The 144,179-nt window shown below is 38.1% G+C and overlaps 2 protein-coding genes and 1 long non-coding RNA gene across 6 annotated transcripts; all 3 read left to right on the top strand.

Moving 5' to 3' along the window:
* Positions 1–2,160: 2,160 nt before the first annotated feature.
* Positions 2,161–118,506, top strand: LOC107832358 (patatin-like protein 2). 3 transcript variants are annotated; one of them, XM_075234342.1, is made up of 8 exons: positions 2,161–2,919; positions 3,714–6,192; positions 15,817–16,010; positions 116,740–117,004; positions 117,097–117,255; positions 117,343–117,642; positions 117,814–118,013; positions 118,260–118,506. In XM_075234342.1, the coding sequence occupies exons 2-8, from the start codon at positions 6,082–6,084 to the stop codon at positions 118,312–118,314; spliced, it is 1,284 nt and encodes a 427-aa protein (XP_075090443.1). In that variant the 5' UTR covers positions 2,161–2,919; positions 3,714–6,081; the 3' UTR covers positions 118,315–118,506. The 3 variants fall into 3 exon arrangements, with proteins under 3 accessions (XP_075090443.1, XP_075090445.1, XP_075090444.1); XM_075234343.1 differs by lacking the exons at positions 2,161–2,919; positions 3,714–6,192; positions 15,817–16,010 and adding exons at positions 104,850–104,970; positions 116,482–116,542; XM_075234344.1 differs by lacking the exons at positions 2,161–2,919; positions 3,714–6,192; positions 15,817–16,010 and adding an exon at positions 93,377–93,526 and having other exon boundaries at positions 116,690–117,004.
* On the top strand, positions 16,017–16,973 carry LOC107832359 (uncharacterized). Of its 2 annotated transcripts, XR_012701218.1 has the most exons (3): positions 16,017–16,190; positions 16,283–16,430; positions 16,686–16,973. It is a non-coding gene; the product is annotated as an uncharacterized LOC107832359 (long non-coding RNA). The 2 variants fall into 2 exon arrangements; XR_012701217.1 differs by lacking the exon at positions 16,017–16,190 and having other exon boundaries at positions 16,197–16,430.
* On the top strand, positions 79,348–80,328 carry LOC142171554 (calmodulin-like protein 30). The gene has a single exon (XM_075234347.1). The coding sequence runs from the start codon at positions 79,627–79,629 to the stop codon at positions 80,197–80,199; it is 573 nt and encodes a 190-aa protein (XP_075090448.1). The 5' UTR covers positions 79,348–79,626; the 3' UTR covers positions 80,200–80,328.
* Positions 118,507–144,179: the final 25,673 nt, after the last annotated feature.

Here is a 144,179-nt window from a genome sequence, read left to right on the forward strand (position 1 = left end):
TGAAGTTATACTCTGATAATCGAGGTGCTTCTATAGGCTCGGCATGTTTGTCGAAGCCGCTCTTACTCATAAGCCCCCGAGAATTTTGTCCCCGATCAATTCTTTGACTGTTTCAAACTGCGTTGCGTGTTGAACCATTGTTTACCCGATCGGTGATGTATGGTCGATATCGGTCTCTGTTTGACCTTTGTTCTCTGTCGATCTGCTTTTGATTAATAACTGTCCTATTCTGACGAACAGGTCCGTACGGGGTCCCCGACTGATCGTCCTCGACCCTAATTTTCGATTGATATCGGTTATGTACATCTTCCCAAGTTACCGCCGGGTACTCAATCAAATTTTGCTTCAGCCGATGTGATGCTGTCGAACTTAGCTCGTTCAATCCTTGGGTGAAAGCTTGTACGGCCCAGTCGTCGGTCACTGGGGGTAAGTCCATGCGTTCCATTTGAAATCGGGATACGAATTCCCTCAGCATTTCTCCCTGCCTTTGCTTTACTTTGAAGAGGTCTGATTTTCTCGTTGCGACCTTTATGGCACCAGCATGTGCTTTTACGAACGAATCTGCCAACATGGCAAAAGAATCGATGGAATTTGGTGGTAGATTGTGGTACCAAATCATAGCTCCTTTCGAGAGGGTCTCCCCGAACTTTTTCAATAGCACGGATTCAATCTCGTCATCTTCCAAATCTTTGCCTTTTATGGCACACGTGTAAGATGTGACATGTTCGTTAGGATCGGTCGTACCGTTGTATTTGGGAATTTCGGGCATACGGAACTTTTTGGGGATTGGCTTCGATGCCGCACTCGATGGAAAAGGCTTTTGTATGAATTTTTTTGAATCAAGCCCTTTATCATTGGCGGAGCTCCCGGCATTTGTTCGACCCTGGCATTATACGTCTCCACCCTCTTGTCGTTGGCTTCTACTCGTTTCGTGAGTTCTTCGAGCAGTTTAGTAATTCCGGGATTAGTCCCCGATTCCTGCTCGTTAGATATTACTATGGCAGGCTCTGTTCTAGGGGTGACCTCTCGAAGTGGGTTGGAAACCGGCCTGCTTCGTGCGCGAGTTTGGCTCTGTAGCTGAGCTATTGCTAATTGTTGGGCTTGTACCATCTCGAAGATCATGCGTAAGATGGCCCCGATCTCTTCCGGATTTTGGGTGTCTTGGGCTACGGATCGAGCACCGCCCTGAATGCTTCTTTTCGGTTCGGAACGCTGGTTTACTTCCAAAGAAATTTGTGAATTGACATCTAGTGGTATTCCGGCTCGAATCTCGGGTAGTGCCAGTTGTTGGTTTCATCTTGAAGGCCGGCTTCGTAATCAGTCGGCGAAGCCATTTGGTCGGTGGCTATTCGTAGCCGAACCTGAATTGAAGGTTGTTTTCATAAATAAGTGACCACTATTAGCCTCGACCCCACGGTGGGCGCCAAACTGTTTACCCGAAAAAAGGGATAGAGTTGAATTTATGCGCGGTTCGGAAGATACGTGATACAACTTAATACAGAATTCTAGGATAAATAAAAGTATGAATTTAGATTGGAGAAAAACGTAATCTAGGCCAATCAATTATGAACAGTGAAATTTAGGATTTAACAAAAATAGAATCAATCTAAGAAACTAGAAAGATTACTCTTGCTTGTAGAGGGGATAATACAATTTATGATAGTGTAAGTCCTGCCATAGGTCCCTTACAAAAATGATAAACAAGTCCTTTTATAGTGAAAGGGTTTAGCTCCAAGCATAATAAAATAAACATTCAGTGGGAAACCCATGATAAATCAGCTTTTCCATAATTTCTGCCAAGATTCCCTCTAGTGGGATTACAACGGCTTTTGTCTTTGAGCCCGATCTTGCTTAGAACCCTCGATTTTGGTTCGAGCTTGATTTCGGCTCGAACTTGTGATCTTGACTCGAGCTTGATCGCGGTTCGAGCCCTCGAACGGATTCTTGGTCGATGTAGGTTGGTTTTTGGATTATCTGCACGATAGATCTACCCGTGCCATGGTTCGATTCTTGTTCGAGTTTGATTATGATATCGATCTCAATACGGACCGGCCTTCCCAAGCTCTAGATTAGTCCCCCCCCCTCCTTCGGAATCTTACTTCGATATATCACCCTTCGAACCATACCGGACATGCCAAATCCATTTCGACCGTATACACATTAGTTTGTTAATGTTTATTGGCCTTAGCAACCGAAAACACAGTGTGAAATCAGGAGCCATAACAATCTTAATTTCCTTTTCATGCAAATAAAGCTGGTCAACTAGGAAACTAAAACAAATGAAGAAATTGGGCGGAAAGACAGAGGAAGGAGAACTTGATTCTAAGATCAAGTTGCACCTATTTGGTGGAGTGAGATTCTGTTCATGAATCATTGTTCATACTTAAAAAGGCAATCTATGGAATAAAGTTGCAAGAATCAACATCATTTCAAACCCACAATATGAGAAGAAATTCATATTATTAGGATGATGTTTCCATCATGGATACCCTCATCTTAAATAAAAGTCCAAAAGGAAAAGATACCTATCAAATTTTATAGTTGATTGATTCCCTAGCACTTCTAAAGTTAGTGCAAATTTAACAGCGAGTAAAGGATAGAACAAATAAGGCATCATATATATATTGTAGAGCTAACAAATTAAAGGAGAACAGATGGCAATAATGAGTTGTTTCGAGCTTCCAGTGCAGCAGCCAAATAGAGATATGTCAGTGCAAGAATTCAAGGTGTGAATTAAGCAATTCGACATGGATCGTGACAAACGTATTAGCCGCGAAGAACTAACATAGGCACTTCAGAGTCTACACATGGTTCAGCTCATGGAAGGCTCGTCAAGTTATGAAAACTGCTGATACTGACCAAGTTGCACCATTTTGGTGAAGTGAGATTCTGTTTGCGTCATTGTTCATGCTTAAAAAGGTATTCTAGAAAGATTCTATTGTTAATTTACTCCCTATAATTGTAGTCGGAATAAATTTAAGATCATTTGGAGAAGATTTGAGATGGTTTGATCGAATTGCATTGTAATTTCGAAGAACAATTTGTTGCACTTATCAATTATGTCAATTGGATAGATTTCGACAATTTAATAGATAGGTCGAATACAAATAACACAAAGTCATATAATAGAGTTTGGTAAACAATCACAAAGCCATGCCAACACTGACTTGTTCAGCAATTGCATTTGCTGAATTATCATCCTTTTATGATCGTTCTTCTTCTTGTATGGCTCTCTACACGGACTACTGTAGTGACCCTTTTTATCGCAATTCCAAGAAGTAATGTCTTTGCGATTCTTGGATTGCCCTCTTCTCCTTGACTTTGATCTGCCACGACCATGACTTTGTCCTCTTTGGCTGCTTCTCCCCCTACTTGATTCTCTTCGGCAAATATCTTTGCTTAGAACCAAGTCTCTAATATCATCCAATTTGAGTTTGGTACTTTCCGATGAACTCCTAACTGCAGTTACTGTTGCGGACCAATTCTCTGCTAGAGATGATAGTAGAATCAACGCCCTGACTTTGTGACTTCGTCATCAAATGTTATATTAACATAACTCAACTGAATTAATATTACATTAAACTCATTGATATGTTCCGTAACAGATCCACCTTCTGTCATCTTTAAGTTGAACAACTGACGTATCAAATAGACTTTATTTGAAGCATATGGCTTCTCGTACATATTTGATAACACCTTCATCATACCTGCAGGTCTTCTCATTAATGATGTTGAACGCTACATTTTGTGTCATCACACCAAGAGCTTGGCGATCTAATAGATCTCAATGCGCTTTGGACATATTCTTTAGTTTTATCCCGGTCAGAGGTAAGTGTAACTTTTTTATGGTACAAATAATCGTCTATCTGCATTTTTCATAATCCAAAATCTTTGCCAATGAACTTGTCAATTTTAACATTCTCTTATTCCGATGTTATTTCTTCACAAAAAATATTTCTTTTTATGTGAATAGTGCCTTTGAATAGTAATTGATGGTAGGCTAGAAATACGAGTTTTTGGCTACTCTGCACCGATTATTTGCTACACTTTAATTGTATTGGAGCTAAAACATGGACAACTTCTACTCAGTACGTATTTTTTATTGTGTAAGTTGAGATTCCGGGCTAAGACGAGTTTTTGGAGATAAATTGAATCAAAAGAAAATTTTAAAGTATGAATAAAAATTTAAAAATTAAGTCGGAATCAAATTTGGAGACCGAAGACCAGGACCGAGTACGTATTTGCATAGTGAAAGAAATAAAAAGAGAAAGCAATTGAGTATTCTCCAAAGTCATGACTATGACGTCATGTCCAAGAAGGGAGCTATATACTTTGTTAGGCAGAAACGAATAGCTCTCTGTTTTTGTCCATTGGCACTTCGTGCGGCGCGACGTGCCCGACGGCGTGTCAATGCAATATTTAGGTCTGTGCAATCCTATTTCGACCCATTAAAGCTTCGGTTTAAGACTATTCCTATAATGTATAAATACATGGTTAACATATTTTTGAGGGTGGATTCAACCTAGGATAATTTAGAGAGCTACCACGATCGGAAGACACAACAAAATTTCATTAATTCTTTTGCTAACAATCGGTGTAATACGGGAGTTTGTATCGTAAAGTTATTTTTGATGTTTTCTATGTTCTTAAACTTATTTGTGATAACTTTCTCCATATCCATGGAGTAGTTCTTCCCTAGGATTTTGATATGGTGTTTTGAGTGTTATTTGTAGATTTAACTCTAGTTTAATTATTTGAATATGTTTATGAAGCTTTGAATTAATTGCGAAATCATTCACCGTTTTATTTAATCGGAGAAAAAAAAGAATATTTTGGTGATTATCTTTGTATTATTTGGTTTGGTTTAATTTAGTGATTCTTCTAAGTAATCGAGAGAGCTTTTTGAATTATTGATTAAACCAAGTTCGGAGAATATTCGAGAGACGTTTTTCTAAAGACTAGTCCATTAACGTGCTCTTGCATATCTTTACAGTGATTCATATTAGTTTATTTTGTAGAGTTCAGATTTAATCGAGAGAGGAATCTTCACCTTATGTTTAAGCTAATTATCAAGTGAATTTGGGAGAATCATTAAAACATTAGAAGTGAATTTAAACAGAGTTAAATCGTGAATAACTATCTTATACCTATCATGGCATGACCCTTATTTCTCATATTGTTTACAAACCATTTTAGTTCAGCTCTCGTTCTCTATATATGATCAGGTCTAATTATTAGTAGTCTTAATTTAGTAGTTAATTGTAGTAGTAATCACTCCAACTCAAGTGTTGATCATCCTAAATAGCAACTAATCCAGAAATTACTCGAACATTATTTAAATCCAATCCTTGTGGAGACGATAATTAAACTATACTATTTTTGACTAGCGAGTATTAATTTCGTGTTGTGTTTTGCGCTCATCAGTAACCGCAAATAGTACTCTGTGTAAAAAAAATATCTCAATCGTATAAGGTAGACAACACTCACTATTGATGAATAATACTATCACTATTAATGAATAGTATTTCACTATTGTGAATAGTATCTACACTAATATCGTACTTTTCTACCAGAATTACACTGTCTGTGCTCTGATACCAACTGTTGGGAAGCATGTCAGGCTAATAGAAGGGTAAAATATTTAAAGGAGAAAAGTAATAAATTATACAAAATAAGATTTATGTGGTTCGACAATTTTTGCCTACTCCACGACCACACAAAGAATAACTCTTTATTAATTCAGAGAGAGAAGAATGTGAACTGAGAAGGGGATGCCTATTCATAGGTAGAGGAATCAGCTGAAATCTTCGTCAAAATGTGAACATGCCACCGCGATTGTAAACCAATTTAATTCTTTTACATTTTGTAGTCTTTTCATTCAGACTTCCATTCTTTCTTTGTTTTTTTCACACATTTTTTTCTTCTCTTTTCATTTATTTCTTTCTTTGACTTTTCCATTTTTTTTTGTCATCTTTTCTTTCTTGTTCCCATCATAAATACTCCTAATGTAAAGGCACTGGACACTCAGACTGCTAAGCTTAATTTGTAGACATAGATTTAGCTAAATAACTGAGATCAAGCATGACTAGATCATCACAAGGAAATGTGATAACTATTCTTAGCATTGATGGTGGAGGTGTAAGAGGGATAATTCCCGGTACAGTTCTTGCTTTTCTTGAATCCCAATTCCAGGTTAGTTAACATATATATATATATATATACCGTATGTATTCATTACTATATATATATATATACACCGTAGTTTCTTGTAATGAATATACGTCACATACACTGAGCAAAAAGATTTTTAAACAGTATCATTTATTCTTTTTTTTCCGGGTTACCATATCATGCTTGATAATGGGAAGCTGACTATTTTGTAGGTTAATTTAGTCCGATAGTATAAAATTTCTTTACATTATGAACTTATCTCTCATACATAATCCAAAATTGTTTACATTAGACTAAACCCATGCCAGAATGAGACTCATCTACCTATTCCTCGGGCTGTTCTTGTGGCTTCCATCATAGCCGGATACCCAATTAATGTGGGTGCCGTGATGTCGGCCAATATTTTATTGATAGCATAGCAGGATAGCTCGGCCTACCCTTATCCCAACACTATAACAGAATACCTCACTGATGCAAAGGTAGAGCCGAGACCATTTTACACTAAGGTGAAGTTGAAGAAGCCATTTGACTAGTATTCACTGATGGATGAGACCAACCCAAAGAAGATAGCCCAACCTTTAACCACCATAGGCCACTATAGCTCCATTATCTGCTCGGCAAGTCTCCCAGACATTGGCGAGTCTCAACAACTGGATGCAAATAACTACTTCAATGCTGTCTGACTTATCTAGTATTATGCAGCGTAGTCATCTACATAAGCACCATAGGTCTTATATGATCTTGATGAGAAATTGAAGAAGATTATGGACTACTAGAAGATAATCATGGACACTCTGGTACAATACGGGTCGGTTATTGAGGAGTTGGGCAAAGAAGTGAAGAAGATAAGGAAGTACCAGGCAAGTAAGAAATCAGTGGACAAGCTCCGGAGGGAAGTGACCAGACTTGCGACATCGGGGGATCTACCTTTTGACATGTTACCTGACCCACACCAGTACGCCCCAGATCCATCAGCAATGGTTGCACCAGCTGGCTAGTCTGAGGAGCCAGACCTTGCTTCCGACACTGCTAAGGCAGTACGTGTGATGTTCACCGCTCCCACCATACATAGATTTAATGATGATAAGATACAGTTGGCTGACTCTACGGGAGATGATATTGTTGGGGACACAGAGATGTCCAAGGATCCTTAGAGAGTTTTCTTCACCCTCTCTTCTTTCACTCTTATTTTGTTAAGCATTGGGAAAAAACTTACTTTTATTCAGGGGAGGAGTTTATTTCATACATTGACACATTTTGGATATATTTGGACTGTAATAATTTTATGATTCTCTTCCTTTTCTTATTTGTAGTTATCTATCTTTAGTAGTATTGATCGTTAGCTTCTTTATTTTTTCACTTTAGTTGTTGATTAGTTAGTAGATTCTTTTTATGCTTTCGTAGATAATAAGCCTTTGGTTTTCTTTACGCCATGGTTCTTTCCAAAGGTAGTTTTTGTGTGAATCACGTGAATCGTCCCAACGATGGATGGCGTGATAACCTTCCTAAGGGAATGAGTCTGTTTTTGTGTTTAGGTAATAATTATAGTAGTAGTAATGAATAAAAGACCTAATCAAGTTATTCTCGAAAAAGAGTTATTCATGCTTCATTTGGTTTGAAACAAGGTTTTTAAAAGAAAATAGCTCTAGTTAGTGACTCTAAGACTCTTGAGTTGACTTTGGCAATCATCGAGTGGTTTATTGGACCATAGTGATCTTTAAACTTGAGCCTAGTTGTTGTAGGCTCTCAAGTCTATCCTCTTTTACGGTCTAGTTGCGTGAGGGTTGAGATGATTTGTTGCTAGTCCAAGTATCCATGCGAATGGTCTAGAACTTGCCCCGAATGTGCTTCAAAGCGAAATCCTAAGTTTTGCTTGGCTTAAGAAATGATTGTAGGCTCTCCTTGGCCCGTTTGATTTTTCTATTTCCAGCCAAAGTCGTTATCCCTTGTCAACCCCCTTCGAGCCTCTAGCCTTTCGTATTTGATAACCAGGTTATAAGCCTTTACCCATTTTGTCATGATCCTCTCTTGGCACCCGAACCTTCCTTAACACTCTTGTGAAATAAGTGGCTTAAGACATAAGTTTGGGGGGAGAGTTGAGGAATTTGAAATAGGTATCAAGGCACAATAAAAGAGAAACGAAATGATCTCTATGAAAAGAGAAGGCAAGAAAAGAGAAAGAACAAAAAAAAAATACAAAAAAGAGAGAATAAGTGTAAGGGTTGATGGATTCAAAAAGAGGTAATGATCCCTAACATGAGTATCAAGGGAGAAATTGAATGAAATGACCAAGAAAGAGTGATGTCAAGTCCCTCTAGCCCCCAATAAAAAGAGAATGCCTCTAAAAATTGGTAATTGTAAGCCGGGAAATGAAAATGTGGAGTGTTTAAGGAAATGTGTAACCACATTCCCATATAGTATCCTACCCTAATAAAAAGCCTTCATTATAACCCGAAAGAAGTCCCACTTGATTTCGAATAGAGTAAGCTTACATTAGTGGTGATCTACATTAGGGGCAAGCCTATGGTACTTGAAGCAGTACTTGTGACATTTTCTTGTGAGAGAAGAGTGATCCTTCATGAATCTTAAGAATGAGTTCTAACTTTTGAAGTGAGCTTGGAAAATGGAAGGTAGAGGAGGAAGAGTTTTTAGTCCACCATGACTTATATGATAGAACAAGAGTTCTTGATGAGTAAAGTCAATTCTTGAAGCCCAAATGTCACATTAGAACTATATGTGCATAAATATTTGACTTATCACCTTATTGATAATGCATGAGTAGAGTGGGTAATTGTTGGTCCCAACTGAGTATGAATGACTCGTTGAAATGACCTTTCACTTTTAGGAGGTGGGAACTAATCTATTTGCTTGAGGACAAGAAAAAACTTATGTTTGAGGACAAGCAAAGACTTATGTTTGAGGGAGCTGATAAGTGTGGATTTTGACCACTTATTAGTACCTTTTTACTTTTGTTTTAGTCTAAATGTATTGATTTATATTCCCAAAACTAATGAAAATATGCAAATTGCAGGAATATTGGAAATTTGGGCTCTTATGAAAAATCTGACTCAAAAAGGAGTGTTCCGACTCACAAAGCAAGAAGGGGCACAACACACAAGAAGTGCGGTCCGCAGAAGTATTTCTGCGGTCGCAGAAGCAAGTGTGCACCGGAGAATTCTCCTTGTGGCCACAGAACTGAAGAAGAAGCCCTGATTTACTTGAGGCAGAAGTGCGGACCGCACACAATTTGTGCAAATGACCAAGACTAATGCCTTGCCTGAAGTATGGACCGCACAAGAATTGTGCGGCCGTAGAAGCTGAATTGCAGTCACAGACCAAATTGTGCGCCTGTAGAATCCAGTTCCCTGTAGATTTAAGTAATGTGCGGACCGCACATGGAATTGTGCGGCCGCAATACCTCTCGAGGGGCATTTTTGTCACCGAATTTTGAGCCATTATGAATAGACGGGAATCACAGTTTTAGGTTAAGTTTTGAAGTTCTAGATGTTGTAGCCGTTGTAGTTTTCTATTTTAGGAAATTTGTGATCATTTTAGGATTAAAACATCATAGTTTATTAATTTAATTATATATTATGGGTTTTATTAGTATTTTTTCTTGTTTTCTTCATTTTCTACAATGAGTAGCTAGACGTTTACTAGGGTTGTGACCCAACCCTAGTGTGTACATACCTTTTTGACTTGGTCTTTACTTGAGTAAGAGGGACCTAGTCTAGGAACGCTTGGCTAACAAGAAATTGGGCTCAATGAGGATTTTACTAGCCTAATTAAAGGGTTTGAACTGGAGATAGAGAAAACCCGACTTGAGCTCATATTAACTACTTAGCTCGATACCCGTTTGGGCATGAGAAAGCAAATTAAGCAAAGTCACTCTATGAACGAGAGGTATTGAGTGGGTAACTTAGAGTTGAGAGCTATAATATACCCCAATCAATAAAGCAAGTGTTAACGTACTTAACCCATTAGGCAAACACCTAGGTGAAGGTCGCATCCTTGGGCCTTTTAACCATTTGGTAGAAACAAAAAAATAATTATTTGCTTTCTAGTTTCTTCTCATTAGTTTACAATTGTTAGTGTTAATTTAGAAGTAGAAAATAAAATTCTTTGTTTGGAAGAGCAATTGAGTTATTTCATTTACTGTCATCAAGTGTACACCCTAACATCCATATTAAACTCCATGCGGAAATCGCCCCCGACTCTTGTTGAGTATTATTCTTCCGACGACCGTTTTTACTCACTATTGAGTGCATATTGGACGTGGACCAATGATGTACATCAAACATCCCAACACTCGAGCATATTCCATTTGAGGCTTGCTTTGACTTTTATTCTTTACAAAAGTATTGTTTAAATCAATTGGCATTCTTGCAACTTTAAAGTCCATATATTTTAACTTTTTAAGCATAATTTTAATATAATGAGATTGAGACAAGACTAGACCTTAAGAAGTCTTAAGGATATTAATTCACAAAATTAAATCGGTAGTTTCTAAGTCTATCATATCAAACATACTAGTAAGCATGTGCTTAGTAGCATTTATGTTAGCAATGTCGTTACTCATTATCAACATATCATCCACATATAAGTAAACAATGACTATTTGATTCAGAGTATTCTTAATATAAACACATTTGCCACACTCATTGATCTTGAAACCATTTGACAACATTGTTTGATCAAATTTCGCATGCCATTATTTTGGTGCTTGTTTTAGTCCGTAAAGTGACTTAAAAAAGTAGGCATACCTTCTTTTCTTTTTCGGGAACCACGAACCCTTCAGGTTGTTCCATATAAATTTTTTCCTCCAAATCTTCACTTAAGAAGGTCGTCTTAACAACCATTTGATAGATTTCAAGACCATATATCGTAACTAATGCTACTAACGTCCGTATGGATATAATTCTTGTAACTGAAGAATATGTATCAAAATAGTCAAGACCTTCTCGTTGTCTATACCCTTTGACCACAAGTCTTTCCTTTTATTTGTCAATAGTGCCGTCATATTTCATTTTCCTCTTAAAACTCCATTTAGAGCACAACAGTTTATTGCCTGGAGGAATATCGACCAATTCTCAAGTATGATTACTTAATATGGATTCTATCTCACTATTGATTGCCTCTTTCCAATATTGTACTTCCGAGGAAGACATTGCTCCTTTGAACATTTGAGGTTCATTTTCCAACAAGAATGCCAGAAAATCTGGTCCAAAGGATGTTGTTGTCCTGTGACATCACCTTGGATTTTCGTCATTAAAGGTACTTTCCTTTGCTTCTTCCCGAAGTCGCTTAGATTTTTCACTAGACGACTCACATTCGATTTTATATGGATAAATATTCTCAAAGAATTCAGCTTTAACTGATTCGATTACCATATTAATATGAATGTCAGTATTTTCTGATTTATGAATCAGAAAATGATATGTGTTACTATTTGTTGCATATCCTATGAAAACGCTATCAACGGTTTTCGGTCTAATCGTTACCCTTTTGGTTTAGGGACCTGCACTTTAGCCAAACAACCCCATAATTTAAAATATTTTAAGTTAGGTTTCCTTCCTTTCCATTTTTATGTGGAATGGATTTCGTTTTTCTATGGGGAACTCGATTGAGTATTCGGTTAGCTGTAAGAATAGCTTCCCCCCACAAGTTATGGAGTAAACCAAAACTTATGAATAATGCATTTATCATCTCCTTTAACATTCTACTCTTTCTTTCCACAATCTCATTTGATTGCAGCGAGCAAGGGGCAGTTGTTTGGTGTGTAATGCCATTTTCCAAACATCAGAAGGAGATTCATATTCGCCGCCCCTATTACTTTGTAGAGCCAACCATATTAATAGTTGTTTGTATCATGACACAGTCAAAATTAATAACCGATGAAGTATTTAATATTCAAACCGAGTAATATCTGACACAACCGGATTTAATAAACGGTAAAGTTTTTAATCTCCAAATCGAGTAATATCTGATACAACCAGATTTAATAAATGGTGAACGTTTTAATCTTCAAACCGAGTAACATCTGCCGCAGCCAGAATTAATAAAACGATGAAATTTTACTCTTCAAATCGAGTAAAAAGTTGGAGTAAAAAATCACTTAGATTTTAATCTTCTAACTTAGTAGAAAGGCACTTTAACTTTATTCTCCGAAAACGAATAGAATTTTACGATGATTTTAATCTCAAAGATTAAGTAGAAAATCACGCGGATTTTAATCTCGAAGAAGGAGTAGAAAATTAGAAGATTTTAGTCTCCATAACGGGAGTATAAATTCATGAGAATTTTAATTCCCTTTCCAAATGATTTTTTCAACTAAACCATTATAACAGTTTGAACAGTTTGATCTCTTACTCTAATCCAACAAATATATGTTTATCTTTACATATATCTTATTCATGATTTCAAAATTATTTTCAAGTATCTAGTGTAAGCCTAACTCATACTTACAACCATAAATAGCTCAATTGTATGGTTTCATGCATGTTAGCAAATTTATAAACCAGCAAACCGATTTTGGTAAACGGAATAATAAAATTATTCTTTAACCATATGCAGAGATCCAACACGATCCTCATTGATCCAAATCTGACATACAAAAGTGAATCCTTTGGTCCAAAGTTGTCTCGTTGACAGAATCTCATAGCAACGTCTTCGCTTGAAAACTTTGGATTTTCCTTTTGCGAAACGAAACGGCATTTGCGTGGACCTGCAAATTAATAAGAAATGACCAAATAAGAGATTATAAGAAAGGAATGTGATTTTTCTTCCCTGGAATGACCACCGTTAGTGTCTTGAAAACAATGACTGGAGGATTTAATTCCTCACTCCCATTTGATTTTGTATAATGCCTTTCTATGTTCCATGCTCCAGTAACTTCGGTTATACATGATCTGCAGTTTATTATGGGAACTTCAAACAATCCCCGTAACTTTGCAGATTCATTGCCAAATAAATTTAAATTTCAATAAGGACGAGCCATCTGAGCGGGCCTCTAAGGACACCCCTGCTGTGGTAGGGCTGTCCCCCAGAAGGAACACCGCTGGAATTACCCGGACCACGAGACCTCCTGGCCTCCCTCTCCTCACGCTCCTGAATACGGACCATCTCTAGCCGCCGAGCACTATCAACCACCTCATCGAATTTAGCACCTGCTACATTTCCCAGAGTCATAACCAAACGGAATTGTTGTTTGAGGCCACTAATGAACCTCCCGATCTTCTCCCTCTGAGTGGGAACTAACCAAACTGTATGACGAGCCAATTCTGAAAACCGCATCTCATACTGGGTCACAAACAGGTCCTCCTGACGTAAATGCTCGAATTGCATGCGCAGTTCCTCTCTACGGGTCTGTGGCACAAACGTTTCCATGAATAATACGGAGAACTCACGCCATGAAAGTGGTGCTACACCAACTGGTCTACTCCTCTCATAAGTCTCCTACCATCTGAAGGCTGCTCCGGTCAGCTGAAAAGTAGTAAATGAGACCCCACTGGTATCCATAATACATGTTATACGAAGAATCTGCTGGCATCTGTCCAATAAATTCTGAGCATCCTCTAACTCAGTCCCATTGAGTTATGGAGGACGAAGTCTCTCAAACCTCTCTAGTCTCTTATGCTCCTCATCATTCATAATAGGACGTACCTGGGCATGAGCAGTTGCAACCGGCCGGACTGATAGTGCCCCCGGTATCTGAAGTCCCTGCACTACCTGCTGTGGAGTACGGGCGACAGGGGTATGAGTACCTCCCTCGGCCTGAGAAGTGGCTGGTACGGCCTGAGCCGAAAATACCTGAGCAAGGACAGTGCAAACAGTCAATATCTGGGCAAAAGCCTCCTGAAGGCCTGGAATCACAATAGGCACAGTTGGTGCTTGAGCTGGTCCCCCCAGCTCAACTATATCTGGAGCCTACTCCTGAGCTGAAGCAACTGGTGGTTCTACAGGTGCTGCTCCAACTAATGTACAAGCTACACCTCGACCTTTACCATGGCCCCGACCTCTCGTGGCCCTAACTGGTGGCTGACCATCTAATCTGGTAGTACGTGTCATCACCATCTATGAGAGATTAGAATAACAGAAATTCAGTTTTCGGAATTAACAAATTCGCACGACAGAATACAAGAAAGTAAAATTTTTCCTAAGGGTTTGGCACCCTCTCGAAGATAAGTACAAACGTCTCCGTACCGATCCGCAAGACTCCACTAAACCTGCTCATGACCCGTGAGACCTATGTAACCTTGGCTCTAATACCAACTTGTCACGACCCAAAATCTCACATATCGTGATGGCGCCTATCTTAATACTAGGCAGGTGGACAACCTCAATAAACCACAATTTCTTTTAAGTTTGAAAACACAATAAATAAATATAAGAGTAAAATCCCATAAACTTTTGATACAAAATACTGTCTTTATACAATACACTCCCAAAACTTGGTATCACTGAGTACATAAGCATCTAAATGATAACACAATTTGACTGATAAAAATACTGTCTAAAAATATAGAACATCACAAATAACTGAAAAGGAAGAGAGTCAAGGTCTGCGGATGCCGAGCATCTACCTCGATAGTCTCCAACAGATAAATCCACAAATCTAGTGATTGTCATATCCGGAAGTACCTGGATCTGCATACGAAGTGTAGAGTGTAGTCTGAGTACAACCAACCCAATGTACTCAATAAGTAACAAGACTAACTTTGGGATGAAAGTAGTGACGAGCTCAACAATTACAGTCCAATCATAGAAAATAATAGTACAAAAATGTAGGCATGCTTTCAAGTTCAGCAGTTAAACTCAATACAAGAAAAATAGATTAAATCTGAATTATATGAGGAATATGACATCTTTATGTCTACATGCCAATGTACATGCCATATGTGATACAACATAATAAAAATCTCACGTACTCACACTCTCAGAGTACTCAATTACTCAGTACTGTACGAGGCAAATCCATCCCTCAATATAATATCAATTGCGTTCACTGTGGGGGGTGCAGACTCCGGAGGGGCTCCTTCAGCCCAAGCGCTATAATAAGCCATTTAGGCTTGCTGCGACGTGCATCCCGATCCCCATATATATATATAAAGCCAATATTTCTGCTGCGACGTGCAGCTCGATCCCATATAATATCCTCACAACTGGGAACACATGACTAAGTTTGAAATTATAATTTAAACAAATAATTCAACAACAATACGATCTCTGTGAGTCCTAAAATATCGGCACGTAGCCTAAACATGATCTTTAATACAAGTATCAGTTCAATTTCTCTAACACCTAGAGGATATGTGGATAGTGACATCATTATTTGATTATCCAACCCCCCGGAAACAATTAAGTCATAATTTCTATGGGGCACGCCCACACGCCCGTCACCTAGCATGTATGTCACCTCCAACAATTCATATAATACGTAATTCATGGATTCATACCCTCATAACCTAGTTTAGAAGTGTTACTTACCTCAAACCGTGCAAGTTCTTTATTTCAATATGCCCTTGCCTAGCGAATCGGCCTCCGGATGCCTCAAATATGGTCACAATTAATTCGATATAGTCAACACAAATTATAGGAATAAATTGACTATGGTATGAGTTATACATTTTTCTATTTTTTCCACAGAAACAGGACGGAAGTGATGCTAGGATCGCAGACTACTTTGACTACATAGCAGGGACAAGCACTGGAGGTTTAGTTACTGCAATGCTAACTACCCCAAATGAAAAGAATCGACCTTTATTTCTTGCAAATGAGATTACTGAATTCTATCTGAAGGAGAGCCCAAATATATTCCCGCAAGATAAAGCAAAGCCCCTGTAGGCATCAAAATTATCTTAATTACTCCTATATCCTTTCAACTTGAGAGTTTAGAAACGTGTCACATGAACATACTTATTTTACAAGGTGAATATTTGATTTATCGAGCCAAAAGAAATATATTCAGTTGAATTTATTGAACCCAGCTCTATATCAGCCAAAAGAACTCATCTTTACAGGTCATTTTAATTTTTTGCTTTTTGTTTTCTGTTTATCTCTTCTTTTTTTTCCTACTTAATTTTCTTCACTAATGATGGATGATTTAGCACAGGCGAAAGTGGACGACTCAAAGGATTGTCTACTAGCAGATGTTTGCATCTCTACATCTGCAGCACCATATTACCTTCCTCCTTATCATTTTGAAGTTAAGTCAAACCTGTTGGAAAAGCCGATTGGACCAACGAAATGGCTCTTGTTGAGTAAGTTCACCTTTTACAGCAATTATATACACATTAACCTGTTTTTTATATTATGAGTTCAACTTCTATATACATTAACCTTTAATTGCTCATAATAAATGGAACTAGTTATTACTTGGAAAATAAAACAGTCATCTTCTACAACATGTTTAATTACACAATCACGTAAAACTTCTTTGCACTAGTGTTTATATATATATATATCACACAATCATGGATAATTTGATTGTTCCTGTTTTTCTTGGGTTTGTACAGGTTGGCAAAAAGATTGTCAGATCAAAGAAAGCTCCGCCAAAAACAAAAGGCTTGAGCCTTGAGCAGAAGAAATGCCTATCTTCTCTAGTGTAGAAGCTCTTAGGTTGTTGGAGACTTTCAAAGAAATAATAAGCCGTCTGCTGGCTTTAATCCTTTAGGTGTGTAACATGGTTTAGACTATAATCGTCGGGTGTTGTTAAACTTACTTGAACGCTGAAATAAGATTATCTCTTTGTTTAAAGGCAAATGAACATATCTGCATCTTTAGAGGCTTTTTGTTTTTCTTTACACCTTTTGTTTATACTCTCCAGTTAAAGGTTAATTACTCAACTGGATGATTGAACTACAAATCTTACTGTGAAATGGGAAATAACATTTTGCCGAGTCATAACAAATTTTTGGAATTTGGCGAATAGAAAGCAATGCCATATCTTCTCTCCCTTTTCACATGATTGAAGAATTAAACAAAGATAATTGAATATCATGGTAATATTTGAAACATCACAGATTTCTTCTGCACCTAAATGGGAGGAATAAACATGATAAATCCCATGTCTCTAAATGCCAAAGAATATATGAGAAAAATGTCATAAAACCCTAGGCATTGGCTAAAGTTGAAGCTATTGACTGAATTATTTTTGGACTTAAGTTTTGCACGCAAACCGTATAAAGAACGTTTATACTATCAGAAAATATAATTGGTTATAGTGAGTTATCAATGTGTTTTTTATATGAAAAGCTAGCTACCTATTATTGTATCAAGTTTACTTGATGGTGCAAAATATAGAGCCGTCAATATGAGTTTGGCCTGTCCGGTTGGCGCAGCCCAACCCGTGAATTAATAGGTTTGGGTTAAGATTTTTGGAACCTATTTAAAAATAAGGCTTTTAAGCCCGGCCCAAAGTAAGCTCATGGCCCATGAGACTTGACCGAGGTTGGGTTGGGCCGACCCATGAGCTTAATAAACATATTTGATTAAAAATATGTTTATTAGGTTAAAATTTAAATTTTAAAAAATATAAAAAGTAATTTAAAAAATGGTGGGCCGGCTCGTGGGGCCCGGGACCCATGTAGAACTGGACTGACTATTTTAAGGTCCACCAAAATAATGGGTCGGCCCTACCCATCCCGTCAAATGCCAAAGCCCGCATGACCTGGCCAGGTTGTGCTCGGCTGGGCCAGCCCATATTGACATCTCTACAATAACATTTATCAACTTACTCTCTTATTTCCTAAGCATCTTTTGCCGATTTCCAATTAGACAGACGAGGCACTTTATGGCTGGCTGATAAAGGATATTTTAGAAGTTTAGCGGATAATGGCAACAAGGAAAGAAAAGAATAGGAGTGGTGTTATTCTTGATTCTTGGATGCCTTTAGGTTCGATATAGAATTTATGCCCAAGCGTTGCGCTAAGTTGCAACCAATACCGTTAACTAGCTCAGTACTACTTTCGTTTCAAGTTAGGGGTGTCAATGAATATTTTAAAACCGACCGAATCGAACCATACCGAACTGATTATGAAGTTTATTTTAATAAAATCGTAGATTTTTATATACACTTTTAACCGTACCGAATAATAGGATAGGTTTTTAATTTTATAAAAATAAATCAAAAAAATACCGAACCCTACCTAATAAATTTATATATGAAAAAGATATTTTATATACTAAGTTTTAAACTAACAAAAAGGTTTTTTTTTCTTGGGTCTTGGGATTATGGGAACAGTTACAAGTGACCAATAATCAATATCCAAGGTCCCAACTTCCAAACTTATTCTACTACTCATATTGAAATTAAATTAGTTCTAACATCTTCAGTAGCAAGCCACTAGGTATTCCAACGATCTTTCGTAGTAAGCCATAGTGCATTTGAGATCTTTCTGCTTGTATAATTTAGGTTTCTTTTGTTGGATACTAATCTTTTATTAAGTTCTATTCTTGAGTCTCGACTCAATTTATATATCCACTCGTATGATTTATAATTCTCATGTCTTTGCTTAATTTGTTTTAATTATACTACCATAGAATAGTGAGATGAATCTCTATTCTGGTTATCTTTCATGTTCATTTGATCATCACTTTTAAAATAATAAAAATATCTAGCTAGAGAGTTTTACCAAATTCCTATGCAAGTACACATTATCACATTCTAACTTTATCTAGCGACTATTGCATGATACTTTTAAAAAATACCGAAACATTAACTAAACCGTACCGATACCGAAGAGAAACCGAGATGATTGGGACAGTTTTGAAAAGTCTAATTTTGGTTATATAAAATGAAATAACCGAAAATTTGGTATGGTACAAATTTTATAAAATAACCAGCCGAACCGAACCATTGACACTTGAACTTCAAGTTTAACTTTTGTACATTGACATGTGTAAATTAATTTTTACACTATTAAGTCACTTACAAATAATTATTTATAATAAGTGGAGTAAATTACCTGGAAAAAGATTTAACTTATATGGTGTGTTTGGTATGAAGGAAAATATTTCCATGGAAAATGTTTCCCGAAAAACGGGTAGTTTTATCACTCATTTTCCCTTGTCTGGTTGGTGAGTGAAAAACTTTTTTCGGAAAAAATATTTTATAGTGTTTGGTTATAGTTTATAAAATATTTTTAGGAAAATAATTTTTTATGTTACCCCTTTCCCCAAGTCCATTCTTTTGCTCCCCCCCCCCCCCCAAAAAAAAAAAATAATACTCAATGTTTTCAGGACTCTATTTTATTCAAGAATTTATTTATTCTTCTTAAACTTCATACAAACCCAAAAGAACTAATGTGCTGTTTTTTTTACGCAAAAATAATGTTGAAATTTGTGCTCCATCACTAAAAGAAAATACTTTTCTTTGGTTGACAAAAAAGTACTCTTTTCAATATGAAAATAAGTACTCTTTTTGTTGAAATGAAAGAAAATACTTTTTCTACATCATGAAAAGAAAGTATTTTTTTGTTGAAATAAAGAAAATATTTTTTTTACCATCATGAAAAGAAAATACTTTTTTGTTGAAATGAAAGAAAATACTTTTTACTACATCATTTTGTTGAAATAAAATAAAATACGGTGTCTACAACATGAAAAGAAAGTACTTTTTTTTCTTAAAATATTTGTTTTTATATATATCATGAAAAGAAAATACTCATTCTTTGAAATGAAAAAAGTACTATATCTACAACATGAAAAGAAAGTATTATTAATAATATTTCTATTTAGGGTGGGGGTGAAGGCGGGGTGGGGGTGGGTTGGTAGGGATGGAAAATTATCACGACCCAGAATTCCCACCTTCAGGACCATGATGGCGCCTAACATTTCATTTGTTAGGCAAGCCAACATTAGATATATTTATTAACTATTTTTAAAAACTTCAAATACGATGACAATTAAGAAATTGAATAGTATGAAACAAGATAAATAAGCTAATAAGTGACGAAATTTAAATACAACCCTGAATCTGGTGTCACGAATACATGAGCGTCTATGATACTACAAATAATGGTCTGAAATAAATTTAACTGTCTGAATCAAAAGAACAACTAAAGAAGTAGAAGGGGACTTCAGAGCTGCGGACGTCACGCAACTTTACCTCAAGTCTCCTCTGGGTAGCTGTATCCGAGCATGTCTACGGTATGTCGCTGAGACCAACTCCGGTATTTGCACAAGAAGTGTAGAGTGTAGTATGAGTACAACCGACCACATGTACTCTGTAAGTGTCAAGCCTAACCTCGACGAAGTAGTGACGAGGCTAAGGCGCGTCACTTACATTAACCTATACGCAATAACAACAACAACAACAACAACAACAACAACAACAATAATAATAATAATAATAATAATAATAATAATAATAATAATAATAATAATAATAATAATAATAATAATAATAATAATAATAATAATAATAATAATAATAATAATAATAATAATAATAATAATAATAATAATAAGAAGAAGAAGAAGAAGAAGAAGAAGAAGAATAAGAAGAAGAAGACGACGACATGAATAGAAGTAAAGAAGATAACTCATATGAACGAAACTCAAATCAACCAGCAGAGAGTTCCGAATAACCAGTCATACAACTCATCTCAACAACCGAGCCCAATTCAACAATTACAACAAATATAACTTCCATCAACATGTTGCGGCGTGCAACCCGATCCAACAACATAAACTTACAAATCTGTTGCGACGCGCAACCCGACCCCTCCTTATAATCATTTGTCAATATCATAGTCCATCCTTATTCCATATTTTCAATTCATCACTTTTCAATCTCCGTTGCGGCGTGCAACCTGCTACCCAAACAATATCAATTAACAATAGTAACCCAATAACTTAGATTTATAAGAAATCATACATCAAGAGAAAAACTGTACGAGCAATGGAGAATAACATGATAATCAATAGGCTCGAACTACTCGGATGTCTCAACTTTACCAACTCAACGGTACTTTTAACAATACGTACAAGTAAAACTACTTCAATGAAGGCAACAATTAATATGAAACTATAAGGCAATAAGGCATAAGACAATTTAGATATATGAGGGAAACAAATCGAGACAAGTAGTAAATAAGTATGGAATTAAGGAAGGGATGGATATTTTAATACAAGAAATACTAAATGGCAAGTAGCAATTATGGCATGGAAGACAAATAAGCATGTAGAAATTAAGGCATGGATACAAGACATAATATTAAGCAATGAAGTTAGGGAAGACAAGTAATGTACCGGTTAAGTCATGGAACAAGGTAATTAACGAAATACGAAAAAGCATTGAGACAAGTAATTTGACGGCATATATACACTCGTCACCTCGCATATACGCCACTACACATGTAATTCACATAGCACATAACTTAAGGGTTCCTAATTTCCTCAAATCAAGGTTATACCCAACACTTACTTCACTCCACAATCAACGCAAAGTTCAACCACGACCTTGCCTTTCTAACAAGCCTCCAAACCAACCAAATATAGCAAATTATTAACCAAACGATTCAAAATAAGCCTTAGAAACTACCCATGAATAAAAGAGGTTCAATTTTGATCATTATTGAAAAAGTAAACAAAAGTCAACCCCGGGCTCGCTTGGTCAAAATTAAAATTCGGACCAAAACCCGAACACTCGTTCACCCCCGAGCCTGGTTATGTAATTAGTTTCGAAATCCGACCTCAATTCGAGGTCTAAATCCCAAATTTACAAAAATCCCTAATTCTACCCAAATCCCTAATTTTTACCTTGAAAATCTAAGATTTGATGTTGAAAACCTATGAAATGTAATGGGTAATTGAATAGAAATGGATTAAAGTCACTTACCAATGAATTTAAGAAGAAGATCTCTTGGCAAAATCACCTCTAGGGTGTTTAGGATTGAGAGTTTGAAAGAAATGAGCTAATTCTCGTTTTCCTCCTCTTTTACCCAGTTGCAGTATCGGAATTACGACACATAGTTCGTAATTGCGATAATCACAAAAGCGATCAACCCTTCGTAAATGCGAAGAAGCCACTGAGCCTATTGTTCACTACTAGAAATCTGGTAAAAACCGACCAAAAAAATCGACCAACGTTGGTCGGTAATGGCCAAAACCCGACCAAAACGCGACCATTTACGTGTGGATGGTATTTTTGTGATCGGAAAGGAATACCGACCAAAGTTGGTCGGAAATTACCGACCAACTTTGGTCGGTCAATTAAATTCAAAAAAAAACATATTGCAAAAAAAAACGACCAAAGTTGGTCGGTTTTTTCCGACCAAAGTTGGTTGGTATTTTAATTATGTAAAAAAAAAAAGATTCACCATCTGGGAATCGAACCGGGGTCTGTACTGTGGCAGGATACTATTCTACCACTAGATCATTGGTACATTTTGTTTTAAGACTGTCTTTTATTTGATTTATACTCTTTAATTATATTTTCGCACGAAAATAACCGACCAAAGTTGGTCGGTTTTTTTAAATGACCCGCCGAATTAACCGACCAATTTTGGTCGGTTTTTTTAATATTAATTTTTATTTATATTAATTGAAAAACCGACAAAAGTTGGTCGGTTTCTTGAAACATAAAATTTGCGGGACTCAAAAATAGTTTCCCGAATTTTTGCGTCAAAGAAAACCGACCAAAGTTAGTCGGTTTCGTAAAATAAAAAAAAAATTTGAAAAATCGACCAACTTTGGTCGGTTTTTTGGTCGGTTTTATTACCGACCAAAGTTGTTCGGTCGACCTTGGTCGATTTTTGCCGAATTTCTAGTAGTGGTTGTCGCAAATGCGAATAAAGGCAGTCCGCAAATTCGAAGAATAATTCGTAAATGCGAAGAAGCACCAAGTAGACAATGGTCGCAATTGCGACCAAAATCTTCGCAATTGCGAAGATACAGAATCCGCAAATGCGAACTCTTCCCAACCCATACCATGCTTGCAAATGCGATACAATGTTCGCAAAAGCGAGGATCGTATTTGCGAGCCAAGCCTCGCAATTGCGAGATCTGCAGTCCACACCAGAAACAGATTGCACAAATTATTTTCCTAAGTCTGAAACCACTCCGTAGCCTATCTGTAATTCACCTGAGCCCTCGGAGCTCCAAACCAAAGATGCACACAAGTCCAAAAATACCATACGAACTCGCTCACGTGATCAAAATACCAAAATAATATCCAGAACTACAAATCAGAACCCAAAACAAATAAAAGTTTTCAATGAAACTTAAGAACATGTAATGTTTCAACCGGACGTCTGAATCACGTCAAATCAACTCCAGTTTGTACCAAATTTTGCAGATAAGTCATAAATACTGTAATGGACTTATAACAAGTGTCGAAACCGAAATTCAAACCCGATAGTAACAAAGTCAACTTATGGACAAATTTAGGAATTCTTTAAAACTTTAGATTTTTAGTTTTCAACAAATTGAGTTAATTCAAGTTAGGGACTTCTGAATTCGATTCTGGGCATACGCCCGAGTCCCAAATCGCGATACAGACCCACTAAGATCATCAAAATAGTGACCGTTTTCTCAAAATGTTGACCGAAGTCAACTCAAATAAATTTTAAGATACGATTTCATATTTTTCTCAATTCTTCATATAAAAACCTTTCGGAAGAAGACATGGATTGCGCACGCAAATCGAATAAGGCTAAACAGAGCTAATCGAGGTTTCAAAATACAAAAATGAGGGCTAAAACTGAAAATGACCTATCGGGTCATCACATTCTCCATCTCTAAAACAAACATTTGTCCTCAAACGGACATAGAAAGGCACTTGGACGTAGGGGTGTACATATGTCGGATTGGTTCAGATTTTTTGATTATCAAACCAAAGCAATGGTGTCGTGTTTTTATATTTATAAACCAAACCAAACCAACAAAGTCAGATTTTTCAATCTCGGTTTTTCTCGATTTTTTTTGGGTTTTCGGGTTTTTTTTCCGATAAATTCTTCATAGCATAAAATATGTAACTTGTTCTCCAAATATTTCTTAAGTTCTAGTAAAATAAAACTATATAATGTGTTTTTCAAGAAACTAAAATAATAATATGAGATAAGTCATAGGATTATACTAAAATATTCAATAACAAAGATAAAATAATAGAATTATATAAAACAAATATTGCTAACTAATATAGGTCATGCTAAAATAAGTATAGCTAATAAGTACTAATATTAAATACATAACCAAGCACTAAAGAAAAAGATAAACTAAGTTATGCATTTTCATTATAAACTAATGTAAAACTAAAATAATTATCCAACACTATCGTCATTCCTAGTATTGAATTGAATTACTATATTTATGGGCTATAATATGTTTGAGTTACTACATTTATGGGCTATAAAATTTATTTACCATTCAGGAATGTTAAGTCTAAACTTGAAATAATACGTTAATAGATAAAACTGTGAAAACGTTTAAGAAATATTTATAAATTACATTACAATAAATATTTTTATGTATAAATTATTTTTAAAAATTATATAAATGTACTATCGAGTTGGTTTGGTTTTGGTTTGACTTTGTTTTAGTTAAAACCAAACAAAACCAATTATGGTCGGGTTTTATTTTTCAATACCAAACCAAATCAAATCAAACCATATCGGGTTTTTTTTCGATTTGACTCGGATTATCGGTTTAGTGGGGTTTATCGATTTTCTTTGTACACCCCTACATGGACAGGTAAAGATATGTTGATATCTACTCCGCATGTCCGACTCGGACTGTCACGACCTGAAATTTCCACCGTCGCAATCGTGATGGCGCCTAACATTTCACTTGCTAGGCAAGCCAACATTAGAGAATTATTAAACCCAATCCTTATTTCCATTCAGTAAATGACATTAATTAGCTAAGATAAAACATAATAAGTGCGAAATAATATAAAAATTATATTAATTACTACCACCCGGATCTGGAGTCACAATTCACGAGAATTCTAGAATTCGTTATAAGTAATAGTCTGAAAGAAATACAACTGTTTGGATGAAAGAAACAGTAAAACTGAAAAGATAGACGGGAACTTCAAAGTCTGTGAACGCTGACAGATGTACCTTGAGTCTCCGGATAGCGGCTAGCGGGTCCCAACAGCTAAAATCTCGATCAACCCGAGCCGGTACCAAAATCTGCACAGAAGGTGCAGGGTATAGTATCAGAACAACCGACCCTATGTACTGGTAAGTGTCGAGCCTAACCTCGACAAAGTAGTAACGAGGCTAAGGCAAGGCACCTGCAGATCAACCTATACAATTTAACAGTGTATATACAAATAATAGTAATGAAGAGCTAGACAAGAATTATCGGGAGGGCAAAACATGTTAGGGGAAAATACGAAATAAAGGGCTACAATAGAATGAGAACAGAACAACCAATATAATATGAATCAACAGGAGCACAAATACAGTAAAGGATAAATGCACGGCATCACCCTTCGTTCTTTTACTCTCAATCTCACCATAAAATCAATAGAAATGGCACGTCATCACCCTTCGTGCATTAACTCTTATATCATGGCACGGCATCACCCTTCGTGCTTTTACACTCACAATATGGTACGACATCACCCTTCGTGCATTAACACTCACAATATGACACGACATCACCCTTCATGCATTAACACTCACAATATGGAACGACATCACCCTTCGTGCATTAACACTCCCCCTTACCATAATGCAATGAATAATTAACAACAAGGGAAATAGAACAACATATGCAAGCCTTACTTTAACATTTGGTCCCACAATATAAATCTCAACTTTGAAATAAACACTCAATTATCACTAGAAATCCGTAAACATGATAAGAATGATCAATTTAACAAAACTAGTCTAAACACATAACAATTAGGCATAGAAAAGAGACAATATAAGAAAAACGGGAGAAAACAGGGAAAACGGGTAAATTGGCAGCGCATAAGTACTCGTCACCTCACATATACGCCGCTCACATAAACGTCACATAGAAAATTCTAATTCTCTCAAGTCAGAGTTAGACACAACACTTACCTCGCTCCGAAGGCCACTTAATTCTACAATAACATTTATCAACTTACTCTCTTATTTCCTAAGCATCTTTTACCTATTTCCAATTAGATAGACGAGGCACTTTATGGCTGGCTGATAAGAAGGATATTTTAGAAGTTTAGTGGATAATGGCATCAAGGAAAGAAAAGAATAGCAGTGGTGTTATTCTTGATTCTTGGATGCCTTTAGGTTCGATATAGAATTTATGCCCAAGCGTTGCGCTAAGTTGCAACCAATACCGTTAACTTGTTGTTACTTTTAGTTGTCTAGTTGCTAGCTCAGTACTACTTTCGGTTCAAGTTAGGGGTGTCAATGAATATTTTAAAACTGACCGAATCGAACCGTACCGAACCGATTATGAAGTTTATTTTAATAAAATCGTAGGTTTTTATATAAACTTTTAACCGTACCAAATAATAGGGTAGGTTTTTAATTTTATAAAAAAAAATCAAAAAAATACCGAACCGTACCTAATAAATTTATATATGAAAAAGATATTTTATATACTAAGTTTTAAACTAACAAAAAGGTTTTTTTTTCTTGGGTCTTGGGATTATGGGAATAGTTACAAGTGACCAATAATCAATATCCAAGGTCCCAACTTCCAAACTTATTCTACTACTCATATTGAAACTAAATTAGTTCTAACATCTTCAGTAGCAAGCCACTAGGTATTCCAACGATCTTTGGATATCTTTCCGCTTGTATAATTTAGGTTTCTTTTGTTGGATACTAATCTTTTATTAAGTTCTATTCTTGAGTCTCAACTCAATTTATATATCCACTCGTATGATTTATAATTCTCATGTCTTTGCTTAATTTGTTTTAATTATACTACCATAGAATAGTGAGATGAATCTCTATTCTGGTTATCTTTCATGTTCATTTGATCATCACTTTTAAAATAATAAAAATATCTAGCTAGAGAGTTTTACCAAATTCCTATGCAAGTACACATTATCACATTCTAACTTTATCTAGCGACTATTGCATGATATTTTTAAAAAATACCGAAACATTAACTAAACCGTACCGATACCGAAGAGAAACCGAGATGATTGGGACGGTTTCGAAAAGTCTAATTTTGGTTATATAAATTGAAACAACCGAAAATTTGGTATGGTACAAATTTTATAAAATAACCGGCCGAACCGAACCATTGACACTTGAACTTCAAGTTTAACTTTTGTACATTGACATGTGTAAATTAATTTTTACACTATTAAGTCACTTACAAATAATTATTTATAATAAGTGGAGTAAATTACCTGGAAAAAGATTTAACTTATAGGGTATGTTTGGTATGAAGGAAAATATTTTCATGAAAAATGTTTCCCGAAAAATGGGTTATTTTATCACTCATTTTTCCTTGTTTGGTTGGTGAATGAAAAACTTTTTCTGGAAAATATTTTATAGTGTTTGGTTATAGAGTATAAAATATTTTTAGAAAAATAATTTATTTTGTTACTCTCCTCAGTCCCTTTCCCCAAGTCCATTCTTTTGCTCCCCCCTCCCCCCCCCCTCCCCCGCCCAAAAAAACAATAATACTCTATTTTCTTCAAAAATTTTAATTATTCTTCTAAAAATTCACACAAACCCAAAGGAACTAATGTGCTACTTTTTTTTACGCAAAAATAACGTTGAAATTTGTGCTCCATCACTAAAAGAAAATATTTTTTTTTGGTTGACAAAAAAGTACTCTTTTCTATATAAAAATAACTACTCATTTTTTTGAAATGAAAGAAAATACTTTTTCTACATCATGAAAAGAAAGTACTTTTTTGTTGAAATAAAGAAAATATTTTTTTTACCATCATGAAAAGAAAATACTTTTTTGTTGAAATGAAAGAAAATACTTTTTACTACATCATTTTGTTGAAATAAAATAAAATACGTTGTCTACATCATGAAAAGAAAGTACCTTTTTTTCTTAAAATATTTGTTTTTATATATATCATGAAAAGAAAATACTCATTCTTTGAAATGAAAAAAGGTACTATATCTATAACATGAAAAGAAAGTATTATTAATAATATTTCTATTTAGGGTGGGGGTGAAGGCGGGGTGGGGGTGGGTTGGTACGGATGGAAAATTATCACGACCCAGAATTCCCACCTTCGGGACCATGATGGCGCCTAACATTTCATTTGTTAGGCAAGCCAACGTTAGATATATTTATTAACTATTTTTAACAAACTTCAAATACGATGACAATAAAGAAATTAAATAGTATGAAACAAGATAAATAAGCTAATAAGTGACGAAATTTAAATACAACCCCGAATCTGGTGTCACGAATACATGAGTGTTTATGATACTACAAATAATGGTCTAAAATAAATATAACTGTCTGAATCAAAAGAACAACTAAAAGAAGTAGAAGGGGACTTCACAGCTGCGGACGCCGCGCAACTTTACCTCAAGTCTCCTCTGGGTAGCTGGATCCGAGGATGTCTACGGTATGCCGTTGGGACCAACTCCGGTATTTGCACAAGAAGTGAAGAGTATAGTATGAGTACAATCGACCCCATGTACTCTGTAAGTGTCGAGCCTAACCTCGACGAAGTAGTGACGAGGCTAAGGCGTCACTTACATTAACCTGTACGCAATAACAACAACAACAACAACGAATAAGTATTGAATTTTTCACTTTATTTCATGTAAAACAAATAAACTACTACTACTACTAACAATAATAATAATAATAATAATAATAATAATAATAATAATAATAATAATAATAATAATAGTAATAATAAGAAGAAGAAGACGACATGAATAGAAGTAAAAAGATAACTCATATCAACGAAACTCAAATCAACCAGTAGAGAGTTCCGAATAACCAGTCATACAACTCATCTCAACAACCGAGGCCAATTCAACAATTACAACAAATATAACTTCCATCAACATGTTGCGGCGTGCAATCCGATCCAACAACATAAACTTTAAAAAAATCTGTTGCGACGCGCAACTCGACCCCTCCTTATAATCATTTGTCAATATCATAGTCCATCCTTATTCCGTATTTTCAATTCATCACTTTTCAATCTCCGTTGCGGCGTGCAACATGCTCCCCAAATAATATCAATTAACAATAGTAACACAATAACTAAGATTTACAAGAAATCATACATCAAGAGAAAAATTGTACGAGCAATGGAGAATAACATGATAATCAATAGGCTCGAACTACTCGGATGTCTCAACTTTACCAACTCAACGGTACTTTTAACAATACGTACAAGTAAAACTACTTCAATAAAGTCAACAATTAATATGAAACTATAAGGCAACAAGGCATAAGACAATTTAGATATATGAGGGAAACAAATCGAGACAAGTAGTAAATAAGTATGGAATTAAGGAAGGGATGGATATTTTAATACAAGAAATACTAAATGGCAAGTAGCAATTATGGCATGGAAGACAAATAAGCATGTAGAAATTAAGGCATGGATACAAGACATAATATTAAGCAATGAAGTTAGGGAAGACAAGTAATGTACCGGTTAAGTCATGGAACAAGGTAATTAACGAAATACGAAAAAGCATTGAGACAAGTAATTTGACGGCATATATACACTCGTCACCTCGCATATACGCCACTACACATGTAATTCACATAGCACATAACTTAAGGGTTCCTAATTCCCTCAAATTAAGGTTAAACCCAATACTTACCTCACTCCACAATCAACGCAAAGTTCAACCACGACCTTGCCTTTTGAACAAGCCTCCAAACTAACCAAATATACCAAATTATTAACCAAACGATTCAAAATAAGCCTTAGAAACTACCCATGAATAAAAGAGGTTCAATTTTGATCATTATTAAAAAATAAACAAAAGTCAACCTCGGGCTCGCTTGGTCAGAATTGAAATTCGGACCAAAACCCGAACACTCGTTCACCCCCGAGCCTGGTTATATAATTACTTTCGAAATCCGACCTCAATTCGAGGTCTAAATCCCAAATTTACAAAAATTCCTAATTCTACCCAAATCCCTAATTTTTACCTTGAAATCTAAGATTTGATGTTGAAAACCTATGAAATGTAATGGGTAATTGAATAGAAATGGATTAAAGTCACTTACCAATGAATTTAGGAAGAAGATCTCTTGGGAAAATCGCCTCTAGGGCGTTTAGGATTGAGAGTTTGAAAGAAATGAGCTAATTCTCATTTCCCCCCTCTTTTACCCAGCTGAAGCGACTGAGCCTGTTGTCATCGCAAATGCGAATAAAAGCAGTCCGCAAATGCGAAGAATAATTCGTAAATGCGAAGAAGCACCAAGTAGACAATGGTCGCAATTGCGACCAAAATCTTCGCAATTGCAACCAAAATCTTCGCAATTGCAAAGATACAGAGTCCGCAAATGCGAACTATTCCCAACCCATACCATGCTTGCAAATGCGATACAATGTTCGCAAAAGTGAGGCTCGTATTTGCGAGCCAGGCCTCGCAATTGCGAGATCTGCAGTCCAGCACCAGAAACACATTGCACCAACTATTTTCCTAAGTCTGAAACCACTCCGTAGCCTATCCGAAATTCACCCGAGCCCTCGAAGCTCCAAACCAAAGATGCACACAAGTCCAAAAATACCATACGAACTCGCTCACGTGATCAAAATACCAAAATAATACCCAGAACTACAAATCAGAACCTAAAACAAATAAAAGTTTTCAATGAAACTTAAGAACATGTAATGTTTCAACCGAACGTCTGAATCACGTCAAATCAACTCCAGTTTGTACCAAATTTTGCAGATAAGTCATAAATACTGTAATGGACTTATAACAAGTGTCGATATGAAATTCAAACCCGATAGTAACAAAGTCAACTTATGGATAAATTTAGAAATTCTTTAAAACTTTAGATTTCTAGTTTTCAACAAATTGAGTTAATTCAAGTTAGAGACTTCTGAATTCGATTCCGGGCATACGCCCGAGTCCCAAATCGCGATACGCACCCACTGAGATCGTCAAAATAGTGACCGTTTTCTCAAAACATTGATCGAAGTCAACTCAAATAAATTTTAAGACACGATTTCATATTTTTCTCGATTCTTCACATAAAAACCTTTCGGAAGAAGACATGGATTGCGCACGCAAATCGAAGAATGCTAAACAGAGCTAATCGAGGTTTCAAAATTCAAAATTGAGGGCTAAAACTGAAAATGACCTATCGGGTCATCACTCCATCTCTAAAACAAACATTTGTCCTCAAACGGACATAGAAAGGTACCTGGACGTAGGGGTGTACATAGGTCGGATTGATTCAAATTTTTTGATTATCAAACCAAACCAATGGTGTCGTGTTTTTATATTTATAAACCAAACCAAACCAACAAAGTCAGATTTTTCAATCTCGGTTTTGTTCGATTTTGTTTGGGTTTTCGGGTTTTTTTTCCGGTTAATTCTTCATAGCATAAAATATGTAACTTGTTCTCCAAATATTTCTTAAGTTCTAGTAAAATACAACTATATAATGTGTTTTTCAAGAAACTAAAATAATAATATGAGATAAGTCACAGGATTATACTAAAATATTCAATAACAAAGATAAAATAATAAAATTATATAAAACAAATATTACTAAGTAATATAGGTCATGCTAAAATAAGTATAGCTAATAAGTACTAATATTAAATACATAACTAAGCACTAAAGAAAAAGATAAACTAAGTTATGTATTTTCATTATAAACCAATGTAAAACTAAATAATTATCCAGCACTATCGTCATTCCTAGTATTGAATTGAATTACTACATTTATGGGCTATAATATGTTTGAGTTACTACATTTATCGGCTATAAAATTTATTTACCATTCAAGAATGTTAAGTCTAAACTTGAAATAATACGTTAATAGATAAAACTGTGAAAACGTTTAAGAAATATTTATAAATTACATTACAATAAATATTTATATGTATAAATTATTTTTAAAAATTATATAAATGTACTATCGAGTTGGTTTGGTTTCGGTTTGACTTTTTTTTAGTTAAAACCAAACAAAACCAATTATGGTCGGGTTTTATTTTTCAATACCAAACCAAATCAAATCAAACCACATCGGGTTTTTTTTCGGTTTGACTCGGATTATCGGTTTAGTGGGGTTTATCGATTTTCTTTGTACACCCCTACATGGACAGGTAAAGATATGTGGATATCTACTCCGCATGTCCGACTCGGACTGTCACGACTTGAAAGTTCCACCGTCGGGATCGTGATGGCGCCTAACATTTCACTTGTTAGGCAAGCCAACCTTAGAGAATTATTAAACCCAATCCTTATTTTCATTCAGTAAATGACAATAATTAACTAAGATAAAATATAATAAGTGCGAAATAATATAAAAACTGTATTAATTACTTCCACCCTGATCTGGAGTATCAATTCACGAGCATTCTAGAATTTATTACAAGTAATAGTCTGAAAGAAATACAACTGTTTGGATGAAAGAAACAGTAAAACTGAAAAGATAGACAGGGAGTTCAAGGTTTGTGAACGCTGACAGATCTACCTTGAGTCTCCGGATAGCGGCTAGCCGGTCCCAACAGCTAAAATCTCGATCAACCCGAGCCGGTACCAAAATCTGCACAGAAGGTGCAGGGTGTAGTATCAGTACAACCGACCCCATGTACTGATAAGTGTCGAGCCTAACCTCGACGAAGTAGTAATGAGGCTAAGGCAAGTCACCTACAAATCAACCTATACAATTTAACAGTGTATATACAAATAACAGTAATGAAGAGCTAGACAACAATTATCAGGAGGGCAAAACATGTTAGGGGAAAAGACGAAATAAAGGGCTACAACAGAATGAGAACAGAACAACCACTATAATATGAATCAACAGGAGCACAATTACAGTAAAGGATAAATGCACGGCACCATCCTTCGTGCTTTTACTCTCAATTTCACCATAAAATTAATAGAAATGGCACGGCATCACCCTTCGTGCATTAACTCTCATATCATGGCACGACATCACCCTTCGTGCTTTTACACTCACAATATGGCACGGCATCACCCTTCGTGCATTAACACTCACAATATGACACGACATCACCCTTCGTGCATTAACACTCACAATATGGAACGACATCACCCTTCGTGCATTAACACTCCCCCTTACCATAATGCAATGAATAATTAACAACAGGGAAATAGAACAACATATACAAGCCTTACTTTAACATTTGGTCCCACAATATAAATCTCATCTTTGAAATAAATACTCAATTATCACCAGAAATCCGTAAACATGATAAGAACAATCAATTTAACAACACTAGTCTAAACACATAACAATTAGGCATATGAAAGAGACAATATAAGAAAAATGGGAGAAAACAGGGAAAACGGGTAAATTGGCGGCGCATAAGTACTCGTCACCTCACATATACGCCGCTCACATAAACGTCACATAGAAAATCCTAATTCTCCCAAGTCAGGGTTAGACACAACACTTACCTCGCTCTGAAGGCCACTTAATTCTCAATCACAGTTTTTTCTCTAGAATTCACCTCCAAACCACTCGTATCTATTAAAAAATGACTCAATAATATCAAATATTGCTAAATGAATCAATCATATTGCATAAATTAAATTTCCCAAATTTTCTATAAAAAGTCGAAAACTCGATCCCGGGCCCTCTTAGTCAAAACCCGAGGTTCAGACCAAAATTCATTTATCCATTCACCCCGAGCCCGGATATATAATTGGTTTTGGAATCCGACCTCAAATTGAGGTCTAAATCCCCAAATTTTCGAAATCCCTAGTTACTACCCAAACCCCTATTCTACCATGAAAACTCTAGATTTTAGGTTAATAATTCATAAAATGTAATGGGTAATTGAAAGAAAATGGTTTAAAATCACTTACCAACACTTTGGGGGGAAGAAAACAACTTTTGAAAATCGCCTCTAGTCCGTTTCGTTTTTTAGAAAATGAAATAAATGGCCAATTCCCGTTTTTGGATTCTATTAAGTGTTGGGCGACAGTGTGCCCCTCGCGTTCGCGAGGCCACTGTTACGTTCGCGAAGAGTGTTGGCTGCCAAGACTTTGCGTTCGCGAGACCAAGCTCGCGTTCGTGATGGTTTCCCCCTGGCCTTCGTGTTCGCGAGACCGTGCTCGCGTTCGCGATGAAGGATCACTGACTCTCCCACAGGTATGCCTAACATTACGCGTTCGCGAGCAGCTGGTCGCGTTCGCGAAGGGTAACGCCCCCATCGCTTCTCGTTCGTGACCAAGCCTTCGTATTCGCAAAGAAGAAAATTCCAGCTGACCAGTTTACTCTTCGTGTTCGCGAGAGGACCTTCTCGAACGGGAAGAAGGACATGCCAGAACACCAAAATCTGCAGAAAACCAAATTTTCCAAAGTCCAAAACATCCTGTGGCCTATCCGAAACTCACCCGAGCCCTTGGGGCTCCAAACCAAACATGCACACAAGTCTAATAATATCATACAAACTTGCTCGCACGATCAAATCGCCAAAATAACACCTAGAACTATGAATTTAGCACCAAATCAAATGAAATTCTCAAGAACACTTTAAAATTCCTATCTTCTCAACTGGACGTCCGAATCACGTCAACTCAACTCTGTTTCTCACCAAATTTCAGAGACAAGTCTTAAATATCATAATGAACCTGTACCGGGCTCCGAAACCAAAATACGGATCCAGTACTAACAATGCCTAACATCAATCAATTCTTAAAAATAATTATTTTTCAGACTTTTAATTTTCATCAAAAATTCATAACTCGAGTTGGGGACCTCCGAATTCGATTCTGGGCATACGCCTAGGTCCCATAATTCGATACGTACCCACCGGAACTGTCAAAATATAGATCAGAGCCCGTTTACCAAAAATATTGACAGAAGTCAACTAAAATCAACTTTTAAGGTATAAATTTTTATTTTCATCAAATTTCAACATAAAAGTTTTTCGGAAACATGTCTGGATTGCGCACGCAAATTGATGAGGGTAAAATGTGATTTTTAAGGCTTAAGAGCGCATATTCGAGTTCTAAAATATAAGGTGACCTTTTGGGTCATCACACGGACTCCCACGTGGCTGCCTCGATCAACTGACCTTCCACTGCACATGAACTGAGGGATAACTCTTAGACCTCAACTACCGGACCTGCCGGGCTCGAATAGCCACCGACTCCTCCTCATAAGTCAAATCCTTGTCCAATTGGATTGAGTTGAAATCTAACACATGGGATGGATTACCGTGATACTTCCAGAGCATAGATACATGGAACAGCGGAAGGACTACTAAAAAGCTAGATGGCAATGCGAGCTTGTAGGACACCTCACCCACTCTCTCAAGAATGTCAAAGGGTCTGATATACCTAGGGCTCAACTTTCCCTTATTTCCAAACCTCATCACACCCTTCGTGGGTGAAACCCGGAGCAATACCCTCTCTCCAACCATGAATGCAGCATCACGAACTCTACGATCGGCATAACTCTTCTGCCTGGACTGAGCGGTGCGAAGTCGATCCTGAATAATCTTGACCTTATCCAAGGCATCCTGTACCAAATCTGTACCCAATAACCCAGCCTCCCCTGACTCGAACCATCCAACTGGCGAACGATGCCGTCTCTCGTATAATGCCTCATATGGAGCCATCTGAATGCTAGACTGGTAGCTGTTATTGTAGGCAAGCTCCGCAAGCGGTAAGAACTGAACCTAAGAACCCCCGAAATCCATAACGCAAGAGTGAAGCATATCCTCTAATATCTGAATAGTGCGCTCAGAATATCCGTCCGTCCGTCTGAGGATGTGATGTTTTATACTTCAATGCCACACAAGAGGGGGGTGATTTGTGTGGTGTCCAATTTTTATATATTAGGACCTTGTTTTTCTATATGTTCCTTATACTACTATTGCGGAAATAATAAATGCGGAAAGTAAAGAACACAAGTATTTTTAGGTGGAAAACATTCAGCTCAAAAGGTGAAATAAAACCATGACCTACTACTCAACAAGATTTTCCCCAACACTCAACTAAATCACTGAGCCAAAAAAATATTTGCAAAACTCTTTTTAAACCTAAGGATTACCTCTAATCCCGTTGTGGCAACCAAAGTCTAACTGTTGTGAAAACTTCAACTTAACTCTAACTTGAATACTCGGAGTACCTAATACAATTTCCTCTAGATAAAGATGAAAGGTTTAATTTGAAAAGCCCCACTACAATTGAACTAGAATAAAAGATAGACACTCAGAACTAGTTCTTCTATCTGGTTCATGTAGCTTCGGATTCGCACACTTGAATCACACAAGAATTGTTTGCAAAATGCCTTGCTATTTTTCTCTTAACTCACGTTTAACTTCAGCGTTTGTGCTTACTTGTAGAATGAGAATATCTTGCAATATATAGAATTAGTAGAATAAGAAATAACTAGAGTTCTAATACTACTCTTCCTTGGTGGAAGAGTTCTAGTTATCTTCAACTTCTAACTCTACCCTTATCTTGGATAAAGTTTTTTTCTAGTATTGAGTCTTTCTCCTTATAATTTATGCAACCTTTCGATCAAGAGATATCATATATAACAACTTAAACTTATCTCCTGCACGTGCATCCCTTGTCCTTGAATTTTCCGGTCTTTGTGTACACTATGTACAGACTTGGTTCATGCTTGAGTTCCTTTGTCAATCATCAAAACAAACTTCACTTGGGCTAACAAATTCCCCCTTTTTGATGATGACAAACTCGGTGCTTTTCAGAAGCATAGGCCCTGTGTCAACTCACCTCAACATCAACACAATGTTAGAACACTTTCCATTTTAAAGTCACAAATCATCAAGGATCAGGTTCATTAGGTTATATATATGTCACAGTCCAAAGTAAAAAGAAAAACCTATCTTCCTCCTTTTGGCATGATCGAAAAGTTGCATAATTATGTTAGATAACCAGATTTTAATAGAAATTACTCATGGCCATTGGGGCTACTTCAAATGCAATCATGGAGTCAAGCATCATTTATCAATCTAATGATATTAGTAAACTAAGAATCATCAACAAACAGTTAGACCACAAAAATAGTTGATTATCATTAATACTAGTCATCCACAAAGCATAAAGCGAAATTAAAATACTGGATCATGAGCAAAAAGATCAAAAAGAAATCCCATCCGACTCATTAGTTTGTCTAACTAGGCTAGGAAGGTTTTAAGGCTGGGAAGGACTATGTTCTTGGTTCTTGGCTAGCAGTTTCAGCATATTATGAAGAATGCCATCATTCTTCTCCTTTTCTTTTTCAAGCTCAACTTTGAGAGCATCTCTCTCAGTTTCTACCTCTGCCAACCTCTTCTTCAACCTTTCTATTTCATCATCCTTAGCCCCACTTTCTTGCACCAAGGCTCACACTTTGTTATTCACAGGTACCTTTTAGGATGAACCAGGTTCTTTGGGAGTGGTGTGGACTTCATATTCACAAGCAGTCAAAGTGTTTACCCAAAAATGATCCTTGCTTGTATCAACTTCCCATTTCTTGATGGGTACCTTGAAGTGTGCGAGTACAACTATGAGAATGAACCCATAGGGTATGGCATGAGTTTTGGTGCAAGTTAGAACCCTATCGAGAATCTAGATGATAAATCCAGGCCAATTGATTTGCCTCCCATTGTCCAGACATTCCATAAGGACCAGGTCCATGAATGTGGCAATGTTCCTCCTTTCCTGCCTAGGCAGCACACTTTTATTAACAAATTCGAACAACACTTTATGAGGTGGCTTCACCTCAATTTTGTATACAACCTTGGGCTCAAGTTCTTCTTCATTGTCACCAAACTTCCTTGTAATGGCAAGGGTAGTAGGGAGATTCTCTAGGCTTGGCCATTTGAGTTTCTTGAAATCATTGTACCCTGCAGTAGGTACGCCTAAGATCTCTCCTAGTTCCTTGTCATCAAAACTCACTGTCACCCCTTCACTACACTGGTGACTCTACCATTCTTGATCTCACAATTTGCCATGAACTTCACAATCTCAGTTCTAGCAAGCTTTCCTTCCATCTGAAGGATCATGTCCTTCCAACCTTGCAATTGTAATTTTTCCAGCAACATCACCATGCCTTCTTCCTCCAAGTTCTTGAGGAGTCGACCTTTCAAGATGGTTCTTTTCCCAAACTTAACCATCATGTCCTTCTCTGCATCAGATTCTTCTTCTTCTTCTTCTTCTTCTTCTTCTTCTTCTTCTTCTTATTCTTCTTCTTCTTCTTCTTCTTCTCCACTCCATTCTTCTTCTCCCACTATTTTTACTTTTCTGGACTTCAAGGCACACCTGGTTTTTTTGGCCAAGGTAGATGGCCCTGCAGACTTTGTCTTTGAAACAGAATTCTTTATTGAAATCTTGATCTTCTTTTCCTTTGGAGTCACAAACTCCATTTATTCTAACTCCTCTTCATCAAGAAGAACCAGGTCCATCTCCTCAATTTCAACTGCCTCAACAAGCTCAACCACCTTCTTTTTCACTTAGCAATAACTTTTCTCTTACTTTCTTATAGGGCCTTTTCCAGTTCAGCCTCTCTACTTCTTCTGATCCTTGTAGCTCTTCCTCTTGTAGGAGGACTCTCTACAGGGATAGAAGAGGCAGCCTTTCACTTCTTCTTTGCCCTAGCAGTACCAAGAACTTTAACTCCTGATCCCCTTTTCTTTTTAGTATTGTAACTATTAGAGACTTTTCTCAGTAGGTCCTCGGGGGGTTCCTACACAGATGGAACAGGTTCTTGAACCTTCTTCCCCAATCTAACCACCCCCAGCAGCTTCTCCAGACCCACTTTCCCCTTTTTTCTCACACTTTGTTCTTTTCCAGCCAATTCCTCACACCATACTTCCATAGCTCATATTTCTTCAGTCAAACCAACATGAGTGGTTGAATATTCAGCCACTCCTTGTCCCATTCCCCTCACATCACCTTGAGCGCCCTCACTCTCCTTTTCTTTTCTCTTTTTATTTTTACCACCAATCTTCTTAGACTCAGCAATCTCTACCCAGCCACAGTTCTTACCAGAACAAATCTAGTTTCCAGATTTGTAACAACCTCAAAGATTACTTCATATGTAACTTTAGGACCAGATGCTACCTGCTCTGTTTCATAAGAAACAGCTTCTTCCCCCTTAGTAGTAGACTTGAATGATTCATCAGATTTTTGGGGTTCATCTTCTTCCCCTGCCTTCAATTTCTCATTGATTTTCTTAATTTGTTCTCCTCCAGCGACTACTTTGCGAGCAAGCATCTTGAATATTCCTTTCTTGGAGATAGGTGTGGTTGAGGGTGTGTTGGAAGGAGTGGGTATGGATTCTTTGGGTAGTGATGAGGGATTCTCAGAAGTGTATTCCATTGTAGTGTTTGGGTATAAGAAAAGATGAGTATGTTTGTGTTTGGAAGATGAGAGAACTACGTTTTCAGAAGTTCGGAGGTCTAATCAAACTGGGAGTCAGTTTGAAGAGACATTTATGACTCTCTCTAGAATCTAGGCACTTATTGCATTTTTGGGATTCTTTTGAATAAAACTAGTTCATTTCATAACAGATAAGCTCAATGAGGTTATGATTAAATGGGACTCTCCATTTGATCATAATCTAAATATAATTATTTCAAAATATGCAGAGTGGAGAGTATGTACCATGTAATCTTGATGAACCAGGTTCTTCACTGAGAAATCTCTTGTGTAAGTCTGAATTTTCCAAGAAAATAAAGACCATATCATTGGAGATTAATGAGACATTTTAGCACATGGTACAAGAGTATACTGATGAAAGTATGAGATTGAGAAAAATCTAATCTAATTATGTACAAAAATTCATAGTTTTTCTAACCAATGTTTGAGTTAGAACTGGTTCCTTTTAGGTGATCTTAATCATCCTTAATTCTAACCCGTTCCTTTCAAAGTTATCTTTACTTAGAGATTTTGTGAAGATGTCAGCTATTTGCTTGTCAGTAGCACAAAATTCCACAGTGATCAACCCCTTATCATAGTTGTCCCTCAAAAAATGATGCCTAACATCTATGTGCTTGCTTCTCTTGTGATGAACCGGGTTCTTGGTCATACTAATTGCACTAGTTTTATCACAAAAGATGGGGATGCGACCTACATCAATTCCAAATTCCATTAACTGCTATTTGATCCACAATAATTGAGCACAACATGAGGCAACAACAACATTCTCAGGTTCAGCAGTAGATAAGGCCACAAAATTTTGTTTTTTTGGTAGCCCAAGACACAAGACATGAGCCAAGAAAGTGTGACATACCTGAGGTGCACTTTCTATCCACATCAGCATCAACATATCCCACTAAGTTGAAATTACTACCTTTTGGATACCATAGACAGAGGCCAGTGGTGCCTTTTAGGTATCTCAAGATCCTCTTAATAGCAGTCAAGTGAGACTCCTTTGGATTTGCCTGAAATCTAGCACAAAGGCCTACACTGAAAATAATGTCAGGTTTGCTAGCACTGAGTTATAACAAAGAGCTAATCATTCCCTTATACAACTTCTGATCAACAGATAAACCAGGTTCATATACATCCAATTTTGTGGCTGTTGCTATATGAGTGTCAATTTCTTTTGAATCTTCCATTTTAAACCTTTTAAGCAACTCTTTCACATACTTCTGCTCATGGATCATAGTTCCATTTGAATTTTTTTTAATTTGTAAGCCTAAAAAAGAAATTAAGCTCACCCATCATACTCATTTCAAATTCACGCCCCATTAGTTTAGCAAATTCTTTACTTAACTTATCAATAGTTGCTCTAAAAATTTTATCATCAACATATATCTGAACAACCAAGAGATATTTACATTTTTCTTTCAAAAATAAAGTATTGTCAATTTTACCTCTCTTGTAGTCATGCTGAAGAAAGCATTTTGATAATCTTTCATACCATGCTCTTGGAGTCTGCTTGAGCCCATAAAGTGCCTTGTCAAGCTTGTACACATGATTAGGGCATTCCTTGCTTTCAAAGCCTGGAGGTTGTTTGACAAACACTTCTTCCTTTAGATAGCTATTGAGGAAGGCACTCTTGACATCCTTCTGATGGAGAGTGAATTCCATATAAGCAGCAAAGGCTATAAGTAGTCTAATTGCCTCCAATCCTGCAACTGGAGCAAAATTCTCATCATAGTCTATGCCCTCCTCTTGACTATATCATTGAACCACGAATCTTGCCTTGTTCCTCGTAACTACTCCATCTTCGTCAAGTTTGTTTCTGAAAACCCATTTTGTGCTAATTACTGATATGTCCTTAGGTCTTGGTACCATATGCCAAACTTGACTTCTCTCAAATTGGTTGAGTTCATCTTGTATTACATTCACCTAGTCTGCATCCTGCAAAGCCTCGGCAACATTTTTAGGTTCAATAAGAGATAAAAAAGTATCAAAAGCACAATGATTCTTCAAAGAAGATATAGTTTTGATTCTAGAGGTTGGATCAGTAATTATGTTCTCAATGGGATGAGAACTTTGATACTTGTAAGGTTTCACAATCAGCTGATTTCCCTTAGATGTTCCTTCAATGTTTTGTTACTGAGGAACAGGTTCATGGACATGTTCCCTCGAGGTTTGAGGATTAGTTCCTCTTTGTTCAGTTCCCCATGTCAAGTTGCCGTGAATGGAAGGACCTGTTCCATCTCATTTTCCTTCATCTTGTGCAACTTCAATCTAGGCTATTGTTTCATTTGAGTTTCTTACCAACCCAATTGCTTCATCATCATGTTCCCGTATCTCATAAAGAGTGTTAGTTTCATCAAAAACCACATGTACACTTTCTTCTACACACATAGTTCTTTTGTTATAAATCTTATAAGGTTTACTACCTCATCACTTCTGGGATCAAACTAACCTAGGGAGTCTTTACCATTATTATGCAAAAAGCACTTGCATCTAAATGTCCTAATATGGGATATGTTTGGCTTTCTCCCTTTAAGTAACTCATAGGGAGTCTTCTGAATAAGAGGTCTAGTCATGCACCTATTTATGATGTAACATGCAGTGTTCACCTAGCCATTTCTTTCAATGTACTATTCTTTTTTTCAACTACTCCATTTGTTATGGAGTCCTAGGAGCCGAAAAATTATGATTTATGCCATGCTCATCACAAAATTCAGCAAATTTAGCATTCTCAAATTTAGTACCATGATCAGACCTAAATGATGCAAGTTGATTACCTAGTTGTTTCTGAGTTTTTCTAACAAAAGAAGTGAACATGTCAAATGCTTCATCTTTAGATGTTAAAAATAATGTCCAAGTAAACCTATAGTAATCATCAACAAGCACCATCACAAATCTCTTACCGCCTCTGCTCAATGTTCTCATTAGTCCACAAAGATCCATATGGACCAGTTCTATTGTTCTGGTGGTGCTTACCACTTTCTTGCTTTCGAAAGAGGATTTTACCTGCTTCCCCTTTGCACAAGCCTCACAAACTTTATCTTTCTTGAACTTAATATTAGGCAGTCCTATCACCAAGTCCTTGGAGACTAGTTTGTTGAGTTGACTTAGACTGGCATGTCCAAATCTCTTGTGCTAAAGGAGGGGATCATTATCCATCACACTCAAGAAAATGAGTTCATTATCTAAAAGTGTGGACAGATTTACAATATATATGTTGTTCACTCGTTTCCCTGCAAAACCATCTTGTCAGTGGTAAGATTAATCAAAAAGCATTTTGTAGAAGTGAATGCTACCATGTTACCTCTATCACATAATTATGATACACTTATTAGACTGTACTTCGGTCCATCTATCAAGTAGACACTCTCAATAGAGTGAGAATCAGTCTTACATACCTTTCTAACCCCAATGATCTCACCTTTCTTCCTATTTCCAAAGGAGACATTACCTCCTTTATGGTCCTCAAGTGAAAGGAACTGGTTCTTGTTTCCTGTTATGTGCTTTGAGCAACCACTATCCATGTAGCATATTTGGATGCTCCCCTTCACTTGGACCTGCAAAAGGAAATCAGAGGTTAGTATTAGGAACCCAAACTAGTTTGGGTCCCTTTCTATAGGCAAAAGGATGAATCAAATTATTTTTAGACCAACTCAATAGCCTATTCTTCCCTTGAACAAATTCTTTTTTCTTTTGACTTGTCTTTTCTTTTGCAATGCATTCACTTTCATAGTGACCTCTTTTACCACAGTATGTGCAAATCTTGTTCTCAGGAAGTGTGAGGCACTTGCTTTTGGGATCCCACTTAGGTTCCAGGTTCCCAAAGCCAAGTCCTCTTCTGCCGCTACTATATTGCTCGTGTAGACATAAAAGTGCATTGGAGGACCTGTTCCATTTACAAGTTCTGTCTAGCTCATGCTTGACCTTTCTTAGATGAGTTGACTAGAGTGAGTTGTGTGTGATCAACTGTCTTTTTACTTGTTCCTAATTTCAATTTTAGATTTTCAGATCTAAGCACTAGGACAGTTGACTCAAGTGCATGAACCTGGTTCTTCAATATAATATTTTCACTTACGGTTTCACTAACCCTAAGTTCCAGGTTTTTGTACTTAGCCTTCAAATTCACACATTCTTTAGACAACTATTCCTTTCCATTGTTTACATCCTCAGATTCATCAATTAGTTCTAGAAGTAACTCAGATAACCTTTCTTTAGACAATAATTTAATTTTGTCTTTGAGATGAATTACACTTACATCAGTTTTTTCACAGATTCTCCGATGGCCATACGTGCTTGTTCGTCCTAATCATCATTATCTGAGCTTTCTCCCCAAGTAGCAACCATAGCCTTGGTTGATCCTTTCTTGTTGATTTTCTTGGGTTGAACATGTTCCTTCTTTCTATTCAATTTCCCATAAAGGATAATTCTTGATGTGGTGATCAGTCTTTCCACACTTGTAGCAACCATCATTGGTTTGCTTCTCAAGAGTTTTGACTTGCTGTAGTTTCCACTTCTTGAAGAGCATTTTCCTCTCCTTAGGTACTTCTTGAAGTCCATGGTGATCATAGAAATTTCATCATCTTTTAGATCAGAACCTTTAGTGATTTTGAGTGCCAAGCTCCTTTCCTTCTCAGGTACATCCATTTTCATGGTTTGTCTCCTAAGTTCATAGGTAGTGAGATTTCCAGTTAATTCATCCAGCGGGAGAGTGGGAATTTTCTTTGATTCTTGAATGGCAATGATTTTTTTCTCCCAAGTGATAGGCAAAACCCTAGTCAGTATCTTCACGACTCTATCTTCTTCAGGAATAATCCTTCCAAGAGACTTTAGTTCAGTTGTCAGCGTAGTGAATCTTGTGTACATCTCTTGAATGGTTTGTCCTTCCTTCATAGCAAAGTTCTCATATTGAGAATATAGTAGAGTTCCTCTGGATCTCTGATCGCGTCCAAATGCATACCTCTAAACAAGGTATGAAACGGTCAATTGCAATTATAGTAACTCAACAAAGAGTCGGAGTCGAATTCACAGGGAGCTAGATGGGAGTTAAGGGTATATATTCTAATGCGTGAAATTGAATTATCTTAATTTTCACTTCCACAAAAAAAGGTTTTGTTTCTAATTCTAATCTTTACACTAAAGTTTGGAGAATAAAGAACTAAGACTAGGATGATTGTTTTTGATGTTTTTCAAATTGGTAAAAAGCTGTCTGATGTGACCATTACCTAGGTGTTTGTCTAATGGGATAAAAACCTTAATTCTTATTTTATTGATCGGGGTGTATTATAGTTGTCAACTTTCAATTACCCACTTAATACTTCTCAATCAGAGAATGGTTTTTCCCAATTTGGCTTTCTCAAAGACCAAATGGGTATCACATAATATAGTTGATAAAAGCTCAAGTCGGGTTATTACTATCTCTAGGATGAACCCTTTAATTGGGTTAATCAATCTCTTAATTGACCCAATTCCTTGTTAGCCAAGTTTTCCTTGAATAAGTCTCACTTTCTCATGTAGAGACTAAGTCAAATAGGCATGAACTAATATTTACAACCATTAATTCCATAAATTAAAGCATGAACTAGCCTAAATAATAAATACCAAATTATAAACAAGCACTAATTTAATTACCCATAAGGTGAACACACTAGGGTAGGCTAAAGGCTAAAGGCTCAAAGAGGTTGACTATGTATGACATCATTGGTAGGCAATAAAGAACTCAAACCAAGCAAAACTTATGATTTCGCCTTGAAACACATTCGGGGCAAGTTTTAGACCTTTCACACGGATACTTGGACGAACAATAAAGTATCTCACCCCTCACGCAACTGGATTGTTAAAGAGAAAAGAGTCGAGGGCCCATAACGACCACATTCAAGATTGAAAATCACTATGGTTCGATTAAACCACTCGATGGTTGCCTAAGTCAACACAAGAGTCACAAAGTCACTAACTAGAGCTATTTCTTTCAAAACCCTTAGTTCTAACTATAAGCACATAGTTAAGTGCGTTGGTACCAAGTGAAGGATGTTTGACTCTTAGAGCATGACTTAATTAGGTTTTGTTATTCATTACTACTACTATTATTACCTAAACACAAAAATAAACTCAGTCCCTTAAGAAGGTTGTCATGCCATCCATCGTTGGGAAGAGTCACCCAGTTCATACAAAAAATTCCTTTGGAAAGAACCGTGGCATTAAGAAAACCAAAGGCTTATTATCTACTAAAACATAAAAAGAAGTTACTAAATCAATAAGAAGCTATTAATTCAAATATAAGCTACTCACTTAAACACTAACTAATAAGAAAACAAACACAAAGAAGCTACAAAGCAAAAACTATTGAAATCCTAACGAATATACATAATGGGGGAGAAGGAGATTATATATACATAATGAGAGAAAAAAGAGAGAATATATACAGAATAAGGAAAGAGAATAAAAATAATGTCAATTTATTACAAACCAGTTATCTCAGAATCATCAAATAAGATCAAATAAACTCCACCCCAACCCCCCAAACCCCCGAATAAAAATAAGCATTGTCTCCAAAGCTTAACAAAATAAGAGTAAAGGAAGGGAAAGAGTGAAGAAGACTCCCTATGGCTCCTTGGACATCTCTGTGTCCCCAGCAATATCAACACCCTCAGTCTCTTCCAACTGGATCTCATCATCCTCAATGTTGGGAGTGACTGGGTTGGTGAACATCTGATGCATTTCCTCGGCAGTGTCGGCAGCAGAGTCTGGCTCCTCAGACTGGCCAGTTGGTTCCACTGGTGCTGTAGGATCTGGGCCTGGGTGGTCTGGGTCAATCATCATGTGGAATGGAATATCTCCGGCAGCAACAAGCTTGGTAACCTATCTCCGGAGCTTGTCCACTGACTTCTTGGAGGCTTGGGACTTTCTCATCTTCTTTACATCATTGCCCAGCTCTTCGATCACTAAACCATGCTGTACCAATGTAGCCATGATTGTGTTTTGGTTCTCGAGGAGCTTCTTTAGAGTTTCTTCCACTGATGAGGGGATCTGAGGTTCCCAAATAGAAGACTACGCTGCAACAGTAGTGGATAAGTCATACAACTTTGCAGTGGTTGTCTGCATCTAGTTGTTGAGGCTCGCCAATGTCTGGGAGAATTGCATCGCAGAAAGTGGAGTGGTAGGCATAAGCACTGGCTTCAAAGCCGAGGTGGAAACTTTGGCAAGAACTGCTGTGGGAACTGAGTATGGTGGTGGATGTATGGCTACAACACTGATGAACGCTTGGCCGAAGTGGATGGAATATCAACTGCCTCTGCAACTACCACCGACAACTCATCAGACTGGCTTGTGGTGGTAGACGACCGACCCTTTTTATTAGGGTTGTGTGCGTCCATTAGTGAGTACCATGAGAAGGGCTTCTTCGGCCGCACCTTTGTGTCAAAATCCCTCCACTCTACCCTCGCATCCATGAGATACTCTGTAATGGTGTTGGGATATGAGTAGGATGTGTCGGCTTGCCGAGCAACCACAAAGATATTGGCCGACATCACGCCACCCACATTGATATGGTACCCGACCATGATGGAATAAACTAGAACAACTCTAGGGATAAAAAGATATGTCTGGTTCTGGCACGGGTCTAGTCTGCTGCATAAAAAGGTTTGCCACCCCTTTGCTTCAAAGCTCAGCGTACTCTTATGAATGGAAACCCCTATTTTGATCCATGGTGGTTGTGGCCCAGGAGCTGCTAGAATCTCTGCTAGCCAAGGACGAGTTGCATCCCCAAGTGCACATTTCTATAAGTACTTTATGGGCTCGACATCATCAAACCCTAGGTAAGTGTTTAATGTGTGCTGATCAAATCGCACCTTGAGGTGCCTCACTTTAGTTACCTTTGTCCCTTTCTTGATATGCGCCACATTATCATAGAATTCCCGGACAAGGTACTCTTTCGCATCCACCACGTTCTGGGTAAACCACATCCACCCTTTGCGTTCCCGAAATTGCCTCAAACTACAGGGTTATACTTTTCTAAATCTTTTAACTGAAATTGTTGATCAAGAGTGAGCGACCTCACTGGACACCAATCATGGATACTGGAGAACGCAACCAAATTGACAAAACGGTCCTCCCACACCTCTTTATTCTTCGACCGTTCAAGGTCGGCAACTGTAGCATCTCCCCCTATGCCATCATCGGGGATGTCCTGAACTGATGTCTCTGGCCTGGAAGACAGGTGTAGTAGAAGGCTCAGAAGCCTGACTGACACTCTCTGAACCCTCAAAAGTGCTGTGTGATGTGGATGACTCGTCCCTGAGCTGATACCTCTATGGAAGCCTTAACTGGACAGCCATCTGCTCATGTACAGAGGGTGAGTTGCCCTCTGATGCTTCCCTATATAGGGCATAAGAACTGTTCTCAGAAAGGTCTACACCTCTCCCTATGCCAGCTACTATTTTCTTTTTGATTTCACGCTGTTGGGCACTAGGTAAGGGTCTTTTCCCTCGTCCACGAGAAGGGCCACCCCTTACTTTTGAAGTGTTGCCTCTACCTCTAGATTGAACAATTTTTTGTACCAAGCAAAGGCCATTGTTAGATACAATTCAAATTCAGGCATGCAATGAATGTAAGGATACACCAGAAGATACAGTGAGGAACACAATTGAAACATGTTTGCAGGGTAGGGATTTGCGGTCCGCAAATTTTTCATTGCGATTCTAGACTGGGACTTGCGGACCGCAAAATTCTTATTTGTGGCTTGTGGTCTGCACATTTCTCATTATGTCTGTAACTCAGATACCAAAAATATGCCAACTCTCTGATAACAGAAAATTGGTTCTTTTGCGTCCGCAACCAATTTTTTGCGGTCCGCACAAATTGTTTTGCGGCCGCACATGTGAGTCAACAATTCGACAACTGTCTTATCACAGGAAATAGGTTGTTCTACAGTCGCAATGGGATTTCTGCGGTCCGCACAAATATCTTGCGGACGCAGACCCATTCCTTACTAAAGTACCCTAGACTCAACTTCTGCGGACCATACAATTTTTTGTGCGGCCGCAGATTGCAAACAATGACAAACACGCAGTGCGTTTGTCTAGGGCTTGCATTGTTTTGCACAATTTTGACATGGAAACAACATATAAACATGAAAATCTATTGACCCATTCACCCTAGAGCATTTTCCAGGATACCCACTATAGATTTACCCCACATGGTTGTTCAATTAGACTCAATAAACAAATGGTCTAAGTTTTTGCTAATAAGTTAATAATTAAAAGAAATTCACAAGCTTATAAAGCATACGAGATTTGAATGAGTGCAAGAGATGAGTGATCAACTATTACTAGGCGTGTAGGAAGACAATTTAAGATGAAATTTCAAATTTATGCAAGGTGTGAGCTTAGAGAGGAAAAATGGGAACAATGTCCCAACCTCTTTATTTATACTATTCGATGTTTGCCAAGGGAAGGGGAAGTGAGTGAGGCAACAAAATTCCAATTTAGGTCTGCACTCTATTACCTGGGGGCTCAACTGCCCTTTCATTTTGCTGTCTGCATAATTATGCATGCGTCCACAGATTTTATTGCGGAACGCAGAATGTTTGGTGCGGCCGCAGAATGGCCATTTTTCTGACGGACCAACTTCACAGAGTTTTTATTTTCCACCTTTAATTTGTGCGGTCCGCAATGTAATTGTGAGGACGCAGAGCACTTTTAGCTGCAACAACCATAATTGTGTGGTCCGCAATCCTTTCCACTGTTAACCAAATTTATGGGCACAATTCCTGTAAAGCACACTCATCCATGCAACACATTTCAAATCCAGTTGGCACAACAATAACACCTAACTACAAAAGAAGAAAAGAAAAGAAAAAGAAACATGGGTTGCTTCCCAAGAAGCGCCTGATTTAACGTCGCAGCACGACACATATTACCATCATTTGAAATGAATCACCGCCACGACGTGGCCATCACCAACTTTTCCCAAGTAGTGCTTCACACGGTGACCATTGACTCTGAATATCTCATTATTTTGTTCTTCAAGTCAAATGCACCAAAAGGTGTCACACCGATAATTTCAAAGGGACCACTCCATTTAGACTTTAGCTTTCCAGAAAACATCCTCAATCGTCAGTTGAACAACAATACAAGATCACTCACCTTGAACTCTTTATTCCCAATGTATTTGTCATGAAAATAATTCATCTTTTCTTTGTACAAGGATGAACATGCATAAGCATGGTACCAAAACTCATCTAATTCATTCAAATGTGCAACCCTCAAGTTAGCAGTTACATCCCAATCAAGATTCAATTTCTTTAGAGCCAAAATGACTTTCAGCTCAAGTTCCACCGGAAGATGACAAGCTTTACCGAACACCAACTGGTATGGAGACATTCTGATAGGAGTTTTGAAAGTAGTTTGATAAGCCCATAATGCATCATCAAGCTTCTTGGACCAATCCACCAGGTTAGTATTCGATGCTTTGGATAAGATATTCTTTATCTCCCGGTTGAAGACTTCCACTTGACTGCTAGCTTGTGGATGTTAGGGAGTAGTAACTTTATGAGTAAAACCATACTTGCTAAGTAAAGTGTCAAAAGCCTTGTTGCAACAATTCTATCCCCCATTGCTTATGATAGCCCGCGGAGTACCAAACCTTGTAAAAATATTCTTCTTCAAGAACGCCAAAACACTCCTCGCTTCGTTGTTGGGTAAATAAATGGCTTCAACCCATTTAGACACATAATAAACCGCGACCAAGATGTAGGTGTTTCCACAAGAACTCACAAAAGGACCCATGAAGTCAATACCCCACACATCAAAGATATCAATCTCCAAAATATTAGTGAGAGGCATTTCATTCTTCATTGAGATTCCACCGGACCTTTGACATTCATCACATCTTGTCACTAAATTACTTGCATCCTTGTAAAGAGTGGGCCACTAGAAACAACAACTTAGCACTTTGGCCGATGTTCTTGCTCTACCATGGTGAGCACCATATGGAGAAGAATTACAAGACCCAAGAATATCACTTTGCTTTTCTTTCGGTACACATATTCTAATTACCCCATCTGTATAAATTCGGAAAAGGTATGGCTCATCCCAATAATAATCTTAACAATCCCGTTTGAGCTTCTTCCTTTGGTTTGAAGAGAACTCATCCAGGATAATTTCACACACAAGGAAGTTTGCTAGATCCGTTAACCATGGAACCTTTATCATTGAAATAGCTAAGAGTTGCTCATCGGGAAAGGATTCATTGATTTCAAGGCGATCATACGGCCTCCCCTCCTCCTCTAAATGAAACAAGTGGTCCGCCACTTAATTTTCACTCCCTTTTCTATCTTGGATGTCAATATTAAATTCTTACAACAAGAGCAATCATCTCATCAACCGAGCTTTGGAATCTTTCTTGCTTATAAGATAACTAAGTGTCGCATGATCCGTGTGGACAATAACTTTCGCACTCACCAACTACAGGCGGAACTTCTCAATTGCAAACACAATGGCAAGGAGTTCTTTCTCCATAACGGTGTAGTTCACTTGGGCACCATTCATGGTCTTACTAGCATAGTAGAACGGATGAAAAGTCTTGTTGGTGAGTTGTCCTAAAATAACTCCAACCCTTACGTCACTAGCATTGCACATGAGCTCAAAAGGGATACTCCAATTAGGAGCGGTGATAATGGGAGTGGTTGTCAACTTGAACTTTTGCATATCAAATGCTCTAATGCAATCATCATTGAATTGAAACTTAGCATCTTTCTCTAAATGCTTTCACAACGAGTTCACCACTTTAGATAAATCCTTGATGAAGCGCCAGTAAAACCTCGCGTGGCCTAAGAAACTTTGCACGCCTTTCACCGAAGTTGGAGGTGGAAGTTTAGAAATCACCTCAATATTTTCCTTGTCGACTTCAATGCCATTCTTTGAGATCTTATGGCCAAGGATGATCATCAACAGAATCCCCAACCACCGAGAAGTCATCCATGAAAACTTCAAGGTAGTCCTCCACCATGTCCGTGAAGATAGACATTATACACCTTTGAAAAGTCGCCGATGCATTACATAAACCAAATGGCATCCGCTAGAATGCAAAAATACCATAGGGACATGTAAAAGTTATTTTCAATTGATATTCTAGAGCAATAAGGATTTGGTTGTAGCCGAATATCCATCTAGAAAGCAATAGAAAGCACGATCGGCCAACCGATCAAGCATTTGGTCAAGGAAGGGAAGTGGAAAATAATTCTTCATTGTGACTTTGTTTAGCTTGTGATAATCCATACACACTCTCTACACGGTCACCGTTCATGTGGGAATCAACTCATTCTTGTCATTGGTTACCACTATCATGCCCCCTTATTTGGGACACATTGCACCGGAAAAGTCCATGAACTATCGAAATAGGGTAGACAACCCCGACATCCAACCACTTGATAATATCCTTTTTGACCACTTCTTACATAGCCTCATTGAGTCTCATTTGATGTTCAATATATGGTTTGGCATCTTCCTCCAAGTTGATCTTGTGCATGCAAAATGCGGGGCTTATTCCCCGAATATCCTCCAATGTCCATCCTATAGCCTTCTTCCTTTTATGTAGCACTGGCAATGTAGAGTCAACCTGCACGTTAGTCAAACAAGAGGAAAGAATAACCAGTAAATTAGAACAAGGGATAAGAAATTCATACCGAAGATGTGGAGGCAATGGCTTCAACTCCAAGGTTGGAGGCTCTTTAATTGAAGGCTTTGTAGGAGGAGTTTTCCTATATTCAAGATCCAAGGAGAGTTTTCGAGGTACATAGTTGTACGACCCCATTCCTTGCAAAGAGTTCACACATTTCATGAAGCCATCTATCTCGTCATCATCAAAGTTGAGCTAGACGACCTCCAACATATCACCCACAATGATCGTGGCACTTGTATAATCAACAACCACATCGGTCACTAAGTCCACAAAAGAACACACTTCGTTGCTATTTGGTTGCCGTATAGATTTTCACACGTAGAATACCACCCATAGTAAGGAAAGGTCTTCCAAGAATAATCAGCACCTCATAGTCCACTTCACAATCAAGAATGACAAAATCTATCGGAAGAATGAATTTATCAACACAAACCAATACATCTTCAATCACTCCTAACGGTCTCTTCATGGTACGATCAGCCATTTGTAATCTCATAGATGTGGGTCTTAGTTGCCAAATTCCCAAGGTCTTGTAAACCAAATAGGGCATCAAATTGATACTTTCCCCAATATCACAAAGAGTTTTAGCAAACTCGGCACTTTCAATGGTACATAGGATTGTGAAAGCACCGGGATCTTCCAATTTAGAAGCCATTAAATGCATAATTGCACTCACTTGACGAGTGACTTTGATAGTTTCAAAATTTATCCAGCGCTTCTTTGTCACCAAATACTTCATAAACTTTGGATAACTATGCATTTGTTCCAAAGCTTCATCTAATTGCACATTGATCGAGAGACTCTTCATCATGTAAATGAATGTTTTGAATTGATTCTTGCCATTTTGCTTGGCAAGCCTTTGAGGAAATGGAAGAGGAAGCTTAGGTAATGGTGCCTTAGCCTTTTGCACTACCGGTTCTGGTATGTCAATAACATGATCTCTAGACGGGTTCACTTCCTCTTGAGTCTCTTCCACATTGTCATCAATATCAATCCAAACTTCATCATTTGATTACATCACATTGCTCGGGACATTTTCTTCTTGTACCACTTGCTCATCATCCACAAGTTGCCTTTGACTTGAGATGGGTGCATTCCCACCTCTTCCACTTCTTGTAGTAATGGTCATGGCATGCCCCGTATTGTTCCCACCCTTTGGGTTCACCATCGTATCACTTGGTAGTGACCCCTTAGGATGAGAATTTAGAGCTTGAGATATTTTTCCCCCATTTGAACTTCTAAGTTGCGGATCGATGTGTTGTGTGAGGCAAGTTGGGTAGAGAAATCAGCATTCTTTTCCATCATTTGCTTGAACATGTTCTCAATACGCCCCATATGATTGGTTGAAGAACTAGAATCATCGGAAGGATAAGGAGGCATATTGCTCGGTTGTTGATATATTGGGGGACTTTAAAAACCCGACCCGCGGTTGCCTTGATTATTGTTCAATCCACCATGATTGTTACTTCCACAATTACCTTGATTATTTCCATTCCAATTTCCTTGATTGTTGTTGTTATGCCAATTCCCTTGATTGTTTCCACCATTACAATTACCTTGGTTCTTAGAAGTCCAATTGCCTTGATTATTTTCAGGTAGCCATTGTTGCTGATTTGGGCCTTGGAAATTGTTTCGTTGCTCTTGAAAGTTGTTCACATATTGCACCTCCTCTTCTTCTTCATTCTAAGAATCATCTTGATCAAATTCACTATCTTCTTGAACAAATTTTTCGACTCGTTGTTGCACTTGTGGACCCTTAGTTTTTCGTTTGTTCACCATCATGTTTACTCCCTCCATGGAATTGACTTGCCTAGGTTTTTACACTTGTTGAATTTGAGCCTTTACTAGTTGATTCATGGTGATTGTCAATTCAGCTATGACTTGTCCATGGTCAAGCAACTCTTTGTGGAGATGAATCACATTAGAATCACCTTGTGGAACATTAGCCCGAGATTGCCATGCTGATGATGTGTCCACCATTTAATCTAAGATCTCACACGCCTCCGTATAAGGCATAGTCATGAAGTTCCCACAGGCAAGTTGATTCATTACACATTGGTTAGTTGTGTTCATCCCACGATTGAAAGTTTGTTGAATCATGTTCTACGTCATATCATTGTTGGGACATTCTTTAACCATTGTTCTATATCGCTCCCATATCTGGTGTAGTAGTTCATTGGGCTCTAGCTTGAATGCTAGAATCTCATCTCTAAGTGTAGCCATGTGCCCCAGAGAGAAGTACTTAGAAATAAACTTTTCCGCCAATTCATTCCAAGTGTGAATGGAATGGTTCGGCAAATGTCCAACCAATCTAAAGTTTTCCCCCGTAAAGTGAAGGGAAAAACCCACAGCCTCAAAGAATCCCCGAAGACATTTTTTTGTTTACTCCCCCAACACGTGTCCACAAACCCATTCAAATGTTTGTATGCATTTTGACCTGGAGAATTGGTGAGGAAGCCTCATTGCTCTAGCAAAGTGGGTATCACATTGGTTATTTGAAAGTTGCCCTCCTTAATATGGGGAGGGACTATTGCACTTCCATATCCTTCATTATGCAACACCCGGTGTGGAGCCGCTTGTGGTGGAGGTGGGGGTGGAACAGGCACATTGTCATGCGGCACTGGCCCTCTTCTATTGGCTTAAGGTTCAAGAGGAACCTCATCCACTTGATCATTCTTAATGTCCATATCCCCCAAAGTAATATTTTCGAGCTCAATGTTTGCCATGATTGCACCTACAATTTCTCAAACACGATAGTAACACGGAAGGAAAAGAAGATATTCCAAAAATACACTCAAATATATAGCTAACGCTATTTTAAACTCCCCAGCAATGGCGCCAAATATTGACTGCGTCCAAATGCACACCTCTAAACAAGGTATGAAATGGTCGATTGCAATTATAGTAACCCAACAAAGAGTCGGGGTCGAATCCACAAGGAGCTAGATGGGAATTAGGGCTATATATTCAAATGCGTGAAATTGAATTATCTTAATTTTCACTTCCACAAAAATGGTTTTGTTTCTAATTCTAATCTTTACACTAAATTTTGGAGAATACAGAAATAAGACTAGGATGATTGTTTTTGATGTTTTTTAAATTGGTAAAAAGCCTAGGGATATGACCATTACCTAGGTGTTTGCAAAATGTGATAAAACCCTAATGCTTGTTTTGTTGATCAGGGTGTATTATAGCTGTCAACTATCAATTACTCACTCAATAACTCTCGGTTAGAGAATGGTTTTGCCCAATTTGGCTTTCTCAAGACCAAATGGGTATCACAAAATACAGCTGATAAAATCTCAAGTTAGGTTATTACTATCTCTAGGTTGAACCCTATAATTGGGTTAATCAATCTCTCGATTGACCCAATTCCTTGTTAGCCAAGTTTTCCTAAAGTAAGTCTCTCTTTCTCAAGTAGAGACTAAGTCAAATAGGCATGAACTAATGTTTGCAATCATTAATTCCACAAATTAAATCATGAATTAGGCTAAATAATAAACATTCAATCATAAACAAGCACTAATTTAATTACCCATAAGGTGAACACACTAGGGTTGGGTCACAACCCTAGTACAAATCTATCTACTCATAATTGAAATTGAAGAAATAGAAGAAGGACTACAAATTAAACTCATAATGTAAAGTTAAAATGATACAATCTATAGTACAATACAGCCAAGTATAGAAAACTTCCAAAAGAGGCAAAGAAAAATGGCTATAGTACTTGCTGATGTCAAAACTTGATCTAATTTTTAAAACTCGTCTATTTATACAAGGCTAGAAATTTCAAACAAAAATGCCCTTTGGGAGGTTCTGCGGCCGCACAATTCCATATGCGGTCTGCAGAATTCTTCATCTAGCAGGAGTTGGTATTCCACAGTCGCTCAATTTTGAACTGTGGCCGTGAGGCAATATTTCTGCGGTCCGTAGATTTAGCATTGCAGCCGCAAGACCCTCTTTCGTGGACCGCAATTGTATGATAGCGACCGCAAGGCAATCTTCTACGGTCACAAAAATCATATGCGAACCGCAATTCAATAAAGCTCTGGACTTGGCTGTTTTGTCATCTCTCTAATCTTAGTCTTGAGCCCTTCTTTTGCGGCCGCACAATTCATGTACGGTTCGCAATTTGCACAAAAGTCTGCTGGGTTTTCCTTCTTTGGTTGCGGGCACAGATGGAATTTTGCGAACTGTAATTTCTTCTACAGCCACAGGATTTCTTCTGCGGACCGCACATTGTATGCTTTTGTGCCCTTTTGTTGCCTTGTGGTAGGACTACTCCTCTTTGAGACGAATTTCATCTCGGGAGTCCAACTCCCAATATTCTTGCAATGCTGCACATTTCATTAATTTTGGGAACATAATTTGATGCTTTTAGACTAAAACAAAAGCTAAAAGGAGCTAATAAGTAGTTAAAATCCTCACTTATCAACTTTCCCAAACTTAAGTCTTTATTTGTCTTCAAGCAAACAAAATAGTTCCCACCCTACAAGTTAAGGGTCATTTAAGCAAGTCAAAGGTGAGCCTTTCACACATCAGTTGGGACCAACAATCACCCACACCACTTATGTATTATCAATAAGGTGACAAGTTATATATTTATGTACCTATAGTTCTACTGTGACACTTGAGCATCAAGAGTTGACTTTACTCATCAAGGAGGCTCGCTCTCTCTTGTAGGTCATTGTGGACCCCAAACTCCTTCTCCTCTATTCTTTGTTTTCCTAGCTCACTTAATAATTTTATCACTCAATCAAAAGATTTATGAAAGGCTCATTCATCTCTCTCAAGAGAATGTCGCAAGTATGGCTTCAAGTATCATAGGCTTGCCCCTCATATAGATCACTACTAATGTAAGCATACTCGGCTTGTAATCAGGTAGGACTTCGTTTGGGATGTAATGAAGGCTTTTGTGTTAGGGTTGGATACAATATGGTTCAGTGGTTAGCCCTTTCCTTAAGCCCTCCATCTTTTTATTCTCGGCTCACACCTTGCCAATTCCTTGAGGCATTTTATTTTTCTTGGGAGACTAGAGAGACTTAACATCACTCTTTCTTGACCATTACACTCATATTTCTTTATGTTTGGGCTCATTGCCATTCTTTGAACCCCTTCAACTATTCTACCAATTCATTTTTTTTGCAATTTGCTTTTTGTTCTTTTCTTTTCTTTGCCTTTTCTTCTCATCATTTTTTTGTGTGTCTTGATACCCTTTTTCAATTTCCTCTTCTCTCCCCCGAACTTATATTTTTAGCCATTTGTTTCCCATGAGAGTGAAGGAAAGCTCAGGTTCCAAGAGAGGGTCACCATAGAACGGGTAAAGGCTTGTAACATGATTTTCAAATGAGAAAGGCTAAAGGCTTAAAGAGGTTGACTATGGATGATATCATTGGTAGGTAACAAAGAACTCAAACGGGCTAAGGAAAGCCTACAATCACTTCTCAAGTCAAGCAAAACTTAAGATTTCGTCTTGAAACACATTCGGGGCAAGTTCTAGACCTTCACACGGATACTTGGACTAACAATAAAGTATCTCACCCCTCACACAACTGGATTGTTAAAGAGGAAAGAGTCGAGGGCCCATAACGACCACATTTAAGATTAAAAATCACTATGATTCGATTAAACCACTCGATGGTTACCTAAGTCAACACAAGAGTCACAAAGTTACTAACTAGAGCTATTTCTTTCAAAAACCTTATTTCTAACCATAGGCACATAGGTAAGTGTGCTGGTACCAAGTGAAGCATGATTGACTCTTCCAGCATGACTTAATTAGGTTTTTTTTATTCGTCACTACTACTATTATTACCTAAATATAAAAGGAGACTCGGTCCCTTAAGAAGGTTTTCACGCCATCCATCGTTGGGAAGAGTCACCCAGTTCACACAAAACAATACCTTTGAAAAGAACCATGGCATTAAGAAAACCAAAGGCTTATTATCTACTAAAACATAAAAAGAAGCTACTAAATCAGGAAGAAGCTATTAATTCAAAAAGAACCTACTCACTTAAACACTAACTAATAAGAAAACAAATATAAAGAAGCTACAAAGAAAAAACTATTAAAAGCCTAACGAATATACATAATGGGGGAGAAGGAGATGATATATACATAATGAGAGAAGAAAAGAGAATATATACAGAATAAGGAAAGAGAAGAAAAATATTGTCCTTGGACATCTCTGTGTCCCCAACAATATCAACCCCCTCAGTCTCTTCCAACTGGATCTCACCTTCCTCAACTCTGTGAGTGACTGGGTTGGTGAACATTTGACGCACTTCCTCGGCAGTGTCGACAGTAGAGTCTGGCTCCTCAGACTGGCCAGCTGGTTCCACCGGTGCCGTTGGTGTTGTAGGATCTAGGCCTGGGTGGTCTGGGTCAATCATCATGTCGAATGGAATATCTCCGACTGCAACAAGCATGGTCATCTATCTCCGGAGCTTGTCCACTGATTTCTTGGAGCTTGGGACTTTCTCATCTTCTTTACTTCGTTGCCCAGCTCTTCGATCACTGACTTATGCTACACTAATGTAGCCATGATTGTGTTCTGGTTCTCTAGGAGCTTCTTTAGAGTTTCTTCCACTGATTAGGGCATTTAACTGCCAAAATAGAAGACTACGCTACAACAGTACTGGATAAGTCATACAACTTTGCAGTGGTTGTCTGCATCCAGTTGTTGAGTCTCACCAATGTCTGGGAGACTCGCATCGTAGAAAGTGGACCGGTAGGCATGGGCACCGGCTTCAAAGCCGGGGTGGAAACTATGGCAGGAACTGCTGTGGGAACTGAGGATGGTGGTGGAGGCATGGATACAATACTAGATGAAGGCTCGGTCAAAGTGGATGGAATATCAACTACCTCTGTAACTACCACCGATAACTCATCAGACTGGCTTGTGGTGGTAGACGGCTAACCCTTTTTCTTAGAGTTGTGTACATCCATCAGTGAGTACCATGAGAAGGGCTTCTTCGGCCGCACCTTTGTGTCAAAATCCCTCGATTGTACCCTCACATCCCCTAACTTCTTGGAGGCCTGGGACTTTCTCATCTTCCTTACTTCGTTGCCCAGCTCTTCGATCACTGACCCATACTGCACCAATGTAGCCATGATTGTGTTCTGGTTCTCTAGAAGCTTCTTTAGAGTTTCTTCCACTAATTGGGGCATCTGAGGTGCCAGAATAAAAGACTGTGCAGCAAAAGTACTGGATAAGTCAGACAACTTTGTAGTGGCTGTTTGCATCTAGTTGTTGAGGCTCACCAATGTCTGGGAGACTCGCAGTACAGAAAGTGGAGAGGTAGACATGGGCACCGGCTTCAAAGCCGAGGTGGAAACTATGGCAAAAAGTGATGTGGGAACTGAGGATGGTAGTGGAGGCATGGCTACATCACTAATGAAGGCTTGGCTGAAGTGGGTGGAATATCAACTGCCTCTGCAACTACCACCGACATCTCATCAGACTCGCATGTGGTGGTAGACGGCTGACCCTTTTTCTTCGGGTTGTGTGCATCCATTAGTGAGTAGCATGAGAAGGGATTCTTTGGCCACACCTTTGTGTCAAAATCCATCGGCTCTACCCTCTCATCCATGAGATACTCTATAATGGTGTTGGGATACTGGTAGGATGTGTCAGCTTGCCGAGCAACCACAGAGATATTGGCTGACATCACGCCACCCACATTGATAGGGTACCAGACCATGGTGGAAGCAACTAGAACAGCTCAAGGGGACCGAAGATATGTCTGGTTCTGGCACGGGTCTAGTCTGCTGCATAAAAAGGTTCGCCACCCCTTTGCCTCAAAACCCAGCGTACTCCTGTTAATGGAAACCCATGATTTGATCCATGGTGATGGTGGCCCAGGAGCTGCTAGAATCTCTGCTAGCCAAGGACGAGCTACATCCCCAAGTGCACATTTCTCTAAGTACTCTGTGGGCTCGACATCATCAAACCCCAAGTAAGTGTTTAATGTGTGCTGATCAAATCGCACCTTGAGGTTCCTCACTTTAGTTACCTTTGTCCCTTTCTTGATATGCGCCACATTGGTGTAGAATTCCAGGACAATGTACTCTGCATCCACCACGCTCTGGGTAAACCACATCCACCATTTGCGTTCCCAAAATTGCCTCAAAACTGCAGGGTTATACTTTTCTAAATCTTTTAACTGAATTTGCTGCTCAAGAGTGAGTGAACTCACTGGCCACCAATCATGGAAATTGGAGAAAGAAGCAAAACTGACAAACCGGTCCTCCTACACCTATTTCTTATTTGACTGCGATTGACCGACAACTGTAGAATCTCCCCCTTTGCCATCATCGGGGATGTCCTGAACTGATGTCTCTAGCCTGGAGGACAGGTGTAGTAGAAGGCTCGGAAGCCTGACTGGTACTCTTTGAACCCTCGAAAGTGTTGTGTGATGTGGATGACTCGTCCCTGAGTGGATACCTCTCTGGAAGCCTTGACTGGACAGTCGGCTACTCATGTACAGAGGATGAGTTGCCCTCTGATGCTTCCCTTGATGGGGCATAAGAACTGGTCTCGGAAAGGTCTACACCTCTCCCTATGCCAGCTACTATTTTCTTTTTGATTTCATGTTGTTGGGCACTAGGTAAGGGTCTCTTTCCTCGTCCCCGAGAAGAGTCACCCTTTACTTTCGAAGTGTCGCCTCTGCCTCGAGATTGAACCATTTTCTGTACCAAGCAAAGGCGATTGTTAGATGTAATTCAAGTTCATACATGCAATGAATGTAAGGATACACCAGAAGATACAGTGAGGAACACAGTTGAAACATGTTTGCAGGGTAGGGAATTGCGGTCCGCACATTTTTCATTGCGATTGTAGAATGGGACTTGCGGACCGCACAATTCTCATTTATGGCCACATAATTGGATTGTGGTCTGCACATTTCTCATTGCGTCCGTAACTCAGATACCACAAATATGCCAACTCTCCGATAACAACAAATTGGCTCTTTTGTGGCTGCAACCTATTTTTTGCGGTCTGCACAAATTGTTTTACGGCCGCACATGTGAGTCAATAATCTTACAACTCTCTGATCACATGAAATAGGTTGTTCTACAGTTGCAATGGGATTTCTACGATCCGCACAAATATTTTGCGGACGTAGACCCATTCCTTACTAAAGTACCCTAGACTTAACTTCTGCGGACCATACAATTTCTTGTGCGGCCACAGATTCCAAACAATGACGAACACACAGTGCGTTTTTCTAGGGCTTGCAAGTTTTGCACAATTTGGACTTGAAAACAACATATAAGCACGAAAATCTATTAACCCATTCACCCTAGAGCATTTTCCAGGTTACCCACTACAGATTTACCCCACATGGTTGTTCAATTAGACTCAACAGAAAAATGGTCTAAGTTTTTACTAAAAATCTAAAAATTAAAAGAAATTCACAAGATTATAAAGCATACCAGATATGAATGAGTGCAAGAGATGAGTGATCATCAGTTTCTAGGCGTGTATGTAGGCAATTTAAGATGAAATTTCAAATTTGTGCAAGGTGTGCGCTAAGAGAGTAAAAAGGGGAACAATGCCCCAACCTTTATATTTATACTGTTCGATATTTGCCAAGGGTAGGGGAAGTGAGTGAGGCAACAAAATTTCAATTGCGGTCCACATCCTGTTACCTGGGGGCTCAGTTTCCCTTTCATTTTGCTGTGTACATAATTGTGCATGCGGCCGCAGATTTTGTTGCGGAACGCAAAATGTTTGGTGCGGCCGCAGAATGGCCATTTTTCTGACGGACCAACCTCACAGAGTTTTTATTTTCCACCTTCAATTTGTACGGTCCGTAATGTAATTGTGCGGCCGTAAAGAACCTTTTGCTGCAACAACCATAATTGTGCGGTTCGCAATCCTTTCCATTGTTAACCAAATTTCTGGGCACAATTCCTGTAAAGCACACTCATCCTTGCAATACATTTCAAATCCAGTTAGCACAAAAATAACACCCAACTACAAAAGAAGAAAAGAAAAAAAAAAAGAAACATGGGTTGCTTCCCAAGAAGTGTCTGATTTAACGTCGCGGCACGACATATATTACCATCATTTGAAATGAATCATCTCAATGACATGGCCATCTCCAACTTTTCCCAAGTAGTGCTTCACCTGGTGACCATTGACTCTGAATACCTCATTGTTTTTGTTCTTCAAGTCAAATGCTCCAAATGGTGTCACAACCACACCCAGGAAACATCCTCAATCGTGAGTTGAACAACAATACAAGATAACTCACCTTGAACTCTTTGTTCCCAATGTATTTGTCATGAAGATAATTCATCTTTTCTTTGTACAAGGATGAATATGCATAAGCATGGTACCAGAACTCATCCAATTCATTTAAATGTGCAACCCTCAAGTTAGCGGTTACATCCAATCAAGATTCAACTTCTTTAGAGCCAACATGGCTTTGTGCTCAAATTCAAACGGAAGATAACAAGCTTTGCCAAACACCAACTGGTATGGAGACATTCCGATAGGAGTTTTGAAAGCAGTATGATAAGCCCATAATGCATCATCAAGATTCTTGGACCAATCCGTTCGGTTATTGTTCACTGCTTTGGACAAGATATTCTTTAGCTCCCGGTTGGAGATTTCCACTTGACCGCTAGCTTATGGATGATAGGGAGTAGTAACTTTATGAGTAAAACCGTACTTTCTAAGTAAAGTGTGAAAAGCCTTGTTGCAAAAATGCGACCCCCAATTGCTTATGATAGCCCGCGGAGTATCAAACCGTATGAAAATATTCTTCTTCAAGACGCCACCACACTCCTCGCTTAGTTGTTGGGTAAGGGAATGGCTTCAACCCATTTAGACACATAGTCAACCGCGACCAAGATGTAGGTGTTTCCACAAGAACTCACAAAAGGACCCATGAAGTCAATACCCCACACATCAAAGATATCAATCTCCAAAATAGTAGTGAGAAGCATTTCATTCTTCATTGAGATTCCACCGGCCCTTTGACATTCATCACATCTTGTCACTAAATCACTTGCATCCTTGTAAAGAGTGGGCCACTAGAAACAACAACTTAACACTTTGGCCATTGTTCTTGCTCTACCATGGTGACTACCATATGGAGAAGAATTACAAGCCCCAAGAATATCACTTTGCCTTTCTTCCGGTACACATATTCTAATTACCCCATCTGTACAAATCCGGAAAAGGTATGGCTCATCCCAATAATAATCTTAACAATCCCGTTTGAGCTTCTTCCTTTGGTTTGAAGAGAACTCATCCGGGATAATTCCACACACAAGGATATTTGCTAGATCCGTGAACCATGGCACCTCCATCATTGAAATAGCCAAGAGTTTCTCATAGGGGAAGGAGTCATTTATTTCAAGGACATCATGCGACATCCCCTCCTCCTCCAAACGAGACAAGTGGTCCGCCACTTAATATTTACTCCCTTTTCTATCTTGGATGTCAATATGAAACTCTTGCAACAAAAGCACCCATCTCATCAACCGAGCTTTGGAATCTTTCTTTCTCATAAGATAACTAAGTGTCACATGATCCTTGTGGACAATAACTTTCGCACCCATCAAATACAGGCGGAACTTCTCAATTGCAAGCACAATGGCAAGGAGTTCTTTCTCTGTAACGGTGTAGTTGAGTTGGGCACCATTCATGGTCTTACTAGCATAGTAGAGCGGATGAAAAATCTTATTGATGTGTTGTCCGAAAATAGCTCCAACCCCTACGTCACTAGCATCGCACATGAGCTCAAAAGGGATACTCCAATTAGGAGCGGTGATAATGGGAGTGGTTATTAACTTGAACTTTAACAATTCAAACGCTCTTATGCAATCATCATTGAAGTGAAACTTAGCATCTTTCTCTAAATGCTTGCACAACAAGTTCACCACTTTAGATAAATCCTTGATGAAGCGCCGGTAAAACCCCGCGTGGCCTAAGAAACATTGGACGCTTTTCACCGAAGTTGGAGGTGGAAGTTTAGAAATCACCTCAATATTTTCCTTGTCGACTTCAATGCCATTCTTTGAGATCTTGTGGCCAAGGACGATCATCAACTGAATCCCCAACCACCGAGAAGTCATCCATGAATATATCTATCATACACCTTTGAAAAGTCGCTGAGGCATTACATAAACCAAATGGCATCCGGTTGAATGCGAAAGTAGCATAGCGACATGTAAAAGTTATTTTCTATTAATATTCTGGAGCAATAAGGATTTGGTTGTAGCCGAATATCCATCTATAAAGCAATAGAAAGTACGACCGGCCAACCGATCAAGCATTTGGTCAAGGAAGGGAAGTGGAAAAGATCCTTCCTTGTGACTTTTTTTAGCTTGCGATAGTCCATACACACTCTCCACCCGATCACCGTTCTTATGGGAATCAACTCATTCTTGTCATTGGTGGCCACCGTCATTCCCCCCTTCTTTAGGACATATTGCACTAGAGAAGTCCACGAATTATCGGAAATGAGGTAGATAACCCCGATATTTAACCACTTGATAATCTCCTTTTTGACCACTTCTTGCATAGCCTCATTGAGTCTCCTTTGATGTTCAATAGATGGTTTGGCGTCTTCCTCCAAGTTGATCTTGTGCATGCAAAATGCGGGGCTTATTCCCCAAATATCCGCCAATGTCCATCCAATAGCCTTATTCCTTTTATGTATCTCCGCCAATATAGAGTCAATATGCATGTTAGTCAAAGAATAAGAAAGAATAAGCAGTAAAGAAGAACAAGGGCCAAGAAATTCATACTGAATATGTGGAGGCAATGGCTTCAACTCCAAGGTTGGAGGCTCTTCAATTGAAGGCTTTGTAGGAGGAGTTTTCCTATTTCCAAGATCCAAGGAGAGTTTTCGGGGTGCATAGTTGTACGCCCCCATTCCTTGCAAGTAGTTTACACATTCCATGAAGCCATCCATCTCATCATCATCAAAGTTGAGCAAGACGACCTCTAACATATCACCCACATTGATCGTGGCACTTGTATCATCAACAATCACATTGGTCACCAAGTCCACAAAAGAACACGCTTCATTGCTATTTGGTTGCCGTATAGATTTACACACGTGGAATACCACCTTTTCATCACCCACCTGAAGGTGAGTTCTCCGACTTCCACATCAACAAGAGCCTTTCTCGTAGCAAGGAAAGGTCTTCCAAGAATAATCAGTACCTCGTAGTCCACTTCACAATCAAGAATGACAAAATATGTCGGAAGAATGAATTTATCAACACGAACCAATACATCTTCAATCACTCCCAACGGTCTCTTCATGGTATGATCGGACATTTGTAATATCATAGATGTGGGTCTTGGTTGCCCAATTACCAAGGTCTTGTAAACCGAATAGGGAATCAAATTGATACTTGCCACAAGATCACAAAGATCTTTAGCAAACTCGGCACTTCCATTGGTACATAGGATTGTGAAAGCACCGGGATCTTCCAATTTAGGAGCCAATGAATGCACAATTGCACTCACTTGATGAGTGACTTTGATAGTTTCAAAATTCACCGAGCACTTCTTTGTCACCAAATCCTTCATAAACTTTGCATAACCGGGCATTTGTTCCAAAGCTTCAACTAATGTCACATTGATCAAGAGACTCTTCATCATGTCAATGAAATTTTTAAATTGATTCTTGCCATTTTTCTTGGCAAGACTTTAAGGATATGGAGGAAGAGGCTTAGGCAATGGTTCATTAGCCTTTTGTACTACCGGTTCTGGTATGTCATTAACGTGATCCCTAGACGGGTTCACTTCCTCTTAAGTCTCTTCCACATTGTCATCAATATCAATCTGAACTTCATCATTTGATTGCATCACATTGCTCGGTAGTGACCATCACATTGTAGTAATGGTCATGGCATGCCCCGTATTGTTCCCACTTTTTGGGTTCACCATCGTATCACTTGGTAGTGACCCCTTAGGATGAGAATTTAGAGCTTGAGAGATTTGCCCCATTTGAACTTCTAAGTTGTGGATCGATGTGTTGTGTGAGGCAAGTTGGGAAGCGGAATCGGCATTCTTTTCCATCATTTTCTTGAACATGTTATCAATACGCCCCATATCATTGGTTGAAGAACTAGGACCATCAGAAGGATAAGGAGGTGGATTGCTCGGTTGTTAATACATCCGGGGCCTTTGAAAACCCGACCTCCGGCTGCCTTGATTATTGTTCCATCCACTTTGATTATTACTTCCACAATTACCTTTATGATTTCCATTCCAATTTCCTTGATTGTTGTTATGCCAATTCCCTTGATTGTTTCCACCACTCCAATTTCCTTGGTTATTAGAATTCCAATTGCCTTGATTGTTTTTAGGTAGCCATTGTTGTTGATTTGGGCCTTGGAAATTATTTCGTTGCCCTCGAAAGTTGTTCACATATTGCACTTCCTCTTCTTCGTCATGGTAAGAATCATCTCGATCAAACCCATTATCTTCTTGCACAAAATTGTCCACTCGTTGTTGTACTTATGGACCCTTGGTTTTTCGTTTGTTCACCATCATGTTTACTCTCTCCATGGCATTGACTTGCCTAGGATTTTGCACTTGTTGAAGTTGAGCCTTTTCTATTTGATTCATGGTGGTAGTCAATTCGTCTATGACTTGACCATGGTCATGAAACACTTTCTGGAGGTGAATCACATTAGGATCACCTTTAGGAACATTAGCCCGAGATTTCCATGATGATGATGTGTCCGCCATTTCATCTAAGATCTCACACGCCTCCGCATAAGGCGTAGTCATGAAGTTCCCACCGGCAAGTTGATTCACTACATATTGTTTAGTTGTGTTGATCCCATGATAATAAGTTTGTTGAATCATGTTCTCCGTCATATCGTTGTTGGGACAATCTTTAACCATTGTTCTATATCGCTCCCATATCTCGTGTAGTGGTTTACTGGGCTCTTGCTTGAATGCTAGAATCTCATTTCTAAGTGTAGCCATGTGCCCCGGAGAGTACATAGAAATAAACTTTTCCGCCAATTCATCCCAAGTGTGAATGGAATGGTTCGGCAAATGTTCCAACCAATCTAAAGCTTTCCCACGTAAAGTGAAGGGAAAAATCCTTAGCCTCAAAGCATCCTCGGAGACATTTGTTTTTTTACTCCCCCAACATGTGAAAGACTTAGCCTCAAATCATCCTCGGAGACATTTGTTTGTTTACTCCCCAACACGTGTCCACAAACCCCTTCAAATATTTGTATGCATTTTGACCTGGAGCACTGGTGAAGCAGCCTCATTTCTCTAGCAAAGTGGGCATCACATTGGTTATTTGAAAGTTTCCCTACCTAATATGGGGAGGGACTATTGCACTTGCATATCCTTCATTAGGCAACACCCGGTGTGGAGCCGCTCGTGGTGGAGGTGGGGGTGGAACATGCACATTGTCATGCGACACTCGCCCTCTTCTATTGGCTTAATGTTCAAGAGGAACCTCATCCACTTGATCATCCTCAATGTTCACATCCCTAAAGCAATATTTTCGAGCTCAGTTTTTGCCATGATTGCACCTACAATTTCTCAAACACTTAAGTAACACGGAAGGAAAAGAAGATATTCCAAAAACACACCCAAATATATAGCTAATACCATTTTTAACTCCCCAACAATGGCGCCAAAAATTGATCGCGTCCAAATGTACACCTCTAAACAAGGTATAAAATGGTCAATTGCCATTATAGTAACCCACCAAACAGTCGAGGTCGAATCCACATGGAGCTAGATGGGAATTAGGGGTATATATTCGAATGCGTGAAATTGAATTATCTGAATTTGCACTTCCACAAAAAAGGTTTTGTTTCTAATTCTAATCTTTACACTAAATTTTGGAGAATACAGAAATAAGACTAGGATGATTGTTTTTGATGTTTTTCAAATTGGTAAAAAGCCTAGGGATGTGACCATTACCTAGGTGTTTGCCTAATGTGATAAAACCCTAATGCTTGTTTTGTTGATCAGGGTGTATTATAGCTGTCAACTCTCAATTACCTACTCAATACCTCTCGGATAGAGAATGGTTTTGTCCAATATGGCTTTCTCAAGACCAAATGGGTGTCACACAATACAGTTGATAAAAGATCAAGTTAGGTTATTACTATTTCTAGGTTGAACCCTTTAATTGGGTTAATCAATCTCTCGATTGACCCAATTCCTTGTTTGCCAAGTTTTCCTAAAGTAAGTCTCTATTTTTCAAGTAGAGACTAAGTCAAATAGGCATGAACTAATATTTGCAACCATTAATTCCACAAATTAAATTATGAACTAGGCTAAATAATAAATACTAAATCATAAATCAGCACTAATTTAATTACCCATAAGGTGAACACACTAGGGTTGGGTCACAACCCTAGTAAAAATCTAGCTACTCATGCTTGAAATTGAAGAAAGAGATGAAGGAATACTAATTAAACTCATAATGTAAAGTTAAAATGATAAAATCTATAGTAAAATACACCCAAGTATAGAAAACTTCCAAAAGAGGCAAAGAAAAAAGGCTATATTACTTCCTGATGTCAAAACCTGAACTAATTTTGTAAAACTCGTCTATTTATACAAGGTTAATTTTGAACAAAAATTCCCTTCGGGAGGTTCTGTGGCCGCACAATTCCATGTGCCGTCCGCAGAATTCTTCATCTAGCAGGAGACGGTATTCTGCGGCCGCTCAATTTTGAACGGTGGTCCGTAAATTTAGCACTGCGGTCGCAAGACCCTCTTTCGCGGTCCGCAATAGTATGATAGAGGCCGCAAGATAATCTTCTGTGGTCGCAGAAATCTTATGCGGACCGCAATTCAATGAAGCTCTAGACATGGCTGTTTTGTCATCTCTCTAATCTTGGTCTTGGGCCCTTCTTTTGCAGCTGCACAATTCATGTGCGGTTTGCAATTTGCACTAAATTCTGCTGGGTTTTCTTTATTTGGTTGCGGTCACAGATGGAATTCTGTGGACTGCAATTTCTTCTACGGCTGCAGGATTTCTTCTGCGGACCGCACTTTGTATGCTTTTGTGTCCTTTCATTGCCTTGTGCGCGGACTACTCCTCTTTGAGTCGGATTTTATCTCGGGAGTCCAACTTCTAATATTCCTGTAATTTTGCACATTTCATTAGTTTTGGGAGCACAATTCGATGCTTTTAGACTAAAACAAAAGATAAAATGAGCTAATAAGTAGTGAAAATTCCCACTTATCAATCTCTTCACCTAAGGTGTTCCTTCATGAGCCACTTGCAATGTGTCCCAAATTTTCTTAGCAGTGGTACAACTTTGGATTCTGCTGTACTCATCTGGACAAAGTAAACAAACAAGCCATTTCTTTGCTTTAGCATTCTTCTCCTATTTCTTCAAGTCCTCAGCAATGCAATCCGCTCTTGTGTTTGGCACGTTTACTCCTTCGGCATTTATCTTCAAGGTAGCCAATGGACCATTGGTGACAATATCCCATAGCTCATAGTCCTCTCCTATAATGTGATCTCTGATATTATTTTTTCACCAAGAGTAGTACTGGCCATTAAAGAGTGGTGGCCTAGCAATGGATTGCCCTTCCTAGTTTTCAGGCGATGCACTCATCTTGATCTTCTCCTAAGGTGTTAGCCTCTTTAAGGATAATCTAGCTCCAATACCAATTGATATTTTCTACTTCAATTCCACATGGGGGGGGATTTGTGTGGTGTCTAATTTTTGCGTGCACTGATTATAGAAAGACTCGGTTCTTCTATGTGTTCCTTATACTACAATTGCGAAAATAGTAAATGCAAAAAGTAAAGAACACAAGTATTTTTATGTGAAAAAACACTGTGCTCAAAAGGTGAAAAACACCATGACCTACTACTCAGCAGGATATTCCCCAACACTCCACTAAATCACTGAGCCAAAATAACATTTACAAAACTCTTTGCAAACCTTTGGATTACCTCTAATCCCGTTGTAACAACCAGCCTCTGACTGTTGGGACAACTTCAAGATAAATCTAACTTGAATACTTAGAGTACCTAATATAATTGCCTCTAGATAAAGCTAAAAGGTATAATTTGAAAAGCCCTACTACAATTGAACTAGAGAAAAAGACAGACACTCGGAACTGGTTCTTCTATCTGGTTCATGTAGCTTCAGATTCGCACACTTGAATCACATAAGAATTGTTTTCAAAATGCATTGCTATTTTGCTCGCAACTCACGTTTAACTTCAGCATTTTTTGCGTACCTATAGAATGACAACATCCTACAATATATAGAGTTAGTAAAATAAGAAATAACTAGAGTTCTAATGCTACTCTTCCTTGGTGGAAGAGTTCTAGTTATCTTCAACTTCTAACTCCACCCTTATCTTGGATAAAGTTCTCATCGAGTAAGGAGTCCTTCTCCTTATCATTTATACAACCTTTTCAATCAGGAGATATCAGATATAACAACTTAAGATTATCTCCTTCACGTGCATCCCTTATGCTCGAATCTGCCCGTCTCTGTGTACACTGTGTATGGACCTGGTTCATCCTTGAGTTCATTTGTCAATCATCAAAACAAACATCACTTGGGCCAATAGGATGAAATGTTGTACTCAACCCAACCTGCATGACCAACTCACGATGTACGGCCCTCCAGAAGTCTGCGTACCTCGATAAGAAATGATAGACACTAGCACACCGTGAAGACGGACGATCTCGCCGATGTAGATCTCAACTAACCGCTCTGAAGAATAGGTAAATGCCACTGGAATAAAATGTGCATATTTGGTCAGCCTGTCCACAATGACCCATACCACGTCGAACTTCTTCTGAGCTCATGGGATTCCACCAACAAAATTCATAGTGATACGCTACCACTTTCACTTAGGAATCTTTAACCTCTGAAGCAAACCACTAGGCCTCTGATGCTCGTACTTTACTTGCTTACAATTTAGACACCGAGATACATATACAACTATATCCTTCTTCATCCTCCTCCACCTCTAATGCTGCTGCAAGTCTTGATACATCTTGGTGGCACACGGATGAATAGAATACCGGGAATTGTGGGCCTCCTCAAGAATCAACTCACAAAGTCCATCTACATTAGGTATATAAATACGACTCTACATCCTCAGAACCCCATCATCTCCAATAGTAACATGCTTGGCCCCACCGTGCCGCACTGTGTCCTTAAGGAAAAGCAAATGGGGATCATTATACTTGCGCTCTCGGATGCACTCATACAAGGAAGACCAAGCGACTGCGCAAGCTAAAACACGATTGGGCTCTGAAAGATCTAACCTCATGATTGATTGACCAAAGTCTGAACATCTGTTGCAAGCAGCCTCTCACCAACTGGGATATATGCAAGGCTACCCATACTCTCTACCTTTCTACTCAAGGCATCAGCCACCATGTTGGCCTTCCCGGGATGATACAAAATGGTGATATCATAGTCTTTTAACATCTCCAACCACCTCCTCTGCCTCAAATTGATATCCTTTTGTTTGAACAAAAACTGAAGACTCTGATGGTCCGTGAATACCTCACATGACACATCATAAAGATAGTGCTTCCAAATCTTTAGTGCATGAACAGTGGTTGCCAATGCTAAGTCATGAACATAGTAATTCTTCTCATGAATCTTCAACTTCCGCGACGTGTATGCAATTACACTGCCCTCCTGCATCAATATTGTACCAAGCCCAATACGAGATGCATCACAATAAATCATGTAGGATTCTGAACCTATGGGCAACACCAACACTAGCGTCGTAGTCAAAGCAGTATTGAGCTTCTGAAAGCTCAACTCACACTCGTCTGACCATCTAAATAGGGCACCTTTCAGGGTCAATCTAGTCAATGGGGCTGCTATGAATAAAAAACCCTCCACAAACCGGTGATAATAACCCGCCAAACCTAGGGAACTCCGGATCTCTGTAGCTAAAGTAGGTCTAGGCCAGTTCTAAACTGCCTTAATCTTCTTAGGATCCACCTTTATGATCTATACTGATACAACATGCCCCAAGAAGGCGACTGAGTCTAACCAAAACTCACACTTAGAAAACTTGGCATATAACTGGCTATCTCTTAGAGTCTAAAGTACAATTCGAGGATGATGTTCATGCTCCTCTCGACTGCGGGAGTAGATCAAGATATCATCAATGAACAATATCACAAAAGAATCCAAATAGGGCTTGAACACCCGGTTCATCAAATCCATAAATGTTGCTGGGGCATTTGTCAGCCCAAATGACATCACTAGGAACTCATAATGCCCATACCAAGTTCGAAAATCCGTCTTAGGGATATCGGATTCCCTAATCTAGCCAGACCGCAAATCAATCTTCGAAAATACTTTGGCACCCTGAAGCTGATCAAATAAGTTATCAATCCTCGGTAATGGATACTTGTTCTTGATAGTGACCTTATTCAACTGCTGATTGTCTATACACATCATCGACCCATCTTTCTTATTCACGAACAATACAGGCGTACCCCAGGGCAAGATACTAGATCTAATGAAGCCCTTATCAAGTAAATCTTACAATTGCTCCTTCAATTCCTTCAACTCCGGCGGGGCCATACAGAATGGCAGAAAAGAAATGAGCTGAGTGTCCGGAGCCAAATCAATACAGAAATGGGTGGCATCCCCAATAGATCTACAGGAAACACCTCTGGAAACTCACAAACAACTGGTACTGAATCCATGGAGGGAACTTCCTCAGTAGAATCACGAACATAGGCCTAATAAGCTAGACATCCCTTCTTGACAATATGTCGAGCATTCACATAATAAATAACTCTACTGGTAGAGTGCCAGGAGTCCCTCTCCACTCTAATTGAGGCAACCCCGGCATGGCTAAGGTCACCATCTTGGCTTGAGAGTCTAATAAAGCATGATAAGATAACAACCAATCCATACCCAAGATAACATCAAAGACCACAAAATCAAGAAGTAGAAGATCTATGCTAGTCTCAAAACTACCAGTAGAAACCACACACTAGCGATAAACATGATCTACAATAATAGAATCTCCCACAGGTATGGAAACATACACAGGAGCACTCAAAGAATAACGATGCACAACCAGAAATAAAGCAATATAAGATGACACATAGGAACAAGTAGATCTCAGATCAAATAAAAATGAGGCATCTCTATGGAAAACTGGATCAATACTTGTTATAACGATGCCAGATGGCTCGGCCTCAAACCTGGCTGGGAAAGCATCACATCGGGGTTGGCCTCCACCACTCTAAACCACGTCTCTTAGATAGCCTCTAGTTGGCTAGCCTCCATCTCTAACAGCCTGACCTCTACCTCTGGCTGCTGATCCCTACCTCTAGCTAGCTACGCGGGCGATGTGGCAACTAGTGCCGGTATGATGGCACGAAAACCCTGCTGAGATTTGCTGCTCTCCAATCTATGGAAATACCTCTCGATGTGATCTATGCCCCCACACTCAAAGCAACCCCTTAACTGCTGAAGCTGCTGAAATGAGGACTGACCCTGACTATCCGAATAGCCGTTGTAGTAACTCTAAAGTGGTGGTGCACTGATAGGAGTTAAATGTGCACTTAATGCTGATTGCTTAGGACAAGACCCGTAAGAACCACGACCGCCCGATTACCATGGGATACTTGAAGAGTTGATTGAAATGGCCTATGAGGATGGCCTCTACCAAAAACATCCCTGCCTCTTATCTGAATCCATCCCCCTTTCCGAAGAAAAAACCAACTTGATCCGTCTAGCATTATCCACAACCGTCTGGAAAGAAATGTCACTCCCAGTCTCTTTGGCCATTTGAAGACTGATAGTGTAAGTGAGCCCGTCAACAAATCTCTTCATTCTCTCCCTATCAGTAGGAATCAAGATGGTGGCGTGGCAAGCTAGGTCCACAAATCGAGTCTCATACTGGGTGACAGTCATACTACCCTACTAAAGAAGCACGAACAACCTGCGGTACTCCTCTCTCAGAGTGACAACAATGAACTTCTCTAGAAATAGTTGTGAGAACTGATCCCAGATAAGTGCAGGTGACCCAGCTGGTCTAGACAATATATAATCTCTCCACCATCAGCGGGAAGAACCAGTCACCTAAAATGTGGAAAACATTGACCTCGTTGGTCTCAACTATACCCATGTTCATCAGCACCTCGTGATAACGGTCCAGAAAATAGTGTGGGTCCTCAGAAGGTGCGCCACTGAAGTGAATTATAAAGAGCTCGGTAAACTTATCCACCCTCAACATAGCCTCAGAAGACAAATGAGCCGATCACCGGCCTGTACCGCAACAACAGGCTGGACCACCCCAACTGGTTGGGCTGCTAGAGTCTGATACTAGGGAGCCACCTGCTCCGAGGTTTGAGTAGCGGGAGTCTATACCCCTCCCCTAGCTCGAGAGATGGTTGTTTCCACCGAGAATGTGCCGGTCTGGGCCATACTCTCCATAAGGCCCACCAAATGGACTAGGGCATCCTGAAGCACTGGAGTGGCTATGAATCCTTCCAGGACTTGAGCTGGTCCGATGTGTACAGTCGGAGCTGGGCTTCCTCGTTAAACTCTATATGAGGCTACACTGCGGGTGCTGTTGCTCGAGATATAGGTTGAGCTCTTCCTCTGCCTCTGCCTCTGGCGCGACCTCAACCTCTGCCTCAGGTCGTAGATGCCACCGGGGGCTCTGGCTCCTACCCCGCTATTGATGCCGTGAGTTTTCTCGCCATTTGTGAGAGAATAAGATGGCCTCTAGCTGGCTAGCCCCCATCTCTAACTGTCTGACCTCTACCTCTAGCTGACTGACCCTTGCCTTTAGCTGGCTGCGCGGGCGATGGGGCAACCAGTGCGAGTATGATGGCACGAGAACCCTGCTGAGATCTATTGCTCGCCAGTCTAGGGAAATACCTCTGGATGTGATCTATGCCCCCACACTCAAAGCAACCTCCCGGCTGCTAAAATACGGACTGACCCTGACGGCTCAAATAGGTGATGTAGTAACTCTAGAGTGGTGGTGCACTGATAGGAGCTGAATGTATACTGAATGTTGGCTACTCAGGATGAGACACATATAAACCACGACCGCTCAAAGTACCGTGGGCTACCTGAAGAACTGACTGAAACGGCCTAGAAGGATGGCCTCTAACAAAAGAACCCCTGCCTCTAGATGAGGCACCACTGAACCCACCGAATTGACGAGGCCTCTTATCTGACACCGGTCCCCTCTCCTGATCACGAACCGACTCAATCTGTCTAGCATTATGCACAGCCATCTAGAAAGAAATATCACTCCCAGTATCCTTGGCCATCTGAAGCTTGATAGTGTAAGTGATCCCGTCAATAAATCTCCTCACTCTCTACCTCTCAGTTTGAAGCAAGATGGTGCCGTGGCGAGCGGTATCCCTCTATCAGAGTGATAGCAATGAACTTCTCTAGAAATAGTTGTAAGAACTGATCCCAGATAAGTGCATGCGATCCAGCTAATCTAGTAAACATATAATCTCTCCACCATATCCGGGCGGTACCAGTCATCTGAAATACAGCAAAATCGACCCCATTGGTCTCAACTATACCCATGTTCCACAGCACCTCATGACAACGGTCCAAAAACTCATGTGGGTCCTCAGAAGGTGCATCACAGAAGTGAATTGGAAAGGGCTCAGTAAACTTATCCAACCTCAACATAGCATGAGAAGACAAAGTAGGCCGATAATCGGCCTGTGCCGCAACAACTAGATGGACCACCCCAACTGGCTATGCTGTTGGGGTCTGATACTGGGAAGCCACCTACTTTGGGATGTGAGTAGCGGGAGTCTTTACTTCTTCCCTAGCCCGAGAGACGGTTGGTGCCACCAGGAATGTGCTGGTCTGCACCACACTCTCCATAAGGCCCACCAAACGGACTAGGGCATCCCAAAGCACTAGAGTGGCTATGAATCAGTCCGGGACCTGAGCTGGTCCGACGGGTACGGTCTGAGCTGGGCTTCCTCATTAAAATCTACCTGAGGCTCCACTATGGGTGTTGTTTCTCGAGCTCTAGGTTGAGCTCTGGTACGACCTTAACCTCGACCTCTACCCCAGGTCGTAGCTTCCATTGGGGGCACTGACTCCTGCCCTGCTACTGATGTCGTGCATTTTCTCGCCATCTGTGAGAGAATAAGAATGGAATGGTTCATTCATCAACGATAGAATAAAATCACACGACAGAGTAAAAAAGAAGTGATATTTTTCCTAAACTTCATAGCCTCTGAAATATAAGATAATAAATGACAAAATTCAAATACAACCCCAGATCTAGTGTCACGAATATATGAGCGTCTATGATACTACAAATCATGGTCTGAAATAAACATAATTGTCTGAATCAAAGGAACAACTAAAAGAAGTAGAAGGGGACTTCAGATTTGCGGACGTCCTACATCTATACCTCAACTCTCCTCTGGGTAGATGGATCCGAGCAAGTCTACGGTACGTCGTTGAGACCAACTTCGGTATCTGCACAAGAATTGCAGAGTGTAATATGAGTACAACTAACTCCGGGTACTCTGTAAGTATCGAGCCTAACCTCGATGAAGTAGTGACGAGGCTAAGCCGGATCACTTACATTAACCTGTACACAATAATTATAATAATAACAGAAAGACAGGAATAGAAGTAAAGCAGGTAACTCACATCAACGAAACTTAAATCAACCACGAGAGAGTCCCGAATAACCAGTCATATAGCTCATCTCAACAACCGAGGCCAATTCAAAAATCACAACAAATATAACTTTCATCAACATATTGTGGCGTGCAACCCGATCCAACAACATAAACTTTAAATAAATCTGTTGTGGCACGCAACCCGACCCCTCCTTATAGTCATCTGTCGATATCATAGTCCATCCTTATTCTGGCTTTTCAATTCATATCTTTTCAATCTCCGTTGCGGCGTGCAACCCACAAATTAACAATAGTAACTCAATAACTAAGATTTACAAGAAATCATACATCAAGAGAAAAATGTACGAGCAATGGAGAATAACATGATAATCAAGAGGCTCGAACTACTCGGATGTCTCAACTTTACCAACTCAACGGTATCTATTTTTAACAATACGTATAAGTAAAACTACTTCAATGAAACCAACAAATAATATGAAACTATAAGGCAACAAGACATAAGACAATTTAGATTTATGAGGGAAACAAATCGAGACAAGTAGTATATAAGTATGGAATCAGGGAGGGGATGGACATTTTAATACAAGAAATACTAAATGGCAAGTAGCAATTATGGCATGGAAGTCAAATAAGCATGTAGTAATTAAGGCATGGAGACAAGACATAATATTAAGCAATGAAGATAGGGAAGACAAGCAATGTAACGATTAAGTCATGGAACAAGGTAATTAATAAAATATGGAAAAGCACGTAGACACGTAATTTGATGGCGTATATACACTCGTCACCTTGCATATACGTTGTTACATATGTATTTCACATAGCACATAGCTCAAGAGTTCCTAATTCCCTCAAATCAAGGTTAGATCCAACACTTACCTCACTCCTCAATTAACTCAAAGTTCAACCACGGTCTTGCCTCCAAACCGAACAAATCTAGCAAATTATTAACCAAACGATTCAAAATAAGCCTTAAAAACTACCCATTGATAAAAGAGGTTTAATTTAGATCATTGTTGAAAAGGTCAATAAAAGTTAACCCCGGCTCGCTTGGTCAAAACCAAAATTCGGACCAAAACCCGAACACCCGTTTACCCCCAAGCTCGGTTATCTAATTAGTTTCAAAATCCGACCTCAATTCGACGTGTAAATCTCAAATTTATAAAAATTTCTAATTCTACCAAAATTCCTAATTTCTACCGTGAAAATATTAGATTTGATGTTGAAAACCTATGAAATGTAATGGGTAATTGAAAAGAAATGGATTAAAGTCACTTACCAATGAATTTAGGAAGAAAATCTCTTGGGAAAATCGCTTCTAGGGTGTTTAGGGTTGAGAGTTTGAAAAAAATGAGCTAATTCCCGTTTTCTCCCTCTTTTATCCAGTTGGAATTATCGCAATTGTGATACATAGTTCGCAATTGCCATGATCGCAAAAGCAATCAACCCTTTGCAAATGCGAAAAAGCCACTTAGCCTATTGTTGTCGCAAATGTGACAATTTTGTTGCAAATGTGAAATTCACCTGAGCCCTCGGGGCTCCAAACCAACATGCACACAAGTCTAAAAATATCATATAGCCTCGCTTGTGCGATCAAAACATCAAAATAACACCTAGAACTATGAATCGAACACCAAAACAGATGAAATTTTTCAATGAAACTTAACAACATGCAATTTTTCAACTGGACGCCCGAATTATATCAAATCAATTTCGTTTTGCCCTAAATTTTGCATACAAGTCATAAATACTGTAATGGATTTATATCAAGTTCCAGAGCCAAAATTTGAACCCGGAAGAAACAAAGTCAACTTACGGTCAACCTTGAAAATTCTTTAAACCTTTAGATTTCTAGTTTTCAACAAATTGCGTTAATTCAAGTTAGAAACTTTCGAATTCGATTCCGGGTATACGTTCGAGTCCAAAATCACGATGCGGACCCACCGAAATCGTAAAAATACTAATCTGGGTCTGTTTGCTCAAAATATTGATCTAAGTCAACTCAAATAAATTTAAAGGCACGATTTTACATTTTTCTCAATTTTTCCACATTAAAATCTTTTGGAAGAAGACACGAACTGCGGATGCAAATCGAAGAAGGCTTAACGGAGCTAATCTAGGTTTCGAAATACAGAAATAAGGGCTAAAACTGAAAATGACCTATCGGGTCATCACAAAAATGGGGTGGGAAAGGTTGAAAATGGGAAAGGTTGAAAAAGAGTTTTGAAAAATATTTTCCCTTCTCTTGATGTGGAAAATATTCTTCTCCAACCGAAGGAAAATGAGTTCATAAGAAAAAAAATTTCAAAATATTTTAGCCAACCAAACATGAAAAATTAAAAAATATTTTTCGAAAAATATTTTCCTTTCATACCAAACACACCCAGAGTACCCAAAATTTTGACAATTTAGAGCCCTTTATCATCAAAAGAAAGATCAAAAGGCAGTATGTAATTCTTTAGTAAAATAATCCTTTAGGGAAGGAGGATTTTGGTCATATTGTAAGGTGAATTGGGAATAAAGAACATCATAAGCATTCTGGCCCATAGGATATCTGAGTGCGCTTTTGTATTGCGACAACTTTAATTCCAGAAACCAAAGGCAACTTAGCTAGTTGCGAATGTTATATATTCACATTTCACTACAAGTCTACAAGTTGTAACACCAAAGTAAACCAACAAAATTCACCTTATTAACAATGTCGAATAGTACCACGAGTTTCCTCTATTTTCGTTTCAACAGTTTTAGAAAGTCATTGTCCAAATCTCGTCCATCATTTAATCTGTCAAATGTAAAGAAAACGCCAAGCATGTCGTTGGCTAATTTTCGCCCAAAAGCAGAGGAAATGAGAAGGGTGTTTGACAAATTTGACACTAACAAAGATGGAAAGATCTCACAAGAAGAATACAAATCAGTTATGAAGATGATGGGCAGTGGAGGAAATACGAAAACTTATGACGTTGGCGATGCATTTCAGGCTGCAGATACTGATGGGGATGGATTCATTAATTTTGAGGAGTTCATGAGAGTGCAGAATCTTGAAGGTGGTGTGAATCCAACTGATATTAGAAGAGCTTTCAAGGCATTTGATTTGGATGGTGATGGCAAAATTAGCGCAGAGGAATTGTTGCAGGTTCAACGAGTGCTAGGAGAAAAATGTAGCTTGGAGAATTGCAAGAAAATGGTGAGAGGTGTTGATGTCAACGGGGATGGACTTATAGATATGGACGAATTTGTGACCATGATGGCGCGCACCATGAAACTAGTCTAGAGTGGAGGGATCGATTCACTCTGTGTAGATTGATTTACTTTTTCCAGTTGCTAATTTATTTGCAAATAAAATATCATGTTTACTGATATTTGAGTTCTTATGCTAATTGAATTTCGAAAAGGACTCCCAAGAAAGATATACAGGTTCTATTGTAGCAATATCATTTTAAGTCACTATGATTTTATTCTGAACCAGAAGTGATCCCATTGACATGCAAAATTAATAGTAAACAAATCTTCGAGTACATTAGCTTGTTAATGTTTATTGGCCTTAACCACCAAAAACACAGTGTGAAATCAAGAGCCATAATAATCTTAATTTCCTCCTAATGCAAATAAACTGGTCAACTAGGAAAGTAAAAAAATATATTTGGAGAAATTGCGCGGAAACCATTTTGGTGAAGTGAGATTCTGTTTGCGTCATTGTTCATGCTTAAAAAGGTATTCTAGAAAGATTCTATTGTTAATTTACTCCCTATAATTGTAGTCGGAATAAATTTAAGATCATTTGGAGTAGATTTGAGATGGTTTGATCGAATTGCATTGTAATTTCGGAGAATAATTTGTTGCACTTATCAATTATGTCAATTGGATAGATTTCGACAATTTAATAGATAGGTTGAAAACAAATAACACTAAGTTATATAATAGAGTTTGTGTAACGACCCAAAATCTCACCTGTCGTGATGACGCCTATCTCAATACTAGGCAAGCCGACATTCTCAATAAAATACCATATCTTTTAAATTCGAAATCATAATAATTAAATTTAAGAGTAAATCCCACAAACATAGATATAAACACACCCCAAACCCGGTGTCACTGAGTATATGAGCATCTAATATGAACACAAGTCTGAAAAATACGATCTATAACAGTCTGAGACCAAGTACAGCAAACAAGGAGATAGGGAAGGAGAGGCAAGGTCTGCGAAACACGGCAGCTACCTCTGAATCTCCGAAAAATCAACTACGCGAAAGAATCAACACCCGCTATGTCCGGAAACACCTGGATCTGCACACGAAGTGTGGGTGTAGTATGAGTACAACCAACTCAGTAAGTAACAATAATAAATAAAGAACTGAATATAGTGACGAGCTACACAGTTATAGTTCATTTTCAATAATTCCAGCAAAGAATAGACATGCTTTCAATCCGGCAGTTTAAGTCAAATCAATCTTATACAGTTCAAGTACATGTAATCCGGATATAAAATCTTTCAGAGATTTCACCACAATGACCGATAGCGACTAAGTGCAACAATAGATGAAAAGTAAGTACAGCCTTTCAGGGCAACAGTCACTCGACTCATCGCAACAGCTCAATCACTCGGCTCTCGGCCCTCAGCACTCACACTCAATAGGTACCTGCGTTCACTTGGGGTGTACAGACTCCGGACGGGCTCCTTCAGCCCAAGCGCTATAATCCGCACGGACAACTCACGTGCTACACGGACAACTCACGTGCTATAATATAATATCTAGATCCGAACGGACAACTCACGTGCTATAATATCAATATATGGATCCGCACGGACAACTCACGTGATGCACGGACACCTCACGTCCTATAATATCAATATCTGGAACCGCACGGACAATTCACGTGTTATAATATCAATATCTCACAATCAGGCCCTCAACCTCACTCAGTCATAAATCTCTCAAGTCTCTCGGGCTCTTAATAATCACGAAATCAGCCCAAATAACAATGATATGATGTATCAATAATAATAACAGAGACAGAGATAAGATGTGCGAGTAAAAACTGAGACTGAGTATAAATAGCATTTAGCAGGCAATTTAACATGTAACGCGACCTCTGTGGAACCTAACAGTACCAACACATAGCCTAAACATGGTTTCTAACATGTTTTACAATAAAATTTCTACAACACATAGAGAGCATATAGCTAACAACAAGTTATTCAACTTTACAGTTTTAACGGGACAGACCAAGTCACAATCCCCTCGGTGCACGCCCACACGCTCGTCACCTAGCATGTGCGTCACCTCCAAAATACTCATATAATACAATAATACGGGGTTTTATATCCTTAGGACCAGATTTAAAACTGTTACTTACCTCAAAACGTGAAATTCTTTACTCTGCTATGCCCTTGCCTCGCAAATTGGCCTCCGAATGCCTCGAATCTAGTGACAAATAATTCATTTCAGTCAATAAAATTTATTAAAATTAATTCCATAAGAAAATACTAATTTTACAATAAAATCCGAATTTTCATCCAAAGATCACCCGTGGGGCCCACATCTCGGAACCGGACAAAAGTTACAAAATCCAAAAGCTCATTCAACCACGAGTCTAACCATACCAATTTTACCAAAATCCGACATTCGACCCTCAAATCTTCGATTTAAACCAAGAGAGTTTTCTAAATTTTCCAACTTAATTCACCCATTACATGATAAAAACAACCATAAATTCGGGTAATTTAACCAATATTGAGTTAAGAACACTTACCCCATGTTTTCTCTGAAAATCTCCCAAATATCGCCTTAATCCGAGCTCCAAATCGGTAAAAATAGTTCGTCCCATTTCCAGAATTTAAACTCTCTGCCCAGTTATTTGCTCCACGCGATCGCAGACAAACACACGCGATGGCGAAGCACAATTTTTTTTCACTACCCAGAAAAGACCATACGCGATCACGAAGCACAACACTCTAAGGCCTACGCGAGCGCGGACATGCCCACGCGATCGCGAAGAATTACGCGGGTGGCCCCCGACTGCCTTATTTCTTCTATGCGAACGTGGCTTTAGCCACACGTCCGCGAAGCCTAGTTTGTCCACAACTATGCGATCACGGTTGCCCTCACGTGATCGCATAGAACAATCTCACCTCTGCCCAAACAAGCCTATGTGATCTCGTACCTTCTCATGCGATCGCATAGAAGGAAACCAGTGACAGAAAACCAGCATTTTTCAGCAGTTTACCAAGTCTAAAAATGATCTGTTAACCTCCCGAAACTTACCCGAGTCCCCTCCCCTCTCGGATCTCAACCAAATATACCATCAAGTCCCAAAACATCATACGAACTTAGTCGAACCCTCAAATCACCTAAAACAACACTAAAACCACGAATTATACCCCAATTCAAGCCTAATGAACTTTGAAACTTCCAATTTCTACAAATAAGGCTAGAACCTATCAAATCAAGTCCGATTGACCTCAAATTTTGCACACAAGTCATAAATGACATTACAGACCTATTAAAATTTTAGAAACGAATTTCGACCCTGATATCAAAAAGTCAACCCCCCGGTCAAATTTTCCAAAAATTCTACTTTCACCATTTTAAGCCTAGTTCCTCTACGGACCTCCAAATACTTTTTCGGACACGCTCCTAAGTCCAAAATTACCATACGGAGCTGTTGAAATCAACAGATTTAAATTCCGAGGTCGTTTACATATAAGTCAATATCCGGTCAACTTTTCCAACTTAAGTTTTCAACTAAGAGACTAAGTGTCTCATTTCAATCCAAAATCCTTCCGGACCCGAACCAACTAACTCGGTAAGTCATAAAATAATTAAAAAGAATAACTTGAGAAGTAAATGGGAGAACGGGGTTATAATACTCAAAACGACCGGCTGGATCATTACATTCTCCCCCTCTTAAACAAATGTTCATCCTTGAACGGGCTTAAAATCATACCTAGAGTCTCAAATAGGTGTGGATATTTGCTCTGCATCTCCTGCTCAATCTCCCAAGTAGCTTCTCCGACTGGTTGGCCTCTCCACTGCACCTTCACTGATGCTATGTTCTTTGACCTCAGCTTTCTAACCTGCAGGTCTAAAATAGCCACCGGCTCCACATCATAAGTCAAATTACCATCCAGTTGTACTGTACTGAAATCCAAAATATGAGGCGGATCCCCAACATACTTTCGGAGCATGGACACATGGAACACTAGATGAACACGTGATAGACTAGGTGGCAAGGCAAGCTCATAAGCCACCTCTCCAATCTTCTTAAGTATCTCAAAAGGCCCAATATACCGAGGGCTCAACTTGCCCTTCTTCCCGAACCTCAACACACTCTTCATGGGTGAAATCTTGAGCAGAACCTTTTCCCCAATCATGTAAGCAACATCACGGACCTTCCAGTCGGCATAACTCTTCTGTCTAGACTGCACCGTGCGAAACCGCTCCTGAATCACTTAACCTTCTCCAAAGCATCCTGAACCAACTCATTACCAAATAGTCTAGCCTCACCCGACTCAAACCAACCCACCGGAGACCGGCACCGTCTCCCATACAAGGCCTCATATGGATCCATCTGAATACTTGACTGGTAGCTGTTATTGTAAGCAAACTCGGCGAGTAGCAGAAATTGATCCCAAGAACCCCCAAAATCAATGACACAAGCTCGTAGCATATCCTCTAATATCTAAATAGTACGCTCGGACTGTCCGTCCGTCTGAGGGTGAAATGTTGTACTCAACTAAACTTGTGTGCCCAATTCTCGCTGCACTGCTCTCCAAAACGGTGACGTAAACTGTGTGCCCCGATATGAAATGATGGACGCTGGCACACCGTGTAGGCGAACAATCTCGCGGATATAAATTTCAGCCAACCGCTCCGAAGAATAATTAGTACCAACTAGAATAAAATGCGCAAATTTGGTCAACTGATCCACAATCACCCAAACAACATCAAACTTCCTCAAAGTTCGTGGAAGCCCAACTACAAAATCCATGGTAATACGCTCCCATTTCCACTCCGGAATTTCAAGTATCTGAAGCAACCCTCCCGGCCTCTGATGTTCACACTTCACCTATTGGCAATTTAAACACCGAGCTACAAACCCAACTATATCGTTTTTCATTCGCCTCCACCAATAGTGCTGCCTCAAATCCTGATACATCTTCGCGGTACCTGAATGAGTGGAGTACCGCGAGCTGTGAGCTTCCAGGAGAATCAACTCATGCAAACCATATACATTAGGCACACATAGTCTGCCTTGCATCTGTAATACACCGTCAGCTCAAATAGTGACTTCATCTGCATCACTATGCTGAACCGTGTCCTTAAGGACAAGCAGATGGGGGTCATCATACTGGCGCTCTCTGATGCGATCATATAAAGAAGATCGAGAAACTACACAAGCCAAAACTCGATTCGGCTCCGAAACATCCAATCTAACAAACTGGTTGTCCAAGGCCTGGACATCCAAGGCTAAAGGCCACTCTACTACCGGTAAGTATGTTAAGCTTCCCAAACTTTCTGCCTTACGACTCAAGGAATCGGCCACCATATTGGCTTTTCCGGGATGATAGAGAATGGTGATATCATAATCCTTAAGCAACTCTAACCACCTCCGATGCCGCAAATTAAGTCTGTTTGAACAGATACTGTAGACTTCGGTGATCGGTATAAACCTCACAATGGACACCGTACAAATAATGCCGCCAAATCTTCTAGGCATGAACAATAGCTGCTAACTCAAGGTCGCGGACCAGATAATTCTTCTCGTGTACCTTTAACTGCCTAGATGCATAGGCAATCACCCTACCATCTTGCATCAGTACTGCGCCGAGACCAATATGCGACGCGTCACAATACACAGTATAAGACTCTAAACCTGTAGACAACACCAATACTGGGGCTGTAGTCAAAGCTGTCTTGAGCTTCTGAAAGCTCTCTTCACACTCATCAGACCACCTGAACGGAGCACCTCTCTGGGTCAATTTAGTCAAAGGCGATACAACAGACGGGAAACCTTCTACAAAGCGACGATAATAACCGTCCAAGCCGAGAAAACTCTGAATCTCAGTAGCTGAAGATGGCCTAGGCCAACTTTAAACTGCCTTTATTTTCTTCAGATCTACCTTAATTTCTTCACTGGACATTATATGTCCCAAGAATGCCACTGAACTGAGCCAGAACTCACACTTAGAGAATTTTTCATAAAGCCTCTCCTCTCTCAGTCTCTGTAATACAATATCCAAGTGTTGTGTATGCTCCTCCTAGTTACGTGAGTACACCAGGATATCACCAATAAATACTATGAAAAATAGATCAAGATATGGCTGAAATACACTATTCATTAAGTGCATAAATGCTGCTAGGGCCTTGGTCAGCCCAAAAGACATCACGAAAAATTCATAGTAGCCATAACGAGTCCTGAATGTCGTCTTTAGAATATCCGAATCCCGAATTTTCAATTGGTGATACCCGGATCTCAAATCAATTTTGGAGAACACTCTCGCTCCCTGAAGCTGATCAAATAAATCATCAATATGCGGCAAAGGATATTTATTCTTGATTGTAACTTTGTTCGACTGCCTATAATCGATGCACATCCGCATAGTACCATCTTTCTTTTTCACAAACAGAACCGGTGCACCCCAAGGTGACACACTAGGCCTAATAAACCTCTTTCTCAAGAAGTTCCTGAAGTTGCTCTTTCAATTCTTTCAACTCAGCTCGTACCATACGATACAGAGGAATAGAAATGGGTTGAGTGCCCGACACCAAGTCAATACGGAAATCAATATCCTTGTCGGGTGGCATACCCGGCATGTCTGCAGGAAATACATCCGGAAAGTCTCGCAAGAGTACTTATATCCACATCTCTCACAAATGCCAAATATGACAAATATCCCTTTCCAACCATACGTTGGGTCTTCAAATAAGAAATTACCATGTTAGGAAAAAAATCTGGAGAACCTCTCCATTCAACCTTTGGAAACCCGGCATCGTCAACGTCATGATTTTTGCATGACAGTACAGAATAGCATGACATGGAGACAACCAATCCAGACCCAGGATTACATCAAAATCAACCATACCGAGTAATAAGATATCAACTCTAGTCTCTAGTTCCCCAATAGTTACCACACACGACCGACACATACGGTCCACAGTAATAATTTCGCCCACTGGCGTAGATACACAAACAGGTGAAACTAATGACTCACAGGGCATATCCAGATAATGAGAAAAATACGATGATACATTTGAATAAGTGGAACCAGGGTTAAATAATATAGAAGCCTCCCTGTGGCACACTGAAACAATACCTGCGATCACTGCATCTGAAGCAACAATATCTGGCCTGGCAGGAAAAGCATAGAATTGGGCCTGACCGCCACCTGATCGGCCTCCCCCTCTTGGGCGACCCCTAACTGCTTGACCCCCACCCCGAGCTAGCTGGGCGGGTGGTGGAACTGCTGGTGCTGGTGTCATCGGTCGAGAACTCTACTGTGGATCCCCACTCAACAGCCTAGGACAATCTCTCTTGAAATTACCAAATTCTCCGCACTCGAAACAACCCCTCCTCTGACAGAACTGCTGCTCCTGATAACCCAAGGAATTACCTGTAGAAGCATGAGTGGACGAGCATGATGAGAACTCTACGCTGGTAGTGCCCTGAATGAAGGCTGGCCTAAGTGAGCACTATAAGAACCGTGGCTAGCTAATTCACCACGATGAGCTGGACGAGTCATCTGAGTGTGTCTGTAAGAACGACCCCTACCGTGGTAAAATTGACCCCCTGAAGTAACACCGCTGAAATCACCTGGACCACGAGGCCTCTTAGCCTCCCTCTCTCTACGTTCCTGGCTACGAACCATTTCTATCTGCCGAGCAATGTCAACTACCTCATCAAAAGTAGCACCATATACCCTCTCCCTAGTCATAAGTAACCACAGCTGATATGTGAGGCCATCAATAAACCTCCTAATCCTTTACCTATCAGTGGGAACCAACCAGACTGCGTGACGAGCCAACTCAGAAAATCTCATCTCGTATTGCATCACAGACATGCCATCCTGACGTAACTGCTCAAGCTGTCTGCGCAGCTCCTCTCTGCGAGATTGCGGCACAAACTTCTCCAAAAAGAGAACGGACAACTCCTGCCATGTAAGTGGTGATGCACCGAACGACATGCGTCTCTCATAAGCCTCCCACCATCTGAAGGCAGCCCCAAAAAACTGAAAAGTAGTGAACGAGACCCCACTGATTTCCATAATACCCACTGTCCGAAGTATCCGTTGACACTTATCCAGAAAACCCTGAGCATCCTCTGACTCAGCACCACTAAATGGTGGAGGTCGAAACCTCTCAAATCTCTCAAGCCTCCTCTGCTCATCATCTGCCATAACAGGAACTACCGGGGCCTAAGCAGTTGCAGCCGGCTGGGCTGGTAGTGCCCCCGGTATCTGAAGTCCTTGTAAAACCTAGTCTGGAGTACAGGAAACATGGGTATGAGTACCTCCCCCGGCCTGAGAAGTGGCAGGTGCGTCCTGAGCCGAAACCACCTAAGCAAGACCAGTGCAAACTGTCAATATCTGGGCCAAAGTCTCCTGAAGGCCTGGAATCTCAATGGGCACAGTTGGTGCCTACGCTGGTCTTGTCGGCTCAGCTATATATAGAATTTGCTCCTTAGCTGGAGCAACTGGTGGTAGTACAGGTGCTGGTCCAACTGTGGTACGAGCTACACCTCGGCCCCGGCCTCTCGCGGCCCTAACTGATGGCACTGGTGGCTGACCATCTGATCCGGTAGTACGTGTCCTCGCCATCTATGAGAGAATAGAATAACAAATATTTAGTTTCCGAAATCAACAAATTCGCACGACAAAATACAAGAAGGTAAAATTTTCCTAAGGGTTCACCAGTCTCTCGAAGATAAGTACAGACGTCTCTGTACCGATCCGCAAGACTCTGCTAAACCTGCTCATGACTCGTGAGACCTATGTAACCTATACACTGATACCAACTTGTCACGATCCAAAATCTCACATGTCGTGATGGGGCCTATCTCAATACTAGACAAGCCAAAATTCTCAATAAAATACCATATCTTTTAAATTCGAAAATATAATAATTAAATTTAAGAGTAAATCCCACAAACATAGATATAAACACTCCCAAAACCCGTTGTCACTGAGTACATGAGCATCCAATATGAATACAAGTCTAGAAAATACGGTCTATAATAGTTTGAGACCAAATACAGTAAACAAGGAGATATGGAGGGAGAGGCAAGGTCTGCGAAACACGGCAGCTACCTCTGAATCTCCAAAAAATTAACTGTGCGAAAGAATCAACATTCGCTATGTTCGGGAACACCTAGATCTGCACACAAAGTGCAAGGTGTAGTATGAGTACAACCGACTCAATAAGTAACAATAATAAATAAAGAACTGAAGATAGTGACGAGCTACATAGTTATAGTTCATTTTCAGTAATTCCAGCAAAGAATAGACATGCTTTCAATCCGACAGTTTAAGTCAAATCAATCTTATATAGTTCAAGCTCATGTAATCCGAATATAAAATCTTTCAGATATTTCACAACAATGACTTATAGAGACTAAGTGCAACAACAGATGAAAAGTAAGTACTACAGCCTCTCAGGGCAACAATCACTTGACTCATCACAACAGCTCAATCACTCGACTCTCAGCCCTCAGCACTCACACTCAATAGGTACCTGCGCTCACTGGGGGTATACAGACTTTGGAGGGGCTCCTACAGCCCAAGCGTTATAATCCGCATGGACAACTCACGTGCTATAGTATAATATCTGGATCAGCACGGACAACTCACATGATATAATATCAATATCTGGATTCGCACGGACAACTCACGTGCTGTACGGGCAACTCACATGTTATAATATCAATATCTGGGTCCGCACAGACAACTCACGTGATATAATATCAATATCTCACAATCAGGCCTTCGGCCTCACTCAGTCATAAATCTCTCAAGTCTCTCGGGCTTTCAATAATCACGAAATCAGCCCAAACAACAATGATATGATGTATCAATAATAATAACAGAGACTGAGATAATATTTGTGAGTAAAAACTAAGACTGAGTATAAATAGCATTTAGCAGGCAATTTATCATGTAACGCGACCTTTGTGGGACCTAACAGTACCAACACATAGCCTAAACATGGTTTCTAACATGTTTTACAATCAAATTTCTACAACACATAGAGAACATATAGCTAACAACAAGTTATTCAACTTTACAGTTTTCATGGGACGGACCAAGTCACAATCCCCTCGGTACACGCCCACACGCTCGTCACCTAGCATATGCGTCAAATCCAAAATACTCATATAATACAATAATCCGGGGTTTCATACCCTTAGGACAATATTTAAAACTGTTACTTACCTCAAAACGTGAAATTATTTACTCTGCTATGCCATTGCCTCGCAAATCGGCCTCCGAATGCCTCGAATCTAGTCACAAATAATTTGTTTTAGTCAATAAAATTTATTAGAATTAATTCCATAATTAAATACTAATTTTCCAACATAATCAAAATTTTCATCCAAATATTGCCCGTGGGGCCCACATCTCGAAACCCGACAAAAGTTACAAAATCCGAAAGAGCATTCAACCATGAGTCTAACCATACCAATTTTACCAAAATTCAACCTCAACTCGACCCTCAAATCTTCGATTTAAACCAAGAGGGTTTTCTAAATTTTCCAACTTAATTCACCCAATACATGATAAAAATAACCATGGATTACGGTAATTTAACCAATATTGAGTTAAGAACACTTACCCTATTGTTTTCTCTGAAAATCTTTCAAAAATCACCTTAATCCGAGCTCCAAATCGGTAAAAATGGAAAATAGGACAAAGCCCAATTTTCAGAACTTAAACTCTTTGCCCAGTTATTTGTTCTACGCGATCGCGGACAAACACACGCAATCGTGAAGCACAATAATTTTTTTTTCACTTCCCAGAAAAGACCCTACGCGATCGCAGTTGCCCTCACGCGATCGCGAAGAATTACGCACGTTGCCCCCGACTGCCTTATTGCTTTTACGCAAACGCGGCTTTAGCTACGTGCTCGCGAAGCACAGTTTGTCCACAACTATGCGCTCGTGGTTGTCCTCACGCGATCGCACAGAACAATCTCACTTCCGCCCAAACAAGCTTATGCGATCGCGTACGCTCTCACGCGATTGCATAGAAGGAAACCAGTGACAGAAAACCAGCATTCTTCAGTAGTTTACCAAGTCCAAAAATGATCTTTTAACCTCCCAAAACTCACCCTCCCCCAGGACCTCAACCAAACATACCATCAAGTCCGAAAACATCATACGAACTTAGTCGAACCCTCAAATCACCTCAAACAACGCTAAAACCATGAATCATACCTCAATTCAAGCCTACTGAACTTTGAAATTTCTAATTTCTACAAACGATGCCGGAACCTATCAAATCAAGTCCGATTACCTCAAATTTTGCACATAAGTCATAAATGACATAACGGACCTATTAAAATTTTCAGAAATGGATTTCAACCCTGATATTAAAAAGTCAACCCCCCAGTTAAATTTTCCAAAAATTTGACTTTCGCCATTTCAAGCCTAATTCCTCTACGGACCTCTAAATAATTTTTCGGACACGCTCCTAATTCCAAAATCACCATATGGCGCTATTGAAATCATCATAATTAAATTTTGAGGTCGTTTACATATAAGTCAATATCCGGTCAACGTTTTCAACTTAAGTTTTCAACTAAGAGACTAAGTGTCGCATTTCACTCCGAAATCCTTCTGGACCTGAACCAACTAACTCGGTAAGCCATAAAACAACTGAAAAGAATAACTCGAGCAATAAATGAGGGAACGAGGTTATAATACTCAAAACAACCAGCTGGGTCATTACAGTTTGGTAAACAATCACAAAGTCATGCCAACACTGACTTGTTCAGCAATTGCATTTGTCGAGTTATCAGCCTTGTATGATCGTTCTTCTTCTTCCTTGGCTCTCTACACTAACTACTATAGTGACCCTTTATATCGCAATTCCAACAAGTAATGTCTTTGCGATTCTTGGATTGCCCTCTTCTCCTTGATTTTGATCTGCCACGACCATGACTTTATCCTATTTGGCTGCTTCTCCCCCTTCTTTCGTTATTAAAAACAGATAATGGGAAAATACTTGATTCTCTCCGGCGAATATCTTTGCTTAGAACCAAGTCTCTAATATCATCCAATTTGAGTTTGGTACTTTCCGATGAACTGCTAACTACAGTTACTATTGTAGACCAATTCTCCGCTAGAGATGATAGTAGAATTAACGCCCTGACTTCGTCATCAAATGTTATATTAACAGAACTCAACTGAGTTAATATTACATTAAACTCATTGATATGTTCCGTAACAGATCCACCTTCTGTCATCTTTAAATTGAACAATCGACGCATCAAATAGACTTTATTTGAAGCAGATGGTTTCTCGTACATATTTGATAACGCCTTCATCAGGCCTGCAGTCTTCTCGTTAATAATGTTGAACGCTACATTTTGTGTCATCACACCAAGAGCTTGGCGATCTAATAGATCTCAATCCGCTTTGGCTATATTCATTGGTTTTACCCCGGTCAGAGGTAAGTATAATTTTTTATGGTACAAATAATCCTCTATCTCCATTTTTCAGAATCCAAAATCTTTGTCAATGAACTTGTCAATTTTAACCTTCCCTTCTTCCGATGTTATTTCTTCACAAAACATATATCTTTTTATGTGAATAGTGCCTTTGACTAGTAACTGATGGTAGGCTATAAATACCAGTTTTTGGCTACTCTGTACCGACTATTTGCTACACTTTTATTGTATTGGAGCTAAAATATGGGCAACTTCTACTCAGTATGTATTTTTTATTGTGTAAGTTGAGATTTCAAACTAAGACGAGTTTTTGGAGATAAATTGAATCAAAAGAAAAATTTAAAGTATGAGTAAAAATTTAAAAATTAAGTCGGAATCGAATTCAGAGGTCGAAGACCAGGACCGAGTACGTATTTGAATAGTGAAAGAAATAAAAAGAGAAAGCAATAGTGGAGGAACTAATGACATGAAAACTTAGCAAGGCACTTTCTGTCTGCCAACGTGCCACATATTTTGCCAATTCAAACAAATATAACAAGCCACAATTGAGTATTGTCCAAAGTCATGACTATGACGTCATGCCCAAGAAGGGCTGCCTATATACTTTGTTAGGCAGAAACGAACAGCTCTCAGTTTTTGTCCATTGGCACGTCGTGTGGCGCGACGTGTCCGACGGCGTGTCAATGCAATTTTTGGGGATGTGCAATCCTATTTCCATCCATTAAAGTTATTTCGGTTTAAGACTATTCCTACGATGTATAAATATACGGTAAACATATTTTTGAAGGGGGCATTTCACCTAGGATAATTTTAGAGAGGTATCACGACTTGAACACACAATAAGATTTCATCAATTTTCTTGCCAACAATCGGTGCCATACGGAAATTTGTATCGTAAAGTTATTTTTGATGTTTTCTATGTTCTTAAACTTATTTGTGATAACTTTCTCCATATCTATGGAGTAGTTCTTCCCTAGGATTTTGACATATATGATGTTTTGAGTGTTATTTGTAGATTTAACTCTAGTTTAATTGTTTGAATATATTTATGAAGCTTTGAATTAATTGCGAAATTATTCACCGTTTTATTTAATAAAAAAAAAAGAATATTTTGGTGATTATCTTTGTATTACTTGGTTTGGTTTAATTTAGTGATTCTTCTAAGTAATCTAGAGAGCTTTTTGAATTATTGATTAAACCAAGTTCGGAGAATATTCGAGAGACGTTTTTCTAAAAACTAGTCCATTAACGTGCTCTTGCATATCTTCACAGTGATTCATATTAGTTTATTTTGTAGAGTTCAGATTTAATCAAGAGAGGAATCTTCACCTTATGTTTAAACTAATTATAAAGTGAATTTGGGAGAATCATTAAAACATTAGAAGTGAATTTAAACAGAGTTAAATCGTGAATAACTATCTTACACCTATCATGGCATGACCCTTATTTCTCATATTATTTACAAACCATTTTAGTTCAGCTCTCGTTCTCTATATATGATCAGGTCTAATTACTAGTAGTTAATTGTAGTAGTAATCACTCCAACTCAAGTGTTGATCATCCTAAATAGCAATTAAACCAGAAATTACTCGAACATTATTTAAATCCAATCCTTGTGGAGAAGATAATTAAACTATATTATTTTTGACTAGTGAGTATTAATTTCGTGTTGTGTTTTGCGCTCGTCAGTAACCGCAAATAGTACTCTGTGTAGGAAAAATGTCTCAATCGTATAAGGTAGACAACACTCACTATTGATGAATAGTACTATCACTATTAATGAATAGTATTTCACTATTGTGAATATTATTAGTATTGATGAGCATAGTATCGCACTATTCTTGTGAATAGTACCTACACTAATATCGTACTTTTCTACCAGAATTACACTGTCTGTGCTCTGATACTAACTGTTGGAAAGCATGTCAGGCTAATAGAAGGGTAAAATATTTAAAGGAGAAAAGAAATAAATTATACAAAATAAGACAAGACAAGATTTACGTGGTTTAGTAATTTTTGCCTACTCCATGACCACACAAAGAATAACTCTTTATTAATTGAGAAAGAGTAGAATGTGAACTGAGAAGGGATGCCTATTCATGGGCAAAGGAATCAGTTGAAATCTTCATCAAAATGTGAACATGCGACAGAAGGACACCACGATTGTAAACCAATTTAATTCTTTCACATTTTGTAATCTTTTCATTCGACTTCCATTCTTTCTTTGTTTTTTTCACACATCTTTTTATTCTCTTTTTATTTATTTTTTTCTTTGACTTTTCCACCTTTTTTGTCATCTTTTCTTTCTTGTTCTCATCATAAATACTCCTAGTGTAAAGGCACTAGACACTCAGACTGCTAAGCTTAATTCGTAGACATAGATTTAGTTAAACAACTGAGATCAAGCATGGCAATGTGATAACTATTCTTAGCATTGATGGTGGAGGTGTTAGAGGGATAATTCCCGGTATAATTCTTGCTTTTCTTGAATCCCAATTCCAGGTTAGTTAATATATATATATATATATATATATATATATATATATATATATATATACACACACACACATACCGTAGTTTCTTGTAATGAATATACGTCACATACTGTCATGATCCAAAATCTCACCAGTTGTGATAGCGCCTATCTCAATACTAGGCAAGCCCATAATCTTAATAAACCACCATATTTATTAAATTTGAAAATAAAATAATTAAATTCAGCGAAAAAAATCTCACAAATACAAATATAATACTATCAAAATCCGGAGTCACGGAGTACATGAGCATCTAATATGAATACAATGTCTTACTGATAATAATAACCAATGTCCGAAAGCATAGAACAGTACAATAACTAAAGGAAAGAGAGACAAAGTCAGCGGACGCCAGGCATCTACCTTGATAGTCTCCAACTGGTATCACACTGAAGTCTCACAGCCGCCGTGTCCGGAAGCACCTGGATCAGCACACAAGGTGCAGAGTGTTGTATGAGTACAACCAACTCAATAAGTAACAAGACTCACCTCTGGGATGAAAGTAGTGACGAGCTCTACAGGTATAGTCCAATATAAATAATGGTACAAAAATGTAGGCATGTTTTCAAGTTCAACAGTAAAACTTAGCACAAGTGAAATAGATCAATACTGCATGATATGAGGAATATGACATCTCGGTAGAAAGACCTCATGTAAATACTGGTCTAAAATTATTCGATCACTCGGTACAGTTTATGGCCAATCCAGCCCAGGGGTGTTCCAACTCGTATATAAATACACATCGACTAACAGTCAGTCACTGAGTACCGTATAAGGCCAATCTAGCCCTGGGGTAATTTATCCCCAAATGTAAATGATACGGACAAGATCCATGTTCAGGTAAATTCATTACAATATAAATAAGTAAGGCAAGCCCATGCCTTGGAAAATCCATCCCGAATATGTATAATCATCTATGCTCACTGGGGGGTGTACAGACTCCGTAGGGGCTCCTTCAGCCCAAGCGTGATATAAATCCTTTATGGCTTACTGCAGGCGGGCAGTCCCGATCTCTATAATAATAAAGCCTATAAGGCCTGCTGCAGGCGGGCAACCCCGATCCATAAAATAGTAAAGCCAATAAGGCCTGCTGCAGGCGGGCAGCCCCGATCCAGAACAATAATACTGTATAAAGCCATTCTGGCCTACTGCAGGCGGACAACCCCAATCCATTTGATGATAACATATATAAAGCCAATATGGACTACTGCGGGACACAACTCGATCCCATAAATATCCTCATAATGGACGAATATGACGGAGTGTGAAATGTACATTTTTAAAATAATTAATTCAATAGCAACACGACCCCATGAGTCCCAAAATATCAGCACATAGCCTAAACATGATCTTTAATAACAACCTCATCTTAATTTCTCTAACACGTGGGGAAATGTTCAGATAATAACATGATTTTTCAATTTTTCGACTCCACGAAATTTATTCAAGTCACAATTTCAATGGTGCACGTCCACACGCTCGTCAACTATTATGTGCGTCACTTCCAAACATTTATATAACACCAATTCGGAAATTCATACCCTCATAACCAAGTTTAGAAGTGTTACTTACCTCAAACTGTGTAATTTCTTACTCCCTAGGCTCTCGCCTCGTGAATTGGTCTCCAAACGCCTCGAATCTAGCCACAAATAATTCGATTCTGCCAATAAAGTTTATTGGAATTAATTCCATAAGAAAATACTAATTTTTCAACAAAATCCGAAATTTCACAGAAAATTCGCTCATGGGGACCATGTCTCGGAACCCGACAAAAGTTACAAAACCCGAAAGCTCATTCACTCACAAGTCTAACCATACCTAATTTACTCAAATCCGATAAAAAAATCCCATTCAAAACCTCAAAATTCTAGTCCAAGAACTCTTCCTCATTTTTCCCAAAATTTTCATCTCAAAACACTAATTAAATGATGAAAATAATGATATATTTGTGTATATTGACCAAATCCGAGTTAGAATCACTTACCCCGATGTTTTCCCTTCAAAATCTCTCAAAATTCGCCTCTCCCCAAGCTCCAATTTATCAAAAAATTAGAAAATGGGACGAAGCCTTCGTTTTATAACTTAAAGTTTCTGTCCAGGTGTTGCCCTCGATTTTCATGACCTCGATTTTTTTACCTAGATTTTCCTGACCTTGATTTCCCGACCTCGATTCTCATGACATCGATTTTTCAGCCTCGATTTCCAGCCTCTATTTTACTGACCTCTATTTTTTCTGACCTCGATTTTCATGACCTCAATTTTCATGACCTCGATTTTCTTCCCTCGATTTTCATGACCTCAATTTTTCATGACCTCAATTTTCCTGACCTCGATTTTTAGCAGAAATTTCCAGCAGAAAATAAAAATTCCAGCAGCTGTTTAAGTCCAACTTTTGATCTGTTAACTATCCGAAATCCACCCGAGGCTCTCAGGACCTCAACCAAATACACCAACAAGTCCTAAAACATCATATGAACTTAGTTGATACCTCAAATCACATGAAACAATGCTAAAACCATGAATCATACCCCAATTCAAGCTTAAGGAACTTAAGAATTTCCAACTTCTACATTCGATACTGAAACCTATCAAATCAATTCCGATTGATCTCAAATTTTTCACACAAATCATAAATGACATAACAGAGGTATTTTAATTTTCAGAATCGGATTCCGACCAGGATATCAATAAGTCAACCCCCCAGCCAAACTTCCCAAAAATTCGACTTTCGCCATTTCAAGCCTAATTCCACTACGGACTTCCAAACAATATTCCGGACACGCTCCTAAGTCCAAAATCACCATACGGAGCTATTGGAATCATCAAAACTCTATTCCAGGTTTGTTTACACACAAGTTGACATTCGGTCACTATTTTAACTTAAGCTTTAAACCTTGAAACTAAGTGTTCCAATTCATTTCAAAACCTCACCGAACCCGAACTAATTAACCCGGTATGTCATAAAACAACTGTAAAGCATAAATTGAGCAGTAAATGGGGAAACGGGATTGTAATACTCAAAACGACCGGCTGGGTCGTTACATTCTCCCCTACTTAAACATACATTCGTCCTCGAACGTGCCAAGAGTTGTTTCCAAGCCATCACATCACTATTCTATCTACCACTCACATACCCGGGGCTGATCCCACGCCACCTTATTCTGTGTAAATTGTATAGGCCTGACAACACAACATAATTAAAAATCATTACTTCAACCTTAGCCCATAAACCTTGGAATTCAATTTCCAACATTCAGAATTTCATTTCAAGACCTGAATCTCACATCAACACGTTGTATGAGTCTGAACAAGCTGTATCAAGCTATAACCATATCCCCAGATATAATTACTGAACATACTACACAACTCGCATACTTGCAACACCATTTCCGATCACAGTAACTACTCCAAACTAACCCGGTAATAGTATTAAACTCTATATCAAGCAAAACCTCATTCCAAAACCTTTGTACACTGTTGATAATGAAAGAAACACGTGGAATCGCATAACCCCTTATCAAATCAACAAGTCATGGAGCTTTCTTGCCCCCAACCAGAATCATAATATCCTTCTAAGACGACTTTCAATATTATCCTCCCAATATACCGTAATAAAATTTGATAGTACCCATTCTAGGTCCAATAACCATATATTATTAAACACAACTATCCCACTGATATGCCACACTAATACAACTCAAGCCACAACTGCGCAACCTCGTACCAAAAACGGAAGAGGTCTCAAAATAGAGAACCGTATCGTAAGTTCAACAAGCACCACCACAACTGCAATGCTATAAGCTCATTATATATAGTAAAACCAAGACACGCGAATTTAATAACAGTAACCAGCTCTTCTAGAGTTCACATTAACATCACTCACATGGACAACTCACGTGCTATAGTATATATATGGACCCGCATGGACAACTCACGTGCCAATAACATAATCTGCCATAAGGCCCATAAGCCATTGTATTCCTCTTAAGTACCTCCATAAATACCACGACTGTAATGTTCACTCTGAAAATACCTTATGTGAATTTAAAATTATTCTTATCTTTCTTATACTAAAATGTAGAATCCATAATCATACAGAATTATCACAAATCTCGGTACCATTAAATGTAATTTCAGATTCTATCCATGTACAAATCCGAAGAAATTTTTGATTGCTATATAGAAATCTCGAACCCATTAGAACCTTCTCGGGAGTCACCCACTTTGCTCAATTCTAAATTGTACCGCCTAAATGGAATGAAAGACACGTGCCTCATTAGCACAACAACAATCGAAGGGGTAACCCTGCCTTAACACAACCGATCAAATTCACACTCCGTGCGTACTACGTCCTTCAAAATAACAATTTAATAATTTCATGATTTTCATAAAGTACAATATAGCCCACATCCAAGAAGTTTTCTTACTCAAGTCATCCCCAATATCAACCTCTGCAAGTCATCACTAATCAACAAGTATGCCTAGGCCTAAAAACCAATACCGTACAAAATCGTGCAATCAAATCATAGATAGCAGACTCCCCCACTTGGCTCAAAACCATATAACAAAACATCTGATAACTCACCATACCCAAGATAACATCTAAATTGACCATACTAAGCAATGAAAGATCAACTCTAGTCTCTAGACCCCCAATAATTTCCACACACCGCTGATACACACGATCCAGAATTACAGTATCGCCCACCGGCGTAGATACATGAATAGGTGAAACTAAGGACTCACGGGGCATATCCAGATAATGAATAATATATGATGAAACATATGAATATGTGGAACCAGGGTTAAATAATATAGATGCCTCCCTGTGGCACACTGAGACAATACCTGTGATTACTACATCTGAAGCAACAACATCAGGTCTGGCAGGAAAAGCATAGAATCGCCCCTGACCGTCATCAAATTGGCCTCCCCCTCTTCGGCGACCCCTAGCTGACTGAGACCCACCCCGAGCTGGCTGGGCGGGTGGTGGAGCAACTGGTGCAGAAGTAGTAGCCTGACTCCTCTGCTGAACTGGACCTTGCGTATGGCGGGGACAATATTTCCTCACATGACCTAGCTCTCCACACTCATAGCACTCCATCTCGAAGAATGGTGGCGAGTTCTGAGGCAGACCTCGGGAACCAGAATAACTACCAGAAGGACCTGATATATATGATCCCTGAACTGATGGTGCACGGGGCGTACTCGGGGATGGAAGTGCATTAAGAGATGATTGATTCTGATGAGAACTGTATGAACCATAGCTGGATGATGCACCACGGTGAACTGGACGACCCATGTTGTGGTAGAACTTTCTCCCAGAAGGTACCCCACCAAAACTGCCTGAACCTCGAGGCCTCTTTGCCTCCCTGTCACCACGCTCCTGGCTACGGACCACCTCTATCTATCGAGCAATGTCAACCACCTCGTCAAAAGTGGCACCAGATACCCTCTCCCTAGTCATAAGCAATCGCAGCTGATACGTGAGTCCATCAATAAACCTCATAATCCTCTCCCTATCAGTGGGAACCAACCAAACTGCGTGATGAGCCAACTCAGAAAATCTCATCTCGTACTGTGTCATGGACATGCCATCTTGATGTAACTTCTCAAACTGTCTATGCAGCTCCTCTCTACGAGACTGCGGCACAAACTTCTCCAAAAAGAGAACGGAGATCTCCTTCCATGTAAGTGGTACTGCACCAACTGGTTTGAGCCTCTCATAAGCCTCCCACCATCTGAAGGCAGCCCCGAAAAACTGAAAAGTAGTGAATGAGACCCTACTGGTCTCCAGAATACATGTTGTCCGAAGCATCCGCTGGCACTTATCCAGAAAACCCTGAGCATCCTCTGACTCAGCACCGCTAAATGATGGAGGTCGAATCCTCCCAAGTCTCTCAAGTCTCCTATGTTCATCATCTTCCATAACAGGAACTACCGGGGCCTGAGCAGCTACAGCTGGCTGGGCTGGTAATGCCCCCGATATCTGAACTCCCTGTACTGACTGATCTGGAGTATGGGCAACAGGGGTATGAGTACCTCCCCCGGCCTGAGAAGTGGCAGGTGCGGCCTGAGCCTAAACCACCTGAGCAAGGCCAGTGCAAACTGTCAATATCTGGACCAAAGTCTTCTGAAGGCCTGGAATCTCAATGGGCACAGTTGGTGCCTGAGCTGGTGCAACTGGTGGTACTACAGGTGCTGGTCCCACTGTGGTACGAGCTACACCTCAACCTCTACCTCGCCTCCGGCCTCTACCATGGCCCCAGCCTCTCGCGGCCCTAACTGGTGGCACTAGTGGCTAACCATCCGATCCGGTAGTACGTGTCCTCACAATATGTGAGAGAATAGAATAACAGAATATTTAGTTTCCGGAATCAACAAGATCGCACGACTAAATACAATAAAGTGAAATTTCCTAAGGGTTCGGCAGCCTCTGGAAGATAAGTACAGATGTCTCTGTACCGATCTGCAAGACTCTACTAAACATGCTCAAGACTCATGAGACTTATGTAGCCTAGGCTCTGATACTAACTTGTCATGACAAAAAATCTCACCAGTCGTGATGGCGCCTCTCTAAATACTAGGCAAGCCCACAATCTTAATAAACTACCATATCTATTAAATTTGAAAACAAAATAATTAAATTTAGAGGAAGAAATCTCACAAATACAAATATAACACTCCCAAAACTCGGTATCACGAAGTACATGAGCATCTAATATGAATACAATGTGTGACTCATAAAGAAAACCATTGTCCGAAAGTATAGAACAGTACAATAACTGTAGGAAAGAGAGACAAGGTTAGAGGATTCCAGGCAGCTACCTTGATAGTCTCCAACTGGTATCACACTGAGGTTCGACAGCCGCCGTGTCCGGAAGCACCTGGATCTGCACACAAGGTGCAGAGTATAGTATGAGTACAACCAATTCAATAAGTAACAAGACTAACCTCTAGGCTGAAGGTAGTGACGAGCTCTGCAGGTACAATCCAGTATAAATAATGGTACAAAAATATAGGCATGCTTTCAAGTTCAACTGTAAAACTCAATACAAGTGAAATAGATCAATGCTGCATGATATGAGGAATATGACATCTCAGTAGAAATACTTCATGTAAATACTGGTCACAAATTATTCGGTCACTCGGTACAGTTTATGGCCAATCCAGCTCAGGGCGTTCCAACCCGTATATAAATACACATCGACTGACAGTCAGTCACTCAGTACCGTATAAGGCCAATCCATCCATGGGGTAATTTATCCCCAAATGTAAATGATACAGACAAGATCCATGTCCAGTTAAATTCATTACAATATAAATAAGTAAGGCAAGTCCATACCCTAGAAAATCCATCCTGAATATGTATAATCATCTACGCTCACTGGAGGTGTGTACAGACTCCAGAGGGGCTCCTTCAGCCCAGGCGTGATATAAAGCCTTTATGGCCTACTGTAGGCGGACAGTCCCGATTTGTATAATAATAAAGCCTATAAAGCCTGCTGCAGGAGGGCAGCCCCGATCCATAAAATAGTAAAGCCAATAAGGCCTGCTGCAGGCGGTCAGCCCCAATCCAGAACAATAATAATATATAAAGCCATTCTGGCCTGCTGCAAGCGGGTAACCTCGATCCATTTAATGATAACATGTATAAATCCAATATGATCTGCTGCGGCGCACAGCTCGATCCCATAAATATCTTCACAATGGATGAATATGACTGAGTGTGAAATGTACATTTTTAAAATAATTAATTCAACAGCAACACGACCCCATGGGTCCCAAAATATCGGCACATAGCCTAAACATGATCTTTAATAAGAGCCTCATCTCAATTTCTCTAACACGTGGGGAAATGTTCAGATAATAACATGATTCTTTAATTTTTTTAACTCCACAGAATATACTCAAGTCACGATTTCAATGGTGCACGTCCACACGCTCGTCAACTATCGTGTGCGTCACTTCTAAACAATTTATATAACATCAATTCGGAGATTCATACCCTCATAACCAAGTTTAGAAGTGTTACTTACCTCAAACCATGTAATTTCTTACTCCGCTAGGTCCTTGCCTCATGAATTGGTCTCCAAACGCCTCGAATCTAGCCACAAATAATTCGATTCTGCCAATAAAGTTTATTGGAATTAATTCCATAAGAAAATACTAATTTTTCAACAAAATCCGAAATTTCACCGAAAAATCGTTCGTGGGGACCATGTCTCGAAACCCGACAAAAGTTACAAAACTCAAAAGCTCATTCACTCATGAGTCTAACCATACAAAATTTACTCAAATTCGATAACAAAATCCCATTCAAAACCTCAAAATTCTAGTCCAAGAACTCTTCCTCATTTTTCCAAAATTTCCATCTCAAAATACTAATTAAATGCTGAAAATAATGATATATTCTTGTATATTGACCAAATCCAAGATAGAATCACTTACCCCGATGTTTTCCCTAGAAAATCTTACAAAAATCGCCTCTCCCCAAGCTCCAATTTGTCAAAAAAATGGAAAATGGGACGAAGCCCCCATTTTATAACTTAAAATTTCTGTCGAGGTGCTACCCTCAATTTTCATGACCTCGATTTTCATGGCCTCGATTTCCTGCACTCGATTTTCATGACCTCGATTTTTATAACCTCAATTTTTCATCCTCGATTTCCAACCTCGATTTTCCTGACCTCGATTTTTCCTGACCTCGATTTTCATGCCCTCGATTTTCATGACCTCAATTTTCCTGCCATTGATTTTTCATGACCTCGATTTTCATTACCTCGATTTCCTGCCCTCGATTTTCAGCAGAAAAAAATAATTCCAGCAGCTGTTTAAGTCAAAATTTTGATCCATTAACCATCTGAAACCCACCCGAGGCTCTCAGGACCTCAACCAAATACACCAACAAGTCCTAAAATATCATAAAAACTTAGTTGAAATCTCAAATAACATGAAACAACGCTAAAACCACGAATCATACCCCAATTCAAGCTTAAGAAACATAAGAATTTCTAACTTCTATATTCGATACAGAAACCTATCAAATTAATTCCGATTGACCTCAAATTTTGCACACAAGTCATAAATGATATAACAGAGGTATTTTAATTTTCAGAATTGAATTCCGACCCCAATATCAAAAAGTCAACCCCCGGTCAAACTTTTCAAAAATTCAACTTTCGCCATTTCAAGCCTAATTCCACTACGGACTTCCAAATAATTTTTCGGACACTCTCCTAAGTCCAAAATTACCATACAGAGCTATTGGAATCATCAAAACTCCATTACGGGGTCGTTTACACATAAGTCAATATCCTGTCACTATTTTAACTTAAGCTTTAAACCTTGGAACTAAGTGTTCCAATTCATTCCAAAACCTCACCGGACCCGAACTAATTAACCCGATAAGTCATAAAATAATTGTAAAGCATAAATTGAGCAGTAAATAGGGAAACGGGGTTGTAATACTCCAAACGACCGGCCGGGTAGTCACACATACACTGAGCAAAAAGATTTTTAAACAGTATCATTTATTCTATTTTTTCCGGGTTACCATATCAGGCTTGATAATGGGAAGCTGACTATTTTGTAGGTTAATTTAGTCCGATAGTATAAAAATTCTTTACATTATGAACTTATCTCTCGTACATAATCCAAAAATCCCTAAATAATTATTGTATGAGTTATACATTTTTCTATTTTTTCCACAGAAACTGGATGGAAGTGATGCTAGGATGGCAGACTACTTTGACTACGTAGCAGGTACAAGCATTGGAGGTTTAGTTACTGCAATGCTAACTACCCCAAATGAAAAGAATCGACCTTTATTTCGTGCAGATGAGATTACTGAATGAGAAAACTACCATCTATAGCCCCTCAAAATTTTAATAGCCCATAATTTTTTTTATGGACCCAAAATATCCCTCCGGCCCAAACATATTATATCTAATAACCCATAAATAATCCATAATTGTGATGACCCAAAAGGTCATCTTATATTTTAAAACTCGAATCTACGCTCTTAAGACTTAAAAATCTCATTTTACCCTCTTCGATTTGCGTGCACAGTCCGGACAGATTTTCGGAAAGATTTTACGTTGAAAACTAATGAAAATAAGAATTTTTACCTTAAAAATTAATTTTAGTTGATTTCGATCAATAGTTTTGGTAAACGGGCCCGGATCCATATTTAGACGGTCCGATAGGTCTGTATCAAATTATGGGACCTGGGCATATGCCCGGAATCGAATTCGAAGGTCTCTAGCTCAAGTTATATATTTTTGATGAAAATTAAAAGTGTGAAAATTAATTATTTTTAAGAATTGATTGATATTTGGCATTGTTAGTATCGGGTCCGTATTTTGGTTTCGGAGCGCGGTACAGTTTCATTATGATATTTAAGACTTGTCTGTGAAATTTGGTGAGAAACGGAGTTGATATGGCGTGATTCAGACGTCCAGTTGAGAATATATGGATTTTAAAGTGTTCTTGAGAAGTTCATTTGATTTGGTGCTAAATTCGTAGTTCCAGGTATTTTTTTGGCGATTTGTTCACGCAAGCAAGTTTTTATGATATTTTTAGACTTGTGTGCATATTTGGTTTGGAGCCCCGAGGGCTCGGTGAGTTTCGGATAGGCTATGGGGTGATTTGCACTTAGAAAATCTGAGATTTTGCTGCAGCAGCTGTTCTGATGTGCCCTTCTTCGCGTTCGCATAGGTAGTGTCGCGAACGAGAAATGTAAAATGGGGCAGGGGAAATTCCTTCTTCGCGAACACGAAAGACAGGTCGCGAACGCGAAGCGTTGGGGGTGGTACCCTTTGCGAATGCAATCTGTCTCACGCGAACACGATAGTTCAACTGACCTGGGGAGGGGGGTAATGTTCTTCTACGCGAACGCGTCCATAGGGTCGCGAACGCGAAGGCTTGGGGGGATCTACCTTACACGAACGCGTAAAAAGACTCGCGAACGTGAAGGCCTTAGGCCGCTGTGCATCGCAATCGCGACAGGCCTCTCGCGAGTGCGATGAAAGCCTGTCCAGTGACTTAAAACAGACTCCAAACACGGGTTTGAGCCATTTCTTCAATATTTTTCAAGAACCAAACGGGTAGAGGCGATTTTCAAGAGTCATTTTCTTCCCCAAATTATTGGTAAGTGATTCTAAACCATTTTCTTTCAATTACCCATTACATTTCTTGAATTTTCAACCTAAAATGTAGAGTTTTCATGGTAGAATTAGGGGTTAGGGTAGAAACTAGGGATTTCGGGAATTTGAGGATTTAGACCACAATTTGAGGTCGGATTCCACAACCAATTATATATTCGGGTTCGGGGGTGAATGTGTGAATAGATTTTGGTCCGAACCTCGGGTTTTGACCAAGCGAGCCCAGTGTCGATTTTCTACTTTTTGGAGGAAAATTTAGGAAATCTAGATTTATGCAATGTAATTGATTCCTTTAACAATATTTGATACTATTGAGTCAATTTTGAATAGATACGAGTGGGTTGGAGGTGAATTCCAAAGTAAAAGTTGTGATTGAGAATTAAGTGGCATTCGGAGCGAGGTAAGTGTCGTGTCTAACTTTGGCTTGAGGGAATAGGTATTGTGTGAGTTATTGCTACGTGTTTTGTTGTTGAATACGATGTATAGTTGAGGTGACGAGCATCTATACGTTGTGGTCGAGTCATAGCATGCGAGTGAAATCCCATTTTCTTGCAAATTTATAGTCTTAAATCTTGTTATCCATGCTTACTGTTGTTGTTGAAATGTTAGGAAACTTGTACCCGGTTCCACCAAGGTCGATAAAATTGTGAAAGTAATCATTGATGATATATTGATTTCTTGTGAAACTTCTCTCTATCAGTTGTTATTAATTCTATGAATTGTGAGGAAGAGTGTAAAGCACGAAGGCTGATGTCGTGCATGATTTATTTATATTGTGAGGAAGAGTGTAAAGCACGAAGGGTGATGTCGTACATAATTTATTTATATTGTGACGAAGAGTGGAAAGCACGAAGGGTGATACCGTGCATGTTTTATTTATATTGTGATTAAGAGAGTAAAAGCACGAAGGGTGATGCCGTGCAGTTTTTCTTGCTGTCTTAATTGCTCAATTCGTTTAAGGATTTCCGGTTTAATTTTGTCTTTTCATTATTCTCAGTCTTTATGTTGTATTCCCCTATTTTATGTTCCCATCCCATTATTTCTGCGTTATTTCTTATTTACTGTTGTTGCCACTAGCATGATTATACTGTTCAGGTTATATGTGTCGTCACTACTTCGCCGAGGTTAGGCTCGATACTTACCAGTATATGGGGTCGGTTGTACTGATGTTGCACTCTGAACTTTCTGTGCAGATTTTGATACCAGCTTAGGTTGATCGAGATTTGCTACTGGTCCGTTGTCTGGAGACTCAAGGTAGATCTGTCGGCGTTCACAGACCTTGAACTCCCCGTCTATTCTTTATGTCTTACTGTTTTCTTTCATTTAGACAGTTTTATTTCTTTCAGACTATTACTTGTTGTAAATTCTAGAATGCTCGTGAATTGCGACTCCAGATCCGGGTGATAGTAGTTAATACAGATTTATGATATTCCGCACTTGTTATATTTCGTCGTAGTTAATTAATGTTAATTACTGAATGGAAATAAGAAATTGGTAAATGATTCTCTAACATTAGCTTGCCTAGCAAGTGAAATGTTAGGCGCCATCATGGTCCCGTCGGTGGGAAATTTCGGGTCGTGATAATAATACACTGACCCACCCACGCCTTTTAACTCATGTTTTTTTCCTATTGCACTCGGTTCTCTCGAAACACCGGTTTCCTCTAAAAAAATACAGCTTCTCCATTTTTACTCTTGCTCTCAATGTAAGTCAAAATTTTAGTAGGTTTTTCAGATTTTTTTTCATAATCGAGTCTACAATAGAGGAAAAGAAGTCTTTGAAGAAAAATATAAAGTTGAGGTCATCTCCAAATTCTATGAAATTAGTTGGTAAATTAGTGAAATATAACCCTAGTTTTAGTAGGAATAATGATGACAATTTTGAAGATTTACCAGAATTTGGGTGCAATTTGGGGTATGCAATCCCTAAATCTGTTGAAGCAATGTAAAATACCCCTATTGAAGTAATGCAAAGTACCCCTGTTGATAGAAGGAATCGTTCACATAACGGGACTCCCAGCGATTGAGTAACGAGGTCACAAACTGCTCAACGTGTAGTGATTGAAAAAGGCACACCTTCAAAAATAAAGATTAAAATAGTGGGAAAGGATGTTGTGAAGGATAAGGGTAAAGGCTCTAAAAGGAAGGCTAAAGGGGATGGGGATGATGTTCCATCAAAAAAGAGAAAAGTTCATGTTGATAAAAAATATTCTAGCTCATCTGATTTGAATGTATTTTCTAATGATATAACTCTGACTTGTGTGCGCTTAGTTTATTTTAGTATGCAGAAAATTTATCCAATGTAGCAGTTATATTCCAGATTTGTATATAAAATGTATCATTCTTTTTTTATATTGTATATAATTTGTATCAAGTTAATAAGTAATGTGCAATTTGTATATAAAGTGTATCATCTATCCACATAGTGTATACGTAATATTTAAATTGCATATTTGTGGTTGTTATTAAGCTTATATATATTTATATTTTTGTATTGTCTGCAGCTTTGGGTTTATTATGTTCCTTTGGGTAATCATTATAGTACTCGTATCAGTGTGCATACAAACTGCAGTATAGTGAAACATTTGAACTATACTTTAGATGATCAACGGATTGAGATGTTTAGATGAACATGTTTTGGTTATTTTGTGGACTTGCCCGAATTTTTTATACATAACCAACTTATCCATTCACTATTTCTTAGGGAAGTGGTGTCACCTAAAGATGATGAGTTATGGATTAAAGTTAATAGCACCAAGTTGCGCTTCGGACTTGCAGAGTTTTGTATTATCACACGTTTAAAATGTAATGGTGATCCCAATAAGGATTATGAATTTGTCCAGTTGAGTCGGTTGAAGGAATTGTACTTTCCAAGCACGTCGAAAGTGTATAAGAAATTGTTAACTGACTGTTTCTTAAAAAATATGTGGAGATCTGATGTGGACGCATTGGAGATTGCAATATTATATTTCATTCATAGTTTCCTATTTTCTATTACAAATGATGATTTTATAACAAAGAATGATTTTCTGTTGGTTGAATCTTGTGATTTTGAGACTTTTCCTTGGGGAAAAGTGGTTTTCAATGATACATTAGAGTCAATGAAAGATAACGTTCGTAGTAGAAGAGAGATGTACCGATATGGTGGTTTGCCTTTGGCATTCCAGTATTGGTTTTATGAATGTTGCCCCTATACTCACAAAAACCTCGCTTACTAGATTGGAGATCTTATGCCACGCATATTAAATTGGACTGTAAAGAAGAAGGTAACCTTCAAGAGGTTGAGGAAAGAATTTTTTCTTTTAAGTCGGGAGCAGGTAAAAAATAATTTTGTTTAGTTTACAACATTTTGTAGCAATACATATGAATTTACTTTTGATGCATAAATTATACATTTCTGATACATAAATTATACATTTTTGATACATATTTTATACCTTTAATATACATAATATCTATTAACTGTATGATATGTAGTTTCTACAAGTAATATATTGGTTGTCTTTTGTTATTTTAAAATTTCATGATTGCTAAGTTTTTTTTTGATTGGTAGTTGGTGTTTGGTAATATTGCCCCAACAAATGTTAAACAAACAAGGCTTGAATTGCATGATTTTGTCCCGGTGTATAAAGATAAAAATGAGATGTATATCGAAGCTGGAATCGTGGCTGAAGTTAATCCAAGAGAAGATGTTGATGATTTCAACACTCGACCTAAAAAAAATGCTAAGAAGCACCCCAAAAATAAGCTGGAATCACAACCTATAAACAATGAGAATCCGGATCCACAGCCTAGTAACTTGAGTTCAAGCGAGAATGAGCTGAAACTTCTGAGAAGTGAAATCAACAAGGTATAGTTCTATTTTGGCTTTGAACAGATCTGACAACTTAATTGATATTCGGTTTCACTTTTTCTTTTATAGGTAAACGGCAAGGTTTTGTCTTTGGAGCAGTTAATGATTTTCTCATTTAAAAAAGTTTTTAAATCTCTAGGTGAACGTGCTGCTTCAAAGGTATTCTCATGATTATGCTTATTTGTTATTTTTACCTGTTATTATAATTTTTACAACTTTTTGTATAGTTTTCCTGAACAGGGTGGTAGAAAAGATGACGACCATCATGATAGTCACGGCCATCATGATGCTGGTGATATTCATAATGATTACTTTGGCGATAAGAAAGTTGCAGAGAATAATTTTGGTAGTGAGGAAGTTATGGAGAAAAATATTGGCAGTGAGAAAGTTGTAAAAAAAAATGTTGGCACTGAAGTAAGTCTAGAGCAAACTGTTGATGCTATGGAGGGTGTGGTGAAGGATTCTATAGAAGCTGGTAAAAGTAGTGAAGGAGTTGGTGATGACAAAGCCTGAATTGAGGATGCCGAGCCTGAAATCACGGCAATCACCCAGAAGTTTTGTGACAAAAATAATGTAGATGGTGATAGTGTAGTTAATATTGCAGAAGTTAAGAAAAATACTGCTAATATGGGGGGTTTGGTGGAGGATTCTGTACAAGTTGTTGGTAAAAATAGTTGTGAGAAAGTTGGTGAGGACAATGACTGGACTAGTAATGCTGAGGCTCAAATAACTGCAATCACCCAAAAGTATTTCGATCAAAATATTGTACATGGTAATTGTTTAGGAGTGGAGAAAAATATTACTACTATGCATGAAGATCATATAGTTGTTATTGATCATGACACACCTGAAATGATCCCTAGAGAAAGGAAACCTGCAGGAGTCATGAAGTCACCATTCAGGAACACATTTGGCTCTGTTAGCACCATCCAAGTTGCTCAAAATAAGCCAACTAAGTCAAAGAAGCTCATCCAGACAAATAAGCCAAATAAGTCCATCTTCAATATAAAGTATTCTTTTCAGGAAAATATTGACAATCCTGTTGATTTTAGAATATTGTGTAAGTGGAATACTTTCATCAATAGAGGCTTAAGGACTAATGCACTGTAAGTTTTATGTTTCAGTTTTTTCTTTTTCTTTTTTTCCTTGTTTATTTTTCGTGTTTCGTGTTATGAACCATATCTTTTTATCGTGATTCATCATGGACAGTGTTTATACGGAGATTAGCAATAAGCTAAATAAAATCTTTAAATTTGGAGTTGATGATATTGGAGAAAAAAATGGTTATTCACATCTGCATATCCCGACCTACCCCTGTGTGATTCAGTACGTCAACACTATAATGATTCTTTATATTTTTAACATATTGATGTTAATTTGTTTGCATAAATGTCATTTCTTTTTTTTTTATCCATGTTGAAATTACATATAGATTCTATCTGTAATAAAATGAGAAATGAGACTCAGTAACCCTTGGATAGTAGGCAAAAGAAATAACTAGAACAATAATGGTAATAGAAAATATAGTATCAACTTGGAAGAGTATCTTTTATGTATATTTGCAGTATCTTCTGTAAAATGTATAATTGGGTTATACATAAAATATACATTTTAGTTTTCTCATAATGTAATTTTCTGACTATGTGTGTTTATTCTTCATATTTCAGCATATTGATATTATTTTTTACTATTTGAGAAAAAAAGGGAAGTACGGTGTTGCTGAGTATATACTTGGATATTTTTTAAGATGTAATGTTCCTTGGTGTACTTGTTGATGAAGTCCTTTTCCCTATAAATCTGTCTGATAAGTGGCATTGGATATTGGCGAGACTGTCATTCAAAGATTTGCGCATTTATGTATACGATTCCATGAGTGGCACGCGAAAGCATAGTGCAGTTCGGAGATCAATTGAGCCATACTCAATGTTGCTCCCATATTTCCTTTATCGTATTGGTTTTTGGGACACAAAGGATAATCATATGGGAATTCCTACCATTGATCCTTTTGAGATTCATGTCGTTGATGGGTTGCAAACGCAAGATAACACGCAAATTATTATTGAATATTTCTGATTCTTATTCATTTTTATACATTAATTCCTATTTGAATATTATACTAACTTATTCAACGTTTATGTGCGACCTTTTGTATGTAGTGATTGTGATGTTTATATTGCTGCATTTGCTGAGTACATCATTCAAGGCAGCACTATTCCTAAAGTTATTGATATTGATGGGATACAGAACCGATATGGTATATTGCTATGGGATTATGGAGTGAAGAAACAAAGAGCACATGCAGTTAGTGATGACGAGTCTACTGATAGATTGAAGAATTTGACAAAAAAGGATAACAAGAAAAGGGCAAGTCGCATGACGTTGGTGATGACAAGGCTTTGAAGGATAACAAGAAAAAGGGTAAGACGCATGCCTTTGGTGATGACGAGACTTTGAAGGATATCAAGAAAAAAGGCAAATTGAAGGGCAAGATAAAGTAGTTTGGGATAATTTAGCGGAAAATTGATATGTAGTTTTAAGATGAAGTAGTTTCATTCTGATATTGTCTTATGATTGGATACAGTTGCATACCTATATCACGTTTTATACTTTTTGTTTGGGATATTTTTGAACAATATGTTTAAAATGCTAATGTTGAATATTACTTTTAATTGTGACTTGTTTGTTTTCAGTTAATAGTGAAATTTTAAAAGTTTCGGATTTTGTGTAGTTTTGACTTTTCTACAGTTTTAGTTTTGTAATTTATATAGTTTTAATCTGTTTCGACAGGTTTTGCAAATTTAGTTGGTGTTGCTAAGTTGTTGTAGGAAGTTTTGTGAATGAAGTTTTGGGGGCAACTAAACTGTATATAAATTGTATGGCGACAATCTATTTTGTATAATTTTTGTATAGTAACAGTCTTTTTTGTATATATTTTGTATAGTGACATCTATTTTTTATATTTTTTATATAGTCACAGTCTTTTTTGTATATATTTTGTATAGTGACATCTATTTTATATATTTTTATATAGCGACAATTTATTTTATATATTTTTTGTATAGTGACAAACTATTGTATATAAATTATATAGTGACGGTCTATTTTGTATATTTTTTGCATAGTGACAGTCTTTTTTTTTATATACTTTGTATATTGACATCTATATAGTGACATCCATAATAGTATTTGGAATAAAACTTCTACCAATACTTTCATTAAGACAAAAAATAGTATCTTTATTCATATATCAGAGAGAATTTGATTGCACATCTCATTATTTTTCTAGTATTCTAACTGTAACATTCACAAGGAAAATAATTCTCTACTAGTTGTCTCGAGCATTCCTGCATGTTCTTCTGTTGTGTCCTTATTTTCCACACAGTCTACAGGTAACTGTTTCAGTATACAAATATTCATAAAGTCCCTTGTGTCGCGACTTCGTCGGTTTTCCTGATTTGCCCTTTACTATCGGTGTTAGGACCACATTATCTAACACCTCTGTTGGAAGGTCCCATGTATTTTCATCTAGAAGTGGATTAACTGGCACTTTATATGTCTTCTTGAAGTATTCCTTGGTGTAATAGGCAGAACAATATTTGGGTGCTTCTATGTGTGTGTAGTCCAATACTGCGATAGCATGTGGACAAGGAATCTCATCCACTTGAAGTCGTTTGCACGAGCATTCCCTTTTTTGCACGAGCATTACTACATATACATAATCGGTTGAAGGTCTCACCTAAATTTAAATAGATATCATTAGTAAAACAGAGATATGACAAGTGTTAATGCATTTTTATCAAAATATGTAATTCAGGCGTATGAAGTAAGACATGATAAAATAATATTTACCGTTATCTTCTGTGACAAACTGCTATTTTCCTTCAGTACTTCGTTATATGTTTTTCCTAGTCCAGTTAATGTACTTATTGCAGTCATTCTATTTGTATTATTCCATTCTATAACCAAATTCATCATGTAATCTAGCAAACTCATGATCGATAGCTCTCTTGCCTCTTTGTTTCTTGCATTGAGTGACTCAACAATATTTGAAGTCATCACCATGGATCTATTAATAGTGGAATGCGCTATGGACCACTTTTCATAACCAATTTAGAACAAGTAACCCCTTACCCTCTTATCAATGCTGTCCATATCTTGCATGAGGTGATTAAAATCTTCAATTTTGTATGCTCTGACCATTGCAAAAAATACTTCCCTCAGTCGGTCATATTTCTTCTTGAATTACTTCTTTATGTTATTCCAAAGATGGAAGATGCATACACAGTGAGATACCTTTGGATACACAATCAAAGCACCCCTCAATATGCTTGCATGATGATCGGATACGATGCACATCCTTTCCCCAAAAGCCTGTCTAAACATTTCAAAAGATTATTCCCAGGAAGCATCATTTTCAGAATCGACAACAACATATGCTAGTGGAAAAATTTTACATGGTTAAGCAAATAAGAAAGCATCTACATGTTATTTTTGTTATACACGGATAACAACTATCTATACCATATATAATTATTATACGAGACTGCGACATATTCACCTATCGCATCTTGTGCGCTAGTTGTTAACATTGTCCCCATGTGTGATGAATTAAGGAATGTCCCGTCAACCACTACAATAGGGTATCAGTATTTTCATCCTATGATTGATGCATTTAGTGCGACAAAAACATACATGAAGCGCCCGTCCTCTGATTTATGTAACATTGTGACAGAACCAGGATTTGTCATATTTATCATATACAAGGGACCCGACAGTTTACTATAAGATTCGCGTGGTATCCCTCTTAGCAGTTCAAGCGCCTTTTTTTTTTGTTCTATAAACTTTTACGTAACTCATATTAATCCCATATTGTTATTTCATGTCGCTCATGATGTCTGTCGGAGTGTATATTATTTTTGGATTGGCATATTTGTTGCAAATTATTTTTGTAATGGCTGAAGAAGTAGCATGACGTTGTGAAACAATCTACTCGTCTCTGGGCAAGTGTGAACATCATTGAACCGTCTAACCTTGAAGACATTTGATTTGTGCAGACTTGAAGATGTAAGACTCTATTTGCAACTTTCATCCACGCATGTAAGACAATACCTATTTAACATATAGTGTTATGATAATGCACTTCTTCAGATTTATACACTTATGTCTCAAATAAACAAGCAATATACATATGCAATCTTATTATACAATAAATATACATTTTTTATATAAGCAGTAAACACAAAATTACATAGAAGTGAAATCTCATACGTAGAAATCATACCTTGTTGTAGATGATCTATCCACTATAAATTGATATTTTCTCGTATTGCGTAGTGCTTTATTACACTAATGAGTGTACCTTTGTCCCAATACAATTGAACTTCTGCAATTTCTTCATCTTGTGGATTGTATATTATTCAATTTTCCTTCATTATCTCAATTTTGTCTTCTTTTCCATGATTATCCATCATCTCAACAATATTAGTTTTGTGTACTTCTTCTTCCTTCTGACATTGTAAACTGACTGAAGTTGTTGCGAGTAAGTTACCACCCAAGTATGAACTTGAATATGAGCATTCAACACTTGAACACACAATTTTCAACGTTATGCATAATGGATATTCAGTGATATCCAGGTTTTTCTTTTTCATCTGCATATACAAGCGCACACTCATATCATTGTATATTGGAATTGCTATATAGCCATCCTTCACTGTATATTTTATCTCCATCGCACTTGTAATTGAATCTCTACCCAATTGCTTGTATATCTCATCAATAGAATACTCATAGCTACAGTCCGAATTGTTCAGCACGCCATTAACAAGGAAATTAACAAATTTACTCTCACTTACCCATTCACCACTGTGTTGAAGTAAAATCGAAATCAAAATTGATACAGCAGTTCCAACATTCACAATCTCCATAGACATTAGTTGAGTTTGTCGATTTTGTATCAATTTCACAATTTAAGAACGAAATCTCAACTCTATTAAGTTGATTGTAGGCCGCAATTGTGCAAAACTTTGAATTTCAGAGTGAATTTTTTGGAGCTCTGATCTGGGTTTACTCTGTAGAAACCCTAGAATATTTTTGACAATGTGAATAATTGTGTGACTTTTATACTGCTTGGGGGTTGAAAATTCCATACTGAAGGCGTGAATTTAAGATACAAAATCGTTTAGGAGTGATTTCCTTTTGATTTGCGTTGAGCGCATGGTTTCAAGTTTTTCAGTTGCTAGCTTTTATTATTGTTTTTAGGCTATGGCTTGTATGGGGTTATTTTGTGACTATCAGGTGATATAAGTTTAGCCCTAGTGGCAACAAATGAACTGTGCTCTTACTGAATTCTATCTGAAGGAGAGCCCAAATATATTCCCGCAAGATAAAGCAAAGCCCCGGTAGGCATCAAAATTATCTTAATTACTCGTATATCCTTTCAACTTGAGAGTTTAGAAACGTGTAACATGAACATACTTATATTACAAGGTGAATATTTGATTTATCGAGCCAAAAGAAATATATTCAGTTGAATTTATTGAACCCAGCTCTATATCCGCCTATGTTTATTTATCGTCTTCACTCTACATGCGCGCAGGTTTAGCTTTCCTGGGTGGGACACTGTAGTTAATTGGGTTAAGGACCTTTACAACAAATATGTTGCCCCTGTATACCATAGTGCAGAAACAATTGTTGAATGGATCGAGGCCATGTTGTTTCGTCCTAAATATGATGGAGAGTATTTGCATGAGAAAATCAAGAATTTGATTGGAGGTCGAAAGCTTAGCCAAAAACTAACTAATGTTGTCATTCCTGCCTTTGGTATTCATGAGTTCCAGCCAGTTATCTTTTCATCTTTACAGGTCATTTTAATTTTTTTCTTTTTGTTTTCTGTTTATCTCTTCTTTTTTTTCCTACTTAATTTTCTTCACTAATGATGGATGATTTAGCACAGGCGAAAGTGGACGACTCAAAGGATTGTCTACTAGCAGATGTTTGCATCTCTACATCTGCAGCACCATATTACCTTCCTCCTTATCATTTTGAAGTTAAGTCAACCAAAGGTACCAAAATATATAACACTGTCGACGGTGGTGTTGCGGCTAATAATCCTGTAAGTTAGAATTTTGTGCAGAGTCATTCTATAATATTTTACAATATCACTAATTGACTAAGTTTGACAAATAAAATTGTACCAAAGACTTTGCTTGCAATACGAGAAGCTACACAAGAGATGGGGAGAACTTCCTCATCAAGTAACAGAGCTATAGATGATGTTACATTTGTTATACTTTCACTGGGCACTGGATCAGCAAAAGGGGCTCTAAAGTTTGATGTTGAAGATGGAAAGTCGTGGGGACTGGTCAATTGGTTTTTGGGGCCAGGAGATAGCACTCCCCTCATTGATGTTTTTGAGTCTGCCTTGAGTGATATGGCTGATATTTATACATCTATGTTCCTACATGGCACTCAATCAAATGATACTTACCTCAGGATTCAGGTACCCTCATTTACCTACTGAAATTTATTGCAACAGAAGAAACTTTAAAAAAAAAGAGAAGAGTATATCATATTAATGGAACAAAGCGAGTATTTGGAGCTCTTCAAGATTCTTTTGTCAAATATTTCCTGTTTGTCTTTCTTTCTGAAATGGAACATTGTTTATTATCAGATTGATGGATTGAAGTATGAAGATACAAGGACTGACAATGCAACAGAAGAAAATCTCAGAAACTTGGTGCATATAGCAAATGACCTGTTGAAGCGCCATGTTTCTTCTGTCAACTTCGAAACTGGTTTTTATGAACCCATCTCAGACAAGCGCAAACCTGTAGGAAAAGCCGATTGGACCAACGAAATGGCTCTTGTTGAGTAAGTTCACCTTTTACAGCAATTATATACAAATTAACCTGTTTTTTATATTATGAGTTTTAACTTCTATATACATCAACCTTTAATTGCTCATAATAAATGGAACTAGTTATTACTTGGAAAATAAAACAGTCATCTCCTACAACATGTTTAATTACACAATCACGTAAAACTTCTTTGCTCTAGTGTATATATCACACAATCATGGATAATTTGATTGTTCCTGTTTTTCTTGGGTTTGTACAGGTTGGCAAAAAGATTGTCAGATCAAAGAAAGCTCCGCCAAAAACAAAAGGCTTGAGCCTTGAGCAGAAGAAATGCCTATCTTCTCTAGTGTAGAAGCTCTTAGGTTGTTGGAGACTTTCAAAGAAATAATAAGCCGTCTGCTGGCTTTAATCCTTTAGGTGTGTAACATGGTTTAGACTATAATCGTCGGGTGTTGTTAAACTTACTTGAACGCTGAAATAAGATTATCTCTTTATTTAAAGGCAAATGAACATCTCTACATCTTTAGAGGCTTTTTGTTTTTCTTTTCACTTTTTGTTTATACTCTACAGTTAAAGTTTAATTACTCAACTGGATGATTGAACTACAAATCTTACTGTGGAATGGGAAATAATATTTTTGTCACGACCCAATTTCACCTATAAGTCGTGATGGCGAACACTACAGCTAGGCAAGCCAACTAATAAATTAAGCATACATTGATAAAATTTAAAACCAAAAAAATATAATAAAATCCAAACTCTACCGATGGGTGTGCCAAGACCTGGTGTCACAAGTGTATGAGCATCTAGTAGATTATACAAAACCTCAAATACTGTCTGAAATAAAAATAGACAGAATGAAAAACAATACAAGGAGAGACACTAGTAGCTGCAGAACGACTCAGAAAGGCAGCTCACCAAAATGCCCCTGGATAGCGTGGGTGTAAGACGATAGGTCCAACACTAGTACTTGCCTCAGGTCCTGCACAAAAAGTGCAGCAAGTGTAATATGAGTACGTAAACCACGTGTACCTGGTAAGTATCAAGCCTAATCTCGAAGTGGTAGAGACGAGATGACCGACTTTGACACTCACTATCGGTCAATAATAATAATTGAAATACAACTAGGATATTTAAATCAGCATAATTTATAGAGTTAAAAAAAATTATTTTATTTAATCAGCGGAAATAATCAAATTCCTTCACATGCTACAATTCTCAATATATTAATTAAATTCCTTCAATTCAAATAATTTTCAATTTATCAATTAAATATCATTTACAAGAATTACAATTTATTCTTTAACAAACAAGAATAATAGTTCATTAAATTCCAAGGATTTTTCAATTTATCAATTAGTTTCGCAAGCTGAAATAAATTATTAAAGTATCATGTAATTTATTAATATTATTAAGCACAATTTCTGCCGAGGGCGTACGGCCCGATCCATAGTATCGTGTACGCTGCCGAGGGACGTGCGATGCGATCCATAGATGCATCTATCCTGCCGAGGCGTTCGGCCCGCTCCACAAGAAAGGCGGGAATTTTCTTATGTACCTCCGGAAGGAGAATATATTTACTGTGAGATAATTTCGGGAGGAAGAATAATTTCTTTTAACAATTATATAATTTTAAACAGAAAATCAAACATATAAATTTTTCCATCCTTTAATATTTTGATCTAACAATTCACAATATATATATATATAAATATATCAAATAATATTAATTAAACAAAGAATACAATTTACACAAAGAATACAATTTACACAAGTAATTCATGCTTTGAATCCTAAACTACCCGGACTTTAGCATTAATAGTAGCTACGCACGGACTCTCGTCACCTCGTGCGTACGTAGCCCCCACAATTATTAATAATTATTTAATTTAATCCTTATAGGGTAATTTCCCCCTCACAAGATTAGACAAGAGACTTACCTCGTCTCAAAGTCCATTTTCTGATTATCCCATCGCGTAAAATTCTGACTACCTCGTCGAAAAATTCGAAACTATCCAAAAGTTATATAAAATAATTTATATATGTTCATTAATTCAAAATTCATCGATTAAAAAATTACTCTATCTAAAATGGTTAAATTTCTAAAATTCACCCCAAGCCCACGTGCCCGGATTTTGGAAATTTTCGGATGAAAACATTACCCATAATCCCAAGAACTCAAATATATAATTTTTATCCAATTCCATAACCATTTTCGTGGTTAAAATCTCATTTTCATAAAAATCTAGGGTTTTCACCTAAACCCTTGACACACAAGTCTAATAACCTCATACAAACTCGCTCGAGCGATTAAAATTCCGGAAATAACATCAAAAACCAAGAATCAGACGCCAAAACGCATGAATTGACTTATGAATTCAAAAACTTCAAAAAAAAAAAAGATTTCTGCTCGTCCGATTCCTATCAAATCAACTTGGAATGACACCAAATTTTGCGCACAAGTCATAAATTACATAACGGAGTTATGAATATTTTTGGAACTAGATTCAGATCCTGATATCAAAAAGTCAACTCCCCGGTTAAACTTTCAACCTTAAATTCTTATTTTAGCCATTTCAAGCCTAATTTAGCTACGGACTTCCAAATAAAATTTCGAACACACTCCTAAGCCCAAAATCACCATACGGAGCTGTTGGAATGGTAAAAATTCTATTCCGGGGTCGTTTTCTCAAAATATTGACCGAAGTCAAACTTGGCCTTTTAAAGCCATCTTAAATAACCAAATGTCCCTATTTCAACCCAAACACTTTCAAATCCCGAACCAACTATCCCCGCAAGTCATAAATAATTAAAAGCACATATGAAAAGTTTTATTTTAGGGAACGGGGTTCTAAAAGTCAAAATGACCGATTGGGTGATTATATTCTCCACCTCATAAACAAACGTTCGTCACGGGTTTAGAATAATACCTTGAGTGCTAAATAAGTGTGGATATTTGCTCCCATGTCCTCCTCGGCCTCCCAAGTCGCTTCCTCGACTGGTTGGCCCTCCACTGGACCTTTACTGCAGAAATCCTCTTGGATCTTAACTGGCGAACTTGTTTATCAACAATGGCAAATGGCTTTTCTTCATAACCCAAACTCTTATCTAGCTGAACTATGCTGAAGTCCAACATATGTGATAGGTCAGCATGATACTTCTGGAGCATAGATACATGGAAAATCGAATGAACTCCCGATAGACTGGGAGGTAATACAAGCTCATAAGCAACCTCCCCAACTCGTCTCAACACCTCAAATGGGCCTATAAACCTTGGACTCAACTTGCCCTTCTTCCCTAATCTCATAATTCCCTTCATAGGCGAAACCTTCAAGAGAACTTTTTCACCTACCATAAGGAATAAATCATGCATTTTCTGATCCGCGTAACTCTAATGTCTGGACTGTGCTGTACAAAGTCGCTCCTGAATCAACTTTACCTTTTTCAAGGCATCCCTTACTAAATCAGTACCATATAACTTAGCCTCGCCGGGCTCAAACCATCCGATAGGTGAACGGCATCTACGATCATATAAAGCCTCAAATGGAGCCATCTCGATGTTGGATTGGTAACTGTTATTATGAGCAAACTCGACCAAAGGCAAGAAACGATCCCACTGACCTCCAAAGTCAATCACACATGCCCTGAGCGTATCCTCCAAAATCTGAACTGTCCGCTCTGACTGCCCGTCGGTCTGCGGATGGAAGGCTGTGCTAAGCTCTACACGGGTCCCCAACTCACTCTGTACTGCTCTCCAGAAATGTGAAGTAAACTGAGGGCCTCTACACGGGTTGTGCTAAGCTCTACACGGGTCCCCAACACACCGTGCAACCGAATTATCTCCTAAATATAGGAAAAGCCAATTGGACCAACGAAATGGCTCTTGTTGAGTAAGTTCACCTTCTACAATATATATATACAGACACACACATTCACCTATTTTTTATGTTATTAGTTTAACTTCTATACACATTAACCTTCAATTGATCATAATAAATGGAACTAGTTACTTGGAAAATAAAGCAAGTCATCTCCTACAACATGTTTAATTATACAATCGTGTAAAACTTCTTTGCACTATAGTGTGTACATATAAATATATATATATATATATATATATATATATATATATATATATATATATATATATATATATATATATATATATTAGTCTCAAGGTACGCGCGATGCACGTGTATTCTATCTCAATGAATACTAATTTATTTAAAATTTGTGTTTAAATAATAAAATTAAAGTATAAGTTCCCGAAGATGATCATATACGTTAACCATGTATAATAACTCAATAAACAAAGAAAGTCTCATAAAAATCCTCAATCATAAGTCAATAATTCAACTTAAAATTTATTTTAATTTAATAATATTATAATTTTAATTTCACAAGTTATCATGCTTCCTTTTCAGTTTTAGCAAGAACGAATCCTTAAAAACCTAAATAGTGCTCAAGTATAGAACTTAAAATATATAATCAGGCAACTAATAATCTACAACTTTCATATGATCACCAAATCAAAATAAATAGCAATGAAAATATTTATAAAAAAATAACATTTAAAAGATACTAAAGCAAGCGGGTGAGAGAATTTATAATTGAAAAAAAGACTCATCCATGACATATTCACTCCAGAGAATGACTTAGAATTAGAATTTAAAAAAAGGGCAGGCCGGTGCATAATGCATCCCGCATAATTTAAGTGAATGATCTATATAAAATAAAATTTTAATATTTTAAAGTTCTAAATATTAGGAATTTCAGTCCAAATAAGAAAACAATTAATAAATAAAAGTTTTATTAATTCTAAACTTCTAAAAATTATAAAAATAATTAAATGACTTATTAAATGAAGTAGTTTTTTATAATAATTAACATTAATTTGGAGGGACTTCAGATTTTCTTTTTTCTTTATAAAGATCAAGTTTGAAATGGAAAAAAAATGTTAGTTTTAAATTTTAGTCTTTTGTTGTAGGTATTTTATTAATAAAAGGGATGGGAAAACAAATGTGGTAAAAGTATGTTTGTGGTCTTTTCTTTCTTTTAATGATTCTTTAAGGTAAAATTTCAATAATTGATTATGAAGTCCTATAAATTAGGATTCATACCTATTTTAAATAAAGAACTATTTAATATACAAAATATAATTAATTTTGAGGCCCTAAATTTTAGGCAAATAACTTAAATTACTATTTTATCCAATATATAATATATTTCTAAAGGGTAAAAAAGGCGAACGATATTTCGTTAAGGACCTTCATGCTTTTAATAACTAGCTTTAGTATACGTGCGTTGCACATGTGCTTAGCGTCAATCAATAAAATTATTGTACAGGAAAAACATATAAATCAAGTTATCAAATGCTATACTTTAAAATGTAAGCTAATATTTTACAATAAGTAACTTCTTACATAGAAAAGTATAAGTAGTTGTTATTTGTTTAAATGAATACCAAAAGAAAGAAAAATAATTAATATCAACTCACTTAGAATATATTTTGTCTTGTAATATTTTATCCTTATTGTTTAACGTTCGCATTTTTAACAATTTGACTCTTAATACTATATTCTAACCAATTTATATGATGAATTTCGAAAACAGTACTTGAATATTTTACAAATTAGTTAAATCAAAGACTTTTTGGTTAATTTTGACTTAATTATTTCTTCTTAACGTTAAAGAGAATATAATTTTTTGATTCAAAACCTTAATATTTGCTCATCCCAAGTTTTAAATATATAACTTTAATTTTAATTTTTATCCAATAAGAATTTTATGTTTAGTGTAATAAAAAATCGCTATGACATAACACATTTGAATTTTTATGTTAGTACAACCATTATTGTGATTGAATTTTGCCAATATTTTTCTTTCTTTTATATTCATAAAATTAAAATATTTTTTTAGTTAAGCTTGATACTTGAATTTAAAAAAAGAAATGGAATTGACTAAGATTACTATGTTTGTGATTGCTAATATTTGTTCTTATTCCCAAGCATGATTTAATGAGAAAACAATTAGTTGATATTAAAATTCTAAATATAAGAAAAATAATTGAATGACTGTTTTATTATTTAAAAGAAATACTCGTAAACCTTGAAAAAGTACTCCTAAAACTGAAAAAAGAGGAAAATAAGGACTCTCAAACCAAGAAAAGGAAAATAAAAACTACTAAACCTAAACTTTTATAAAAAAAGAAAATACTCGTAAACCCAATATTAAAAAAATAATCGTGAAATGCTTTGAATTCAATACCCTAAATCTAAATAGAGTTTATATGAAGGACTCCAATTAAATAATACTGTATGATTTTTCTTATCAAAGTGCTAAGTGTTAGATAAATAATTAAGTGATTATTTCAAAATATTAAGGAAATAATTAAATGATTATTCCTAGAATTAAGGAAAATAACTTAAATTACTATTTTGTCCAACGTAAAAGCTAGTTTTAAAGGGTAAAAAAGATGAACAATTGCGCGTGAATACTATCTCAATGAGTATGAACTATTAAAATGTTACACAAAAATCTATTAAAAGTTGTGTTTGAGTGAAATAAATGTTAAATAAAAAAAATAAGTTTTAGAAAATAGTAATTGTTGAACCTATCTAGCTAACACAATAAACAGAGAAACTATACCCCATATAAGCCCTCAATCATGTCAGTCAATATATTCAACTTAAAAATCATTACAAATTTTATAATACCATTACTTCAATTTCACAAATTATGATTCTTCTTTCTTAGTTTTATCAAGAATACATTAACCCTTGAACATTTAAGCTATTCCGTACAATTTTATTTGAAAAGTTATATATTCTTAATTTCATTATAGAAAACACAAATAAAGTCAAATTTGGTGTCATTCCGAGTTGATTTGATAGGAATCGGGCGAGCAAAAGTCTTTTCTTTTTTGAAGTTTTTGAATTCATAAGTCAATAAATACACTTTGGCGTCCGATTCTTGGTTTTTGATGTTATTTCCGGATTTTGATCACTCGAGCGAGTTTGTATGAGGTTATAGACTTGTGTGGATAGTTGGAGTGGAGCCCCGAAGGCTCGGGTGAGTTTCGGACGTTCAAAAGGAATGAAAATACATCAGTTTTCTGGTGTTTCTTGGCAGCAGTTGCAGGTCTCGCAAATGCGAGATATTGTTCGCAAATGCGAACCTCACATTTGCGAGAAGGGTTTCGCAATTGCGAAGAAGCCCGACCTAGGCAGTGTTCGCATTTGCGATCCCAGCATAGTTCGCATTTGCGACTCTTTGGTCGCATTTGCGACCCCATCAGTTGAAGGCCAGGCTTTGCATTTGCGAGAGTTGTGTCACATTTGCGACCCTCGCATTTGCGAACCTGGTGTCGCAAATGCAACTTCAGTGGACTGTGTCCAACTCATTTAATGCGCGACTTAGGCTATTTATATGACTTTTCTTTCATCTCTTGGGCGATTCTTGAAGCTTTTGGAAGAGGGTTTTCACCTAGCACTTTGAGGTCAGTTAATTCTATACCCTTTGAGTTAAATACATAGATTATGGGTAGATTATAACTAGTAAATCTTAGAAATCAAGGGTTTAGGTAAAAAACCTAGACTTTTATGAAAATGAGATTTTAACCATGAAAATGGTTATGGAATTGGATAGAAATTATATATTTGAGTTCTTGAGATTATGGGTAACGTTTTCATCCGAAAATTTCCAGAATCCGGGCACATTGGCCTGGGATGAATTTTAGAAATTTTACCATTTTGGATAGAGTAATTTATTTAATAGATGAATTTAGAATTATTGAACATATATTAATTATTTTATATAACTTTTGGATAGTTTCGTATTTTTCGGCAGTGAATCGAGAATTTTACGCGACGCGATAATCAGAAAGTGGACTTTGAGACGAGCTAAGTCTCTTGTCTAATCTTATGAAGGTGAAATTACCCTATAACGATTAAATTGAATAATTATTGATAATTGTGGGGACTACGTACGCACGAGGTGACGAGAGTCCGTGCGTAGCTACTATTAATGCTAAAGTCCGGGTAGTTTAGGATTCAAAGCATGAATTACTTGTGTAAATTGTATTCTTTATTTAATATATATATATATATATTTAATTAATATATATATATATATTGTGAATTGTTAGATCAAAATATTAAAGGATGGAAAAATTTTATATGTTTGATTTTCTGTTTAAAATTTATTAATTGTTAAAAGAAATTATTCTTCCTCCCAAATTTATCTCATAATAAATATATTCTCCTTCCGGAGGTACATAAGAAAATGTCCTCCTTTCTTGTGGAGCGGGCTGAATGCCTCGGCAGGATAGATGCAACTATGGATCGCGATGCACGTCCCTCGGCAGTGTACACGACACTCTGGATCGGGCCGTACGTCCTCGGCAGAAATCGTGCTTAATAATATTAATAAATTACACGATACTTTAATAATTTATTTCAGCTTGCGAAATTAATTGATAAATTGAACAATCTTTGGAATTTAATGTACTATTATTCTTACTTGTTAAAGAATAAATTGTAATTCCTATAAATGATATTTAATTGATAAATTAGAAATTATTTGAATTGAAGAAATTTAATTAATATATTGAGAATTGTTGCATGTGAAGGAATTTGATTATTTCCACTGATTAAATAAAATAATTTTTTGTAAAACTCTGTAAATCATGCTGATTTAAATATCCTAGTTGTATTTCAATTAATATTATTGACACATAGTGAGTGTCAAAGTCGGCCATCTCGTCTCTACCACTTCGAGATTAGGCTTGATACTTACTGGGTACACGTGGTTTACGTACTCATACTACACTTGCTGCACTTTTTGTGCAGGACCTGAGGCAAGTACTAGTGGGGGACCTATTGTCTTACACCCACGCTATCCAAGGGCATAGTGGTGAGCTGCCTTTCTGAGTCGTTCTGCAGCTACTAGTGTCTCTCCTTGTATTGTTTTTCATTCTGTCTATTTTTATTTCAGACAGTATTTGAGGTTTTGTATAATCTACTAGATGCTCATACACTTGTGACACCAGTTCTTGGCACACACACATTGGTAAAGTTTGGGTTTTATTATATTTTCTTGTTTTTAAATTTTATCAATGTATGCTTAATTATTAGGTTGCTTGCTTAGTTGTAGTGTTGGGCGCCATCTTGACTTATATATGAATTTGGGTCGTAACAACATGGTTTCATAGCACTAGGTTCACTTAGGTCTCACAAGTTATGAGCAGGCCTAATAGAGTCTTGCGAATCGGTACGGAAACGTTTGTACTTATCTTCAAGAGGCTATAGGGTGTTAGGAAATTACCTTTCTTCGTATTCCATCGTGCAATTAATGTAGTACTAAATATCCTTCTCTTATTCTCTCACAGATGGTGAGAACGCACTCGAATGAAGTTCCAGACTAGGGAAGAGCTACTTCCCCTGTTGCTAGAGGCCGAGGGAGGGCTCCAGCCCGTGGTAAAGGGCGAGGACGTCCCAGGACTGTTCCAGTTATGCCGCCAGTGGATCAAGTGGAGAATCCCATCATTGAGGAGCAGGGTGAGGTGCCTGTGGCAGAGCCAGCTCCGGTGAATTTTACATCTGTACCGGGATTTCAGGTTGTCATGGGTCGTATGCTGCGGTTCATGGACAATATGACTCAGGCCGGGGGTTTTCGGCAGACTCAGCCACATCTCAGGCGGGCGGGGGAGCACAGACCCCTACCGCGCAGGCTCATGGACAAGCAGATGCTGTATATCAGACCCAGGGTGCACTACCCATGGGTGGAGCCCAGCTAGTGGCAGCAGCTACACCTGAGCCCAGGCCAGCTGTAGCTGCCAATCCTCAGAAATTATGAGACATATGGACTAGACTACATCCTCCTATCTTTGGGGGTGAGAGACATGAGGATCCACAGGACTTCATTGATCGTTGCAGGGACAGACTGCACAACATGAGGATATTGGAATCTCATGGGGTTGACTTTGCTACTTTTCAGCTAGAGGGCAGGGCCCGTAGATGGTGGCAGTCTTATGCTCTTGGCAGACCAGCAGATTCTACTCCCATGACTTGGGACAGGTTCACCCGTACCTTCCTAGACAGGTATATTCCACCCTCATAGAGGGAAGAGTTACGGTTTCAGTTTGAGCAGCTCCAGCAGGGTCAGATGTCAGTGATTGATTATGAGGCGAGATTTTCTGAATTATCTCGCCATGCACTAATAATACTCCCTACTAAGGCGGAGAGAGTGCGAAAGTTTGTAGCCGGTTTACATACTGGTATTCAGGCCACTATGGCTCGAGAAGTTGAGATGGGTACTTCTTTTGAGCGAGTTGTGGAGATATCCCGAAGGATTGAGGGTGTGCGTCAGTGGAGCCGAGAGCAGATTATGAGAGATAAACGGTCCAGGTACTCTGGAGAGTTCACGGGTGCTCCGTCTGGGGGCAGAGCTCAGTTGTGAGGGGGAAATCCTGCAGACCCCCATATCCAGCACCACCACCTCCTTGAGGTTCTCCAGTGCGACCTTATCTTAGTGATATACTAGAGAGTTCTTACTGCCCACCAACTATTCAGGGTCCTCCCAGTGGGTATTCAGTTCCCCGGGGCCAGACACTTAGTCAGCAGCCCATCGCACCGAAGAGTTGTTATGAGTGCAGGGATCCTAGTCACGTGCAGAGGTTTTGGCCCAGGCTTTGGGGTAGACCAGTACAGCAGGGTCAGCAGTCTATGCTTACCAGACCAGTTGCTCCACCAGTAGTCCGACCACCAAGAGGTGGAGTGCAGGTGGGTAGAGTCTGTCCTAGAGGTGGAGGTCATAGAGGCGGAGGCCACCCAGTTGGCGCTCCAGCTCGGTTCTATGCTTTTCCGGCTAGACCAGATGCAGAGGCCTCATATGTTGTGATTACATGTATTATTTTTGTTTGCGGCAAAGATGCCTCAGTATTATTTGATCCAGGATCCACGTATTCATATTTGTCATCTCTATTTGCTCCATTCCTGGGTGTTTCTTGTGAGTCCTTGAGTACTCATGTTTATGTGTCCACTCCAGTAGGCAATTCTATTATTGTGAACCAGATCTACCGATCCGGTATTATTACATTATGTAGATATGAAACTAGAGAAGATCTCTTATTGCTCGGGATGATCGATTTTGAAATTATTCTGGGTGTGGACTGGTTATCTCCATATCATGTTATTCTATATTGTCATGCCAAAACTGTTACCTTGGCTATTCTATCTTTTCCTAGGTTGGAGTGGAAGGGTTCGCCGGTTACTTCATTTAATCGGGCTATTTCTTTTATAAAGGCTCAACGCATGGTTGAGAAAGGTTGTTTGGCTTATCTAGCCTATGCTTGGGATACTACTGCAGAGACTCCGGCTATTGATTTAGTGCCAGTAGTTTGGGAGTTTTCCGGTGTATTTCCTTTAGATCTTCGATGTGTACCACCTGATCGTGATATTGATTTTTATATTGACTTGGCTCCAGACACCCAGCCTATATCTATCACACAGTATCGCATGGATCCAAAAGAATTAAAAGAACAACTTTAAGAGTTACTAGCCAAAGGTCGTCAGACCGAGTGTATCGCCTTGGGGTGCACCAGTATTATTTGTAAAAAAATAAGGATGGAACAATGCGTATGTGTATTGATTATCGCCAATTGAACAAAGTCACTATTAAGAACAAGTACCCGTTGCCGCGTATTGATGACCTATTTGACCAGTTGCAGGGTGCTAGGGTGTTCTCTAAGATCGACTTGAGGTCGGGGTATCATCAGTTGAAGATTCGAGATACGGATGTTCCAAAAACTGCTTTCCGTACTAGATATGGTCATTATGAGTTTCTGGTAATGTCTTTCGGTTTAACTAATGCCCCGGCAGCGTTTATAGATCTGATGAACAGGGTATTCAGGCCATATATTGATTCGTTTGTCATTATCTTCATTGATGACATTTTGATCTACTCGCACAGCAAGGAGGAACATGAGCAACATATGAGAGTAGTGCTTCAGACGTTGCGTGAACAAAAGTTATATGCTAAGTTCTCTAAATGTGAGTTTTGGCTAGAGTCTGTAGCAATTTTGGGATATATTGTATCGGGCGAAGGTATTAAAGTTGATCCCAAAAATAATGAGGCAGTCAGAATTGGCATCGTCCCACTTCGTTGACTGAGATCATGAGTTTTCTGGGTTTAGCAGGTTATTATTGTCGGTTTGTGGAAGGCTTTTCTTCTATTGCGGCACCTTTGACCAAATTAACCCAGAAGGGTGCTCCGTTCCGATGTCTGATGAATGTGAGGTGAGCTTTCAGAAGCTCAAGACAACATTGACTACAACACCAGTGTTAGTGTTACCTTCAGGTTCGGGAATGTATATAGTGTATTGCGACGCTTCACACGTTAGTTTCGGTTGTGTGTTAATGCAGGAAGGGCGAGTTATTGCATATGCTTCACATCAATTGAAGCCCCACGAAAATATTTATTCGGTACATGATTTGCAGTTAGCTGCGATTGTTCACTCTCTTAATATTTGGAGGCATTTATCTTTATGGGGTGTGTTGTGAAGTTTATACTGATCATCGTACTTTGCAGTATTTGCTCAAGCAGAGGGACCTAAATTTGAGCAGCGCAGATGGCTGGAATTACTAAAAGATTATGATATTACTATCCTATATCATCCAGGCAAAGCAAATGTGGTTGCAGATGCCTTGAGTAGAAAGGCGGAGAGTATGGGTAGTTTGGTTTTCATTTCAGCAGAGGAAAGGCCATTAGCCTCAGATATTCAGTCCTTGGCTAACAGACTTGTGCGGCTAGATATTTCAGAGCCCAGCCGAGTTCTCGGTATTCTATTCATCCAGGGGCTACGAAGATGTATCGTGACTTGAGGTAGCATTATTGGTGGCGATGAATGAAAAAAGGACATAGTTGAATATGTAGCTAAGTGTCTAAATTGCCAGCAAGTTAAATATGAGCACCAGAGGCCAGGTGGCCTACTTCATCAGATGACTATACCAGAGTGGAAATGGGAATGAATTACCATGGACTTTGTAGTTGGGTTGCCATGGACCTTGAGGAATTTTGATGCAGTCTGGGTGATTATTGACAGGTTAACCAAATCGGCACATTTTATTTCTGTTGTGACTATGTATACTTCAGAGAGGTTGGCCCAGATTTATATTCAGGAGATAGTTTGGTTGCACGGTGTGCCAATTTCTATTATATCAGATAGAGGCCCTCAATTTACTTCACATTTCTGGAGAGCAGTACAGAGTGATTTGGGGACCCGTGTAGAGCTCAGCACAGCCTTCCATCCGCAGACCGACGGGCAGTCATAGCGGATAGTTCATATTTTATAGGCTATTCGCAGGGCATGTGTGATTGACTTTGGAGGTCAGTGGGATCGTTTCTTGCCTTTGGCCGAGTTTTCTTATAATAGCAGTTACCAATCCAGCATCGAGATGGCTCCATTTGAGGCTTTATATGGTCGTCGATGTCGTTCACCTATCGGATGGTTTGAGCCCGGTGAGGCTAAGTTATATGGTACTGATTTGGTAAAGGATGCCTTGGAAAAAGGTGAAGTTGATTCAGGAGCGACTTCGTACAGCACAGTCCAGACAAAAGAGTTACGCGGATCAGAAAGCGCGTGATTTATTCTTTATGGTAGGTAAAAAGGTTCTCTTGAAGGTTTCGCCTATGAAGGGAATTATGAGATTCGGGAAGAAGAGCAAGTTGAGTCCAAGGTTTATAGGCCCATTTGAGGTGTTGAGACGAGTTTGGGAGGTTGCTTTTGAGTTTGCATTACCTCCCAGTCTATCGGGAGTTCATCCGATTTTCCATGTATCTATGCTCCGGAAGTATCATGCTGACCTATCACATGTGTTGGTCTTCAGTACAGTTCAGCTAGATAAGAGTTTGGGTTATGAAGAAGAGCCATTTGCCATTGTTGATAAACAAGTTTGCCAGTTGAGGTCCAAGAGGATTTCTGAAGTAAAGGTCTAGTGGAGGGGCCAACCAGTCGAGGAAGCGACTTGGGAGACCGAGGAGGACATGCGGAGCAAATATCCACACTTATTTAGCACTCCAGGTATTATTCTAAACCCGTTCGAGGATGAACGTTTGTGTAAGAGGTGGAGAATGTAATAATCCAACCGGTCATTTTGCCTTTTAGAACCCCGTTCCCTAAAATAAAACTTTTTGTATGTGCTTTTAATGATTTATGACTTGCGTGTATGGTTGGTTCGGGATTTGGATGTGTTTTGGTTGAAATCAGGACATTTGGTTATTTAAGATGGCTTTAAAAGGACAAGTTTGACTTCGGTCAATATTTTGAGAAAATGACCCCGGAATAGAATTTTTACTATTCCAACTGCTCCGTATGGTGATTTTGGGCTTAGGAGTGTGTTCGGAATTTTATTTGGAAGTCCGTAGCTAAATTAGGATGGAAATGGCTAAAATAAGAATTTAAGGTTGGAAGTTTGACCGAGGAGTTGACTTTTTGATATCGGGGTCGGAATCGAGTTTCGAAAATTTTCATAGATCCGTTATGTCATTTATGACTTGTGCGCAAAATTTGGTGTCATTCCGAGTTGATTTGATAGGAATCGGGCGAGCAAAAGTCTTTTGTTTTTTGAAGTTTTTGAAGTCAATTCATGCGTTTTGGCGTCCGATTCTTGGGTTTTGATGTTATTTCCGGATTTTGATCACTCGAGCAAATTTGAATGAGGTTATTAGACTTGTGTGGATAGTTGGAGTGGAGCCCCTAGGGCTCGAGTGAGTTTCAGACGTTCGGAAGGAATGAAAATACATAAGTTTTCTAGTGTTTCTTGGCATCAGTTGCAGGTCTCGCAAATGCAAGATATTATTCGCAAATGCGAACCTCGCATTTGTGAGAAGGGATTCGCAATTGCGAAGAAGCCCGACCTAGGCAGTGTTCGCATTTGCTACACATTTGATGCATTTGCAATCCCAGTAGAGTTCGCACTTGAGACTCTTTGGTCGATTTTGCGACCCCAGCAGCTGAAGGCCAAGCTTCGCATTTGCAAGAGTTGTGTCGCATTTGCGACCATCGCATTTGCGAACCTGGTGTCACAAATGCAATATCAGAGGCATGTGCCCAGCTCATTTAATGCACGACTTAGGCCATTTATATCACTTTTCTTTCATCTCTTGGGCGATTCTTGGAGCTTTTGGAAGAGGGTTTTCACCTAGCACTTTTAGGTAAGTAATTCTACACCCTTTGAGTTAATTACATAAATTATGGGTAGATTATAACTAGTAAATGTTAGAAATCAAGGGTTTAGGTAAAAAAACCTAGATTTTTATGAAAATGGATTTTAACCATGAAAATAGTTATGGAATTGGATAGAAATTATATATTTGAGTTCTTGAGATTATGGGTAACGTTTTTATCCGAAAATTTCCAGAATCCGGGCACGTGGGCCCGGGGTGAATTTTAGAAATTTTACTATTTTGGATAGAGTAATTTATTTAATAGATGAATTTCCAATTATTTAACATATATTAATTATTTTATATAACTTTTGGATAGCTCCAGAGTTTTCGGCATTGAATCGAGAGTTTTACGCGACGTGATAATCAGAAAGTGGACTTTGAGACGAGCTAAGTTTCTTGTCTAACCTTGTGAGGGGAAAATTACCCTATAAGGATTAAATTGAATAACTATTGATAATTGCGGGGGCTACGTACGCACGAGGTGATGAGAGTCCGTGCATAGCTACTATTAATGCTAAAGTCCAAGTAGTTTAGGATTCAAAGCATGAATTACTCGTGTAAATTATATTCCTTGTTTAATTAATATTATTTGATATATATATTATATATATATATATATATATATATATATATATATATATTGTGAATTGTTAGAGCAAAATATTAAAGGATGGAAAAAATTTATATGTTTGATTTTCTTTTTAAAATTAATTAATTGTTGAAAGAAATTATTGTTCCTCCCGAATTTATCTCATAATAAATATATTATCCTTCCGGAGGTACATAAGAAAATGTCATCCTTTTTTATGGAGCGGGCCGAACGCCTCGGCAGGATAGATGCATCTATGGATCGTGTCGTACATCCCTCGGCAATGTACACGATACTCTAGATCGGGTGGTACGTCCTAGACAGAAATCATGCTTAATAATATTAATAAACTACACGATACTTTAATAATTTATTTCATCTTGCGAAACTAATTGATAAATTGAAAAATCCTTGGAATTTAATGAAGTATTATTCTTGCTTGTTAAAGAATAAATTGTAATTCCTGTAAATGATATTTAATTGATAAATTGGAAATTATTTGAATTGAAGGAATTTAATTAATATATTGAGAATTATTGCATGTGAAGGAATTTGATTATTTCCGCTGACTAAATAAAATATTTTTTTGTAAAACTCTGTAAATCATGCTGATTTAAATATCCTAGTTGTATTTCAATTATTATTATTGACCCATAGTGAGTGTCAAAGTCGGCCATCTCGTCTCTACCACTTCGAGATTAGGCTTGATACTTACTAGGTACACGTTGTTTACGTACTCATACTATACTTGCTGCACTTTTTGTGCAGGAACTGAGGCAAGTACTAGTGGGGGACCTATCATCTTACACCCATGCTATCTAGGGGCATAGTGGTGAGCTGCCTTTCTAAGTCGTTCTGCAGCTACTAGTGTCTCTCCTTGTATTGTTTTTCATTCTGTCTATTTTTATTTCAGACAGTATTTGAGGTTTTGTATAATCTACTAGATGCTCATACACTTGTGACACCAAGTCTTGGCACACACACATTGGAAGAGTTTGGGTTTTATTATATTTTCTTGGTTTTAAATTTTATCAATGTATGCTTAATTATTAGTTGGCTTGCCTAGCTGTAGTGTTGGGCTCCATCACGACTTATAGGTGAATTTGGATCGTGACAAATACTATTCTAGAAGTAGTAAAAATATAAAATTCATGTTAAAATTAAAATTAGGTTTAGTTCTACATGTTATACAAATATTTTAAACGTAGATTTATTTTTTGAAGAAAAAATTAGTTGTTACAAAGAGTATAAAGTTGGTATGCAGATTTATTTTCACTATGTGGCAATAAACTATGTATACTCTCTCTACAAAATTTTATGTTGAGAATATTTATTTTTCTTATTCAAAACATGACAACTAACCAAAAAGTTAGTTTTCAAAAGAATTCCAATTAACACTAACTATATTTTTCAAAACCAAAATCTCCGTTGTTTTATGATAAATACAATATTTGGCTTTGTTCTGTTATACTTTTAAGCTTCATAATTTGTTGGTTTGTTTGTATTAATTATGTATATCGAAAGTTCTTTGCGTGGAATTAAGATTATTTATTCGATAGGGAAGAAACATAATTACAATTACACGCTAGTAATTATTTTATTCAATTCAAATAAGAAAAGAATTTACATAAATAAAAGCTTACTTAATTTAAAATTCCTAAATATTAGCACTTCATAAATAGTTCAAAATAAGAAAATATTTAATAATTATAATTTTAGTTGATTGCAACCTCCTAAATATTAGGAAAATAAAAAGTCCTAACTATTAGGGAAGTAATTAAATTACTAATTTGTCTAGTGTGAAATCTATTTTTAAAGGGTAAAAATAACGAACGACATTTCGTTAACGGTCTTCGTGCTTTTAATATAATACTAGTTTTAGGGTACGCGCCTTGCGTGTGTACCCCGCACTAATAAATATAAAATTTTAAAAAATTACATAAATAATAATATGCTTAAATTATAAAATAAAATTAAATAAAAAAATATAAGTTCATGACAATGATGAATGTATGGTTTTACCCTTGTGTTTGTGGCTGTAACGACCCGGCCGGTCGTTTTGACTATTGCAATCCCGTTCCCCCATTTACTGCTGAAATTGTGAATTACAGTTGTTATTTGACTTGTCGGGGTAATTGTTACGACCCCAAATTTTCCTCCGTAGGGTGTCGTGATAGCACCGGCACCTAGTCTCTAAGACTAGGTAAGCCTATCAATGCAGAATAATCATAAATGTCTGAAAATAATTAATCTACAATTCAAATGATTACCACTCCCAAAATACGGTAGGAATAAGTCACGAGCTTCTAAGAATTTATTCTCAAGGTCTCTATAAGTCAAGGTCTAAATAAAATATAAGGAAGCAATATAAAATGATAGAAGGGGACTCCTGAGTCTGAAGACGCTGGCAGATATACCTTGAAGTCTCTGTGCGCAGGTAACTCACTGATGTCTAGGCTGGTAAAATGTACCTGGATCTGCACAAAACGATGTGCAGAAGCGTAGTATGAGTACACCACAGCGGTACCCAGTAAGTGCCAAGCCTAACCTCGGTAGAGTAGTGACGAAGTCAGGTGAGGCACTAATGGAATATAATAATGGCATGGTAAAATGTTTATCAATATAGTAAAATAAAATGACATTGGAAGTGAATAAAATAGTATGTCACATTTAATGACACCAAATAATTGCAAATAATCTCTCGTGGAATCAAAACAGAATTTTCTTCAACTTTATCAAAATCACAACAATTAATCGAAAGCAACTATGGCCATAAATCAATATCAACAAGGGCACTACCGAGGTACCGCCTCGTAGTCCCAAATTTTAAATAAATTCATAATATCTCATTTTCTTATACCACCGCGGGAGCCTTCACAATTTATTTAAAGAAAATATTTTTCCCGAAATAGCATCCTGCGTTTTAGCCACCCTTATCACACCTCATGACTTCTAGTAGTTACCCCTACTAGCCACGTGTATCAAGCCACCCTTATCTCACCGCATGCGTTTTAACACCCAGACCTTATACCACCGCATACGTATCAATATCACAATATATCACAATTTGCACCTCAAGTGCTCAAATAATTTAACTTGCCAAAATAATTCAACAACAATATTTTTTCACAATAATGAGCTGAATGCTCCATCACAATCAGTACGGAAATCTTACAAAAATATTCAGGAGTAAATAATTCAGGAAAATAATATTTTAAAATCTTTAACACGTTGCTTTAATATCAAGTTTAAAAATGCCGAATACTTCAAATTAATAATATTTAATTTAGAGAAAATCAACCTTCAAATAATGCACAAAATAAAAGAAACCAAGTTCCAACTAAACAAATAAAACAATTAGCAGGAGTAGATCAAACAAATTTAAAATATAACCATTTAATCAATGATGAAGAATATAACAACATAGAATATTTTAATAAATGTACAACAATGATTTACATAATTTAAAAATATAATTCTTCAAATTTAGCCCGTGTACACACTCGTCACCTCATGTACTCGACTTTCAACACAATTCAAAAATCACATTAATATCAATCCTAGGGAAATTTCCCCCACACAAGGTTAGACAAGTCACATACCTCGACTTGCTCTAATTTAATCAAGTATTATGCTTTTTCCTCGATTTTTCGACTCCGATCGACTCGTATCTAGTCATAATTAATTCGATACAGTCAACACAAATTATAGAATTAATTCTATAAGAAAATACTACATTTTTTAATAAAAATCCGAAATTAATTCAAAAATGGGCCCACATCTCGGAATCCGGCAAAAGTTACGAAATATGAATGCCCATTCAACCACGAGTCTAACCATACCAAAATGACTAAATTCCAATAACGATTCGACCCTCAAATCCACAAATCTATCCAAGAGGGTTTTCAAATTTTTCCAACTTAAATCACCAATTAAATATTGAAAACAGTGATGGATTCGGGTAATCTAACCAAGATCGAGTTAAGAACACTTACCCCAATGTTTTTCCTTGAAGATATATCAAAAATCGCCTATGCTCAGGATCCAAGTTGTTAAAAATGGCGAATGGGACGAAGCCCCCCTGTTTTTATAACTTACGGATCTGTCCAGGCTAACATCGATCGTGGAGTCCGATCCTGGACCTCGATCATGAGAGTCTGATCCTGGACCTCGATCATGGGAGTCCGATCATGGGGTTCGACCCTGGGCTCGATCATGGCTTCGATCGTGGCCCTCGACTCTGGGCTCGATCATAGCTTAGATCGTGGCCCTCGACTCTGGGCAGAAGCAAAATTTCCAACCGAAGGAAATTGCAGCAGTTGTTCTAGTTCAATCTTGATCCGTTAACCATCCGAAACTCACCCGAGGCCCTCGGGACTTCAACTAAATATACCAACAAGTCCTAAAATATCATACGAACTTAGTCGAATCCTCAAATCATCTCAAACAACGCTAAAACCATGAATTACACCCCAATTCAAGCCTAATAAACTTTGAAATTTCTAATTTCTACAAACAACACCGGAACCTATCAAATCAAGTCCGATTGACCTCAAATTTTGCACCCAAGTCATAAATGACATAACGGAGCTGTGAAAATTTTCAAAACTGGATTCCGACCTCGATATCAAAAGTCAACCCCCCGGTCAAACTTCCCAAAAATTCAACTTTTGGCATTTCAAGCCTAATTCTACTACGGACTGCCAAATAAAATTCCGATCACACTCCTAAGTCCAAAATCAATATTCCGATCAAAAATCTATTCCGGAGTCGTTTGCACATAATTTGACATCCTGTCACTATTTAAACATAAACTTTTAATTTTTCATCAAAATTCCATATCTCGTGCTAGGGACCTCGTAATTTGATTCCGGCCATACGTCCAAGTCCCAATTCACGATACGGACCTATCGGAACTATCAAAACATTTATCCGAGTCCGTTTACTCAAAATGTTGACCAAAGTCAACTCAGTTGTGTTTTAAACATCTAATTCACATTTTAATCCATTCTTCACCTGAAAACTTTCCGGAAAATTTATACGGACTGCACATGCAAGTCGAGTAATGATAAATAGTGCTTAGATCACATAAATAATTATTAAATTTAAAGATGACATTTTGGGTCATCACAGTAATTGGTTTGGATTCGGTGAGGTTTTGAAATGATTCAGAGCGCTTAGCTCCAAGGTTTAGAATTTAAGTTGAAAAGGTTGACTGGATGTTAACTTAGGTATAACGACCCCGGAGAAATTTTGCTAATAAAATTAAGGTTTGGTGGCTCGGACTTTTTGGGTTGAACAATGCACCGAAGTGGAAAGGAAATATTTGTCGAAAATTAGTCATTTCTGCGACCACTATTCGGTTTCATAATCACTCTGCGGACCGCATAATGGTTGCAAAGTGGATCAGTAGAGGGGCAAGATTTGAGAAAAATCTGCGGTGCACTATGCGACCGCAGACCTGTTTTGCGGTGCATTATGCGACCGCAGAACAAGTATGCAGACCGCATAATGACCGCAGAACATATCAGTAACGCTCAGCTTTGGAGGCCAAATTATGCGGCCGGTATGCGGACCGCATAACTACATTGAGCTTCTTTTCTTTCTAATTTTTGACCTGACCCAACTTCGATTTATAGCCCTTGCAGCTCATTTTTTAGCCAAAATCTGATATTTTAGAGAGAAGTAAGAGCATTTTAGAGAGAGAAACTGAAGACTTGGTCATTTATCTATCAATTCTTGTTCAAGGTTTGAAGATTTTACAAGGATCTTGCTAGGGCTTCAAGGAGGTAAGAATTTCCTTCCCTAATTCTTCAATTTTGGGTTTGGAGTAAAGATGGGTGATTAATAGTATGATTCTTGGGTGTAGAGAATCATGTATACGTACCAATAAGGTTGTGGAAAGATTGTTAAATTCAAATGGGTAAGGATTGGGTTGAAAATGGTAGAAATCTTCATAGACTTTAATTAAAAATTTGAGGGTCGAGTTGGTGTCAGATTTTGGTAAAATTTATATGGTTGGACTCGTGGTTAGATGAGCGTTCATATTCTATAACTTTTGTCGGGTTCTAAGACGTGGGCTCTACGGGTAATTTTTGAGTTAATTTCGGGAAAATTAGTATTTCCTTATGGAATTAATTACAATAATTGGTATTGACTTAATCGAATTAATTATTGGTAGATACGAGGCTTTTGGAGATCAATTCTCGTGGAAAGGGCATAGCGGAATAAAGAATTCCACGGTTTGAGGTAAGTAACAGTTATAAATCTGGTCCTGAGGGTATGAAACCCTGAATTTGGTGTCATGTGATTATTTTGGAGGTGACGCACATGCTAGGTGACGGGCGTGTGGGCGTGCACTGAAGGGATTGTGACTTGGTCCGTCCCGTGAAATTGTAAAGTTGAATAACCTGTTGTTAGCTATAAGCTCTCTTTGTGTTGAAGAAATTTGACTGTAAATCATGTTAAAAATCATGCTTAGGCTATGTGATAGTACTGTTGGGACCCACAGAGGTCGCGTACTTGTTGAATTAATTGCTAATTATTGTGTTGTACTCAGTCACGATTTTTCTTGCGTATTATACCTCATTATTTCTTGATATATGTTGATATACTATGTTATTCTTGTTTGGGATGATCTTTGTGATTTCTGAGAGCCCGAGAGACTTGAGAGGTTGAGGACTGAGTAAGGCCGAGGGCCTGTTGGTGAGGTAAGGATATTATGGCACGTGAGTTGTCCGTGCAGGATATTATAGCATGTGAGTTGTCCGTGCAGATTATGGCGCTTGGGCTGTAGCAGCCCCTCTGGAGTTTGTACACACCCCCAGTGAGTGCGAGTACCCATTGATTGTGAGTGCTGAGGGCTGAGAGCCGAGTGGTTGAGCTGAGTGACTGTTGCCTGAGAGGCTGTACTTGCCTTACATTTGTTGTTGCACTTGGTTGCTATCTGTCATTGTTGTGAAATCTCTGAAAGAATTTATATCTAGATTACTTGAAATTGAACTATATAAAATTGATTGATTTAAACTGCCGGATTTGAAAGCATGTCTATTCTTTACTGGAACTACTGAAAGTGAACTATGAATGTGTAGCTCGTCATTATCTTCAGTGCCTTAGTTATTATTGTTACTTGCTGAGTTGGTTGTACTCATACTACACCCTGCACTTCGTGTACAGATCCAGGTGTTTCCGGACATAGCGGGTGTTGATTCTTCCGTACAACTGATTTTCGGAGATTCAGAGGTAGCTGCCTTGTTTCGCAGACCTTGTCTCTCCTTCCCTATCTGTGTATTACTGTATTTTTGGTCTTAGACTATTGTAGACCGTACTTTCCCAGATTTGTATTTATATTAGATGCTCATGTACTCAGTGACACCAGGTTTTGGGAGTGTTGTATCGGACTTTTGCTAAGATTTTGATATTGTATTAAACGTTACATTTTTAAATTGAAAAGAAATCGTGAATTATTGATGTTGTCGGCTTGCCTAGTACTGAGATAGGCGCCATCACGACATGTTAGAATTTTGGATCGTGACAGTGGCATTTTGAAAGAAGATTCGCATCATGGGAGACAATTTTAAGAATAACTTCATGCATTGTTTCACGTTATGACGATTATTGTCTTTTTTAAAAATGCATCTTTATAGACTTTTTTCAGAAAATTGACTCTTGAAACAATAAGAAAATCACTAAATGTAACTAAAATACAAATTAAAGACAAATATGCTATAGTTTGCGTCTAAAAGTGCTTGTGTTAGGAAAATAAAAATATACGACTGACAAAATTTCTTTTGAATAAACATCTTAATTGTTTTAAGGTAAAATCTTAATAGATTTTAAAGCCTTAAATTTTAGACTTTCTATCTAGTTTAAATAAGGAAAGATTTAATAATCATACTTCTAGTTATTTATAATGTGCTAAATGTTAGGGAAAACTATTAAATAACTACTTTGTCCGGTGTGAATTCTATTTTTGAGACTAAAAAGGGCGAACAACATTTCACTAAGGACCTTCGTGCTTTTAATATAACTGGTATCAAGGTACGCGCTCTGCACGTACCCATATTAATGAGTATATAATTTTATAAAATTATACAAATATTATTAAACAATGTGTTAATTGAGTTATACAATAACAATAAAAAAGTGTCAATTCATTATTGTGCTTTTGCAACTATTCATCGATTCTGGTTACGTATGGTATTCATGCTTGACAAAGAGTAAAAAAATAATATGGAAAATTACCTCTAGACTAATTATATTTGGATAGGTTGAATTTGTGTGATTAAAACATAAATATATTAATTATTGTATAAAGAAACTTAAGTGTCTTTTATTTTGACAAATGTGCTGAACCTTTTTCTCGTAAAACTTCCAAAAGAAAAAAGTTAGTCTTTGTAAAAATTGATAAACACGTCTTAAGTTGTTTTCCGAATATTGCAAAACTATTGTTCGTGGTTGATATTTTAAAAAAATAAATAAAGAATTATCAGCTTATGTAGAACTTTAAAAAAAAGTCACATATACTTATTTTCTCCTACTGTTAGAACAAATGCCACCTTATTTTGATAGACAAAGCAACTTTAATTAATAACCACATCGTTATTTTGCTATTGATTCTCTTTAGTTTTTCAATTTTGATATCACTTATCTTTTACAAACTGATATGTTATACAAAACAAATATGAAAAGAATTTATATAAGATATTTATTATTAAAACTTTCTAAGCCATTCAAATAAGGAAGAATTTAATACATAGTATTTAGTTGATTTAAAAAATCCTAAGGTTTAGGGGGAAACTCAATTGACGATAAAAGTTTGAATCTTTACACAAATATGCATGGTTGCAATTTAACTTTATTTTCATCTAATTTAGTTTACATATGATTAAAATAGTTCTTACCAAAAACAAAAAAGGACTAAAACTTAGACATAGATGCCTTCTACGATTCCTAATTAATTTTAAAGATCATTAAACCTAGGAAACTTAAAGTAGAAGAGTAAGATTCTTAACAGTTTTTATATAATTAGGAATAAGCGTGGCAATTCACAAAGATCTTCGACTTCTAGGAAACTTAAAGTAAAAAAGTAGGATTTAAATAAGGAAAGTTTTAACAATAAAAATTTTGTTAGATTTTAGCATCCTAAATAGTAAGAAAAATAATTAAATTACTATTTTGTCCGATATGAATTCTATTTTTAAACAGTAAAAACGGCGAACGACATTTCGCTAAGGGCTATATATATATATATATATATATATATCACAATCATCATCACGGAAACGGGTACTTGTTCTTAATAGTAACTTTGTTCAATTGGCGATAATCAATACACATTCGCATTGTGCCATCTTTCTTCTTCACAAATAATACCGGTGCACCCCAAGGCGATACACTTGGTCCGACGAACCCTTTGGCTAGTAACTCTTCAAGATGTTCTTTCAACTCTTTCAATTCTTTCGGAGCCATGCGATACGGTGGAATACATATAGGCTGAGTATTTGGAGCCAAGTCAATACAGAAATCAATATCCCGATCAGGTGGCATACCTGGAAGATCTGAAGGAAATACATCGGAGAACTCCCAAACTACTGGCACTGAATCAATAGCCGGAGTCTATGCAGTAGTATCCCGAATATAGGCTAGATAAGCCAGACAACCCTTCTTAACCATGTGTTGAGCCTTTATAAAAGAAATAGCCCGATTAAATGAACTAACCGACGAACCCTTCCACTGCAATCTAGGAAAAGATGGAATAGCCAAGGTAACAGTTTTGGCATGACTGAGGCCTCTGCATCTGGTCTAGCCGAAAAAGTATAGAACCGAGCTGGAGCACCAACTGGTTGGCATCCGCCTAGCTGACCTCCACCTCTAGGACGGCCCCTACCCACCTGTCCTTCACCTCTTGGTGGTCGGACTACTGGTGGAGCAACTGGTCCGGTAAGCATAGGTTGTTGACCCTATTGTACTGGTCTACCCCGAAGCTTTGGGCAAAACCTCCGCATGTGACTGGGATCCCCGCACTCGTAACAACTCTTCGGTGCGATGGGCTGCTGACTAAGTGTCTGGCCCTAGGGAACTGAATACCCACTGGGATGACCCTGAATAGCTGGTGGGCGGTAGGAACTCTCTGGTATAGCACTGAGATAAGGTCGCACTGGAGCACCTCGAGGTGGTGGTGGTGGTACTGGAAATGGTGGTCTGCTGGACTGGCCCCTCATGAACTGACCTCTGCCCCCAGACAGAGCACCTCTGAACTCTCTAGAGTACCTGAACCGCTTATCTCTCATAATCTACTCTCGGCTCCGCTGACGCACACCCTCAATCCTCCGGGCTATCTCCACAACTAGCTCATAAGAA

The sequence above is a fragment of the Nicotiana tabacum genome, chromosome 17 (genome assembly GCF_000715075.1).
Source record: "Nicotiana tabacum cultivar K326 chromosome 17, ASM71507v2, whole genome shotgun sequence".
Taxonomy (NCBI): domain Eukaryota; kingdom Viridiplantae; phylum Streptophyta; class Magnoliopsida; order Solanales; family Solanaceae; genus Nicotiana; species Nicotiana tabacum.

What these genes read in the sequence shown, in the direction of transcription:
- LOC142171554 (XM_075234347.1), top strand. Translation starts at nt 79,627, where the DNA reads ATGTCGAATAGTACCACGAGTTTCCTCTATTTTCGTTTCAACAGTTTT.
- LOC107832358 (XM_075234342.1), top strand. Translation starts at nt 6,082, where the DNA reads ATGACTAGATCATCACAAGGAAATGTGATAACTATTCTTAGCATTGAT. An exon ending in GTGTTGCGGCTAATAATCCT is followed by an intron (nt 117,256 to 117,342) that starts GTAAGTTAGAAT and finishes ATTGTACCAAAG; the next exon opens with ACTTTGCTTGCAATACGAGA. An exon ending in ATACTTACCTCAGGATTCAG is followed by an intron (nt 117,643 to 117,813) that starts GTACCCTCATTT and finishes GTTTATTATCAG; the next exon opens with ATTGATGGATTGAAGTATGA.